At 41.3% G+C, this 144,179-nt stretch overlaps 2 protein-coding genes across 3 annotated transcripts; one reads left to right on the top strand and one right to left on the bottom strand.

The window, feature by feature from the left end:
* Positions 1 to 35,532: 35,532 nt before the first annotated feature.
* Timm21 (translocase of inner mitochondrial membrane 21) lies at positions 35,533 to 43,786 on the bottom strand. Its single transcript, XM_047527011.1, has 6 exons — positions 43,260 to 43,786; positions 38,777 to 38,839; positions 38,577 to 38,674; positions 36,135 to 36,208; positions 35,945 to 36,050; positions 35,533 to 35,845 (listed from the first exon to the last, which is right to left on the bottom strand). The coding sequence occupies exons 1-6, from the start codon at positions 43,546 to 43,548 to the stop codon at positions 35,741 to 35,743; spliced, it is 735 nt and encodes a 244-aa protein (XP_047382967.1). The 5' UTR covers positions 43,549 to 43,786; the 3' UTR covers positions 35,533 to 35,740.
* Positions 43,787 to 44,178: 392 nt separating this feature from the next.
* Positions 44,179 to 104,560, top strand: Fbxo15 (F-box protein 15). 2 transcript variants are annotated; one of them, XM_047525937.1, is made up of 10 exons: positions 44,179 to 44,551; positions 53,456 to 53,563; positions 58,175 to 58,279; positions 62,040 to 62,282; positions 62,831 to 63,040; positions 66,363 to 66,489; positions 68,147 to 68,229; positions 69,150 to 69,292; positions 76,574 to 76,735; positions 99,588 to 99,705. In XM_047525937.1, the coding sequence occupies exons 1-9, from the start codon at positions 44,415 to 44,417 to the stop codon at positions 76,702 to 76,704; spliced, it is 1,287 nt and encodes a 428-aa protein (XP_047381893.1). In that variant the 5' UTR covers positions 44,179 to 44,414; the 3' UTR covers positions 76,705 to 76,735; positions 99,588 to 99,705. The 2 variants fall into 2 exon arrangements, with proteins under 2 accessions (XP_047381893.1, XP_047381892.1); XM_047525936.1 differs by lacking the exon at positions 76,574 to 76,735 and adding an exon at positions 104,195 to 104,560 and having other exon boundaries at positions 44,202 to 44,551; positions 99,588 to 99,712.
* Positions 104,561 to 144,179: the final 39,619 nt, after the last annotated feature.

The following is a 144,179-nucleotide window of genomic DNA, read 5'->3' as shown; positions in this document are numbered from 1 at the left end:
ATGCATACTTCTTTGGTATTAACAAAATTGTAATAAAATATATAAAAGTCCTTGGTGTAAGCTGTCCACGGGGAATGGTGTCCCCGGTGTGGTGCCCGTGGTGCACACAGTGGGAGCCACCACGCCCTACAGTCCTGCTGCAACTGCACTGGGCTGCTCGCCCCAAGCTCCGTCCACCCAGACCTTTGCACAGTTGTGACTTCCACCTAAAATGACCTCTCGCTATGCACCCACGTTGCCTCCACCTGTTCTTTCACCTGCTCCTTATATCAGCATTGCCGGCATCGGGGCTGCCCTCGATAGAGAAGGTGTCATACCAGGGTCATGGCCTTCCACCCAGATGCCTTCTCCACAGAACGTGCAGTTTCCTCCAGGACAGAGACAGATTCTTCTCATCCGTCTGTTCCCTGGCTGAGCCCAAACCTGGTGTACGGTAAGGACTCAAAGCTAGTGGAATGAATGAATTGAAGGAGCTTTTAGACTGTAACTTCACTCAGAGTGCTTCACTTCCTTCTTGACAGATGACCTTTATTGTTATTTTCATCATTATTGTGGATATTGGTATCTAACTTCTTAGTTGGCTCTGATTCTGGGGTGTGTTCCATGGTTTTGGTGGTTGAAAAGAAACTATAGTTTTATAAAAAGTCACTTAAGGAAGATAAATCACACGATAGTTTTTGAATGGTTTATAATTTACTCTTTGTGGTAGTGCATATTTCTTTGTTTTAGATATTAAAGAGGTGTGCGTGTGTGTGTATGTGCGTGTGTGTGTATGTGTGTGTGTGTGTGCGTGCACGTGTGGGCATATGTGTCTGTGACACAGAGAAAGAGACGGAATTTTTGCAGGTGTGCGTGCTGAACTTGTTGCTGAAACGATTGGAAGAGTCCTCGGAGGAGGGAGGCTCTTGTGAAGCACAGATTTGAAAGTTGGATTGAGTTTTATTTTAGATGCAATGAGGGTGATCAGCCTGGCTGAAGGTATGCTTTCCAGGTGAGGAAGAAGACAGTATTATTCCAAAGAGTGGGAGAAGGTGCAGGGATGTAAGGCTTGAGCGTAGTCGATTCTGAGATAAGGTATTGTGGAAAGCAGACAGTTATCTAGAATAAAAGGAGCTTGAGATTCGTAGAACTATGGGATAAAGTGTTAATTTCTGACTTTGAGAGGTAATTTAGAACCAAGGCATATTTCTGAGTGGGGTAATGACATACTCAGAAGGGAAAATAAGTAAGTTGTTTATATTTGGGGAACCTGTGGCTTAAAAATTTTATAGTTAATTCCAGCCTTATCAAGACCGTCCAGTTCCTCAGGATCCATGAATAATGGCTGTGAATTTGAGAGTACCCTTGAAGATAAACCTCTTTTTTTGGGAAAGACTTCAGATACAGATGCTGTGTTAGTCAGCCTTTGCTGCCATGTGATGAAAACCAGAAGAGAAGAACTTAGGGGAGAAAAAGTTTATTTTGGCTTATGGTGCCTGAGGTCTTGGTCCATGGTTGGCTGGCGCCATTGCTGTGGCCCTGGAGTGAGGCAGGACATGGTGGTGGGAGGGCGTGTTGGAGAAAAGCTGCTGGGCTCAGGGCAGCCTGGAAGTGAGGGGAGAGCGAGTCAGGGACAAGATAATTATATCTAAGGGCACGCCCCCAGCGACCACGTCTCCAGCTGCTCCCCACCAGAGCTACTCTACCACCCTGTGAGCTGCTTCAATTCATTAGAAAGATGAACCCCTTGTTGAGGCGCCAGCCCCTGTGATCTGATGCATCAGCCGCCTCTGGACTCGCTGCCCCGAGGACCGTGCTTTCACCACAGTGCTTTTGGGGGGACGTTCCAGATCCAAACCACCACAGACACGGACACAGAGCAGCCCTAGCAGCGCAGAGTAGCACGCTGCAGAGAGTGAGGAGGGAGGTGCTTGGCCCGCTGGAGGCTGCGCCTGCTGAGTCAGGGTTGTGCCAACTTGAGCTCTACCTCCTAAAAGCCAATTAGGGGCTCCTCGCGGGGGCTGGGACGCCTACTGCACTTTGGCAAAGCGAACTCTTGGACGGGTGTCTGTACAGGTGGTGAGGACACTGGAGCAGTTACTCTGAGTTGTTATTCAGAGAATTCTGCCCAAGAATTTTAATCTTCCCCAGGAGGGCTCTGATGCTGTTAGTTGCTTCTGACTTTCTTCGTGATTTTAAGTGCAGAGCAATCTTTTGATTCACACAATTTTCCCTTTGGATGCTGTATGGAACATTGCTGAAGTGAACCAAACAACTCCCATTTTGCTTTCTGACCCCATTTTGTGAAACTTATAAAAAACATGTTGTTTGCTGTGATAGATCAAAACAAAATGTGTGTGTAGCGTTAAGATAAGTAAAGTCACGAGCAGTGACGCACACAGTGACTATGCAGTCACTGAGAAAAACATTTGGCAGTTTGTTTACACCAAATTTACATTAGTTTTAATGGTAAAACTGGTAAAAATATTTACTAGATGAATTTGCAGAATTCAGGACTTGAAAAACAAATGAGGTAATGTGTGAACTTGTTTTGATGTGACTATATAAACTGCAGACTGATCAGGAGCGAGCGGGCACTACTCCACCGACAGAGTCTGTCACTATGTCCCGCTGACAAGTGACAAGATAGTGCTCCCCAGCTCGAGGCCCCTGGTCGCTGCATGCTGTTACTCCGATGACTGATTGCCGTTTGCTGTGAACCAAGCATCAATAAAACCTCATCTGAGGACCAACGACCGGCTACGTGAGTGTTATCTTATTCCTACCCGGTTCCCGATCCAGTACAGGCCGCAAGTGACGTGCTCGTGACAGATGCTGTGTGGAAACAGAGGAGAGAAGACAGGGGTGGGGGCTAGCAGGGCAGGTAAAGGGCAGTGGCGGCTTGACCAGAGAGGTCACAGTGGAGACCCAGAGAGGGAAGGCACATGGAAGGCACAGCTGGTAAAACCTGTTGAACAGTTAGGTCCAAGATGCCACTCACCCAGGAAAGGAAGGCACGAGGAGGGGATTTTTTGAGTTAAAATCAAAGATGCCCCTTAGATAGCCAAGTGGAGATGTCATAGAATCTGTGGTTAAAGACGATCTCAGCACTGAAGGTAAACAAGAGTCAGATCAGGCCCAAAAGAGCATCCGAGGAGCAAGTGAAGGCAGGAGAGAGAAGGCCAAGGCCTGGGCACAGGGGGCCCAACAGGTGAGGTCAGAGGGAAGAGAAGGACCCAGCAGAGGCGATGGCAAATGACAGCGGAGAGGATTCGGGAGCCTGTGAAAATAGCGTCGTGGGGGATGAGAGAAGACGGGTGGGTCTCCACACCCTGCCACGGCCCTCATGGCTGCTGGTGGGTTCAGTGAGCTACGGGCAGGCTGGGCGACTGGAGCTGGCACTCTGCGGTTCTGGGAGAGCCGAGGAGAGAAAAAGTGAATGATGCAGATTTAGAAAAGAAGAGATTCAGGCCAGATTAGGGGCACATGCAAGTTTTCTTTTTATTATTATAGCTATTTTTTGAATGCCTGAAGAATCTCATAATGAAATAGTTTGAAGATAAAAAAAAAAAAAACGCATTGCTTACTTAAATTTTTTGTTTTGTTTTGTGAAATTCTAAGGCTGGAGAACAAGCTGTTGTGGAGGACGTCCAGGCTACAGCGCCATGGTGAGCCTCCTAAGGCCCTGGCTGTGACCTGAGCACTGTCCGTGACCTTCCCGGTACCCCCTCACTCTGCACCCTGAGTTCCTCCTTCATAAAGTTAGGCTAATAATGCCACCGACACAGCCTATTTTTAAAGATACACTGTCTGAGACAATGAGCAAAACTCAAGTTACATATTAAATATTCAACATATGCCCTTTATTGTAGAATGAAGCAGAAACCATTCGGCTACCTGGTGGGATCTTATCTTAGGGGATTTAAAAAGTTATCTAATCAAAACCTGATACGGATCTGCCACGGGGACGCAGACCTGCCCAGGCTCGTATTTCACAGTGGCTCTGAGCAACGCATCCAAACCGAAAAATTTCCAAATCACAGCGTTCGATATCCCACAGAGGAGGCCCACATTCCCCCCTCAGCTCACTCTGGGTCTCAGGGCCTGATGGGACCCTAGGCTACGACCAGACCCCCTCGAGTTTCCCTACACTCTGTCGTGGGCAGAGGTGAGCCACCTGGTACTCCGGGACCAAGGATGCCGCCAGGTAAGGGAAGAGGATCACCCTGAACTTTCTACTTTTCAGGGCCATCATAGAATTAATGCCACACCTCTGAATGATTATTTATATTACCACAGCATATGAATGATAACTCAATTTAGTGAAGGCCGTTCGTTTCTAAAAGAAACTCAGTTGAAATCTTTGGTGAGGAGAGCAATCCTGAGTTGCAGATATTTTTGGCACATTTGTAGAGAAGAAGCGTAAGTAAGAGGTAAATAAAGTAAAGTAAATTGCCCTTTTCAAGTCGGCCAGCTGTCTACACCCCAGAAGAGGGATTTCTTCTCATCCTTGAGACTCAAGGCTCATTTACTTACAGGTATGTGCTGAAGAGTAATGAGGTAAGCTGGAAGAGATCTTCCCAACACACCTGGAGGAGTATGGCCCTTTGTCATGACTGAGATCCTGTAAAAGTTTAAAGCCATTTCCCTTCATTGAAAACCAGGAGCACTGAAGCCTGCTACATGCTGGGCTTTCCAGACACCAAGGAAAGGACGGGACTGTGCTCGGTTTGCTGTGGCAGAAAGAGCCCTGTGGTGTTCTCACAATGGCAGTGTGATGTGCTGACAGATCTGACTCCATGAGAAAGATATAGGCCAGACTCTAAGGGAAATGACTAAACAGACTCCATTTTGCTCTGAGACTCCATGTTATGTAGGAAATAAGCTTCTCCCATGGGAACACCCCGCCTCTGTACCCATCATCAGTTACTTGGTGTGACATGTTTAATAATATACAATAGCAACTCCTATGTAGTGAAAATTGCTCTTTTGCTCTTAATGTATGTACCATGTAAACGGTAATCATGTGGATGTTAGTAACCATTCTTTAGTTTGTACCTAGGTAAGGGTCATTTTGACCCACTTCCCCCTCTGTTGATGACCTGATGATGTTAATGTGTAATTTCGAATCATAGCAACAGACACTTATGATTGATGTGATTTTTGGTATAAGAACCCCTACAACCCTGTGGTCAGGACTGTTCTCCCAATAGCCATTTTTTGGGGCATTGTGTGAGACAGTCAGCCGGCCGGCTTAATAAAGACTCTCAAATCTGGACGTCTCAGTGGTGATCGGTCTATTTTTAAGTTGCCTCCATAACAGGCAGTGCTGGGGATCTGGAGCCTTCTCTGGTGTGAGGGAGGTGGTAGGGAGGGCAGGGCTGAGGTCCACACAGAGCCACTTGGAGAACTGGGGGTCCTGGTCCCCAAACCTCCCCTCCCACAGGCTGATGCCTCGCGTACCACTTCCTGAGCTTCAGTTCTTTGGTTTGGGATTTTAATTCCCCCAACACAAACACAAGGGGCTTCTTAAAGGGAATGTCAATAAGCTGATCACAGAATGGTGGTTGATAAGTAGGGTGGAACTTATTGAAATAGCAGAAGGCATAATCATAGTTTTGAATATAACTTTAAAAATGACAACAGATAGGTTTTACAGGAAATATAATAGAAATTTTGAAATTTAAAAACATTTTAAAAGTCATTTAAACTAATTTAATCTGAATTGTTTTAATTCCAAAATTGTTTCATTCAATTTTATTTCAATTATACTTTGATTAATTTAATTTAACTTTAAGACCTCATAAAGAAATATTTTCTCCAGTTTCATCAGGAAAAGTGGCTCACGAAGGGCAGCAGAGGGTACAGGCTGCTGGGGAGAGTCAGGGGACACCCAGCCCCTGCCCTGGGAGGAGAATGCCTGGCACGTCCTGCAGCATCCTCCAGAGGATGCTCAGTGGCCTCTGTCTTTTCTGTCTCGCTTCCCTGCCCTGCTGTGTCCCCTGGGCCACCTGCCAGATAAACTAAGAGTCTGCTCTTAGAGAAAGTCCTGATGATGTGCAAGGAATATGACTAACACGTGCCTTGTCCAACAGTGGACTTGGGCTGGGAAGCACCCCGGCCTTCCTGCCTGCCTCACTCCGTGAGGAGAAGAATCTGTGAGGTCTCAAAGGGAGCTCATTGTATGACAGTGGGTCTCCTGAGGGCAAATGCCAACTAAGATGGCAGCATCAGATCAGGTCCCACGGAACTGAAGAGTGGAGGGAGGAGAGGGTCTTAGGGTTGGGCTGCAGCAATTCCTAGAACAGTGTGTGGGGCAGGCCGTGGCGTGGGGATGGGCTGTTCCTGGTAGGAGAACCAAGTATGGCCTCTCCATTAAACCAGGCTTCCTGCAGCAGGGAGGGGATTAGTAAAGTCACAACGAAGTGACATTCCTGTTCAGTGGCCCTGCAGGCAGACAATGTGCAGTGAAGCATCTTCCTTGGGTAATGGATAATGGGTGGGGACAGGGAGGAGGTGTATATGAAATCAGGAGGCGCCATGGATAAAACCTGATGGACTAAAGCCGAGTCCAGATTCCCTGAAGAACGCGCAGGCGCTTGCTGCCGGCCGGGCGACTGCTCTCCGCTGGGCGTCCTGCTCCAATGCCTGCCTTCTGAGTTTTCGGTCTTTTTATTGCTCCTCACCATCTGTTTCAAGACCAAATCACACACGTGTGCAGACGAGGATGTTCCTCAAGTGAGGCGGAACAGACAGCAGGCTGTAAATATTTTATACTTCCCAGGATCATTTTATTCAGAATATTAAGAATTCACATGCCAACATTTGACAATAGATACACTAAAGAATGCTTTACTGAGAGAAACACTCACCTTAGAGAGAGAGGATGAGCTGAGATGTCAAAGAGCTGCCGTGTGGTTTAACTGAGCCTGGTTGACTCACCTATCCAGCCATGGAAATCGTAAATGCCCTTCACTGATTGTTTTTCTTTAATATATATTAAATCTTCTTACAGGAAAAGTTGCAAATGTGCTACAAGAACCCTCTGGGAGTGAGCTTCTGAGAGGATGCGCAATACTGCCACATCTTTAGTGCACATTCCCTGTGGACCAGGATATTTTCTTGCTATTTTATTGTGCAGTACTAGGGCTCAAGCATGCTAGGCAAGAACTCCACCCCCCAGCCCCCAGCCCTGCCTTTTTTTTTACATTTCAAGGTAGAATCTCACTCAGTTGCCTAGGCTGGTCTCAAACTTGTGGTCCTCCTGCCTCAGCCTTCCTAGTTGCCAAAATGATAGTCACGGACACCACGCCCGCTGGTTCTCCTGCTTGTATGAGCTGAATTATGGTGACCTTACCAAGTCCATATGTTGACGTTCCAACCTCCACTACCTTAAAATGTGACTGTACTTAGACATTATTCCATAAAAGGTAATTAAGGTAAAATTAGGGTGGACACCACTCCTATGTGATTTATAGTCTTATAAGAAGAGGACATTTGTACACGCACACACACGCACACGCACGTATACATCCCATTCCTCCTTGGACTTTCCACCTTCTCATTCACCATTTTCATCAGTGTGGACTCAGGGCTTCTGTACTCTGCTGCTATTCCTGTTGCCCTTGATGTGCCAGTTGTACCAGGTGTGGCCAGGGGAAGTTTCTTCCTGGGCTCTCTATGTTCCTCAGACATGTCCTCATCATTCTTGAAGAACTTTCTTGAGTTTCGACATAACATGTTCTCAACTCATCTTAAACTTTACTGCAGGCCTGGAATCATCCATTGCTCCAGAGAACCTGGTATATATACACGTACATATTTATGTCTCTCTCTCTAGATTTATCCATATGAATTAACAGCCAAGAGTTCTCATTGGTCTTTTCAATTCTAATCCAATTGTACAGGGTTCTTTCTTGTTTTTGCCCTTTTCATATTTACAACCCTCTTCTCCAGTATGAGAAGAGTAGCTTCTCCCGTCTTTTATAGATTCTATTATTCCATCACCATCTTCTTATGTGGTCAGTGGCAGGCCGCAGCCCTGCCGTCAGGCCTCTCCTCACCCACCTAAGCTTTAGCACATCTCCCTCCTCGCTTGTCCAGGCTCAGTGCTCATACTTAGTGGCCCCTTCCCCGCGATTAGAGCTTCCATCCCATGTACCCTGCCCCCCAATCTAGGGATGCTCTTCCCATTCTGCTTGGGTTCTCGTCCCTGCAAAGGCCACATTCCTACTTCTGAACAACCTATTCATTGTCACCCTGCTCTGGTCCACCCTAGTTCTCATCCCCCACCCAACTTATGGGGATGTCTACCCTTTTTGGTCATAATTAATGGCTTCCTCCCCACCCTCACTGATTTGATTCTTCATTAATGGAGCTAAACATCTTTGAATAAGAATTATGTGTTAGCTCCTGGAATTTCACCTTGTCACATCCCATTCAAGATCAGGTCATAGGGCTGGGGGTGTAGCCTAACATGCAAGGTCCTGGGTTTGATCCCCAGAACCTCAAACAAACAAACAACAGCAAAAAACAAAACAAGAAACAAGCCAAACGCCTTGGTGCCTAGAATGCTAGGAGACACCAACAGAACATGCTGGACCCGCGCTGTTCCAAGGCTCCTGCTGGTGGTCCCGGGAGGCACCAGCTCCTCCACCTCCCTGGCCCTCCATTAGCTACAATTGAAACAAAGAGCCACGGACACTTCCTGTGCCACCTGGTGTGCACATGAGAGGTCAGCGGCTTGTGCACTGCTCTTCAGAAGTCTGAAATATATCCACCCATTTGGGGGGCTGAATTCTTGGCTTCATGGAATACAGAATCTGTACTACAATGGAAAAGTGTAAATTGGTCTTTGCTTGTTCATCAAGCGATGTCACCACCTTTTCTGTGACTCACAAATCTAGAGCCTTCAGACGTGACCCTGTCTACCTTAAAATCCCTTTCTCAACCCTCCCGGCCACTTGTCCACTGCAGCACCTCTCTGTGTCGCCTAACTGGCCAGGGATGTTCTGCTGCACCCTTGTTCTGCAACACCATTTACCCACCGTCCCTCACGGCCCCTCCTCTGTCCCCTTGAAGGTCTTCTATGTCCCTCTCAGTCTTCTCTTCTTGATCCCTTTGAAACAGACTCAGCTTCCCATTTTCTTCCTGATGTCACCCTGTGTTGGTTTCTGTGTTCATTTACTGGGGTTGCCATTAGAAAGACCACAAACTGGGTGGTTTAAAAAAATAGAAATGTATCCTCTCAGAGTTCTAGAGTCCAGAAGTCAAGAATTATGGCTTTTGTAGGCTACACTCCCTGTGCAGGCTCCAGGGAAGAGTCCTTTCTTGGCTTCTTTCCAGCACTCCTTGGTGTGCCTTGGCTTGTGGCTGCCTCACGTCATTCTCTGCCTCCATCTTCGTGTGGCCTTCTTTTACCTGGTTGTAATTTTCTATTTCTTATTAGGATGTCTAGTTGGACACAGGGCCACCCTGATTCAGTATGCTTCCATCTTCAGCTTTACCATCTGCAAAGACCCAGTTTCCAGTTAAGGTCATGTTCCACAGCTCCAGGAGCATGTTGGGGTTGCTATTAAACTGAGCCCAGATCTAAGTTGAGGCTTGCCTCTGATTCCTGACGTCACTGTCAGCTCTTGATAGGGAGTCTGCCAGACTGTTGTGCTCCATGTACCGTTACTGCTGCAGCAGCATGACTTTGAGGGTTGGGTACTTGGAGCATGGGTGTGAATGACAGATTCTAGGTCACCAACAGCCCAGGAGAGTCACAGCTGGTGCCCTCCGTGCTGGCCTGCTTGATGTTGTAGTCCAGCATGCCTAGCACAAGCACATCATCCCTCTGTCCCTCTGTCCACTGCCAGCCAGTCCATTTCCAGTTCCTCCCTGGGTCAGTCACTGTGAACTATAATTGTTTAGGTTAAAGTTCTTAGTGTCATCTCTGAGGTAGCAGTTTGAGAATTATAACAATGAAAGAGAAGCGGCATGCCTTATAATGGGCCAATTGAAAAAGGAAATTGTGGGGAGCATTTTCTTATAAGATGTATTCCCTTTGGGTAAATTACAAAGTTAGCTCAGAATTACTAAATAGAGTAAGATCACGAATTATTGTATTTTCACAGCTTTGAGTTTAAATAATTTTAAGTTTTGCAAGTCTTCAAGTATTTAAAAACCTGAAGAGGTTAGCTATCACTAACTTGTAGGAAGACCAATTTTAGAGGGTAAATAGTAAGAAAACAAGGTAGTTTTTAGAAAATGGTGTTTAATGAAATAAACTGGCAATGAAAGGATCACTTTTTCTTTAGAGTTAAATACTAATTTGTTGTTGAGATTTCCCCCCAATTTCTCAATTTGTATTATTCTTTTGCATTTTGAGACTACATGGGTTATATGTGTTAGGCTGTCCCTGGAAAATAATATTGAATACCTGTGGACACATTTCTGCTGTGTAGAAAAATGTGGCCTTTAACTGCACAACTTCTTGTCTTAGTGAATGTGTTTGGTTAGTTTATCACTCGTAGAGTGATCTGGCATTGCTCGATGATGGGAACGTGTTCTAAGAAATGCATCCATAGGTGACGTCTTATTTATTTATTTATTTATTTATTTATTTTTGCAGTACTGGGATTTGAACCCAGAACCTCACTCATGCTAGGTGAGCCTCTACCCCAGAGCTATATCCCCAACCTTAGGTGATGTCATTTTTATGCAAATGTCACACAGTGCACTTAAGCATGCTAGATGGTATAGCCCACTGCACACCTAGGCTCTATAGTACAGCCTACTTTTTGTTGTTAAACTTTTTTTGTTAAGAGACTAAGGCATAAATGGCTACATTAGCCGAGCCTACACAGGGTCAGGATCGTCAGTATCACTGTCTTCCACCTCCATGTCTTGTCCTACTGAAAGTTCTAAGGGACAGTAACAGGCAGGGATGCGTCATCTCCTGTGGGGTCTTCTGGAACACCTCCAGAGGGACTGGCTTTTTTTTTTTAATAAGTAGAACACACTGAAACAACTCTAGAAGTATATGTATTAACCACATGAGCCAGGAATGGTCATTGGTCATCATGGTCAGTATGGTGTGCTATTCATACTTGACTTGCCATGCATTTATTTATATGATGGGCAGTGCAGTATTGCCACTGGGTTTGCAGCAGCATCGCCGGGAACAGGTGAGTAATGTGCTGCAGTGTGATAGCAGCTGAGATGTCACTGGGTCACAGGACATTTTCAGTTCCTCTACAACCTTCTGAGACCATCTTCTCATGTGCAGCCGGTCCCTGATGGAAACGTTGAATGTGGTGTGTGACTAATTGTAGCTGCTGTTCACGGAGCTTCGCACGTGGCTGTCCTCCTGCTCAGCTGGCTATATATTTTTAACCTCTGACCCACACTGTCAGAGTGACAGCCCTCTGGATCTCCTTGTCATCTGGAGGTACACTGAGACTCAGAGGGGTTGAGCGAAATTGTCCATGTCACTCAGTGGCAGTGGCAAAGCCAGGATTTCATTCCTTGATCGTCTTGCTCTAAGCTTTGTCCCCAACTACTCAACTACAATGACTTTGATAATTTGCAAATCATAGTCTAAGACTCTTGATTTTCATGTACTGTCAATATGTCTTAGAAGATTTCTTTCCCTACAGGAAGGGACTACAGGTTGCCAGCGTAACAGCTGATTTCTACATTGCACAGGAAAGCTGCACAGGTCACCCTGCCAACCACAGGATCATCTCACGTCCAGCACAGGGTGAGGAAGTGGGATCAGAACTCTCTGACCTCCAGCTCCCTTGTGCACCAGATACTGAGGAGCTCATGTGCTCTCAACGGGAAAACAACCTCAGCGCAGGGCAGAACAGGACTCCTGCAAGAATGATCTCAGCAATGAACAAGGTCAGAGGGAGGAGGAAACGCAACGAAAGGGGAAAACATCATATTCAAGGTGCAATGTATGAGAAAAGATTTCAGAGCAAAAAGAAACCATTTCTCCTTCCCAGTGATAAATCCCCAGCTTAACTCTTAAAACACAGTTAAACAGTATGACAAGGTTTTAAAACGTCATTCAGAATAACTTTAGTACCTCTGCAAATAGTTCTGCTCAATATAATTCAAACAAGGTGTTTGAGTGGCATGGTAAAAGTCCTTCAGAGCCAGGGATTTATTTCCTTTTCTCTGTTTTTTGCTCTGTAAACTATTCTGAACAGATGACAGAATCTAATTAAGCTAAACTCTTTAAGCACATTAAACAATTCAGTCTTCCTTCTCATTCTGAAAATATGTTCAAATCTGAAGATGGGTCTCCTGTGAGTTGTAATGAACGGTTGGCTTCTGTGAACACTTCTTCATGATATCATCATTTCCATGAAGAACTGAAGGGCATTTCTAAAGTCCTGCCTGGGATTGCTTTCTGGCACCGTTGCCTCAGAAGTTTATGGCGACAGTGGCAGAGGGCCTGAAGGTGAACAAGGACCTGAGTTCTACTTGGAGTGGGAGATAAGCTGCATTTCAGCCTTAGCAGACGGGTGGCTGGCCCTGTTGCCCCGTGGAGCTCTTTGGGGCTTCTAATCCAGCTCCCGATGTCTGCCCAGCCACATAGAGAGCCCCGAATTGTGGAATTGTGTCATCCAGCCCTGGTTTCGTAGTTTCAGGGGAAAAAAAAATGAAACAGCTCCAGGAGTATCAAGATTTTCTTTTGTTATTCTATATTTTTAAAATTATGCTTTTTTAAATTTGTTTCTTTCATCAAGCTATTTTCGTGTGAGTGTGGCACTGAGTTAGGAAGAGCCTACTCTGTAATTCTCCATCTCGCCCTCAGTGGCTCCCCCTGCAGCCAGGGAGGGCTCGCCCCGCTTCCTGCCCCTCCCCTTCAGGCACACAGGGAGCCGCACAATCTTCAGTCGGGCACCTTGCTTGCTGTCACCAGGAGAGTCAACAGTTCACCTCTGCAGCAGGGTACTTGTCCTCCAGAAACCCAGTTACCTTCTGTGTGCTGATGCTTATTAAATTACCACAGATGCCGTATGAGCAGATGACGCGGGACCCCTGGGCGGCATAGCAGAGGAGCGGCCAGCGTGGTCTGCCTGAGTTCTGTCAGGAGAGCTTCTAGTACAACCCTGCACAGCATCTTACACGTGTGGTATCACATTGCTGCATGTTTATTCAACGCACGGGAAGGCTTTGTTCTCAGTAAAAGGACAGCCTTGTTACAAGGCCAAAATCAACAGCGGCAACAGCCAGGGAAGGAGGAGACTCTCAAGGCACAGAGAGCTGAAGTGGGGGTGTTGTCTCCGCCAGTTGTTTCCAGCCATCCACGTCACTTCAGAATGCCATTAAAAATGATAGACTCCTGGGCCTTGTCTATCATTGCATCACCTTGTAGATGCAATGGTGGCCCACCCTCAATGACAGGGTGTGTTTTAGTACCTAGATCCTGCAAATGGGATCTTATTTGGGAAGAGTCTTCTGTGATATAATTAAGGTTCTTGAGATGGGATCGTCCTGGGTTATATGAATGGTCCCTAAATCCACTGTCAGGTATCATTAGAAGGGAAGAGATGGGGAGATGGAGAGCAGAAGACCATGAGGTGACAGATGTAGAAAATGTGTGAAGCAGTCACAGGGCCAGGAGCCACCAGATGTCGGTGAAAGTTGGAAACATTGATCTCCAGAGCCTTTCGGGAAGTATGGTCTTGCTGATGCTTTGGTGGCAGGCTCCTAGCCTCCAGAACTGTGAGAATAAACCTGTTGCAAGCCAGGTTGTGAACATTTATTTTGGGAGCTGCAGGAGATTAATATGGGCCTGACTCAGGCCTACTGAAATCAAGTTCTTAAAATTTCCAGAGTGATTCTGATAATCAGGTAGGTCAGTGTTTCAACTTTTTCAGGGTCGTGAAAAAGAACACTGAATAAGGGTAACTTAGAGGAGGAAAAGTGTATTTGGGGGCTCTTGGTTTCAGAGCCCCCATACATAGTCTGCAGACAGCGACTTCACTGCTCTGGGCCCAGGGTCAGGCACATCATGGGGGAAGGGCACGGTGGAGGAGAGCAGCTCCTCTCATGGTAGCCAGGGAGCAGAGAGGGAGAGCAAAGGGGAAGGGACGACAGGGCTGCCGGCCCTCCAGGGCAGCCCCCCGACCCACCTCCACCAGGCAAGCCCCACCTGCCTCAGTCACCACCCCATCAGTCCATTCAAACTCGGAAGGGCTGATTAGTTTACAGTTCTCATAACAGGAGATTTTTTGGGACGCCTCATATCCAAGCCATAGCAGGAAGTGCCATCTGAGTCATGGATCCGGTTCTGAGGTTTGTGACACCTGCTGCACACTGAGTAGCCTCAAATGTTAGAAGGAACACTTCCAGTGGTCCTGTTCCGGTGGCTCAGGCAGACGACTCTGATGGGCTGGAGGTTGAGAAGCACCCGAGAGGTGGATCTGCATATCATCCCACGGATTGCTGCTCCCGGTACTGGCTGTCCCCGGGGGCCCTGCAGCTGCCCACGCTGGGCCAGCCCGTCCTTCTTCTCCAGGCTCCGCCCACAGTGCTCACCTCCTTCCTGCGCACCTCTCTCTGCTACCCCTCTCTTTAAACCCAGGCCTCACGTACTTGCAGAGTGCCCAGCATGGGCGACGCCTTCCTGGGTGTTGACAGTTGCCTGTATTGGTGGGACCCCCTCCCCTCCCCCAGGAAGGGTCCTGTGCCGCCCCAGGACCCTCCCGTCCAAGAAGGAACAGTGCTGTGCTTTCCTGTCCTGGACTTCCCAGGCGCGGAGCCTCTTCGCTCGGTTATTCTAGACGTCTTTCTTCGCCTTCGGCTTTGGGCAGTTTGACCCTGACATTCCTAGCTGTGGTGTTCTTTGTTTTCACCCTCCCTAGCTTCCTCTATTTGTGGTTCTTGATTTTCATCAACTTTGGAATTACTTCTGGCAACAGTGTCCTCAGGGTTCCCGTCGCTTCTCAGTCTGTCCTCTTCTTCGGAGTCTCTAAAGCTGTCTTTGGGTGTCAGCTCCACACTGGGGAGCCCTCGTCCGTCTGTGTCTGGGTCTCTGACCTGGGGCAGCTCCACTCTCCAGAGCCCTCGTCCGTCTGTGTCTCCGCCTCTGACCTCAGGGCGGCTCCACACTCGGGAGCCCTCGTCCGTCTGTGTCTGGGTCTCTGACCTGGGGGCAGCTCCACTCTCCAGAGCCCTCGTCCGTCTGTGTCTCCGCCTCTGACCTCAGGGCGGCTCCACACTCGGGAGCCCTCGTCCGTCTGTGTCTGGGTCTCTGACCTGGGGGCAGCTCCACTCTCCAGAGCCCTCGTCCGTCTGTGTCTCCGCCTCTGACCTCAGGGCGGCTCCACACTCGGGAGCCCTCGACCGTCTGTGTCTCCGCCTCTGACCTCAGGGCGGCTCCACACTCGGGAGCCCTCGACCGTCTGTGTCTGGGTCTCTGACCTTGGGGCGGCTCCACTCTCCAGAGCCCTCGTCCGTCGGTGTCTCCGTCTCTGACCTCAGAACAGTTCCACTCTCGGGAGCCCTCGTCCATCTGTGTCTCCGACTCTGACCTCGGGGCAGCTCCACACTCGGGAGCCCTCGTCCTTCTGTGTCTCGGTCTCTGACCTCAGGGCGGCTCCACACTCCGGAGCCCTCGTCCGTCTGTGTCTCCGTCTCTGACCTGGGGCGGCTCCACACTCGGGAGCCCTCGTCCGTCTGTGTCTGGGTCTCTGACCTGGGGGCAGCTCCACTCTCCAGAGCCCTCGTCCGTCTGTGTCTCCGCCTCTGACCTCAGGGCGGCTCCACACTCGGGAGCCCTCGACCGTCTGTGTCTCCGCCTCTGACCTCAGGGCGGCTCCACACTCGGGAGCCCTCGACCGTCTGTGTCTGGGTCTCTGACCTTGGGGCGGCTCCACTCTCCAGAGCCCTCGTCCGTCGGTGTCTCCGTCTCTGACCTCAGAACAGTTCCACTCTCGGGAGCCCTCGTCCATCTGTGTCTCCGACTCTGACCTCGGGGCAGCTCCACACTCGGGAGCCCTCGTCCTTCTGTGTCTCGGTCTCTGACCTCAGGGCGGCTCCACACTCCGGAGCCCTCGTCCGTCTGTGTCTCCGTCTCTGACCTGGGGCGGCTCCGCACTCGGGAGCCCTCGTCCATCTGTGTCTGGGTCTCTGACCTCGGGGCAGCTCCGCACTCGGGAGCCCTCGTCCGTCTGTGTCTGGGTCTCTGACCTGGGGCAGCTCCGCACTCGGGAGCCCTGGTCCTTCTGTGTCTCGGTCTCTGACCTCGGGGCGGCTCCGCACTCGGGAGCCCTCGTCCGTCTGTGTCTCCGTTTCTGACCTCGGGGCGGCTCCACTCTCCGGAGCCCTCGTCCGTCTGTGTCTCCGTCTCTGACCTGGGGCGGCTCCACTCTCCGGAGCCCTCGTCCGTCTGTGTCTCCGTCTCTGACCTCGGGCGGCTCCGCACTCGGGAGCCCTCGTCCGTCTGCGTCTCCGTCTCTGACCTGGGGCGGCTCCGCACTCGGGAGCCCTCGTCCGTCTGTGTCTCCGTCTCTGACCTCAAAGCGGCTCCGCACTCGGGAGCCCTCGTCCTTCTGTGTCTGGGTCTCTGACCTGGGGCGGCTCCACTCTCGGGAGCCCTCGTCCGTCTGTGTCTCCGTCTCTGACCTCTCTTCCGAGTTCTAGATGCCGTAAGTGGCCCTTCAGATTCCAAGAGGAACCCGCGCCCTTCCTGCGCGCCTGCTCCGCGCTGTGGCTGAGCGGCTCTTCTCACGTGAAACTGCGCACATTGAAGAAGCACTTTCCAGACCGTGTTCCTCGTGATCATAAGGGACAAATGCTTATCCCATCCTCCGAGTGTGTCTGTGGGGGAAGTTTTATCGTCAAATAAACCTGAGAACGTCTTCATCCCAACTGTCCCCAATACTGATGGTTGTAAGTTACCAGGTAAATGCACTCAGATTCTACTCTCCACGGCCCTCTGGGGCCCGAGCACGGAATCTCAGTTGTAAAGCTCTCTCTCTCTTTTGTTTTGGTACTGAGTATCGAACTCAAGGGTGCTTAAACACTGAACTACATCCCCAGCCTCTCTTTATTTTTATTTTGAGACAAGGTCTCACTACGTTGCTGAGGCTGGCTTTGAACTTGCAGTCCTCCTGCCTCAGCCTCCTAACTGCTGGGATTAGAGGCATGCACCACACCCAGTGCATTTCTTCCCAAAAGACAGGAAAAGTTGATGGAGTTTCTGGACTTGCTCACTGCAAATAAGATGAAGAAAATACTAGGAAAGTTTTGGGAGAGAGATGGGTCCCCATGCTAACGTTGGAAAGATCAGTGGCATTCTTTGGTGACTAGCTCACTTTTGAAATGGCACATTTCTAATTTTATCCTTCCTCCAACGGGGGAGACACATCCTTTACTGATCCAGGGAGACTGTAGGGAGTCTTGCCTGGCTTTCAGTGGAGAAGAAGACACCAGCTGAGTGCCAGCTGAGCTAGTCTACAGGTGGGCCCCGGCTTTTCTCACGGTCTTAGGAGGGAGAATGGAAAAGGGATGAGGGAGGAAGCAGGATCTCGGGGGCAGGGGGAGGAGGGAGATGGACAGTCAGAGATGGCCAGGGAGGATAAAAGGGACACAGGAGAGGACAACTTGGGAGACTGGGCTTGATGAATTTCAGATGAGAGTTGGTCAGAATGGTACTGGGGAAAACCTCTACCAACCCTTTAGCTTTTCTTACTCTTAATTGACTTTAAAAATCACTAACTTTGGAGGTCCCATGGCAATAGGTTATTAGTCTCCCACTGGCTTTGCTGTAGATAACATTACCTAGGTTACTCTTAGGGACTGAAAGTCCACGCGGATTCATCACCTGGGCCTACAGGTGTGTGATGGGCAACTGGAACAGGGTGAAGAGCTTGGCATCTCTGTCTCCAGATTGTGTGTCACCTTTGCTGCCTTAACCACTGAGTCAGATTGTAGTCAGTTTTGCATACAGATATGCTAATCATTTGAGAATTTTTTCTTGTTCAAAATTATGACGTCAGACTAACTTGACCTAGATTGCTTAACCTCTCTCCTTGTTCTTGGAGGCTAAAGACACTGACCAGCCACCATGGCCAGGATATCAGACCATGAAAGGAGTGAAATGAGGTGGCTTCCAAGTTCCTGGAAGATCTCTGCCCATGCCCAAAAAGACACAAATATTCTTCCCCTTCACTAGTGTTATGACTTGGATGTGAAGTGTCCCCCAAAAGTTCATGTGTGAGACAATGCAAGAAGGCTCAGAGGAGAAATGATTGGGTTGTGAGAGCCTTAACCTAATCAGTGAATTGCTCCCTGATGGGATTAACTGAGTGGTAACTGGAGGCAGGTGGGGTGTGGCTGGAGGGAGTGGGGTTCATTGGGGGCGTGGATATGGGGTAAATATTTTGTATCTGGAGAGTGGAGTCTCTCTCTCTCTCTGCTTTCTGATCATGATGTGAGCTGCTTCCCTCCGCCACACTCTCCTGCCATGATGTTCTGCCTCACCTCAAGCCCCGAGGAATGGAACCGGCCTTCTATGGACTAAGACCTCTGAAACTGTGAGACCTCAATTAAACTTTTCCTCCTCTATAATTGTGCTGATGGGGTCCTGTAGTTGCAGCAGCAAAAAAGCTGACTAAAACAATTAGCCTCTCTTTCTCCCTCATCATTCCTCTCCTATGTCTGTACCCTTGACCTGGACTTAAGAAGCTGATTTTTGAACAAAGATCCCTTTTCTCTATTCTTAGGCCACTGAATAAAACTTTTCTTTCTCCCCAACCTTTGTCTCTTGGACATTGGTTTTTCCATGGGAAGTGCCTCTGAACCTGGGTTTGGTAACAAGAAGTTGCCTCCTGCTGCCTTCTTGGGGCATAAGCTTCAGTGTGAAGTCACCTGGATTCTTAGATTTTGAAGCGTGTGGTTCTGTTTGAGGATTCCAAGCTCCCCACACATGGAAACCCTAATTCTCTAGTCTAGACCTTGCACACTTGCAGGTGCATGTTGCAGAGAAGGGATGCAAGCTGCCTCCTCAAGAAATGTCCTCAGGCTTGCCGCCACAGGGCCGAGCTGAGCACACCTCGAAGCCTGGATCCAATCAAGCCAAGAGGTCCTGTGTTTCCCCACTGCGTGTCCCTCATGTCCTGCCATAAGAAGAGCATGAACGAGCAAAGCCGTCGCTGCCTCGACCTCACACGGAGGTCTTAGCAAGGGCATTGGAATTCCCGACTTAAATAGCTTAATGATGAAATGACTAGAAAATGATAAATGATGTAATCGTATTTGATAAAGATGAAAATGAACATTTTTATAATTGTTCAACATGAAAATTAGTGAGTCTATTAAGATCTATTTGTACCACTTGAAATGACATGGTTATTTTTATGTATTATCCCACTTCATATGTCTACAGGCTAAATACAAATTGACATCAATTACTGTGATATTTAACTTAATTAATGTAGGAGTCTTATTTGAATTATCACTAAATAAAACTGACAGCATTTACTGGCAGCCCATCACACACAGCAGCCAGTGACTTCCAGGAAAAACATCACTGATTTTCATCATCTGTGCCAAAGACGAGGGGTCCTGCCTGGTTTGTGTGGAAATCGATACATACTCTGTGTCTCTTCTGTGGGCAGAAAGCCATGTGTCTCCCTCAGCATTTCTTCATTGATAGCGTTTACTTCTCTCTAAAACAGTGCTGACGATTTTGCTCAAATGAATGAACATTGCCATTTCCAGCTTCTGTACAGTGGGAACAATAGCGAGTTGAGCAGTTCTCATGGATGTGAGCCCCCTTTGGATTGAACTATCACAAGTGGCTGAAGTCACGGTGGTCCTTTTCTTCACTATTATGTTGTCCTCCTGTGAGCTGATGCCACAAGCATCAAATAATGGTTTCCGTGAATAATAAATGCAGCTATGATGCCAAGTACAAGACACGAAGGCAGGATTCTCTCATGAATTTGAACTTTGCAACTAAGCTTATTTTGTTTATTTCCCTTTGATTTAAAAAAAAAATTCCTCAGCTCTCAAAGTAGTACATTGAATCAGTATGTTTCAAACATCTCATGATGCACCTGCATTTTAGTTAACTGTTTTAAACAAAAGTTCATTGAGAATTTCATGAAGAAAGGGACCAGGCAGAAAGGAGAGGAAGAGGCGCTTCCGGGTTCAGGAGTGTGAACCCGGAAGCCAGAGAAGCACTGACTGGCCTTCCTCTAGCTCGGGTGAGAAATCTGGAAACAGGATATTGGTGGAAAAAGGGACAGAGGACCTCAGCACAGGTGCCGGAGGCAGCTAGGGAATGCTCTTCTTAAAGCCACCATAGATAAGGCTGTGGGTAGCACTGTGCACACTCAGTGAAAAGCAAGGCAGGCTCACCGTGGCACTCCACACGGTCGCGGGACAACTGGCAGATGCGTCCGATTAATGTAAATGGCTGCTAAGTTTAAGCTTAGGCTGCAGTTTTTCCAGTTTTTCAACTCAAAGAAATGTTTTATCATAATTTATTTTCTGAGGGTGATCAAAATATTCTTCTAAATCTGAACGAAATCTCTGGGGTTGTCAATCATTGGGAATCAAAGAACTGACGGTGGTCTAATAACTATTTAATCAAATATTATTTTTCTTTGCATTTTGATTTGTCCTATTATGAAGTAAGAGATCTTACGAGGTAGTTACTCCATAAACCATTTTTTTTTTTTTTTTTTTTTTTTTGTACTGGAGACTGAACCCACTGAGCTATATCCTCAGCCCTTTTTGTTTTATTTATTTTTTAAAAATTTGAGACAGTCTCACTAAGTTGCTTAGGGCCTTGCTAAGTTGCTGAGGCTGACCTCAAACTTGCCATCCTTCTGCCTCAGCCTGACCTGATGGGCTGCAACCAGATGGGAACAGTGAAGGACGAACACCAGGATTTGTGCTCAAAATGGACATGAAGATGGAAATATCAAGGCTCACAATCCCGAGTTGTGGCATTGTTTTGATATGGCCCTTAACGTAAGTTTCCAGCTTGGATAATGTTCTTCACTTTGATATATGATAGATAATTTTTGAAATTTTTGTTATGACTTCCTTATATGTATTACTCTCTGATTATTTTTTTAAAAAATAGATTCTATGGAGGGACCAAACAAAATCCCTAAAGGGCTTTCCACCATATGCTTACAATGTTCCTGTGAGAAATTTCCATTAAAAAACAGTGCTTACTTGCTGTTCAAAGTTGCCACTGTAAAATATGCCCATGTCACCATGTATGCCACGTATACCTCAGCTGCAGAATGAAACCAGGAAGCGCTGTCTCTGTTGACCACATTCACTAAGGAAGTGGCGGGTCTCAACAGCTGGACACGGAGGCAGACGCAGGATGCTGCTATGTCCCTCATGCTACCTGCCTCTCAGCGTAGAGGACTCGAGTTCTGCCCAGACATATGAAAGCTAAAGAAATTTCAAAAGCAGCGAGCTGAAACCAGAGCGGTCATATCTGAGTACATAATAATGATAACTTAAATAGAAAATTAAAGGCCATAGAATAATCCTTTGAAGTTCTTATGGCACCTGATATGCTGACCAGCTCTTCCTCCTTATCTCTTTCCTGGGTTTTGGTGTTGCTTTAGTCGGATGGGGCTTCCATAACAAAATATCACAGACTGGGTGGTCTCCACGGGCTGGAGGCCCAAGATAGAGGTGTCAGCAGGTCTGGTTTATGCTGAGGCCTCCCTCCTTGGCCAGGAGATGGCCATAGTCTGCCTGTGTCATTCCATGGTCTTTCCTCTGGGAAAGACATCTGCTGTCTGTAGTTTCAAAATGTCCTCTTCTTATATGATCACAAGTCAAACTGATTAGGGCCCACCCCAGGGGCCTCATTTAAAAATGTAAAAAAATCCAGTGCATTACAGGTATTCATAATAGTGGGGTTTATTTTGCCATCTATAAATGTCTACAACATAGTCTTCATTTCAATACCCAGTGCTGCCTTTCCCCTTCCACATCTCCCCCTGATTCCCTTTCTCTACGTTATTAGATATGGAGATAAATACACACACACACACACACACACACACACACACACAATTTGTTCTTTTTAGATATCTATAACAGTAGAGTGTATTTTGACATATTATACATACAAAGAATATGAATTATTCTAATTAGGATCCCATGTGGTTGTACCTGATGTGGAGTTATACTGGTAGTATATTCATATATATACATAGGTCCAATTCATTCCACTGTCTTTCCTATTCCTATTCCCCTCTCTTCCCTTCAAACCCCTTTGTCTAATCCACAGGACTTCTATTCCACCACCCCTTTGCTGTGTGTTAGTATCTACATATCAGGGAGAACATTCAATGTTTGGTTTTCAGGGATTGGCTTATTTCACTTAGCATCATAGTCTCTGGTTCCATCCATTTAGCAGTGAATGTCATAAAGTCATTCTTCTTTATGACTGAGTAATATTCCATTGTGTACATATACCACATCTTCTTTATCCATTCATCTGTTGAAGGGCAACTAGTTTGGTTCCATAGCTTAGTTATTGTGAGTTGAACTTCTATAAACCTTGATGTGGCTGTGTCACTGTAGTATGCTGATTTTAAGTCTTTTGCGTATATACTGAGGAGTGGGATAACTGGGTCAAATGGTGGTTCCACTTCAAGTTTTCTGAGGAATCTCAATACTGCTTTCCAGAGTGGTTGCACCAATTTGTAGTCCCACCAACAATGTATAAGTGTACCCTTTTCCCCATATCCTAACCAACATTTATTTTTGATAATTGCCATTCTGACTAGGGGTGAAATCTCAGTGTAGTACTAATTGGCATCTCTCTAATTGCTAGAGATGCTGAAGTTCTTTGCACTTTTTTTACTATTCTGTAACATTGGTTTTTATGTCTGTTTTGGTGCCAATACCAAGCTGATTTTGTTACTATAGCTCTGTACTATAAGGTCTAGTATTATTGTGATGCTTCCTGCTTCACTTTTCTCACTAAGGACTGCTTTGGCTATTCTGGGCCTCTTATTTTTCCAAATGAATTTCATGATGGGTTTTCCTATTTCTAGAGGAACATCATTGGAATTTTAATAGAAATTGCATTAAATCTGTACAGCACTTTTGGTAGAATGGCCATTATGATAGGCCATTAATTCTGCCTATCCAAGAACATGAGAGACCTTTCCATTTTCTAAGGTCTTCTTCAATTTCTTTCTTTAGTGTTCTGCAGTATCCATTGTAGAAGTCTTTTACCTCTTTTGTTAGATTGATTCCCCAGTTTTTTTTTTTTTAGATATTTTCAATGGAGTAGTTTTCTTAATTTCTCTTTCAGCTGATTCATCATTGATGTATAGGAATGAAATTGATTTATGGATGTTAATTTTATTTCCTCTACTTTGCTGAATTCATTTATGAGTTCTAGAGTTTTTCTGGTGGAGTTTTTTTGATCTTCTAAATATAGAATCATGTCATTGGCAAATAGGTATGTATTGAGATGTTGTTTTCACATTTGAAGCACTTTAATTTCTTTCTTTTGATTAATAGCTCTGGACAGAATTTCAAGGAATGTTCAATAGAAGTGGTAGAAGAGGGCACCCCTGTCTTGTTCCAGTTTTTAGAGGGAATGCTTTTAATTTTCCTCCATTTAGAATGATGTTGGTCTTGGGTTTAACATATATAGCTTTTACAATGTTAAGGGATGTTCCTACTATCCCTAGTTTTTCTAGTGTTTTGATCATGAAGGGGTGATGTATTTTGTCAAATGCTTTTTCTGCATCTATTAAGATAATCATGTGATTCCTGTCTTTAAATCTATTGATGTGAATTATGTTTATTGATTTCCGTATGTTGAATCAAACTTACATCCCTGGGATGAAAGCCACTTGATCATGGTGAGCACTATCTTTTAAATATGTTTTTGTATGCAATTTGATAGTATTTTATTAAGAATTTTTTTCATCTATGTTCATTAGGGAAATTGGTCTTAAGTTTTCTTTCCTTGATGTGTCTTTTTCTGGTCTTGGTATCAGGGTGATACTAGCTTCATAGAATGAGTTTGGAAAGGTTTCCTCCTTTTCTACTTCCTGGAATACTTTGAGAAGTATTGGAATGAGTTCTTCTTCGAAGGTCTTGTAGAACTTGGCTGAGAATCTGTCTGGTCCTGGGCTTTTCTTGGATGGTAGATTTTTAATGGCTTCTTCTATTTCATTGCTTGATATTGATCTGTTTAAATTGGGTATGTCCTCCTGGTTCAGTTTGGGAGGAGCATATGTCTCTAGAAATTTGTCAATGTCTTCAGTAGTTTCTATTTTGTTGGAATACAGATTTTCAAAGTAGCTTCTCATTATGTTCTGTATCTCGGTGGTGTCTGTCATGATATTTCCTTTTGCATCATGTATTTTAGTAATTTGAGTCTTCTCTCTTCTTCTCTTTGTTAGTGTGGCTAAGGGTTTGTCTATTTTGTTTACTTTCTCAAAGAACCAACTTTTTGTTTTGGCAGTTTTTTGAATAGTTTCTTTTGTTTCAATTTCATTGATTTCAGCTCTGATTTTAATGATTTTCTGTCTTCTACTACTTTTGCTGTTATTCTGTTCTTCTGTTTCTAGGGCTTTGAGCTGTAATATTAGGTCATTTAATTGTTGACTTTTCATTCTTTTCTGGAATGTGCTCCATGCAATGAATTTTCCTCTTAGTACCGCTTTCATAGTGTCCCAGAGATTTTGATATGTTGTATCGTCATTCTCATTGACCTCTAAGAATTTTTTAATCTCCTCCCTGATGTATTTTGTTATCCATGTTTCATTCAATAGCATATTATTTAGTCTCCTGGTGTTGGAGTAATTTCTCTTTTTTATTTTGTCATTGATTTCTACTCTCAGTCCATTAAGATCTGATAGAACACAAGGCAGTATCTCTATTTTTTTGCATTTCCTAAGGGCTGCTTTGTGGCATAACATATGGTCTATTTTCGAGAAGGTTCCATGTGCTGCTGAGAAGAAAGTGAATCCGCTCGATGATGGATGGAATATTCTATATATGTCTATTAAGTCTAGGTTATTGATTGTGTTATTGAGTTCTATGGTTTCTTTGGTTGGATTTTGTTTGGAAGATCTATCTAGTGGTGACAGTGGTGCATTAAAGTCACCCAGAATTATTGTGTTGTGGTCTATGTGATTCCTGAAATTGAGAAGGATTTGTTTGATGTACAGGGATGCACCATTGTTTGGGGCATAAATATTTACTATCGTTATGTCTTCCTAATTTATGTTTCCCTTAAGCAGTATGAAATGTCCTTCTTTATCCCTTCTGACTAACTTTGGCTTGAAGTCCACTTTATCTCATATAAGGATGGAAACCCCCGCTTTTTTACTGAGTCCATGTGCGTGGTAGGTTTTTTCCCATTCTTTCACCTTTAGTCTGTGGATGTCTTTTTCTATGAGATGAGTCTCTTGCAGGCAGCATATTGTTGGGTCTTTCTTTTTAATCCATTCTGCCAGTCTATGTCTTTTGATTGATGAGTTTAGGCCATTAACATTCAGGGTTATTATTGAGATATGATTTGTATTCCAGGTCATTTGGCTTATTTTTGGTTTTTAAGGTGGCTTGGTTTCTCCTTTGAGTGGTTTTTCTCTAAGGTAGTTCCTCCCTTTGCTGACCTACATTGTTATTTTTCTTTTCCTCCTCATGGAATATTTTGTTGAGAACATTCTGTAGTGCAGGCTTTCTATTTGTAAATTCTTTTAACTTTTGTTTATCATGGAAGGATTTTATTTCATCTTCAAATCTGAAGGTTAGTTTTGCTGGGTATAGGATTCTTGGTTGGCAACCATGTTCTTTCAAAGCTTGAAATATGTTGGTCCAGGCCCTTCTAGCTTTTAGAGTCTGGGTTGAGAAGTTGGCTGCTATCTGTATTTGTCTGCCCCTATATGTAATGTTTTCTCTCACAGCCTTCAAAATCCTATCTTTATTTTGAATGTTAGGCATTTTCATTATAATGTGCCTTGGTGTGGATCTGTTGTGATTCTGTGCATTTGGTGTTCTGTAAGCCTCTTGTATTTGATTTTCCATTTCATTCTTCAGGTTTGGGAAATTTTCTGATATTATCTCATTGAATAAGTTGTTCATTCCTTTGGTTTGTATCTCTGTGCCTTCCTCAATCCCAATAATTCTTAAATTTGGTCTTTTCATGATGTCCCATAGTCCTTGAAGATTCTATTCATGATTTCTTACCATCTTCTCTGTTTGGGCAACTTTATTTTCAAGATTAAATATTTTGTCTTCATTGTCTGAGGTTCTGTCTTCCAAGTGGTCTAGTCTTTTGGTGATGCTTTCCATTGAGTTTTTAATTTGGTTTATTGTCTCCTTCATTTCAAGGATTTCCGTTTGGTTTTTTTTTTTTTTTTTTTTTTTTGAGAATATCTCTTTGTTGAAATGATCTTTTGCTTCTTGCAGGTGCTCTTTCAGCTTATTGGTATTATCATTCATTGCCTGCATTTGATCTCTTATCTCATCCTTTGCTTCACGAATCATCTTAATCATGCATATTCTGAAGTCCTTTTCTGACATTTCTTCTAACATGCTGTCATTGGATTCTATTAATATAGAATCTAGATTTGTTTGGATCATTTTCTTCCCTTGTTTTTTCATGTTGTTCATGTATCTTCCCCTCTAGTAGTGCAGATCTTGGGTATTGCAGATTTCCCCTTATAGGTTTATAGTGGCCCTATAGACTTCCAAAACCCTTTCTTTAAGGGGAGATCAATATTAGCAGTGCCCAAACCAGACAGTATGCAATCCTAGACCAAATAGCCCCTATGGGGACAATAACAAAATTGTCATAGTAAACAAAATGAGTTCAAATATTATCTTCGGTAAAACAAACCGGTCTGCAGTTTCTAATGGAGGACAAAGAGGATGCAGAGGGATGTAGAATGTGGCTGTTAATGGGATAAGAAAAGAATATACAGAAGTTCTAGAAAATAGAAAGGGTGAGAGTGTAATCAAAAGAAATCAGATGTTAGCATGCAAAAAAGGGAGAAAGAGACTCTGAGGGAACAGGTAAACAAAAGGAAAAGAGAGCAAGAAAAGTAAAGAAATAAAAACTTAAACTTTTTAAAAAGGAGAAAAAAGAAAATCTACTGTATAACAGTCATATACTTATGAAACCTTCCAGTGTTCAGTAGCCTGATGCATGAGAGGTACCTGACAATGAGCTTCAAGCTTCCAGCAGGCTTCTCAGGATGGGATTTGCCCCACCCAAAGATCGGAGCTGCGGCTTCCAGGATTATCCAAGATGGCCGCTCTGGCTTAGAAATGTGTTGGCAAATGGGGAGCTGCAGTTCAGGGGTGGACGTGGTCAGCTGGAGGTCCTGGAGATGGGATGCGGTTGGTCAGCCAGGGGTCCTGGAGGTCCGGTGTGTTTGGTGTGGTTGTGGGATCCTGGAGGCCAGGTGCGATCAATCGGTCTGGGGTCCCGGTGATAGGGCGCAGTCAGTTGGTCTGGGGGTCCTGGTGGCAGGGAGCAGTCAGTTGATGTGAAGGCCCCAGAGGCAGGGAGTGATCGGTTGGGCTGAGGTATCCTGGAGACGGGGCTCAGTCAGTCCGGTCAGGGGTCCTACGGGGCCTGGCTGTTGTCTCAAAATGGCGACAGCCACGTGTACTCAAACCTGCAGGTACTGTAAGAGTGAGCTTCCAGGCAACAGCAGGCAGCTGGTGCTCCACTGGTGGTCGGTGATCAGTTTGCTGACTGTTGTCGGACGATCGGGAGGTGAACCTTGTGCATTGGGTGATGGATAGGTGTAAGGCAGGTGATGGACAGGCGAGAGGCAGGCAAATGGTGGATGATAGATGCCTGACAGTGAGCAATCTGCACTCAAAAAAGGTGTCAATATGCTGGCAGACTGCAGGTCACCACAGCAGACAAATGGGGTAAACACCAGGGGATCGATAAGCACCAAAAACTGCCTCACCAAGAAACAGATATCCTCTGCTTGAAACTGGAATTATGGAGCGACAAGCCCCTGATCATTTTAATTATGCACATTCTGAACTCCCTTTCTGACGTTTCTTCTGCCATGCTGTCATTGGATTTTATTGATGTAGCATCTAGGTTTGTTTGGGACATTTTCTTCCCTTATTTTCTCATATTGCTCAGGTATCTACCCCTCTAATAGTGAAACTCTGAGATATTGCAGATTTCCTTTATTGACTTACAGTGTCCCTGTAGATTTCTAATAACTCACCTCCTAGCCTTCAGTAACCTGAAGTCTTGGAGGAGCTTGATAATGCAGTGATCCACAAGGAAGTTGCCCCTCTAGGGGTGATGGGTGGTGGCCTTCAGGTGGGGTATATTCCCTGCTAGTGGGTAGAGGTGCCTCCACTTGTTGACTGATGATCAGCCAAAGGGGGACTAGACTGTGGTCTGGGGCATGGCTGGACTGAGCCTGGGTCTCTGGTTCTACTGCCCTGGTGGGAAAGCCTCACCCAGCTGGGAAGATTCACCCAGTGGGGAAGTTTTGCTGGGCAGCTCTCCTCTGAGAAGTTCCTTTCAGTCCAGAACTACTGGCTGTGGTGGGCAGCCCTCCTCTGCAACATTCCCTGGGGTCCGGACCTATTGCCTGGGCCAGGGAGGCTCACCCTGTGAGTGCGTCTCTCACTGGGCGGCTCTCTTCCGAGAAGCTGCCTGTGATCTGGTCTTGCCGCCCAGGCCTGGGAGCCTCGCTGGGCAACTCTACCCCACAAAGTTCCCTGCATTCTGGGACCACTTCCTTGGCCGGGGAGACTCACCCAGTGGGAGAGACCCACCCAGTAACCCTGAGTTGGTCCTGAATCTCTCACAACCTCATCTTCTTGAATCTGAGTCCTGGAGCAACATGAAATGCAGTCACCCTCCAGTCTGCCATCTTGAAACTCCTCCTGATTCAATTTTGATAGGTCATATTGTCTCTAGAAATTTGACAATATCATTAAGATTTTCTATTTTATTCAAATATAAAATTTCAAAAGTTTTTGATTATTGTCTGTATTTCAGTAGTATCCATGGTGATATTTCCTTTTCATCACAAATTTTAGTAATTTGAGTTTTTCTCCTCTTTCTCTTGGTTGGCTTACCTAAAGATTTATCAGTTTTATTTATTTTTTCAGAGTCTACTGTTTGTTTCATTGATTTCAGTTTCATTGATTTCAGCTTATTTTAATTATTCTCTTTCACTACTATTGGTATTGATTTGTTATTCTTTTTTTTAGGACCCTGAAATATATTACTAGGTTATTTATTTGGTGACTTTCCATTCTTTTAATGAATGAACTCAATGCAATGACCTTTCCTCTTAGAACTGCCTTTATAGTATTCCAGAAATTTTGATACATCGTGTTGCTATTTTATTTCAGTTCTGATTTCTTATGCTATTCATTCAATAGTGTTTTATTTAGTCTCCAGGTGGCAACTTCTTTTTTAGTTTCATCATTGATTTCTAATTTCATTGCATTATGACCTGATAGAATGCAAGGTATTATCTGTATTTATTTTTTTGTATTTTCCAAGAGTTGCTTTGTGACCTTAAATATGTTCTATTTTAGGGAAAGATTCATATGCTGCTTAGAAAAAAGTCTATCCAGTCACTGATAGATGAAATATTATATATATGCCTCAAGTCTAAATTATTAATTGCATTTTTTGGTTCTATAGCTTCTTTATTTAGTTTTTGTTTGGAAATCTATCCAGTGGTGAAAGAGGTATGTTAAAGTTGCCTAGTATTATTGTGCTGTGGTCTATTTAATCCCTAAAATTGAGATGGGTTCATTTGATGTATATAGATGCTCCATTAATAAATATTTATGATTGTTATGTCTTGTTGATATATAGTTCTGTTAAGCAGTATGAAATGTCCTTTTTTGTCCCTTTGGATTTGAAGTCCACTCTATCTGATATGATGAAAACCCCTGCTTGTTTATAAGATACCTGTGAGTGATACTTTTCCCCATTCTTTTACTTTCAGTCCATGGATGTCTTTACTTATGAGGTGAATCTTTTGGAGATGGCATATTATTGGGTCTTTTTAAAAATCCTATCTGCCAGTCTGTGTCTTCTGGTTAATGAGTTTAGGTCCTTTACATTCAATGTTATTATTCAGAAATGATTTTTATTACTTATTATTTTATTTCTTGCTCTTAATTTGAATTACTTTCTCCTTTGATTGACTTTTTCTGGTGTAGTTCCTCCCTTTAATGATTTTCAATTTTATTTTTCATTTCTTCATAAAATATTCTGAGTATGTTTTGTAGTGCAAACTTTCTAGGTGTGAATTCTTTTATTTATTATGGAAAGTTTTTATTTCATTGTCAATTCTGAAGTTTAATTTCATTGTTTATAGTATTCTTGGTAGGCATCCATTTTCACAGTTTGGTATGTAAAATTCCAAGACCTTTGAGGATCTGGTGTGAGAAATCAGCTGAGATCTGGATTGGTTTCCCTCTAAATGTGACCTCTCATGTTTTTTCTAGCAACCTTTAAAATTCTATCTGTATGTTAGGCATTTTCTTAATATACCTTAGTGTGGGTCTGTTGTAATTTCGTATATTTGGAGTCCTGTAATCCTCCTGTATTTGACTTTCCATTTCATTCTTTATTCTTATGAAATATTCTGATGTTATTTCATTGAAAAGACTGTGCATTCCTTTGGTTTGTATCTTTGAGCCTTTAGCTATCCTGATAAATCTTACATTTGGTCTTTTCATGTTATGCCATATTTCTTGGAAGTTCTGTTCATGGTCTTTTTATATCTTTTCTCTACAGTCAACTTTATTTTCAAGATTATATATTTTGTCTTTGTAGCCTGAAACTCTGTCTTCCAAGTGGTCTAGTCTGTGGTTGATGCTTTCCATTGAATTTTTGTTTTATTGATTCCTTCGTTTTGAGAAATTCTGCTTGATTTCTTTTTCAAAATCTCTATTAATCTTTTATTTCAATTTTCTCTCTGATTTCACTGCTTACAACATCCTTTACCTCACAGATCAGTTTATGAACTTCCTAAACTCCTTCTGACATTTCTTTCACTGTGGTGGTGTTAATAGATTCTTTTACTGAAGTGTTTTTGTTCATTTGGGGTGCTTTGTTCCCTTACTTTTTCATATTATTTGTTATATCTCCATCTAACAGTATAGATCTTAGGCAGTAGAGTTTCTATCTTGTGTACTTACAGTGTCCCTGAAGGTTTCCAGTACCTCACAGTTTAGGGGGAGACAATAACAAAAACTAATGCAAATAGTACACAGTATTAAACCAAACAGTTTTCTGCTATGACATCTACATGTTAATTGTCGCAATAAACAAAAGATGTGATCAGGTATTGCCCACAGTAAAAACAGAAAGTTTGCAAAAGGGTTTATAAGTTCAAATGGTGAACAGGAAAAGAACAGGAGATGTAGAATGTGTGATGATTATGAGAAGAGGAGAGAAAACAGAAGTAAAAAATTTAAGGAAGAATGAAAGAGAAACAATGGAGTCTTGCCCATTATTTTTTTTTTATGTCAAGTAATACTGTGCTTTATTTTTCTTATTATTTTTTTTAATTGTATACAAATGGGATACATGTTGTTTCTCTATTTGTACATAGAGTCAAGGCATACCATTTGTGTAATCATACGTTTACATAGGGCAATGATGTTTATTTTTTTCCCTTCCCCCCCACCCCTCCCACCCCTCTTTTCCCTCTATACAGTCCTTCTTTCCTTCATTCTTACCGCTCTCCTTATCCCTAACCCTAAACCTAGGTTTAGGGTTAGGTTTAGAGTCTTGCCCATTAGAAGAGAGAAAGAGAACCAAGGGAAACAGATGTGAGAGAAAAAAATGTAAAATAAAAATTAAAAAAAAAAAAAAAAACAAAAAACAAAATCAAGATATGCTTATCAAACATTCTAGCCTTCAAAAGACTGAGTCATGAAAAGTAACTGACTTCAAAAAATGCTAGAAATGATAAAAAAGAGACAAATATGTGTAAGTGTCCATGAACCATTCAGCTCACAATTAAACAGAGCAAAGAAAAAAGTAAAAGAAAAAGTTATTGATGAAAAGTTAAAGAACTGTTTCCACTGGAGTTCAAAAATTCTGGGCTTCCCTTTTCAGTTGTTAGGCAGGGTGACTGGACTGTAGTGACTTCTCCACCCTCAGCGTGGGGCTGCTGCAGTGAGAGGAGATCCTGTAGGTGGAGCTCCTGGAGGCAGGTTTAGGCTTAGGTATGTTCCAGTTTCCTTGTTGAAGCGATTGGTCTGAAGATCTTCGATCAGCCCACTCCAGGGCCCAGCAGTTTCCGGTCCCTGCTGGGGGACTGCTCCTGAAGAATCTCTCCACGCAGTGCAGGAGCCAATCCTTTGTCCCCTCCATTACCCATGGACCCCACATTTCCTGGTTTCTTGGGTTCCATCTCCAAACTATCACTCCCAACACTGCCCATTCAATTCCCAGCTGATGGAGTCCCTCCCGGATGATCCCGCAAGCTGCTGGACTCAATGGGGAGGGATGGAGCCATGTGGGTTTCCACAGCCCGTATTCCCCCCATGTAAACCCTCTCTACATCTGATTTTATCTTGGCCAATTAGGAACTATGCTGTGTGGTGTGGGTTTCCCAGGCCTGTACTTTGGGCCCAGCTCAGGTTTGCTAGGAATTGGTTCCCACAGCTGCTGGCCCCCGTATGGGTGGCTACAAAATGTCTCCTTCCTCTTTTCTCTGTGGGCGGCCAGGAGAGATGTGGCTTCTTTCCGGCACAAGCATACTGGGTAGCACTTCTTTCAGGTTAGTCTGGCAGTCTTTGATCTCTTATCTCTCAGAACCCAGACATGCCACAGGCCTTAAAAATGTGAGTTCTTTTAATTCCTTATCCCTCTGCTTCACTCCTGGGGAAAGGGGCGCGGAGGGGGATGGCTCCAGCAGCAGCACTGAGAATTTCTTCCTTATTTTGTTATATCCAACTTCTTGAGTCCCTGACCTGCTTTGAATGTCCAATATTAATTCCTGGTAAAGTTCCCCCTTCCCTCCCCAGCTTTTTTGAGTTAGTTCTCAAACCAGAAGACCACCAACCACAAGTGGCAAGAAGTGCTGAGGAGCCTGGGTCACAGCAGTCACAGCAGCTCACACAGCTCACAGGGTAACCACTTGACTGTTCTGTGATTGGTTCTTACACAGTAATGTTCTTTTTAGGGCACATAGAGTTGTCAAGCTGATTTATCTACAGTTGACTTAATTTCACTGAATCACGCTGACTAGGAATAAAGTTTATGTCTTGTGTTTCATTGATGGTAAGAGCTAGCAGTGAAATCAGGGAAACCAGGATGACTTAGATTTGGCTATGTGGCTATGGTGGATGGCCGTGGGGCACATCTAAACTGTGTTCACCTGGTATCTGGGTCCTCTGTTGCATTCTACACTCTAATGATCACATCTCTAATGGTTCCTTGTCCCTGAAGTCCCCGACAGTCCATGCCCTATGCTATCACTGTGTCAGAACTCTACTACAGTATTTTATCTATTTCATGTTCCTCAAGGACAAGGGTCATTACTTTTCCTCTTATGGATCTCTGCATCCAATGTAGGGTCTGACATATAGCATGTGCTCAACACACACTTCTTGAATGAATGAGTGAAGTCTAACTAACATGGTATACATGTGTGGTGCTACAGGATTACTGCATAGTAGGATATAAAACAAGGATATCCCTAAGTGGAAATTCATTAATTAGAAGTTGGCAAAGTATATTTGGATAAGAGTAAAAGAAACAGTATTAGTTTACTAAATGGAAAGAAATGAATAAAGCATTTCTAGCACAGTTGTGAAGGGGCCTGCAAGACAGTTAGGCTGGAATCTCATTCTTTTGCAAGCAGAACCTCAGGAAACGAATGCCTTGAAACTGTCTCTTCCCTTAGGAGGTAAAGAAAACCACGAGAGGAAATGCTGCCTGACTCTTAATTCTCATAAGATTTCACTGACTGGGTATGACATGACAGAGGTCTGGGAAGAAAATGAACAAATCATTTGCAAATGCATAGAAATGATAGGAAGTCAGATACGTCCTGTCTTTGAACTGAATTCAGAGAAGATGGGAGAAGCCTATGGACAGAGATGCCACAAAAGCAGATTAAAGATGCTCTTTAAAAAAGAAAAATTAACATTTAGCATCAAGTTTTGGAACGAAAAAAGTAATGAAAAATGACACACTATGTTTTTATGTGTTATATAAGAAAAATCTCATGGGGCCAGAGATTTTTCCTTTTGAAAAATTAGGTTTCTTAAACATACATGAAAGTAACTTGGTAAGTTTAGAACTTAAGGGACATGGGCATATAATAAATGGGAAGGAAGTAAAGATGAACACAAAGAAAGCAAACGTCTTAAACCAAACAAAGGGTCAGAGAGGGTGGCTAAATCCCCACCTGAGCACAGATGCCAGGGCTCTTTGTCCAGGTGCAGTTTGACAGCTGCCGTGAGGTCTGAAACCAGGTCTAATTTTTTGAATTTGAGAGGCAAGAACTACTTCTCAGCCTGTTACGTGTTGTCACCTCAGAGAAGGAGCATTCTACTGGGAAGGACAGGAAAAACTGAATAGGAGACAGGAGCAAGTTAAGAACCTGATCTGCCACCTCAAGTGTGTTACCGCAGGGAGACAAGCACATTGCTCAGATTCTTTCCACACTTTCTACATATCTGAGATTTTTAGAATTAAAATTAAACATTTAAAACAAGTACTTAAATAATAGTTATAAGGAGGGAGATAAACTAAGCAGGTGAGACAGCCTGGGAGTCCTTCTATCCCAAATGTCCTACAACCTCAAGAAAACATTGTAAATCCCTCCACTGACAGTTCTGCAGAAGGAGAAAAACCTGACTAGGCAAACCCACTCAGAAGCCACCATGGAGAGATGCGTCTGAACTACCCAGTACACACAGCACTTAGTGTCACATGACCAGGACTCATAAGAGGAGGTCACTTTTTAACAAATCCCTAGCAAAGACATCAAATTAAATAGGGTGTTCATATTTAAAAAAAAAAAAAAAAATTTAAAAGACCTCATATACACGTTTCAATGACCTCCACTGCTTTTTGGGTTTTTCTTAGTAAAGTATCAGCCTAAGTTCTGAGTGGGCTGGAAACCCTCGGGGTGCCTCTGGTTCAGGCACTTGCACCCATCTTCTCAGTCAGTCACCCCAACCAGCCACAGAACGTGAGGGCCAACGACGGTAACTAGGAGAGGTGGGGAGGGCCAGTGCACTCAAGGGAAGAGGGAGTGAAGAGGGAGTGTTAGATAGGCTGCTAAAAATCAGTGTGAACAACCCTGTGTAATGTACGTATCATCTGGTTCACTACAGCTCTCAAATACTTTCACGTTTATCTCATGTCAGATTCGAAAGTATAAGAATGGAAGATGCTTTTTACATCTTTCTGTTAGTTTTAATTTTATTCTGTAGGCTTTACCAACTATACAATATAAAAAAGCATAAAATACTGAAATCTCTTCTTTATTTACATGGTGTAAAATTTTCAGTAACAAAAAATTCTCATCATGAAAGATGCAAAAATGCTATCAAGATTGACAATTTAATGAAGCAACATAAAACAGGCTCTATTTCATGATTTTTCACAAGAAAATCTCTAATTTGGTTTGTCTAAGTGTGTCAAACATCCTGTTACATTCACTTTTATAATAACGCCCTCTTCCTGGGCAGATTCGGGGGAGCCGTGATGGCCCCAGTGTGTCCACCACACCACGCCAGCATGTCTGTTTGACTCTCAATTATCTTGGACTCGATTATCTTCAATCACAATAGTTCTTCTAGGATAGGATTCTACTTCCACAAATATATACTGAAATTCATATTTGCCACCCTCTGGATTCTGAAAAAAATGTATTTCCAGGTGTTATTTACCTTTCAGAGCTTGGGCAACAATAAGCCCAGAACTGTGGACCCCAGGGACCCCAGCTCATTCTCATACCTCTTTCACTTCCGCATACACCGTTCCTTGCTTCCCTGGCTCGGAGCCTTCAATGTAGAACTTCACTCGCAAATGTTTCAGCCCATCTCTTACATATTCAATAAAACTGTGGAGAAAACGGAATGGCCTAAGGCTAATAGGTCCCTGTCATTTAAAAGTTGCCCCATCTTTCCAACCTGCACCGTGGTACCTGACGTGCTGTCTCCGCCCGCGACGTGTCATCTCCCCATAGCCTCTAACAGGCTCACCAAAGACACTGACCACCTGCAGAAAAAAGACCATGCCTGCTTAGTGTTCCTTCTTTATGATTCCTAGGGAAATGTTTTCTACAAACCAAGTGATTTTAGAAAAATAATCAGTAAGGCCTGATCGCTTCAAAAAATGATGACTTCACTGATGAGAAAGCTAGGAAAAAAGGTTAAATAGCAAAAAAATTCATCCCCTAAATAATTTAAACAAATATTTCATGCACAGAAATGGAAATAAGAACTTTATGGCATCACTTGTAGGTTCAGAACAATGTAGGCTAAAGGAAACTGTTTCCACTTCATTTACAAAAAGCAAACACAGTGTCCAAATATTTTGGTAATACTTCATGGTTTGAAGATTAAAATGTATGGTCACTTTAAATGACATTTAATATGTGGGGTCTAATGCTAAAAGTTATGATGTTGAAAAGAGTTAAGTCACTCAAACAGCGAGGAAAAACACCAAGAAATAATGACATATTTAAAATCAGGTGTGAATCTATTATTCTTAATGGTAAATTTATGTGAAGTAGAAATGTAGTTTTTATTAAACTTAAAAAGCAAATACTAGCTGGGCATGGTGGCACATGCCTCGTGAGGCTGAGACAGGAGGATCATGAGTTCAAAGTCAGTCACAGCAAAGGCAAGCTAAACAACTCAGTAAGACCCATCTCTAAATAAAATACAAAATACGGCTGGGAATGTGGCTCAGTGGTCAAGTGCCCCTGAGTTCAATTCCTGGTACCAAAAAAAAAAAAAAAAAAAAAAAAAAGGACAAATTTGATGTCAAACTAAAAAAAAAAAAACAAAAAACTGGCCTTCAATTTTGTAAAATTGTCTCTGTCTCTTTGCTGAGCAACTTTACTATCACAATTTCCAGACACAAAAGAAAAGGATACTATATATATACTGTGGGGCTGAAACAAATGGAACAACTGTCCAAATAATTTACTTTAACAGATTAAACACATCAGTATCAGAACACTAGGAGTATCTATTTTTTAATAAGGCATGGTGCCCAAGAAGCCGTGGGCCCTTAAAAACTACTGATAAAACCAAATTGTTAAAACTTAATTATTTTTCACAGTTCCTCTTGGCAGCAAATTAAGTTATTGACCTCAGTAATATCTTACACTCTGTGTTTATTCTGTGGATTTTGTTTTGTTCAAAACGCTGTAAAATCTGAGATGCTGAGATGGTGAATAACACTAAAACTCCTCACCTCTTCTCAGAGATGCATCCTAATATTTAATTAGGTTTCCACCCATATTTATTTTTGTAGCCTGTAAAAACAGATAATTTAGATATAATACAATCTAGATATAATTTGATTCCCAAAAACTACAGTGGGAATCTTTCTTAGTCCCTGCCCGCTTTCCACTCTCAGGGACAGCTTTCATTTCCTGCTTCCCTCTCCATGGTTCCCACAGATAACCAGAGTCCAGTTAAGAGAAACCAAAAGACTGAAAAGAAAGACGCCAGAGCCCTCTGGCTGCTGAGGTGCCCGCCCTGACACGATCAGAGACTGATGTGGCACTCAGGGCCCTGCCCCAGGAACCCAGCACAGCACACCACGCTGGGAGAACCTGTGGCCTTGCATCTTGCCCCTGGCCAAGGACTGGGCTTTTCTGAACTCACTGCTTGAGCCCTCATATTTATGATGCCTTCTGCGGTCACCTTTCACGGTGTTGCTGTTTTTCAATGCTGAAGCTTCCCCCAGGGGGTAAGGAATCTGTCACACACAGCCAGGTTGTCTTGCTATCTGTGACTAGAGAGCCATGACATAAGGTTTTTCTTTTGGCAGGTTTCTTCACAAACCAGTGTGGCTGCATGTTGATTCTTCCCAGGGAAAGGCTGAGGAAGGCTGTACCCAACATGGTAAGATGTGGAATCAGACCAGCCTGGATTTGGGTGCTGGCTCTCACACTAGTTCAGTGACTGAGGCTGAGTTAGTTGCAAACTGGAGATGACAGTAATACCTAATGCAAAGGGCCCCTGGGAGATTTAACGAGACCATGCATTGAGTCACTAAGCACAACGCCTGGCACATAACATACTTTTGGTAATGTTAATGATAACTATCATAAGACTATGAAACAGGTATTTTGAAAAGAGGAGAAACATATCACTTGAGTTTGACACTTTGGTGTATCCTCAGTATTAAATATCTATGAGCAACTAGTAAAAAAAACTCACTTGTACAATTAGGATGAAAATACCCACACACTGATCCCAGAGTTTTAAGTACAGAACAAAGACTTAACATAAGTACAACCCAACCACTGTGTGCTCTCACATGAATTCCCCCGGGGTGCAGGACTGGTACTTGAGTTGGGCCCATTTCTGCCTCCCCCACATGTTCTCCCTCTCATCAGAGAACTAACCTCGGGATGTGATCTGCATTTTTCTAAGGCTTTCCCATATACCTTACTAGGACTGGATGAAGAAAAAAGTTCTTTGAAAATCGCGTAGAACAAGCCACCTGAAAATTACAGGAAAAGATGATGAAGCAAACCAAGAGTGAGAGATGAAGCTATTTGTTAAAAAAATGTTCAGGGACATTGTACTTGCTGTTTTTGACAACCTGTTATGCTGATTCCAACCACCACGATGACTAAGTAGGTGAAATCTCTTCCAGCTTCTTTCACTGTGAAGAGAAAATGCCAATGAATCACAAGTGTGTCCCCAGTGAGCAGGCCCACTTAAAGCTCTTTGGCTTTGTAGCAGGGGACATGTGAAGTCAGGGTCAAAGCAAGTGGAGCTGGTGCTGTCTCAGCAGCAGCTCTCCAATCCCCACGTGCTTCAGAGCTTCAGCAGGATTTTGGAGCAGTGAGTCTCTATTTTTTATTTCATTTAATGTTATAATCCTTTTTGTGTGTGTGTGTGTGGGGGGGTACTAGGGATTAAACGCAAGAGGCACTCAATCACTGAGCCACATCCCCAGTCCTATTTTGTAATGTTATAATCTTAATACTATTTTACCTTCTAGGAGGAAGACTCCTCATGCAGTCTCTCAGAATAAGAACAACTGCCACAGATCAGGCAGCTCTGGACACAGGTCTGCTGTGCACAGATTAAGTTAAGTGTTGACTTTGTCAACCAAAGGGATCAAAATAGTCATCAACACTTAACAGTCAGTGACCTTCCCAAATGCCATCCTTCTATGTCCCCACTGACGGTGCATAAAATACAGAGAATTGAATTCAGAACAGGAATTTGTCTTGCCAGATTTATGAATCAAACAACTTAAAAAATGCAGAGACTATACTGCAGTTATTTTTTTCCCACATTGATAAAAGGAGTCCAGATGGATTAAAGAGAAGCTATGGGAGCTAAAGAAATTCAGCTGGGACACTGTAATGGGACAGAATATATATGTATGCATGTTACACAGATATCTTCATGTGTATGCAAAAAACTGCAATTGCAACTCTTTTATTGATGCTGAAAAAGTACATTACTTTCTTGGTGTTATATTTATATATTTGATTTATTCACCATTTTAGGAAGACTTTTCGTCTTCTTTTTGAAACCAGAGATGTGCTACCACTGAGCTACAATCCTAATTTAAAAGATATGATTAAAACATAAAAATAGTGCATTGGTCAAATCTGTGCAATTCATAGGACTGATCCAAACAATAACTTTGTCACCACAAATTCAATCTCCTTACCTAGGTTTAGGTATGGAAAAGCCTATGGTGACACCAGCTCTTTCCATCTCATCACTATCCTAACACTTTGAAAGCCAGTAGTATGCTGACAGCCACATTTGAGCCTACTATCTGAATAAGGTCAGAGGCCCCAATACCCTGGATTTCTGATTGTCTCTCTCAACACACTCATTCCTGACAGGCTGTCTTCTCTATTTATTCAATCACAGATACATCTACTACATATAAAGTAGTAGATGGACAATATATACATCTACTACATATAAAGACTGTGCTGAATATTATCCACATTTTATACATTAAAACAATTTCTATTGCTAACAAATAGGCATTGTCAATGGAAGTTGTTCATTGCTTACCTTAGTCTTCTTGACCTCTCAGTCCTAATAGCTTCGTACCAAAAAACCTCAGTACTATTTGTCTCTGCAGTTCTCCATCCCTCCTGCAGTGGGTGCTCTGGTGCAGTGTGGGTACGCCAGGCCTGCCTGGCCGCAGGGAGGAGGGGTAGCTAACAGATCTCAGTTCCTCTGTGAGCATTCTTTCAACAGAAAGGAGCTTCCTCAACTAGGTCATCGCCTGCCTACTTTCAGAGTTCACTGATGACTGGATGACCCCTCTTGCAGGTGCGCTTGAGCTCCTCCCTCTGCCCACTCCTGCTTTCCTTGCCCCTCAACATGTACTATCTGAGCATTCCTCAATAAACCTCCTATGCAAATCTGCGTCTCTTCCCTGGGATGACCTACAACAGGTGCTACCACGAGTGGTTCAAGGAAGCAATTCCAAATTGGAACCTTGGAACTAAATTACCAGTCACTCAATGGCAATGAGGACTGTGTGTGCCTGGTGGTAGATGGAGCACTGATAGGCGTCAGCATGAGGTGCCCAGCCTAGAGTTTAGGGCAATTGTCACAGCTTTTGCCCTCAATGGTGAGCTGGAATGGAATACTGGTAAGAGAGAATGCACTTGTTGGTGTTATTTTGATAATCTGGGAGGACTAAGTAATTCAGGAATTGGGTTGGATGGCTGTGGGGGACAGGGATGTATTGGGGAAGAGGTGAGAGTATGGCAATAAGGCTTTCCAGGGAAGGTGAAGTGGGAAAGGCAAGAGAGATTTGGGTCAAAGGAGATTCATGCTGCTCCCAGAAGACAGGTAAAGTTGAGGGTCAGGCTCAAGGCAGTGGAGTAGCAGAGGTCAGCATGGCAACCACATCAGTTCTGCCAAGTCAGGGCAGGGCCTGATTTGGGAGGAACAGGAACTTGAAGCTTGGTACAGGAATATTGAGGTCAATGCTCTAAAAACTTCTGGAATCTTCAGATTCTCCTGAAGAAGTGGCTCATTCCTCCCCATTAAAATCTTGAATGTCCTACTTCTTGTACACTAGGTGAGGTTTTTGCCTAGCAAGACACACACTTTCCTCAGGAAGTCTCTACAGCTTCCCTTCCTGGTCAAGGTGCAACATAACTGGGTGTGAGAAAGGAGAAAAATGGACAATACTGTGACTATTACTTGGAAAACATACATATGACCATTTCTTAAAGGGTGTGTGTCAAGGGCACAAAATACAAACCCGGCTGAGTGAGAATTGATTTACATGAGGTACCCTCCTGTGATCAAGAACCTAACAATCAGATAAGCACCCCAGGAACTGAAGTGCAGTCATGTCTACTCTTGGAAACTTAGAAACAGTGATGGTCTCCATGAAGTGATGTGAAAACGAGACAACAGTAGTGGCAAACAATGGAGCAAAGGCTCATCAGGCTGTGAGTGGGCAGCTAGAGTGGACACTGGAGAGAGCTCCAAACCCAACAGCTGGCCGCATTTCATGAGAAGGTTTGGAGGACACTTCCCCAAGTTATGAGGAAGCCATAGTTACACCCTTACAGAGTAGACTCCTGTAGCAGGGTGGTGGTCTCCATTATACTCCCCTCAACCTTCACCTTCAAAAACCAGACAGATGCTAGAGAATGATAGTGGTCCCAACATAGATGTAATAATGCCAGATGTGGGAACTTCACGGGAGCACATTAACACAGTCTCATGGCACTGGCCACTGATCTGAAGAATGCCTTTTTTTCTACCTCTATTGAGCAGCCCATTTATCATACTGGACAACACAGATATAAAACATTTCCATTACTGCACAAAGTTTTATTTGGACAATGCTGTTTTAAACACTGAGCAAAATAACATGTCTGTCTGTTATGTCAACACCATTCTGTTAGAGCCAATAAGTAGTAAGATGTGTGCTTCATGAGTGAGAGATGGGCCTGAGGAAGATTCCAAGGCTTACTAACCATATCAATGAGGCCTGTAAGAGGTCCTATCTCAGACATGCCATGCCATCCCTTCCCAAGGAAAAGGCAAATTCTTGAGTTCTACACTGCTACTGCAAAACACGACAGGTCTTTTGCATTCTGGAGCAGATATCCCACCACACTGGAAATACTGCTCCCATTCATTCCCTGAGTAACAAGAAAAGCTGTCACCTTAGTCTGGGATCCACATCAAGAAAGGACGCTATGGCAGGCCCAGTCTGTAGTGCAACACTGCTGATTGTACCAGACAGATAATGATACATATGCGTTTAACACACCTACATCTTTCACTGCTGCGTACGGGCTGTTTTTTTGGGCTGAACTGCTTGCTACCGTGAACAAAAAATCATATTTTTAGCATGCTCAGCAGATTACAAAACAATTGGTATTCTACCAACTGTTTGTTAAAAATTAAGAATATGAGCTGAAATAACACAAACTGTCATTGAAATAATAGTTATATTTGTGTTGTATAATTATGGGTGCCTGAATTGCTTTCTTTGCCTTTCATTTTTTTCTACAAAGTCCTTGTGAAATGAAGAAATTAACAAAAATAAGAAGAAATTAAACTTAAAATACCTGTCAAAACAACTCTGACTTTTCCGATCAAATTACATTTCCTCTTCCGTTCTGTGTGTTCTATTACTGCACCTAATGTGTGACAGCAAGTGATGTTCTGGATGTCTTTAACTTTATAGTCTATATAGTCTAGCTCAGTATCTGGGAACAGCAACAGTTATTCAACGGAAGTGATTACTGAGAATTCCCTACTAATGATCACTCAATGATAACTCTCTTTTCAATTTATCCTATCCAATTTCTCCTTCTCACAGGCACTGGAACACAGGTTGAGAAAAATTTCCTAGACAGCATGCAACAAAATGATCAAATTCAAGATCAAATTTCATACATCTAAGTTCAAATTTATGAATCTGTAGGCGTATATTCTCTGGTTCTAAATATTTAACGGCTCTTTTAATTTGTGTGAACTGTTTTCCCCTCGTGGGCTGTAAACTTGGTAGAAAGGGCACTGGCAGCTGGTGTCAGGTCGACTGGAAGACAAGTTCTGCTCTTTACCTTTCTGAGAGGTTGAGACTGCGGTTTCCGCGCTCTGACCTCTGTGCACTGACACCTGCTTGCTGCTGTCCTCCTGTGCTCTGCAGGGGCCCGGTCCCTGTGTCCAGATCGTTTTCTGGGCGAGTCCAAGGACGGGTCTAGGTCGCACCGTTTTCTTCTGCTCTCGCAGCTCCCACCTCAAACTGGGCTGAGTCTTCACAGCAGCTCTATGAAGCCCGAGGTGTGGCAACAGCAGCTGCCTCCCCGAGGACCTGTGCAGCTGCAGAGCTCGTAGGAGCGCACGAATCATGCTCGCAGGAAGCTGTCCCTCTGAGCGTCAACGCAACTACGATCCGCAAAGCTTCGCGACCCACCGCACGGTCCGCCAGCCACGCACAAAACCCGCACCTTCACATTTCACCGCCACCACCGCCTTCCTATCCTACCGCTCCCATGAGAGCGCCCTGACCCTTCCGCGCTGACTTTCACACCCTCCTGCTCCGCAGAGCAGCCTGGGAAACTCCGGGCGTCTGGGAACGGCAGTTCCGGGACCTCGCTCCCCACTGCGGCGCCGCGCCAGGGACCCGGAAGGCACTGCATCTCCCACAATGCAAGGCGGCCAAGCCGCTAGGCCCTCTCCGCGCCTCCCAGAGGCCTCTGCGCGTATGGTCACGCATGCGCCGCGCATGCGCGCGGCGGCGGGGGGGAGGGGCCGCACTGGCAGAAGAACTCGGTTGTGTCTGGTAAATCAAGTAGAGCTTGCAAGAATCAAATAAGCAAATAAGGGTCTTCTCCTGACCCTTCTGAAGAATGTCAATTGGAGGACCCTCTGCCTTATTGTGGCTTATTTGTACTTATAGGCAAATGATTTAATTTCTGCTTTTGTCTCAAGAAAAGCCAGTCAACAGCCAGGTGAAAAGGAACGGGGATGCCAAAAAGCAGGCGAGGGTGTCGTAAAGTCCCAGCGACGGACGCATGACGTCCTCAACATCAGAACGACGCGGCGAGGGAAAGAGGCCGCCCCCAGAAGTGTCTAGAACGCCGTCTGGTAGCTAGGCGACGGCGGCCGCAGGGCAGCCCACGCATGCGCGACGGCTGGCCACTTTTGTGCGCACGCTCAGGACTCAGGCACTTGCTGAGCCCTCGCGGCCGCTGGGCGGTCCCCACCAGGTCTCCATGGCGACTGGACGCGGGCGGATCCTGAGGCAGCACTGGCTTGGCCTCCAGGCGCAGCGCGGGCCGCTCCAGGGTGGCGGCGCGCCGCGGGGCAGCGCGGGGTCGGCCACGTGGCGCGCGGGGGCCTCCGGGTTCAGGTGACGGTGGGACCCGCGGGTGGGTCTGCCCGACGGGGGAACCCTGGCGTCTCGCCCCACCGTTCTGGAGTCAGTGTTTTTATTGGTCGCTCGCCGCCACGTGACTGGCGGCTCTTTTTAACGCGGGAAAGGGTGAAGGACGGCAGAAAAGTCCTCTCAGGCTGGAAAGTGGGTTCCCAAGTCCGGTACCAGAGCAGTGACCCCCGGGAAGCATGCGGCGCCGCCCCCGGCGGGCCCTGCGAGGCCGCACGGTGGGCGGCGCCTGGTGTCTGCAGGGGTCTGGGCCGCGTGGGGCACCCAGCCCGGACCTCCCGGGGCCTCCTGCTGGCGGCGGGGACACCGTGGCTGCCCGGCAAGGCCCTCCAGTGGAAGCCGGTCGGGGAGGCGCTGCGCCGCCAGCCGGCCCAGGCCGCAGGTCTCCTACGGGACCCGGCCCTGCCTCCGCCTTTCCCCGGGCGTCGGACCGAGGGCGGCCCCTGCGGTGCTAGGCGTGGGAGAGCCTGGCGGGAAGCAGAAGCCGCCCTGCAGCAGCTCCCGGTCACCCCAGGGAGGGAGGAGGTCGTCCTGGGCGCCCCACGTGCTCGCGGGCTGCGGTTCTCGCGCTTTCCCTTCTCTCCTCCTGCAGCTCCCCTCCTCTACTCCACCCTCCTGCTTTCTGTGTTCATGAGGTCCCTCCTTTTGAATTCCTTATTTCTCTCTGCTTTTTGCATATGAGAAAAAACACTCGACCTTTATTTTCCGAGTCTTACTTCACTTAGCTTTATGCTTTTACAGTTCACCCGGTTTACCAGCAAATGGCATGATTTCATTCTTTTTATGGCTGAGTAGAACTACATTGTGGACATATACCCCAGTTTCTTTATCCATTCTTCTGTTGACGGGCACCTAGGTTGGTTCCGTAACTTCTCTATTGTAAATTGTGCTGCTGTAAATATTGGTATGTGTGTATCACTATAGTGTGTTGATTTCACTTCTTTCCGATAAATAACAGGGAGTCTGTGTCAAGAAAGTATTATTTTATATGTCTTATATTGTGGAAAATTGATGTTAATAAGGAATCAATGGTTTTTTAACACAGTGTATGTATAAATATCACCCTGTGAGAAATATAGCAGCACATGTATCAACTCAGCTCAATTTTTATCTATTTTATTAATTTGATTTGCTAGATACTAAAAAGGCACAGAAATTAGATTTTTAAAATATTGAACTTATTCAAAGTTATTAGGCAAAAATTTGACACTTGAAAAAACTTTTAAACTCTCCTTTTACTAAGTATATCAGACATAGATCTGCGTGAGAACATGTGTATAACTTGAATGATTTGCTAATCGTGTGGCTCTTAACAATGTATGGTTGGTTTTAAGAAGAATGGAAATGTGCTTCCAACAGTGCAAAAATTTAAAATCTTGTCTAACAGATGGAAAAAGAGCTCTGAAGAGTAGCTTAGCAGGCTAGGGTCTTGGGGCCTTCCCACTCCTACTTGGGATTTTCAACCAATTGCCTAATTAGTGCTTTAGTCTCCTGGGAAATGATGGACTCCATGAGAACTATTTTAATTGTGAGTAAAACAAAATAGCAAAAAACAAAAAAACAAAGACTTTAACATTTTTTAGGTGTTAAAACATGTTTGTGGAAAAAAAGTCATTATTTTCCAATTAAGTGAAGGAGGATAAAATAAGTTTTAAAGCATGTAGTACATTACTTTGTGCAGTGTATCCAATTAAGAAGTACTGGTAGAATTGTACTGACTAAATGAACCTGGTTAAATGTTTAGTTAAGGATAGAGGCATATCCATTTGCTACTGGTTTAGGGATTCAGACTAGGGAAAAGACTGGTACTTTTTTTGTGGTTGTTTTTTAAACAACTAGTACCAAGAAGGATTTACCTGTAATCACTATTTAAAACTATCTTTAGGAAAATTATGGCTTGAGTTTGAGGAACCCACTAAGATTATTTTATTTATCTATGTAAGTTATATAAATATTAATTTACATAACAGTTCTTGAAAATTTCTGCAGCAGGCTTTCATAAGTTCTGGACACATGAGTTAATCTCAGGAAGAACTCACTGGATAGAGCTGGTATGTGTTCTTTGAAACAGCTGAGCCCCATCTCTGTGCTTCTCAAATGAATAGGTGCTGCTGGGTATGGGACACGTAGTGCCTCTTTCTGATGTGTAAAATTAACACAGATTTTGGAAAAATTATCACACAATTTAAGTGGTAATTTTTATAAGACAAAGGTAGAAAAATTGTCCAGTAACATGCAATATCTACATTAATTGTTAAATGAGAGACTTCGAAATAGAAGCTTTGAGTTTTCTTGCTGCAGGCCTCTTGTTTTGAGGGACCTGGTTTCAATTTCTTTGGGGGCACTTGCCAGGAATGCCTTAGAGAACCACTGTTCATTCTGGATTTTGCTGCCAAACTGACTACTAGCAGCTGTGGGCACGCGATTTCAGTTTTGAAATTAAAGCCACAACTACTACTAAAATTTATTACATACTCAGTATATTGAGAAAAATGAGAAAAATACATGGAGTTTTACACCTAAGTCCTCCAGTCCCCATTTGAAAACCACTACCACTATTAAGCCTTATAATATTGTGGTTACATATGTATGTGTGTATATATGTATACATATATATTTATGTGTATATATATATATATGTGTGTGTGTGTTAATACCTTGTTTCTCTATTCAGATCTTTCCTTTTTATGCATGTTTGCTCGTTCTCTTAAGAGAAATAGGAAAATTAGTTTATATAGTGTATTCTGATATGACTGACTTTTCAGTTAATACATCATGAATTTAGCAGATATATTTTGAGTATCATTTGCATTCTAGATGTGTTGTGGGTGCTGAAGAATCAGCACTAAACAAAGCTCATACAATGTTCTTGCCCACATGGAACTTACATTCTAATAATAATAAACAAGACAGATGACTAAAATGCATTGTGTTGGATGGTGGTATGTGCTATGGAAAAAAATTAGTAGGGAAGGAGCATAAAGGCTTATGTGTTTAGGATCTGGATGCAGTTTCAGGAGGCATGGCTGAAGAAGGTTGTGGTGAAATAGTAACATTTGTAAGCACCAGAAGGAGGTGAGGGAGCAAGTGCAGCCGGCACCTGAAAGACATCGTGGATCTATTTCTACTTCAAGCACTGCTTGAAGACTTGCTGAGACTGCATCTTCTTCATTGACTGCACAACGTAAACTGTATGGCAACCATACAACCTAACCAATCCTATGCTGTTTCCATCTTTTTCTCCAGTGAAGACAGTTTTGAGGTGGACAATCTCTTGTGAAATATCTGGGCACATTTTCTTGACTTACAGTATATTCCTAGAAGTAGAGTTCCTGGCTTAAAATAAATGTATGTACCTTTTAAGGATCTTGGTTCGCATTACCAGATTTGGCTTTTTATGAAGTTTGAACCTTTTTTTTTTTTTTTTTAAACTCTACCAGAGTGAAAGAAAATGCTGGTTTCTCTGTAACCCAGTTAACATGAGGCCTTGTCAGTTTTTTGTCTTTGCCAATTTGCTGGATTAAAAGTGATACCTCATATTAATTATTTTATTCTCTTGGATAGGCCTAGGGTAATAGTTTTTAAATACTTTTCTAGGATCTTTTGATTGAGAAAATAATGAAAAAAAGCCATTGCCAATTTTGTAATGGTTTTAAAGTAAATTCATATTTGACTAACCACAATATTATTCATCTACATTAAGACAAAAGTATATACTAGTGAAAGACATTACTTGATCTTCATACAGTGCTTGGTGTATGTGTAAATTCACAGAATTTTTGGAATAACCCTTCTCATGAGTCTGAGGGTCATAGGTTGGTATCCCCTGGTAGAAATTATTATGTGATGGAGGAGTAATAAAAATTTCTTTTACTTAAAGCTTGAATGTTAGAAACTTTTATCATTTGAATATTTTCTTGGAATATGTAATACAGGTCAATATAGACTTTTCAAGAAAAATCATCTACAAATAATGCTAATAATTTTTTCATTTATTATTGTAATATATTAATAATTTGTTTACTGTATTGACTAGTGTCCACCCACACTCCAAATTCATACCCACCCAGCACTTTAAGGTATGACTTTATTTGGACATAGAGTCTTGTGTTTGTGATTAGTTTTACTTGGACATAAAGTCTTGTGTTTGTGATTAGTTAAGATGGGGTCATACTGGTTTAGGGTGAGTCCAAATCCAATATGAATTATATTCTTAATAAGAAGAGACACAAACACAGCCCGGAGAGAAGATGCCAGGTGAAGGTAGAGGTGGAGGTTGAAGTTAGGGTACCAAAAGCTAAGGCCCACCAAGGATTGCTGGCCCCCAGGACAGGAACATTCTACTCTGGAGTCCTGAGAGGGAGTTTGACCTTGCCCACCCCTTGTGTTTGGACTACTGGCTTCTACAACATTTTTGTTCTGAGCCACCCAGTTTACAGTTCTCTGTTACTGTGGGCCTAAAAAACGAATGGAATTAAACATATTTTCTGATTACTGTGTGAGTGCCAGGTCAGTGGCGCTGAAACTTATCTGCCATGGAAATCTTTGTTTAGACAGCAGTACAACAATATTAAACAATTCTCTGGTTAAAGGGGATGGGTGTTAGCACAAAAAGATCAGGTAGTACGGAAACCTCATGAGTCATCTCGGCTATTTTTAGATGTCTCTAGCAAACAGTCATGATTAATTCCATATGTGAAATCCAGCTTGCTTATTTTTTCTATAAAAACCAAGATACCAGATAAGTATATTGAACAGTATTTGCCATCTCTTCCTTGAAGAAAAGTCCGAGAAACAATGGATATTATACGTTTCATAGATATCAACATTTTATTAGTTTGACCACCTAGAGAGACTTAAGTAATTTTAAAGACATTTTACTTTTATTTGTTTATACAATTTAAATTGAATCTTTTAAATCATGTGAATTAAAGGTATTTGGATCCATATTTTTGAATTTTAATTCACAAGCACTTGTCAATTTTGATATGTACATGATATGTGGATACACACATATATAGACTGACAATACTATATACACATAATACAAAAGCAAAGGCCTTGTAGCTTTTTGTAGGTGAATCTCCATTGCAATGTTATAGATGTTTAAAAACTCCATAGCTGAATAAATAGAACTGATCAGAAAAACATTAACCTGGGTATTTGGGATCAAGACTGCCACCAGGGCTGTTGACTTCCAAATTTGTGTGTTTAGTGACTGCCTCAATAAGTTGGGCCAGCTTACTGAGATTTTCTTCAGGTCCCTGGGTGATTTTCTTTAGCTTTTCCCAGTTTACTTGGGGGTGGGAATTTTTTGACGTTCCCTCAAGGAGGCAAGTGACCATATGTTATAACCTGATAGTCCTGGGGTCTTGAGGTTGGTATCTCCAATTAGGTTCAGTGGAGGGCACATCAATGTCTGCTGTCTGGTAGATTTGGAGGTTTTGGCCCTGTAAAAACTCTGGCATGATCCTGCCAGATATGGGCATCATTGGTCAGGGTGGAATTTAGTATATAATATCTGTTTGCCCAAGTGAGGTGGTATACCTGAGTAAGACAGGTGAATTCCTTCCTGTATTTGGCAGGGTTTTCAGAAAAGGAGCCTAATTTGTCCCCTATTTGGGACATATCTGTGCTGGAGAAGGGGATATGAACTTGGATGGTCCTTTCGGTCCCTGCCACTTGCCGGAGAGGAGAGGGAACATTGCTGGGAGTCTTTTGACCATGTCCGGGGAGGAGATGGCAAAGGGAAGGGAGAGTGTGGAGTTAGCGAAGGAGGGTCTGATGTGGCAACCACAGGGCTCTGGGGAGGAGGACCTGATGGGGGAGCTAGGGGCCTTTTGGGGAGGGAGCCCGAAAGGGAGGGAGAGGTCTCAGGGACTGTGGGGACCCTGGACCTGTAAGGAGGGGGTTTATCAGCTATCTCCAGGGCGGTGAATGAGGAAGGGGATTATAAATTTGTTGCTAGTAACTGCAATGTAGTACAAGGCTGACAGGCAGGGGTTTGAATGGAGGAGGGTAAAGGTCTGGAGGTACGGGAGTTCCAAGTACTTGCCATTTCGGGTTAAATATTTTTCTAAATCTTATAGAACCTCTTTATCTAGAGTTCCATATTTGGGCCACTTATGCTGGCTCTCCAGATTGTACCATGGCCAGATTTGAGTACTGAGCTTAAAGAGGCATTTCATTTGGATTTCAGTATGGGAATAGAGGGCTTTAAAATTGGTGGAGAGACAACCCAAGGGGGTGTCTCTGGGAATTGATTGGGTAGTTCCCATCTTTGGAGAGGCCCAACAGAAGTGACAAGGGAGAGAAAAGCATCCCCTGCACTCTTTATGCCACATGGTGTGCCAGTCCTGGACCGGGCTTCCCCACGAGGGATGGGAAAACTTGTTTAAGCCCAGTGGTAAGGGACGGGGTCCCTAGATGCCTAATGGTGGAGTCTCTGTCCAGCAGAAAAGAAATGAATGAGAGCCAGGGTTCCTGGTTAATAAATGGGGTCTTACCTCTCTGAAGGAATGAGAAGGCTGGCAGTGGATGTAGAAGTGAAGTGGCAAGTAGGTAGTGCCCTGACCGAGGTTTCCTGGGTGTGCAGGGGTAGGGAAGATTGGGGAGGGAGTGGAAGAAGGCCTCCTTTAATGCCAACAAAGGGTGTGATATAAGTCCCTTTACCGTTCATGTGACAGAAAGCCCCAAAAGTTCAGTAGGTGGTCGATGTCTGGTACCCCTGAGGGCTGTTGGAGTCAGGTCTCAGACTCAAAGCCTTCATGCAACACTAGGGAGTCGCCCTAGTCAGAGGCCTTCTGCTGAGTTTGAGCCTTCCTCCTGTCCCATGCACCAAGCTTCTCCCACAGAGCAGTTGACATCTGGTACCCTGAGGGCTGTCAGAGTTAGGTTTCAGACCCAAAACCTTCACACAGCACCATAGAGCTGCCTTGGCCGACTGAACTCGGTTGTCTTGGGCCCTCTGTCTACTTCTTGCACCGAATGTCGCCTGCATTAAGTGGACAGCAAAGGGCACAAGAGGCCTACGTCCAGCAGGATAGGGAAACCCAGTCAGTTTGGAGATATAGCCGTAGCCCCTGTGAGTGGTTCTGCCACCTTTCAGAGAGCCTTGGAGGTGCTTGCAGATCACGGTCAGTCTCCAGACCTCATCAGCTGTGTAACTGATTGAGGGGAAGGGAAGGGGTTGCAGGGAAGTAGGGAATGTTGCCTTGCTCTCACTTCCAGGTTAGGGAACCAAATTGTTAATACAAAGACTGGGCAGGACGAAAACCTCATGTGTCAAGTCCGCCGTTTATTCAGGGAGTTGAAATGGTGCCTGTGGACCCAATTTCCTGGTGGAAAATGAGCCGCTGAACAAAGAAAGGGACTGGGTTTATATAGGTCACTTTCAGGGGTGGTCTAGTGAACATATCAGTTTCCTTAGGCACTCGGAAATTTGAGCATTTTTGGTCAAGGTCTGTGGGCAGTGTCTGGAGAGGAATTTCTTCGGAGGAGATGAACACCTCCTAGAGAGTGTCTCTTAAAGATGATGGAACACCTCCTCTGCCTGCAGCCGGTGTCTGGGAGACGTTTGTCTTTGGAGAGGAAGCTGTCAGTGCATGGTCTTTATTTTTACTCCCTTTTTCTCAGGCCTCATTTTCTTGGGGATTTCTCATTCTCCGTGTCTATTAGGAGGCATTCCAAAACCTTCTAGTTTGCATTTCTTCCTGCTTTACAGAGCACATGAAGGCTCAGTAGTCTGGCCTAACTCGAAGACATTAGCTAGAAAGTCAGATGAGACAAAACACAGAGAACCTTCTGTGGAATTCAGAATGGAGAGGTATCTGCAGCCGGAATTTTTCACCATGGCACAATTTTTACCCTGCAGTATCTGGGAGAACTTCCCTTATTCCATCTCTCCCATGTTGAAAGATGCCAAAGTGTGAATGATAGCTAATATTTATGGGGGGCTTCCTAGGTGCCAGACATGCTGGGTGGGAGATGGGTCAGTAACTGATGTGCGTGTGTGTTGTACTTTGCTTTAAGAAGCAGATTCCAAACCTTGACAAGGGAATTAGTGTGTCTTAGGGATCCTGCCTAGAAATTTGGACTGTATAACTCTTCCTGGGTGTTTTAGATCCCTTGTAAACTGCTATCAGTTGTCACTGGCTTTGAGGCTTGATGGTGGAAAGGACTAATTGTATAAAGTATATCTTATTTCACAAATGTAAAGACCATAAATTTTAAGATACTCTATTACTTTAACACTAAAATAAAAAAGAGGCCAACTGAAGTACATTTCATTGAATATGAGATGTTAAGTGTGAAAATACTGTGGATGAATATTTGGTATTTCTGTGACCAAGACTGCCACAGCTACAGTTGGAAATGGTCCTAATCCCCTCAAAGAAAAGCAAAGTTGTAGCTTGTTTTGACAGTCTAGTTTACAAATCTAAAGTTCTTAAAAACCTCAAGCTCGTGATGCTATCTTTATTATGTTTCTTTTGTGTAATCAAAACTGGCCACTCAGTACATTTTGTTCTTTTCCATCTTTTTTCCATTGAATACGTGTAGCACCTCTTTGACAAGCTGACAGCTTGTAATGAGAGCTGGTATTAAACCTTTGATTGAAAACACATCAGTTAAGTCCAGGCTTCAGGTCTACTTATCAGGACACATGCCACAGGCTTTTCTTCTTTGCCCTCCCTCTTTTTCTTTCTCTCCTCTGCCCCTCCCTCTTACCCTCCCTTGCTTTCTTTGTAGAGGTGAAGTTTTCACAGTGAAAAATCTTTGGAGTTTATGAATTCTTTAGAATTTTGTAGAGGGGAATAGATAACTCACCTCATTTGGCAGTCATATAATTTAAATCCTCACTTTTCCTTTCAGAAAGGGGCCTGGTGTCAAACTTGCCGCAGGCCGTACTGCTATGAAGCAGTGTGCCAGGCGTGCCCAGCACTGTGAGAAGTCCTCTAGCTGTTCTGTGTCCCTGGATAGGTAAGTAGCAGGAGTAACTGACCACTGTTTTGGGGACTCTAGACGGGGATTTTAGAGAAAGTTATAGTGCTGTAGATACCCAGTTGCTATTTTGAGCTCTCTAAGAATAGGGTTGTGTAGGAGAATGTTCAACACAGAGAGTTTGATGTGAGTCATGAGCCTGTCACCATTATTCTTATTAGACTCATTTTATGAAACTAAGCTTCTAAAAGTGACACAAATTGAATTTTCCTTTTATTAAAATGTTCTCTAAAATTATTCACTTTTCAAGTGATAAAGACATTTGAAAGAGGAGAAAAGAGATTAAATGCATTCACCTAAAATCTTAGAAGCTCTCTCAATTTCTTAGCTACCAGCATTTTGGGACTCCATTTTCTGACAAGATTCCATACTGTGACCCTCAGCATAAAGATCCATAGAATTAAAAAAAAAAAAAAGGTTATTTGTAATTGATGGTAAGATGTCTATAGATTTGTACTGTAGTAACATTTATGGAACATCATCTGTATGCTAAACATTGTGTGGAGCTCTGAAAACTTGGTGTTATTGTAGAGAGACATTTTACACTGGAGGAAGTAAGGCCCACATAGTCATGTGTTGCAAAACTGTGATTCAAACATAAGTTTCCTGCTTTCAAATTCTGGGTATTTAATAATACTTCTTGACTAGCTCAGCTAACAGTGTCCATATTTGTATATACATATTTTAATGTAGATGTTTTAGTATGATTTTACAAAGAAAAGCCAAAAAAGATAATTAAGGACGCCAATTTAAGTTTAAAATCCCTTATTCTGGGAATAGAATGTGTCCTACAATAATCTGAGATAACAGTAGAGCAAATATTTGTTAGTTTGGTTAATCTGTGTTTAGGTATTTGAGGACCTGCTTTGTCTGGGGTACTATGCTCAGTTCTGGAGACAGTTAGCCATGCACATTCCCTTGAAGCTGATGGTCTGTGTGGGGGAGACAGATTTTTAAAAAGTAAATTATTATAAATTGGGATACATGCTATCCAAAAAACAAATAGATGCCATAGTGCAGAACAGAGGGGTAGAATGGTAATGAAAGATGTCCTTGAGGGGGTGGCATAGAAAGTAAGAACTGACAGCAGGCTCAGGAGCTTGGAGGAGAGTGCGGTGGAGTGAGAACCCATGGGGACAGAGGTGGGCGCTGCTCCAGGTGCTGCTGAACAGTGGCAGCCGCGAGTGAAGCCAGGCTTCCAGTACAGTGCGGTGTGATGTCATTGGGTTTCTTAGGTTATCCCGTTTACTTGTTTACCTCTCTTCTTTTGAAGGAGGGGATGTGGAGAGACTTGCAGATTTGTGATATATTTTAGGTGGAACTGATACCACTCATTTTTGAGTGATAAGTCAGTGAAAACTGACATTGGATAGGAGCCTGAACCTTGAGCAGATGTATAAGTGGAGGTGCTGCTGACTGATAGGGGCAGGAGTTGGGGTGGGGGCAGAATAGGGTCAGTGATGACAAAAGAGGATGCCAGTGACGGGCCATGCGTCTACTTTAGGGTGAGGTCAGCAGGCCTTTGTTCTCCTGGAGACCATGGGTCTCTTGGGGAGAGAGTGAAGAAAGAGAAGCAAATGTGACACAGATGAGCTTGGGAGACTGAGGCACTGAGAAGCACCCGGGACCTGGGGAAGACCTGCGAGGGGTGCTTAGTGAACCAGGAGAGGAGACTACTGCAAAACCAGGAGTATCCTGTATCTGCTGGGAGGGAGGGAGAGTGGGTGGAGCTGTGGCAACCTTAGCCATTTCAGGTCGGCAGAAGGAAATGGGCGAGACTCTCATTTTTAAAAATGTGTTTTTGCATGTTATATGTCACACTGAAATGTGCAAAAAGAATGTAGGAGGCATGAAGTGGGGGCAGCAGTTGCGACAAGCTGTTTTCTTCTCTTCTTTCCCAGAAGCTTGGCTGTGGGGGGCGGTCTTAGAGATTGTTGTAACTGGAAGGAGAGCTGAGGGAAGAGGATAATGTTATGGTGAGATATTTTGGGCAGTGTTTTCAGAGAAAAGCAGGGCAGGAATGGAAGACTGAGGTCCTTGAGGATGAGTAGGGACCCAGAGCACAGGTGTTTGATGGGAGGAAGTGAGTATTCTCATAGGGGTGGAGAGTTGTGGAAATAATAGATGCAGAAGTATTGGAGTGGATCACAGTATGAAATGGGGACAAAGATTCGTTCAAGTTTGAATTCCTTTCATTCTGAAAATGAACACCCGCAAATGAACTCAAAGTTTCTTAGGGAAGCCTGTCGACCTAAAGCACTTTCCTTGCTTTAAACTTCTTTGTCCTACCTCTCGCCTTCCTCTGTCCTTTTTCTTCCCCACAGTCCCCTCTCTTCTTATCCTCTCCCAATAACTATGTGAAAACTGCAGGTGTGAAATAACTAAAATCCAAAAGAAAATAACATAGTATGGGTGTAAACATTGGTAGTTTCATCTTGGAGGAAACCCTAGGAACAATAATTTAGAATACTTTAATTTTTGCCATTTTACCTATAAAGCAAGTTTTCCTCCTTCTGCCAGAATTGCAAAGAAAGGACCCCTTTTTAGAATGTTAGTTTGGTGGTAGGAAGGTAAAATCCTGTCTGATGGTTTAACTTGAATGGAATTTCATTCCAGTTAAATGATTCTTACTGTGTGTTTTTCTGAAATATCTTTAAGCCCAACTTTAACTTTTGTTTAAGTATCCTGATTTAAAAAAGTAGGTATGAATTTTTATGAAATAGTTAAAATATAAAAACTATATATATATATAGATATTACCTGAATGGTCACAGAAACGTATTTTCTTGTAACTTTGCTGTCTGTAGTATTAGAGACCCTTTCTTATTGAAAGTATTCAATTTAATGGCTCAAAACATCAGGGATTTAATTTGAGGGGAGGCATTTAACTAATACCTAAGCAAGGCTATTGTTTAGACTCTCAGAAAGTCTGTTAAGTATCTCTGAAGTTTTAAGCAGTTAGTAGCACTTGCACATTGACATGCATCAAATATATGTGACATTAATCATCTTTTCTCTGAGCATCTACTTTGTTCTTTCTCAGTGTTACCAGAATTTTAGGACTGTGACACATATGATCACCTGATTTCCATCATAAATAACAATTGTTTTTTTCCGGGGGCACTTAACCACTGAGCCACATCCCCAACCCTTTTTTGTATTTTTATTTTAAGAAAAGGTCTCATTGAGTTTCTTAATTCCTTGCTAAGTTGCTAAGGCTGTCTTGGAACTCACAATCCTCCTGCCTCAGTCTCCAGAGCCATTGGGATTACAGGCATCAAATTTTTTGATAATTTAAATCATAAGTAGAGTATGAAAGTAGAGTATGGGAAAGCCATTTTAAATTGATTAAAGGTTTTTGTCTCCCAGTCTATCCTTAGACCACATCCCAGTCATTAATATAATCTCCTATATCTCCATTTTCATTTTCCTTTTTACTGAATGTTCATAAAGTGCGTAAACACTCATTCTTTCCTCATTAACACTAGTGATGCTTCTAGGCACTTTCAGAGTCTTGTACTCTTTGTAGAATTTTGTGGTTGATGGAATATTGAGAGTACATCCAACATGATTTACTTAGGTATAAAAATGAAAAAGTCACTTCAAAATATTGCAGGACTTGGTGTCTCTTTGAAACCTTAGAGGAAGCCATAAGAGCGTGGAGACATTTAGCAAGAGGATGCACCAGAGGGCACAGGTTAGGAAGGAAATGGGCTGATAGTTCCCATTCCACTTAATTCCACTTACCATTTTTTTTTGAAGGGGAGGAGGGATTCTGTGTTTCTTTTACTAATAGCTAAGAATATGCCATCTCTCCTTTATTTCCTCTTTTTTCCCTCCCCATAGTGAAGAGATTGGACCCAGGGATGCTGTACCACTAAACTATATCCCCAGCCCTTTTTATTGGAGACAGAGCCTCACTAAATTGCCCAGGCTGTTTTCTACCTTGGAATTCTTCTTCAGGCTCCTGAATAACTGGGATTACAGGCATTCTCCTCCCAGCCCGGCTTATCTATTATTTTAATTTTATTTTGATTTCACCAAAGAATAATACATACTTTCATAGAGAGGCAGTGAAGTCATGCCTGTTGATTCTGTTTATGAACATGATTAAAATGCTGAGGAAGTTTGCTCTTTTAACCTAGGATTTCTTTATTGGTTTATGTAATTAAAATTGTCTCTTTTTTGGTACCGGGGATTGAACTCAGGGACACTCAACCACTGAGCCACATCTCTAACCCCTTTTTGTATTTTATTTAGAGACAGGGTCTCTCTGAGTTACTTAAGGCCTCCTTAAACTGCAGAGGCTAACTTTCAAATCCTGATCCCCCTGCTTCAGCGTCCCGAGCACCTGGTATTATAGGTGTGTGCCACCACACCCTATCACTAGAATTCTAATGAAAGTTTCAATCAAAAAAATAATTGAAGATTATTTGTAATTCTGGCATAAGGAGAAAATCTTGTGGATGCATTTACTTCTTTTATAGGAAGAATCTGTTTATGGTCTTCTATTTAGAGATGAATAGCCATTGTTTTCTGGGTGGCTTTTTAGATTAAGCACTGGTGCACTTCTGATTTTTCCCCTCTTAGAATGCCCTCTGAGATCTTGCTGAAGATATTTTCCTACTTGGATGCTGTGAGCCTGCTGTGTGCTGGATGTGTGAGCAGACGCTTCTATCATTTGGCTAATGACAAGTAAGGAGAAAACCAAGTCTGTTATGTTTTAATAAAAATTTGGTAGAAGTCATGAAAACTATTAAGACCTTTTGAAATATTTTTAAAAATTTGAGATAATTAATTTCAATGGTATTTTTAGATAGAAATAATGTTTAATGGTTTATGTGGTTATTAATTTCCAGCTCTTTGAATTTATGTGCTTAAAGAAAAAAATATTCTTTGCGTGTACTGAATAAGATTAGGCTCATTATTGCTGTAGTTGCTGGAGGGTGCAGCCTTGTCCCTTGGAGTTCTTAACTGTGCTCACCTGAGCACTAGACAGACACATACCCGTTCTCAAGTAGCACCGCAGGGACTTATTTCCCCATTTTCCCTGGCCATGATGGCATGCTCTCTTCTGACAGGCAGGCAGGAGAGCCTAGAGGAAGAAGCACAAGGGACCAAGTTAGATAGATTTATCTTCTCCCCTCAAACTTGCCAATGAAGTAATTTCACTCTGTAGGGAGAGTGAAGGAGGGGAGGAGAGGCGTAGAACATCCTTTGGAGCTGTTGCCTTTGGAAGCAGGGAGTCACTCTTGCTTGGGCTAATGACAAGTAAGGGGAAAACCAAGTCTGTTATGTTTTAATGACAGTTTGATAAAGGTGTCCATGAATAAAGAGAAATCCCACCATTGTTTCAACACTCAGCTTTACCCATGCCACAGAATTTACCTTGTGTTGAGAGATTATGGGACCTCCTGATATCCAGAGAGTACCTTGTGCCTACGACTGAGTATCTTGGCCTTTTATGCCCTTCTTTCATTCATATCAAAAGATCATACAGATATTGATTCTATGTAGAATCCATAGATCATGAGGGAAAACAACAAGGGAATACAGGTTTTATTTATTTTTTGATTTTTTTTCTCTTTCCATTTATTGGTGCATTATAGTTATATATGATGGGATTTATTGTTTTAAATACTACATGCCTATAATATAATTTGTCCAATATCACTTCCCAGCAAATGCAGGTTTTAATGGTGGTTTTGTTTAATAGAGGAAGAAATGGAGAATGACAGAAGAAGGGGTATAATATAATTTAATCTTGGAGCATGACAGGCAAGAAATGTTATATGTTATGTTGGTTCTCAAATGCTAGTCCATAGAAGACTGCAGCAGAACCAACTGGAAAAGCTTTTAAAAAAAAACTTGGATTCCTACTCTTCGTTTCTGATGATTGTAATTCAGTGCTCAGGAATCTGTGTTTTAACATTTCTTCAGGTCATACCACTGAATAGTCAGATTCTGAGACTTGTTATATGTTTGACACTTAAGAAACTCACAGTAAGCCCTCAGACTCCATTAAGGCTACCCTCAACTTTCTCATACTCAGAAGGGCATGATACCATTCTCTGGTTGGGAAGCATTGATTTTACTAATCTTTCAATTTTAAAAGATGTATCCTATATGGGAGAACTATTTCTGTCTGTCTGCTTATCTCTGTCAACATGCACACATCAATGAGTGCTATGAATCATGTTCTTGATAATAGTTGTAGACTGAATAGAGAGCAATTTTTTTTTCCTTAATGACCCAAAAAGAGATGATAGCATTTACTAAAGCAGAATGCAGTGAGGCATTTTTCAAGGAAACAGCAATTTAGTGTGCAAAACTGTAGTGTGCTAGAGAGTTCTCACTTTATTTAAGGATAGTGATAAAAGGGCCTTAACCTTAACATTTTTATTAAATAATCAAGAACAGTCTCATTTAATATTCTGATTCCATAATATAAAACGTTTTTATGTAGGCATTACTTGTGGTAAACTAAATGTGCTGGTGCGGGGGGTGCAGCTCTGCACACCCACCGTGGGTGTAGTCACTGTGGTGGAGGGTGTGGGACTGCCGCCCTGACCCCTCTCCACAGCAGTGCTTGCTCTTGAGGTTGGTGAGGACTAGGCCACGTACCGTAGCCTTGGCAGTGGTTTGGTAGTGCTGATGGGAGAAGTTCCATAAAGGTCTTGCTAAAACAAAGGAACACTTATGTAGAATGAGATTATGAGTAAATTTGAAGAAAACAAAAGGAAGCTTTTATGCATAGGGAGTTTTAAAAAGTGTGTGTTCAAGAGATTTTGGTAAAATAGTTTCCATTTACCTAGATATATTTAATTAATCATTACTTTGCATCTGTTGGCTCACATATGAAAGTTCAGAAATTTCTGAACTGAAAACATAAATGCTTTTGTGCCACAACTTTGCACGAAATTATTTTGTAGGGCAAGAAATGATTTTACCAGAAAGGGACGTCACTAGATTTGTGATTGTGTGTGAGTTTGTGTTTTTTGGGAAGTCCATGCAAACATCTGAGTCTGGAGATGTGCCCTGAAGTCCCGTGTGTGAAAAGTGATCTGTTCCTGTTGTAGTGAAGGAGGTAGCTGTTGTTCTCCAGGGTGCCTGTGGTGTCTCCAGGGTACCTCCTGCAGCTCAGCAGCCTCCGCTTCTGTGCGACAGTCACTTTTTCCCAGTGGCTTCTTGGCCATTGAGCATTTTATACCATACTTCTCTAAATAGAAATGTGGGAATGTACATTAGCAAATAATTAAATTTTATTTATGGAAAGCTCATCTTTCATATTAGAAAACTGATTTTATCCCCTGCCTTAGTTTCCCTAGTTGTTAATTCTAGGTTGGAGAGTGTTAGCTGAGAGATAGGAGATCTGTTGTCCAGCCTTAAGCCCACTGCTGACTAACTACCACTGCATGTGGGGTTTCTCACTGGCCTCTTAGTAACAGTGAGTGGAAGGAACACAGACTTTGTATCTGAAGAGAATTTTATTCCAACAGTGTGGATTATTGGCTTTTTGAATTTAGCTTATTTGGTTACTTTGACCCCATTTCTGTTACTGGAAAGGCAGTGAAGCATATTGGATATGAGTAAGAGCTCCAGTCCAGCCTGCATGGGTTCAAATCCCAGTTCCATCACGTTCTGGAGTGCAGCAGCCTGAGCCAGGGCACTTTGTGTCAGGGCCTCAGCTATACTGTCTGTATAGTGGGGAACTGCCTCATGGGTTTGTTGTGAGGACTGATTGAGTTCATGTGTGTAAAAGTGGTTAGGGAATGCTTGACACAGATATGTGCTCCAGAAACTTAATGCTCTTAATAACCTTCACATTTTTTTTCAAATACATATATTTTTAGTTGTAGGTTAACACAACACCTTTATTTTATTTTTATGTGGTGCTGAGAATTGAACCCAGTGCCTCACATGTGCTAGGCAAGTGCTCTACCACTGAGCCACAAGCCCATTCCAACCTTCACATTTTTATCTTTGGGAAACAGTGCATATTACTGTTGAAAAACTAAAAAATAGGAAGCAAAAGAAATGCATAATTCAGTTCTTCCCTGTTGATATTTCTTTGTGTGTGTGTGTATCCTTTTTGATCTTTTTACCATGCACACATAAAAAAAATAAGACTCATATAATAAAGCCTTCTTATTTTTCTAGAATGGACCTCTTATTCAATCAGCAAGTCAGTGGTTTGGATCATTCTAAATAACAAGAGATTGCTTGCTTTATACTTTATCCTCAGAAACAGACTTTTCTGTCTTTTATATGTTTTGAGGGTTAGCAAATCTAAGGTACTGCATTTCGAACTGTAGTTCACTTTAATATGTGAACACTGTAAATAAATGTTCAGCTTGACTTATTCATGGAATTGAACTATTAAGCATCTCTAATATGTTACTATTATAGGTACATGGCAGTGTCTCTTAGTTAATATATTCTCTTTTTCCCCCAGTTTTATTTGGATCAGAATCTACTCAACTGTGTTTTCACCTAAAAAATCCAATTGGAAAGTTAACTCAGTGGAAGAGACAGCTGTGTCTGTGAGTGTACTGTCAGTTGAGGATAAAGAAGCTGGCTATTGGAAGAAAGAATATATTGCAAAACAGATCACATCTGTGAAGGCAGCACTGGCCCAGGTTCTCCAGCCTGTCAGCCCCTACACAGGCCTTCCTGTGAAAACCAAAGAGGCCCTTAGGTATGCAATGTGCTCTTGAGCAAGGACCTCTGTGGTCCCTGGACAGGAGGACTGTGACAACTTTCAGTTTATAACCAGAGAAAAATGATGACCACAGTTCAGCGTGTCCTGTGCATAGGGAAGATGTGCAATTTAGATTGTCGAAAACTGTCTCTGATAATTTTTTGTTTTTGTTCATCTATATAATATGTGATATATTCCTATTCCATATGTATGACCTAAAGTTTTTTGGTTTTTATGAAAAGCAGAATTAATCTAATGATCCACTTTAGTAAAGCAAAGGTGTTCAAGGTGTCCTTCCTTCTGGGCAGAATCTTTGTCATACTTATGTCTCTCTTGTCATTTGCTGGAGGATCATAGATGTTCAGTCAGTGTTAAGAGAGGAAAAGTCTAAAGAAGGAACCGCTGGTGAAATGAAAATTACGTTGCGCAAATGTCGACTTTTGCGTTTAAGGAAATACGTGCTTCCAAGCCAATGTATGAAATTGCTTTTAGCATTTATTTTCTATAATGAGGTAAACGTTTTTAGCTTTCTTTTCTTTCTGCAGGATATCAGGCTTAGGTTGGGCAATTGTATTGAAAGAAAAAAGTGGAAAAGAATATATCATGCAGCATGTTGATCTTTCCTTAAATGATACATCAGTTACTGTTGTGTGGTATGGCAAAAACTGGCCATGTTTAGCAACATTATCAACCTTGGATTTGTGTGGTGTGACACCAGTTTTTATGGACCGGCATAAACCCCCTCCCAAAAATGGGTAAGTATTAATTTAACAGAACTTTCAGGTGACAGCATCTTGTACATTAATATTAGTTGACATTACTTTGGTGATTCAAAAATATTGCCAATGTATTTTAATTTTATTGCACCCTAGACTTTTCTGCCATTTTCTATCACCGTGGAATAGGAAAAAAATGTGTTTGTCATACTTAAAGTTAGGTCTGGATTTAAGTTCCTCATGTCTTGGTTATCTGTAACAATGTGAAATGATGTTCTAGTTTGCAAAGTTTCCTAGATAATTGATGGCTAACCCTTTGAAGTTTTTAATAGAAAGATAAATAAAACTATTATATTTTTCTTCTTTAATAAATGTTTACACCAATCATAGCTGAAGTATGAAGTCATGCATCTAATTCTTTGTTATTTTGTGTGTTTCTTTTGAACTTACTAGCTATGTGGCTTTGTGTGCATGACTTTTTGCATGCCTCCACTGTCACATCTGTCAATGGGATAGTGCCCACCTAGTATCTAGTGTGGTGGAATCCTGTGAAGATCAGACTCCGTTGTTCTAAAATGTAAGATCAAAGGTGTGTGCATCCCAGTGCTAGGGCTTACTGAACGCTCACTATTCTCCTGTCATTAGGTGGCTTTACACTGAGTCCATACTCATTAGAAGGCTTATATTTACTTTTCCCAGGAAATCTCTCATGTCACTTTTCTCATTATCAGTTATTTTCTCCTGAAAGTTGGACAGTGGCATGCGTAGCATCCCCATTTCCTGAGCAAGCTAACGCAGTCTATACAAAGTCTATCACAAATGCAAAGGTCATATATTATACCTTGTGCAGAATTGGTGTCCTGCTCTTCCTCCTTCCTCTTTCACTGTTAAAATGTCCTTGGATTTTTCAGCAACACTTCCTGAATCTCTTTTCTTGCCATCCTTGTGTGCTGCAGTTTCACGCATAGGTCTCTCTTGTCTGTCCTTGCTATGAAAGGTGTTGAGATGCCTGACCTTGGGCTGATGGTCCCCAGGGGGAACAGTGCTCTTTCATGGTTTTCCTGGAGGTGGGCCTTGTGTCTGGCTTCTCTGTGTCCTGTTATGTTCACTTAGCTCTGCCGTGCTGTGACTGTGAGGACGTTCAGATATCTCACTGCTGTAAGTCCAGGTCTTGTAGTTTGAAAATATCTTTAATGTCACGATGAAAAGCATATGAATTATTTTTTCTTATTGTATTACTGAAAACATTTTGGAAACACAGTTCCCTTTTAAATAGTTCTTTGATTTGAATGACTGTGAAATTATATGGTACCATGACGGGTACCAGATTATTCTAATATAATATTTAGGTTGTATGCAATATGAAATAGTGTCTGGAGACTGAGCCACAGATTCTGTACTTATTTGATTGAACAACATGCTACTTAGCATATCATGAAATGCTGTTTACAAGTATTAGGACAAAACTGTTAACATTAATTAAAATGATCACAAAAGACTGGGTCAGGTGAAATTGTAACACTCACTTGTTCCTAAAACTTGCTTCAAGGTCAGAAATACTTATGCTACACAGTGACCAATGCTGGAATTCATTGAGGAAATACATTTAATGTAACTCATTTCCATTAACACTTGGTGGACTTTAGCCAGCCTCTGAACAACGGTGGCATTGGTTTTTGATTGATTTGTCATTGTAAGTTTGTGAGCCATTGCTGTCATCATGCAGGAGTGCAGATCCTTGTCTCCATCTGTGTGACAGCCAAGAAGATACTTTAGGAATTTTATTCATTTTTGTTTTTTGTTTCCTCAGTGAGAATTTTTTCAGGAACAGTAAAAGCACTATTGATGTAATTTGCGAATTGGATTTCTCTCTAACTTATCCTTTCTAGTTGAATTAGTTGAATCTTGGTTTCCTTCTTTGTCAGTGTATGTCAGTGGCTTGTAAAGCCGAGGCAAATGAGGACTCATTACATCATAGAATCTGGTGTTTTTTTTTTCCCCCCTTGGGGCCCATTGGAGAGGGAGAGAAGGGGCATTTTCACACCCCACCTGGCCTCCTCTTCATCTTAATAATGACAGTGGCAGTAATGGCCATTTATTAAGTACCTGTCATGTGCGCTATGCTCTCATGGTATTTTCTCCTTTCATTTTTCAACCTCCCCTCTGAGGAGGCTAGTGATCTCACACACAAGAAATGGCCTGCTGTGGTTGAGGGAAGAGTCACTGTCAGTAGGAGCTAAGGGTTCATTCACCAGGTTTCCCTGAACCCGTAATTAAATCACTGGCCTTGTGTTCATCCTCCTTCGGGAACATTCTGCATGCACTGAGCGTATTTTTAGTTGTGAAGTACATGCATGCGCACCGATCACCTCTCCTTTTCCAGTGGTTCTCAGCAAAAAAAATTCTCTTGATGGGCTCAGTTCCTTGGTGTGGGAGCTGTGGGTTTGCTCTAATGCTTTACAGTGCTTCCTCTGCTGTGAAACAGTGCCTTAGCTGATCCCCTTTTACATTTTTTTACCTTATGATCATTTGCATACTTATTGACTTCTGTATGCTAGTTGCTGGGGGCAGACTCTGGAATGCCCTGGGGCCCTAACTCCTTGGGGACTTTGGTCTAAAACTGAGCCTTGTTAATTGACCAATGAGATCTCATCTTTCTTATAATTCCCCGAATTACTTCTAGGTTCTTGAAAATGATAGACATTCTTGTCTGTCATTTACAGTGCTTTTAGAACTTTTTACTCGATTACTTTTAAGTCTTATGATGTGTCTTTCCTTACACATCTGAGACAGTGAGTTCTCAGTGTGTCTCCTTTATGAAAACATTCTTTATTTCAGTTTAAATTTGTTTTCTAATCTTTCAGTTTTCACATTCTCTGAGTTTCCCTGAAGATAAATTTGAAAGACACATCTGTGTTCAGATAGCCTACTGAGACTACCTGCTTTTGTGTCACTTTGCTTATGCATTATTTCACTCACTGGATTAGACTTATGTATTGAGATTTGACTTTTGATTGTAATGTCTTGCTGGGTTTCGTGGGGGTGGGGGGAGAATAGAAGAGGGTTCTGCCACTGCATCACCATCCTGATTCCTCAGTGTCCCTCTGGCTGGCCGTACAGTTGACAGAGCAAGAGAGGGGGAAAAACATAGTATGGTGAAAAGCTCAAATGTGTCCATTTTGCCTTTTATTTATGCAAGGTTTTTGTGTCCTGACCCCATGCTTGATGGTGCCACTTAGTTTGAGTAAATTAGTATATATAAATTGCTCTTCAAAAGCATTTTTAGATACACTGAGTAGTAACAGTGATACAGATAGGAAGACTCATGTCTCTCTCTTTTCTTTGGCATGGATTTTCAAAGACCTCGGTGGCATTCTTTAATTGCAAAATATGATCTGAGTCACTTAACTGAGTCTACCATGATTGGCTGCGACAGACTTGTTCAGATCTTTTGCCTACAGCCGGGTCTCCTGGTGGGGCTGTGGAAGGTAAGATGTGTTCCATGTGTGTCCTGTGTCCTTTCCCCGTCACAGCCCTGTGTTCACTCACCATTAGGTATGAAGTCGTACATGATCCCTTGACTGTTCAGCACTTGCATCTTACCAGCCTCATTTTCTGGCTAGATGGTCTTCTGTTTTATTGAAGCGGCTCTACTGTTCTGCTGTCACAGTTGACAGTCCACTTCTTCCTCCTTCCATTTCTTGTTAATGTTACTCTTTTAATGTCATGGGGCTTTTCCTTTCCCCCTTCCAATCAATCCATGTTCCTTCCTCTGTACCTTTTATGTTCTTTCTCTGCCAAAGCGTCTCAGGTGTTCACTGTGGTAGTCTTCCAAGCATGCTTCTGATGCTGTGATGTTGTGTGGATATAATCTGCTTTTCATGGTCAAGTGTTTGAGAAATTGTTCTTTCCCTTTACATAGATTTTTTGTTTTGCCAATTCAGGTTGGTTGCTAGCTCCTCTGGGGGTTATTTTCTGGCAGTCACAGAGTGAAAGCATACGTACCTCTGTGTAAAGTAAAAAAAAAAAAAAAAAAAAGTAAAAAGTATATGTACCTCTGTGTATACAAATTTAAGTCTTTGGCTTGTGGATGTTTTAAGAGAATAGTTAACAGACTTGATTTTGAGAATAGCAGTGTGCATCAGTATACAGTGAGACAGAATCAAGGTCTACAGCTTCATAGAGTGTCATCTTGTGGTACCCTTTTTTAATCTACTGTGGCCGTCCATTTTTCTTTTCCTCTGTCCCCTTCTCTCTGAAGGTAACTTGTAGGTGAGGCAAGAGTATGCTTGTTCTACATTTCATGACTTGACCATCGATCTGTGTTGGCCTGCAGAGCTAAGAGGACTGTGTTTGATCTGCTTGTCTTCTGCCTGGTAATTGGAGAATGGCATCTTCAGGTTTACTGTTTGGGAGTGTCTATACCACTCAACATCACCCATGAACCTAAGGAGAAGTGGATGAGTCCCAAACAGTCACAATTTCTGTTCAGCCTAATGGGCATGTGAAAAAGCTGAATCTAATCACTCTCACTGTGTTTGCTAAATAAATACTCTCTCTCGAGAGGAACATTATGCCAGTAATGTTCAGTATTTGTTGAATTAATTGGGTGTTTATGAAAGTCATACCAATATTGTCTTTATATTGGACAAGAGTTTGAAACAACCCTGAATCCCACCCATCCCCACACACACACACATGAATAGTCATATATATATATATATATATATATATAATTATATATATATATATATATAAATAGATAGTCATATATATGGTCAATTCAGGGCTATTTTATTTATATTTATAATCACAAATACATAAATGTATACATATTTATAGTTTGCAGTCATCATATGTAATAGAGTATCTTGATGTTCCCCAAGTTCTAGGATGTTAATTCTTTTGGTACTGCATGCTCTGCATATTTGGATGAATTGTGTTCCTGCTGTTGGAATGACACATAAGTCTTATTAGATAGTAATAATATATTAATAGTAGTAATGTATTAGTACCATGGTGATCTTATAGTTATTAGAAACTGCATCTGTCTGCAAGATGAATGTGCTGTGATCTTCACAACGACCTTGTGAAATATTAAAATATTTCAGTTGAAAAATGTATTCTTTTTAATTAACTTTTCAGAAGGAGGAAGAACTGGCTTTTGTCATGGCAAATCTTCATTTCCATCACCTTGTGGAGAGGAGCACATTAGGCTCAGCCTCTATGTATGTATCTGTGGGTGAATTGAATTTTTATACCATTAGTATAAAGGGTTAGAAGTTGATGCCATCTTAATATTTGAGAATAGCTACAAAGATATTCTTCTAATCAGTAGACACAAGCCAACGGGCATAAGTACTTTAGCTGTTGCTAATATAGTTTGATTATTAATGAGTACATATTTGCTTTATTTATCCCTAGTTAAGGATTTCATACCTAGTATAACATTATTTGAAGAGATAAGAATGCTTCATTACTACAAGATGCTACCCCCTGATCCTTCAGTTTCTTCCACTTACATGAATTTTCATATCTTGCAAGGCAGGGGTTGTTGCATTTCCTTGTACTTAGTTGGGGAACGTTTTTCCATTTCCCTGCAGCTCTCACCCTTCCTCTTTAGACTTAGACACTCCCTTACTCGTTTTTTTTTTTTTTTTTTTTTTTTAATTGTTAATTGTCTGAAAGCTCCTGGGTGCTTTTGAGTGTTACCTTATGGTAAAGTTTTTCTTATGGAGCAAAACCTTGATCATCTTGGCTTAAGTTTTTGCCTGGGCCCCTAATCTGTAGGTCTGTTGTTTGGTGCATCTCCTTGCTGAGTACCCCTGTTTCTGGCTACTGAGAACATTGAAGGCAGAGTGGCCTTTATAAAACTGATATCTGGATCCATCTCAGAAACACATTCACCATGGTGGTCCTATGGGCACCTTTGGCACTGATATCTGTGCTTGTTTTTATAGAAATTGGTGAGAGGAACTTGGAATAGTTTTTTTGGGTTTATGGTATTTAAGATTATGGGGGCCCTTATAGTGTCTCATTGATAAAAGGTACTGCTTTGAATGGATGTTAATTGTTTTATAAATAATTGCAACCTAAATATTTCACCTCTGGTGTTGACAAATTTGTGTGTGCGTGTTTTGCTTTGCAGACCCTATGAACCGCCTCTTCACAGTCCCTTTTTGGATGACAATCCAGAGTACGGATTGCATGGCTACCAACTGCACGTGGACATGCATGGTGGTGGAGTTTTCTACCTGTGTGGTACATTTCGCAATCTCTTCACCAAGAAAGGTGAAGTTAATTTAATTTTTGTTTCATGAACGTAAAAGGTTGTAGAGAAAGTGGAACCAATTTCTATGGCTAAGAGTCATTCTTCTAACTAGTCATGTTGTAATCTGTTGGCACAGTTCCCTGACCCCTTTCTCACTTGAGGACTTGTGAGATTCCTCAGCTATGTGAATCTGTTTTGCGTCTGACTTTGTCTCCTTTATCACCATCACTCTCTACTTTCTGGATGTGGTCTCTACTCATTTTTTCTGCTTATGTTTTTTATCGTTTTATACCCTCCCACCCTCATTTTCCTTCTTTCTCTAAGGATTTGGTCAGTGTGCCAGCAGGGCTAATGTGGTGCCTTTCTAGGAGGAGAACAAGGAGGCTGCCTCTCCCGTGTGTGCTGCATTAGTGTTGTCTCACTTGCCAAAGTTGAGAAGAGGCCAGGTATACCCAGGAATGAGGAGGGAACTTGAACTAAGCAAAAGAAAAGAGAATGCCTGTATTCAGATTTGTCATTCTGTACACATAAAATTTGGTGTAAAGACTTATATAGATTCAAGTTTAACATTTTTGGTAAGGATTTTTATAGGGGAAATTATGTCTCCTTCGTTTTGCATCATATTAAGAGGCATATAATGTCAGTCATCTCACTGTTCATAATGCTGAATTTCTTTTGGTTAAGATGACAACTATAGCTCTTATTATAAACCCATTCTTTTCCAAATGCATTGTTCCTCAAAAGCCTTTTACCTAATGGACTTGACATCCATAAATGATCCTTGCCTAAATTTTTTTTTTAATTTAGAAAATGTTGAATTTCTAATTTTGTAATTTTTCCTACATCTTTTAGTTGATTGTAAGGTACTGTGTTTTATCACTGGAGTGAACTCCTATAAAAGCAGGTAGATGCTTAATTCTTTTCATTTTAACTGCCCACTCTCAGATTAAGAAAATGGTGCATAGTCACTTCCTACAGTGGAAATGTTTTTCACACTTCTGTCTCTTTCCTTCCTTTCTTTTTTCATGTTTAGTGTCTCTTTGGACTCTTGGATAAGTTTTATTTATCCAATAATTTATAAAAAGTTACAGATGTTATTCTTTTCAAAGCTAAAATTGTTGCCAATTTGGTCACTGGGATCTAATCTGTGTTCTTTGGGTACACACACCTCCATTTGTCTGTCAGTCTGTCTATCCTCCTTTTTCCTTTTTCCTTTCCTTTCCTTTATCTAGGGATACTTTACCACTGAGATATATCCTCCATTCTTTTTATTTCTTATTTTGAGACAGGGTCTCACTAAGTTACTGAGGCTGTCCTCTAACTTAGGGTCCTCCTGCCTGAGCATCTTGAGTTCCTGGGATTCGGGTGTGCTCCACTGTGCCTAGCTTCTCCATTAGTCTTCGAGCCCTCCTTGCCTTTGACTCAAGATTTCTATGTTTTCCTTTGCTTTATGTCATTTTATTGTAATTATGTCAAATGTATACATGAACATGAGTGATTTGACATTTTTGTTGTTAAATAGTTCCACCCAAGAATGTGGAATGTCCTTCAATTTTGTTAAAAAACACTTACATGTCTTTTAGGAGTGTTTTGGAATCTTCTTCATGCTAATTTTGCACACTTGTCATTATGATTTTTAATGACTCTTCAGTCTTTGTATCTTTTTCTTCCACTTTGCCTTTCAGTTGTTTTGTACGCTCTGTGTAGGTTTGGTCTCAGGCCACTGCTGATCTTACAGAATGAGTTGGGAAGGATTCCTTCCTCTTGGATTTTTGGAGAATTTTACATAGAAACTTGTAAATCTATCAAGCCTGGAACTTTACTTGTGGGAAGAATTTTAACTACAGTTGTGATTTTTTTCATACATAAGGGATATTTAGGTTATCTATTTCGTCATGTGTGAGCTTTGGTAATTTGTATCTTTCAAGGAACTTGTCCATTTTATCTCATTTATCTGAATTTGTTGGGATAAAGTTTTTCATGGTCCCTTATTTTCTTTTTAATATGTGTAGGATCTGTAGTACTGCCCCCTGATTCCTGATAGCTAGTTTGTGTCTATCTTTTCTTCTGATTAGTATGGCTAGAATACTTGTCAATTTTAATGATCTCTGAGTGCCAGCTTTTGGTTTAATTGTTTTTCCTCTGATGTTCTTTTGTTTTGTGTTTTATTGATTTGTATGCAGGATTTTATTGTTTCTACTTTTTGATGTTTGTAATTTGCTCTTCTTTTTTTAGTTTTTTAAATAGGAAACTGAAGTCATTGCTTTAGGAACTTTGATAATATAGAGACATATAGTTTATTTCACCTGAGTACTGCTTTAGTGGTATCCCATAAACTCTGATTTGTTTTATTTTCATTTTCATCCACATGTTAGGTTCCTATCACTATAACATACACCTGATATAACCAATTTATTAGGAGAAGAGATTTATTTTGGTTTACAGTTTTAGAGGTTCCAGTTAATGGTCAGTTGGCCTTACTGTTCTGGGTCTTTGGTGAAGAGCACATAGTGGCAGGAGCATGCGGTGGAGCAAATCTGCTAACCTCTCGGTTGGGAGTTGAAGGGAGAGGGAAAGGAAGGAACTGGGATCCTCCAGTCTCCTTGGGGGATGCTGGTGCTGAAAGTTTTTGTTATGTATTATAAGTTGAAGACAGTTCTTTCTATTCCTAGGTTAGTTCGATTTTTATTATTTTAAAAACCAGGAGTGATTGTTAAATGGTATTCCATATGTTTGGGCAACTTGATGCTCACATGACTTTTATTCTCCTTTGGACTATTAACATAACATAGCAAATTTCACAAAGAAATTTCTAATATTAAACATTATAGAATCCCTACACTAAGCTCCTCCTGTCATATTTATGTTTACATTTAAGCTACTGGTTTCAGTTACTTGGGTTTCAGTGTTTTTCCATTTTAATTCACAGATACTACAGTGTCTGTAGTTTTCATTTTTTTTCTTCTATTGCTGATTCATTCATATTCAGATTTTCTTCTTTGGAATCAGATTTAGTATTTGTTATGACTTCCTAGAAAGTTATCTGTTTCCTATAGGTGTATTTTGATTTTTTTTTTTTTTTTTTTTTTTTTAGCATTCTGAATTGACTGATCACTTTGCTTCATTTTCAGGTTTTTGTATTTTTCCCCAGTGTTTTTTCTGCTATACCCTGAGCCTTGAGCTCTTTGAGGTAGGAAGGCACTGAAAGGTGCTCTTGATTTGGACCTCTCCTGTACTGGAATGGGCCCTGCAGCCTCTACTTCAGGTTGTGTTTGTAGGAACAGGCAGCCTTTTGATCAGGTGCCCTGCCTGTGAACAGCCCACACATTTTGCAAAGTTGTGGAGTGTCTTTCATTGGTTGCAGTCATTTACTTTCATTCTGTCATTTGGGGCCCTGCAGATAAGATCTCTTCCTTGGAACCCAGGTGTGTACCATTAAGGGTTTTGCTGATATGCCTTACAACAACCCAGGTTCACATGCCTGTGCCTTCGATGCTCGTGTTGGCAGAGAACTTAGTCTGCTCTCTGAGGCCAGTACTTGTGTCCTTAGGTGTCCTTGATTGAGTTTAACTTGGGCAGCACCTGCTAGCCTGTCATAGTTTTACCATGGCAAGAAGATGGCCTTGGTGATGGTGAATGAGACCTAGTGCCCACAGCAGCGGGTGAGATAGTTGGGATGATCTCTGCCACCGCTGCTCCCCAGAACTCTCCTTGCCCTCTGAACTTTGTGATCATTATTATGGTGGCCTCTGGGGCCTCACTCTGCATTCTCTTCCTGACCTCAGTGCTCCCATTGTCCCCCTCTGGCCTTATTGCCTTCCATCTTCTGCTCAGTCTGCTCTAGCCGTTTTGGCTTCCTCCTTGTGCCTTGGCCATGCCAGGCCTGCTGTGGCTGTGGGTACTCATACTGCTTTTCCACCTGCAGTGCTGCTAACCTAGACGTCTGCACAGCCTCACAGGGAGGCTTTCCTGTGAGGTCAGACCAGGACATTCCTGTTCTCCTGCCCTTCTACACCAGTTTTGATGTTTCTTCATAGCACTATCAATTATATTATTCACTTGTATTTAGTTAGTTTATTAGTTTAGAAAACAGCTCCATGAGGTAGTGTGTGTTTGTCTGTTTTGTTCAGGACTGGCTTCCAGCATGACAGAATCAGTACCTGTAGCCTAGTGGCCTCCCTGATTGACCAAAGTGAGGGAGTGGCTAGAGGCTACACCTCTCCACGTAGGAGAATAAAGTCCTGCCTTCATCCCACCTCTCATAGTCCAGGGAGGCTGCCAAACACTGGTGGGCCGGTTCTGAGGTCATCTCTTGGTTCCAGAGTTGCCACTGCAGTTCTGCCTCTTATTACCTCATTTCCTTTTCTCTTGGAACAGAGGAAGAGTCACAGCCCTCCTTCTTGGGGACTTCTATGTGTACATCTCTCTCTTCAGGGAAGAAGTCCCATAAACTCATGTCTTGGAAGACTGCGTTGTGTCTCTGTACTTATAGTAGGGTACTTTGCCCCACAAATAAATTTCTTCAGCATCTGATACAACTACTATGATATAAGTACTATATGTCCTTCTCATACTCTCAGTGTGAGGCAGATATCAGGCACTGTTTCTGATCTGACACGGTTTATAAGGCATGATTGTTTCAAATTACCAACAAGTCTATAAAATTGCTTCTAAGATACTTTTTGTATACTATTGTGTACTTTAAAATTTTTGTATTTTGAAATGTTTACACATTGTACAAATAGCAGAGAATTCCTGTATAGCTTTTTTGCAGAATTCACCAATTTATAACATTTTTGCTATATTTGTGTTATATACATATACCTATATGAATACATGTGGAGTTAACCTGACTACTGCTTTATAGGGATTAGGTCTGTTAGGTGCCAGGTCTGACTTGGGAGCACCCAGGAATATAGGGAACAGGGCTTTGTCTTCCTCCCTCTAAACATAGTATATCGATCAGATTTTATCTTGCATTCCTTGCACCTACGAGAGGCTCTTAATGATGGAGATGAGAGCGATAGGGCACATTTATGAGCCCTCTGCTTAAGTTTCATATCTACAGTAGTTATAGGTGAGTCTTCTTTGAAAGCCTGTGAGATAGGTCCTCTCATCTCTCCTGTCTCATTGACAAAGAGTGCACAGCTGATGGCATACGTCACTTTTCTAATTCCATGAAGCTAGCACAGGTCAAATCCCAGTCCTTGCTCAGGCCCACAGGACTCCAGAGCTGAGAGTCTTAACACCTGGCTCTACAAACTCCTGTGAATTTTTGCACGTGAATGAGATGCTTTCAGAGTGTATCTTCTTGTATGTGTGATTAACTATCCAAGTGCTGGCATGATACTGTGGTCAGGGCTTGGCCCCTCTGTGCTGACCTGCTGCATTTACATTCAGTTCCCCTCTGTGTTAATGCTAGTAACCCCCTTCAGTGATTATGTGATTGTTACAGCTTATAAGAGGGTAAGTTTAATGAATGAGACCAGGACACTGAGATGGGAATAACTCTAGTTTTGTCTGTTTTTTTTTTTCAAAAGAAGACTTTACACAATCATATGACTTCCCTGGGCAGACTCAAATGCATTTCTCTTTCATGTGGTTCTCTGAAGAGTCAGCAGAGGGTGCTGTTGCCATCAGAGTGTCTGTGACATTTTAAAAAGTACAAATAAAATAGAATGTCCTCTACAGTGTTTGAGAAACTCTCTTGGTACCATGTGGTATATTTAGTAAATTCCAACTTTGTCATTGCAGTTGGGGATGACAGCACTTTGCCCCTATTTTTAAAAAAAACACTCTCTCACTAGCAAGGGTAAAGTTTTATCATCATGTCCCCAGAATTTAGGTTGCTCTGAGCTTTGCTCATCTTTGGTGAGACATGAGAAATCTGACTTGACACTAAGGAGGAGTGGTGGAAAGTCAAAGGGTTGAGGCTGATTTATTTGGTTCATTTGTTAACCAACAGTTATGGAATACAGGGGATGTGCCAGGCACAGGTCCCTGCCAGGAGGGTGGCGTTAGGAGTTCCTAGAGGCCTCTAAGGAGAAATACCCAGGAGTTGCTGCCAGTAGGGATAAGGTAACCATCTGTGTTCAGACCAACATGTGTCCAGTTTCCAGGGTCCCCTGGGAGGGAGAACAGTTTAAAAGAAGACACAATTTATAAACAAAGCCTATATTTGGTCATTTTATAAGACCATTTCCAGTACTTCATATTTGAATAAGGATTTTATGGATATACCAATTTCATCCACAAATTCATTGCAATTCTTCTAAAATATCTCAGTGTTAAGTTATGAAACTTGCAAAGTTGAATCTATAATCCATTTGGAAATATACATATGTATGTGTAATGGCTGAGAATTTGTTTTGCAATTTTAATTATGAGTTAGTATACTCTTTTCTATATATGGTATGTGTACGGGCCACAGGAGAACAATAAGATAAAAAACAAAACAAAACAACAGAGAGCCAACACACAGTTGAAGAAACCATCACTTTGAATGGTGAAGTCACTTGTGTGTCCCTTCCTGCTCTCCATCTGTCTCTCCTCCTGCCATAGGGAACTACCGTCCTCTATTACCTTAATAATCCTCGTTTACTCTTTTTTATAATTAAGCTTTTTTTGTATTGTGAAATGACACACAGGGGGATTTGTATAACATATTACTGTAAAGCAGACACCTGTGTGATCACCATCCAGGTCTTGATTAAATTTTGAAAATGAATAATAAGAGGGGCACTGTTTAACAAATGCTGGACACGCCCTGAAACTCCAGTAACCAAGAAAGAATGATATCATTTAAGGATAGAAACTCAGGTGAATGGAGCAAAATAACCTCTACACGTCTTTTGCAGTTCAAGATTATTTTGTCACATTATTTTATCCACATCCTAATAAATATTGGATTACAGAAAAGCAATTAGTACTTAAATTAATTGCATCATGATATGTATATCTGTATATCTGGGCATGTCTTCGTCCTTAAATATGTAGGTATTTCTGTAGATACTTTACAATCCATTCTGTAGAGTAACTTCCCAAAGACTAGCTAATAGGATCTTTAGAGTTGGATATGAAGGGAATATAAATAACATTCAAAGAATATTTAGACAGAATGATCCCAATGGAATATTCAGAGTAAGTTCTAATGTTTTGACGCTGCCTACTTCTTGGTCTCAGTGTTTTCTCTGAATAAAATACACTTTTGTTCTGTTTTCTTAACCCTGTTCCTTGTGCTTTATTACAAGGTTCTTTGAATTTTTTTTTTTTTCCTTGTACGTGCTACTAAATCCAACCAGAAGTCCCTAGGTGGTTGCTGGTGTTTAAGACGAGATTCCTGAGTCACTGTGGAGGATCATTTGGCAGACTGACTCAGCACGAATACTCAGGAATACGTATTGCCTCCTTGGCTGATCAGCAGAGAATCTGAGCTCAGCGGTGCTGTCCTCATCCATTTCAAGGTAGAGCTGATGGTTCTTGGCTTCAAATGCTGACTGTCCAGCAGGCCTGTGTCCAATAATGGACATCAAGTCCTTCTTTGCTTTTCGCCTTTTATAGCCCTTTCTGATCTCTTCTCTTCTGGCATGGTCAGGAGGAACCGAGATTCTTTAATTTCATAATATATCCCTCAAGCTTCTAGGTATTTTTCGCCCTCTGCAAGGAACTGGATAGGTTTTCTACCTCTCAGCTCCATTTGAGAGTGAATAACAAGGATCTGTGTTCTTTCTTCCTCATTGGTTTGACTGCTTCTCCTTGAAACTTTATCATATTCCTCCCCTAAGAAACTGGGAAGCTTTCTTTATATTTTTTTGTGTTCTAACACTTTAACAAGTCATGCCTGTGTTGAGAGTTTTTGAAAAGATACATATTAATCTCTTTTGCAAAAAACATGATTCCTCAATCTGCTTCTTTGTGTGTTACCACTAAAATTAAACTCAAAGGAAGTTTAGATAAGGAAATATTTTGTGATCTGAATTGGATTTTTGAGGGGCTAGAGGCAGGGAGGGATAAACAGTGAAGGAAATACTGAAAGAGTAATTAGTAAATGAAAACTCAAGGTGAGCTTATAAAAGTGCCTGAGTTTTTCTATACAATTTGTATATACAATTTGTTTTCTATTCTTTTGGAAATGTAAATGGACTGTTGACACCAAGTCCCAAAGACAAGCTCTGAGGTCAATAATTCACTAGGAGGACTCCTATGTGTTAGTGGCTAAAAATTGTTACAGTTAAAGGCTATAGAGGCTACTCAGCAAAGAGAAAAGTGCATAGGATGAGGTCCAGAGGAAGCCAGCACACACTTCCAAGAATCCTTTCCCCGTAGAATCATTTAAGATGTGTCTGTCCTCTAGGAATGAGTTGTGACTACGTGTGTAAAGTACTGTCTACCATTAGACGACTCTAATTAGAGCTTATTAGAGACTCCACACCTGGGGTTTTTACTGAGGGCTGGTCCTGTGGGCTCTCACTACATAATACTACCACAACCCAGACTCCCAGAAGAAAAGAGAATGCTCAGTATAAATTACTTTGTACAAGTAGTTTAGGCACAGTGAATCACTGTTATTGGTTAGGGAATGGTGATAGGAAAACTCCTAAACTCTCAAGTCCCCAGACTTTCAAGGGCCAACCTTGCAAGTAGGTCTTTCGAAGAATAGACAGACTCAGGCTTGCTGTATTCTTTTCTGCACAACTATCCATTAACATTTTGGTGAGATTACAGTACTGCCTAGAAAAGAGAAGATAGGAAATAGTCCAGTCATGTCTTTGAAGTGTAAATAGAGCTTGCCAAAGGGCTTGATCAGCATTGCAAAGTATAAAGGAATGTATATTTATTTGATCTTAGTATCAGGCTAATTATTACCAATTTTTAGAAGCTGAAGGAAAAAGGTCTTGTATAGCACAGTATATTGTAGTCTTTTTTATCAGCTCTGAGGGGAAGAGTCATAGTAAAGGAGCAGAAGGAAGTCACTTTAAATAAAAAGTATGCTGCTCCTGTCATTTGACTTTAAAAAAAGAATGCTTTGCTTTTTAGAACCTAAGTTCACAGCAAAATTGGGAGGAAGGTATAGAGATTTCCTGTACTTACACCCGTCACCCCACAAATGCATAGCCTCTACCTTTAACATCCTTATCACAGTAGATCATGTGTTAGCATCAAAGAACATACATCAACATATAATTTTCACCCAAAGACCATAGTTTATGTAGGGTTTACTCTTGGTGTAATACATTGTATAGGTTTGGACCAATTTTAATGGTATGTATTCACTATGATAGTATTACAGAGTAATTTTACAGCCTTAAAAGACAACTTTGCTTCACCTGTCCCTCCATCCCACCCTCCCTTAGTGCTTGGGAACCACTGATCTTTTTACTGTTTGCATAGTTTTTCCTTTCCAAGGATGTCATATAGTTAGAATCACATAGCATGTAGACTTTCAGATTGACTTCTTCTTGTTAGTAATATGCATGTAAGTTTTCTTAATGTCTTTTTATGACTTGATAGCCCATTCCTTTTTATTGCTTAATTATATTTCATTGTTCAGATGTATCACAGTTTATTTTTCTATTCATCTACTGAAGGACATCTTGGTTGCTTCCAAGTTTGGGCAATTATAAATAAGGATACAATGAGCATGCACATGCAAATTTTTGTATAAATGTAAGTTTTCACCTATGAGTAAATACCATGGAATTTTATTGCTGTATCATACAAGAGTATATTAATTTTATAAGAAATTAAACTGTTTTCCAAAGCATCTGCACCATTTTGTATTCCCACAGGCAATAAATGATATCCTAGGGTCTGCATCCTCACCAGCATTTGATATCATCGGTGTTCTGGATTTTTTAAAAGACTCTTTTGGATATTTTACGTGGACAATCATACCATGTGTTATCAAAGACAGTTTTGGTTTTTCTTTCTTGATCAGGATGCCTTTTACTGTAATTTGAATCTGAAATGTCCCCCAAAGGCGTGTGTGTTAAAAAAGCTTGTTCTAGATTGGCACTATTAGGAGATGGTGGAAATGTAAAGAGGTATGGCCTGACAGTTGGAGGTCTGTGGGTCATTGGCAGTGGACCCTCAAGTGGGTGAGTGGGATCCCAGCCTATTCCTCTTTCTGTCCTGACCATGAGGTGGATGGTCATGCTACACTGCATACTCCCACCATGATGTACTGCCTTGCCAGAGGCCCAAAGCAGCAGGGCCAACCAACCATGGACTGAACCATCCAAAACTGTGAACCAAAATAAACCTTTTCTCTTCATAAGTTGATTATCTCAGGAATTCATTTTAGTGACAGCTAACATACCTTTTATTTCCTTTTTTTTTTTTGTATTAGATAAGATTCCCAGCACAGTGTTGCAGAGCAGCAATGAGAAGGAACACCCTAGTCTTATTCCTGATTTCAGTGGGAAAGCTTTGAATTTCTCATTCCTGATTTTAGTGGGAAATTTGTCATCATAAAGTGTAATGTTAATTGTAGATTATTTGTAGATATTCTTTATCAGTTGAATAGATGAAGTTCCCCCTCTATTCCTAGTTTACTGAGAGTTTTTAATCATAAATTGGTATTTGATTTTGTCAGATGCTTTTTTTCACATCTATTGATATAATTATGTGATTTTTCTCTTTTGGCCTGTTGAAGTGATAGGTAATATTAATTAATTTTCAAATGTTGAACCAATCTTGTACAATTGGGATAAATTCTACTTGGTTATAGTGTATAATCCTCTTGTTTTGATTGCTGACTTTTATTTGCTAATACGTTTTGTTGAGGATTTTTCATCTATGTTCATGAGAGATACTGGTCTGTATTTTTCTTTGCATGCACTGTGTTTGTTTTCAAAATTAGGGTAATGCTGACCTTATAGAATGAATGAGAAGTATTCCCTGCTTCTGTCTTTTGAAAGAGATTATAGAGAATTGATGTTTCTTTATTAAATGTTTGGCAGAATTTACCGTGGAACCCATTTGGGCCTAGTGTTTTCTGTTTTGGAAAGTTATTAATTACTGACTTGATTTCTTTAATTGTGACCTGTTCAGATAATCTATTTATGTAAATTTGTTGGATTATGTCTTTTAAGGAATTGGTCCATTTCATGTAAGTTATCAAATTTGTTCATAGTACTCAGTGTTTTAGTCTGCTATTCCACTGCTGTAACTGAAAGATCTGACCAGAATAATTATAGGGGAGGAAAAGTTTATTTGAAGGCTCATGATTTCAAAGATCTCAATTCATAGCCAGCTCTATTCCTCAGAGCTCGGAGTGAGGCTGAACATCATGGATGAACAGTGTGGCAGAGGGAAGCAGTTCACATCATCAGGAAGCAGAGAGAGACTCCATTCACCAGATACAAATATGTATCCAAGGCCACAGCCCCAATCCCACCTCCTCCAGCCACAGCCTACCACTTTAGTTACTGCTCAGTTAATCCCTATCAGGGAATTAAATCACTGATTGGGTTAAGATTCTTACAATCCAATCATTTCTCCTCTGAAACTTCTTGTACTATCTCACACGTGAACTTTTAGGGAACCCCTCATATCCAAACCATAACATTTGCTATCCATTTAATGTCCATGGGGTCTGTACTAATGATCTACTTTTTCATTTCTGATATTAGTATTTTGCATTCTCTCTTTTTTCTTAGTTTGGCTGACTAGATGCTTATTGATTTTATTGAAATTTTCAAAGGACCAACTTTTGGTTTCATTGATTATTCTCTATTGATTTCACTAATTCCTGCACTAATTTTTATTATCTTCTTCTGGCTTAGTTTGAATGTAATTTGCTCTTCCTTTTTCTGTTTTTCCAGAGTGTGGAATCTGAGATTGATTTCAGATCTTTTTTTCTTTTTCTAATATATGCATCCAGTGCTTTATATTTCTATCTAAGCACAACTTTCAAAATGCATCCCACACATTTTGATAAGTTGTATTTTCATTGTCATTTAGTTCATAATGTTTTAAAAATTCTCTTGAGGTTTCATCTTTGACCTATGTATTATTTAGAAGTGCATTGTTTAATCACCAAATATTTTGGAATTTTCCAGCTAACTTTCTGCTATTATTTCTAGTTTAATACCACTGTGGCTTGCTAGCACATACTCTCATTTCCAGTCTTGTAAATTTGTTAAAATGTGTTTTATGGTTTATGACCCATGATGTGGCCTTTCCTGGTGATTGTTCTATGTGAGCTTGAGAAGAATGTGCACTCTGCTGTTGTAGTATGAGGTTGTCTATAGTTGTCCATTATAGCTATTTGATTAATGCTGTTACTAAGTTCAACTTTGTCCTTATTGGCTTTCGACCTGCTGGTTCTGTTTATTTCTGATAGAGGGGTGTTGAAGTCTCCAGCTTTCATAGTGGATTCATTTATTTATCTTTGCAGTTCTATAGCTTTTGCCTCATGTCTTTTGATGCTCTTTTGTAGGCACTTACACATTAAGGCTTGTTATGTTTTCTTTGGGGAATCCATCCTTTTATCATTATCTAGTACTCTTCTTTATACCTGATAATCCCCCTTGCTCTGAAATCTGCTCTGTCTGAAATTAATATAGTTATTTCCATTTTCTTTTGATTGGTATTGGCATGGTGTGTTTTTTCCACCCGTCTGCTTTTAATATATGTAATTTTCTTATAGCCAACATATGGTTGAGTTTTTATTTTTTCCCAATCTGACAACCTCTATCTCTTTATTGGTATATGTAAACTATTGATAGTTAAGGTGATTATTTTATAGTTGACTTAATATCTACTATTTGTTGCCATTTTCTATTTGTTACCCCTGTTCTTTGTTCTTGTTTTTCTGCCTTCTGTAATTTTATTCGAGCATTTCGTATGATTCCATTTTCTCTACTTTCTTAGTATATCAGTTATAGTCCTTTCTTACATTATTTTTAGTTGTTGCCTTGGAATTTGCAATAGATAACTGCAAATAACCTTGCAGTAATAAAATAAATCTAATTTTCTTTCTTGTCTCTTGTATCATTGCTGTCACTCATTTAACATATACATAAGCATATATATATCATACATTTGTGTACATATTTGAATATAGTTTTTTTTAATATTTTGAACAAACAGTTATCTGTTAGATTAGCTTCAAATGAGCAATATAGAAATTTTTATTTTGCCTTCACTTACTTCTCTTTCAGTGTCTTGCCTCCCTTTATGTAGATCTGAGTTTCTGACCCATATCATTTTCCTTCTCTCAAAAAAACTTCTTGGAACATTTCTTGCCAGGCAGATTTGGCAGCACATTCTCTCATTTTTCATTTGACTGAGAATGTCTTTATTTATTCTATTTAACTTTTGAAGGGTAGAGAATTCTAGCTTTTTTTCTTGTAACACTTATTACTGAATATTTCACTCTTACTTTCTTCTTATTTCCATGGTGTCTGAGAAATCATGTGTAATTCTCTCTGTAGGCAAGGTCTTTTTTTAATCAGGCTTCTATCAGGATTGTTTATCTTTGTTTTTTTTTTTTTCTTTTCTATTGCATTTATCCTGCTTTTGTTCTCTAGTCTTCCTGGATCTGTGGTTTGGTATCTGATCTTAATTTGGTGGAAATTCTCAGTCATTATTGTTTCAGATATTTCTTCTGTTACTTTATCTGTTTTTCCTCCTTTTTTGTGTTTCCATTATGTGTACATTACATCTTTTGTAGTCATACCACAGTTCTCACATATTCTGATCTTTTCTTTTCCTAGTCTTCTTTCTCTTCTTTTGCAATTTTGGAAATTTACATTGAAAATATCATTAAATTCAGAGATTCTTTACTGAGGTGTGTCCAGCCTCCTGGACTGATTTTTGCCTCTTAGTATTCCTTGTATTTTTTCCCTGATAGATTGATGAACATGATGTGCTGGGTAAAAGGAATTATAATAAATACCTTTAGAAGTATGGGGTAAGGTTTGTGTATGTGGGTGGGGGCATTCTCTAGTCCTGTGTCTAGGTCCCAGTCTTGGAGTGAGCATGTGCCTCTGTGAACTTAACAGGTGCTTCTCAGTTTTCCTCCACTGCCATGCAGGTGGCGCAAGAGAGCTGAAGGGGGCTGGAATTGGGATTTGTCTTCTTCAAGGTGGATTAGGCGCTGATAAAATTCCTTTGGGTTAGGCTCCATTGGGTCTCTCCTGAGGGTAGCCCTTGTTAAAAACGACAGAATGCTCTGGTATATTTCAAAGTAGCTCCTTTCTCTTCCTCTTTGTGATAGAATGTGGAATTTTTCCTTCATGCCAACTTCAGTACACAAGCTCCTAGATACAACATAAAGGTGGGGTCCTCCTTGAGTTCACTCATAGACATGTCCACTCTGACCTCCAGCAATTTATGTTATTGCTCATGCTTCTATGGAGGTTTTTTTCCTACTAAACTTTGACTTCCCATATTCTCCTGCCTGTCTATCCAGTTTGGGAGTAGTGGTATGTCCTGTGACTTCACTTTTCTTGTGGATCTAACGAGATATCGACTTCTCATTTGTCAGTTTTTTACTTGGTAACATGCAGTGATGACTTGTAGACTTCCTACAGTGCTGAAGAGAAAGCCAGAAGTTCACTTGGACTTTTTGAGTTACTATAAAAATACATTTAAAAACTTAAGTTTTTTTTTTTTTTTTTTTTTTGTTATGTGATGATTCAAAATATAAGAAATTTATGAAAAAACAAATAAAAACTGCCCAAAGACAACTATTGTCCATAATTTGGTCCATTTTCAACTATATAACTTTATATAGGTAGATAATATTAAATGAATTATGCTCTGTTCTTTTTACTTCTAAGGTTATGTCAGGATCATTTTCCAGTGTTTCTAAAAAGCCTTAGAACATTTGATTTTGAAAAGTTCCATGACAGTTTGTTTAGTTTTATCATGATTTCACAACTCATTCCCTAAACATTGGGCATTTAAGTCTCAGTTTTTCATGATTATAATACTGGTCTCATCAGCATTATTTTGAAAAATATCTGATGATTTTGTGAGAAGAAAATGACATTCAGTTGCTTTAATTTTGCATGTCTTTGAATGTTAGGTCTGACTATTTAAAAAATTGACTCTAAAAGAGTTATGACTATTATAGAAACGACATGGAAGGCTGTTTAAGGGATATCTTAGGATCCAACTTTAGTACCACCTCCTAATATTTGTGTGACCTTGTTCAATCACCATAGTGCCCTTGCTTGCAAAATGAGAATAATGTTAGAACCTAGTTGCGAAGATTAAAAGGAGGTAATAATCTGAGTCTCAAATATGCATGGCACTATGTTGCTGTTATCATTGTCTATTTTTGTATTTCGTTTTAAATCAAACATTCATGTATTTGTGTTTGATTGATTAATTGTTTACAATATTTATATCTATCACATTTATTACAACTCTTTGTCTTTTGCCTTTTTATATAATTAAGTTTCAATTTTTAAATTGTGCTGGAGAGCAAGTTCATAACCTTGTGTGTGCTAGGCAAGTGGTCTACCACCAAATCAAATCCCCAGCCTCTTAATTTAATTTTGTATATATTGGTTTGGATTTATCAAAAGCTTTTAATTTTATGTAAATGACTTTTTCAAAGTTGTTTCTCATATATATTCTCTCTCCGTACATGTATGTGGGCAGGGGAGACCCTCACTAAGATCACATAAATACTAACCTATATTTCCTTTAGACTGAGAATTTTTTTTCATTTTTCATCTCTGAATTTTGTTTTGATTAACATAAAAACTACACGGACTACAAGTTCCCATACCCTTTCCTCTTAGAATTGTTTCTGTTGAGAATTAGTGCACCTATCCTTTTTAGGCAAGAAGATAATTCAAGTTTTACTTGTTCATTTTGTTTTGAAAATATACATTCCCTGCCCCAATATAAAATGAACTTAGTAATGAAATTCTGTCAATGATTTCTTGATTATTTTTGTGCATTTATGCATATTCACTTGGCCAGATTATACAATATCTTATTTGGATTTTGATCAAATTCATAGTAAATTTGTACATTAGTTTGGAAGGAATTGGTATATTTTCTTTAGGGTTTTGATCTATCTTTCCATTTATTTACGTTTGTCTTTACTGCCCATAGAAAAGTACCTTTTGCTACTCACTAATACTCCATTTTTGTGTTGCATTTGTGAATAAATTCTTATGGATTATGTCTGCATTTTGTTAGATTTGCTCTATATCATATATAGTTTTTACACTATGCTTTAAATTAAAATACTGACTAAATAATAAATTTAGGCCTTACTCAGTAAGACACCATAGAAAATGTTGAGGGGATAAAAAAGTTACGGGCCTTAAAAACTGCTTTTTTATACCAGGAGTGGGGTCATTCAGCTCTTCAGCAGCTGAACCCGATAAGTCAGAAAATCTTCTATTCAAGTTTTTATTGTTTGCTTCAGATACTTTCTGCTTACATGGTGTTATTTTTGTTGTGATTCTAAAAATAGATGAATTTTTTTTGTTTCTCCTGCTTCTGATATTAATTGCTCTCTATGTTTCTAGGTCAGGTTGTACTCTGTAAGCATTTATCATAACAGGAAAAGCATTAGAAACAGTATTGTCCTTTCTGGGTGGTGATTACCTAGAAAAATTAGAACAGATAACTCATTATAGCTACTTCATTAGTAGTGGTTTGTACATTTTCATGCATCTAGTGACTCATTATGAAAAATAAGCATTACCAATTACTGTTCATACAGTCAGATAACTCAGATCTCCATAATTTCATTCCAAGCTCATCAGGACTAAGCAGTACTTTACCCATGAGTGGGAAAAGTTGCATGATCTCTGGGACTCGGAAAAAGAAAAATGTGGGGATCCATGTTATAAAATAATAGAAATTCAAAATGACAGTGGTAGAGCCTCATACCAAGAGGAGGGCCTTCACAACTGCACAGTCTGCACCCCTAGCATGGCCTGCCCACGACACACTTGTGCTGAGGAGGAGGCTCAAGATTCTGAAGTCCTTTGCAGGAGCCCATATAGCCTTCTCTTACATTCTTGGACTCTGGCTTTTATTTGAGATTTGACCTTAAAATTTGATTTGTTCTTTCTCTCTCCTGATTAGATTTTTTTTAATCATTCAAAAGGAAGGATATATGTTCTTTATTTTTTTATATTTATGTTTTCTAGAATATTGCTTAAATAAGATTGTAGTATTTAGTAAAATATTTAGTAGGGCAGTTGTAGAAATAGAATCTCTTACATAAAATAAGTAGCAAGTGGAAGATAAGTTTAGTAAGAAACATGAGGAATGGATTTTTTAATTTTCCCTTGGTATGAATCTATTTGGTATCAGAATTCTGGATCTCCAGGATTCTGAATTTAAAGCTTTTTCTCAGATCATAAACTTCCCACCATCTATAATGCCAACTTTCTTACTGCCAGTGAATTATTTGGATTTCTTTCTGTCCTGAGTCTTGTTATCCTTCTGGCTTGATTTTTCTGGATCTATAGCCAGGTGACATGTTGGCTGTCTCGTACTCTGTGGCATCACAGAGGTCCTTTCTTTGTCACCCTGTGCCTTCACTCCACTGATCTAAAACTCTCTTCCACCTTCTGTTGCTTTTTGAACTATGAATGCTTATTAGTTTCTTAAGGGGAATCACAAAGGCATGTCCACTGTGGCATATTCATACTTCAACTTATCTTTTCTTCCTACTAAGAAAATTTTAAACCAACTCTTGTTAACTCCCCTTCATATTTTACCTAAAGATTTTAAAATACCATCACAGCATCTTCCTCTTTTGCTCCTTATTCTTGGGCTCACTATTCTAAGGAGAAACTGTCACTCAGTTGTGCTTCCTGATCTTCCTCTGGCATTACATCTTCACTGTTTCACAAGCTTTTTGTATTCTTGTTTTTTTTTTCCCCCCCTCTCTTTCAGAGAAAAAGATGTCCCACTTCTTTCTAAAACGAGCTTTCCAATTTCTGTTCCTAAATATATTTGCTCCTGCCTGCTCTGGGACCTTTATTTAGCCATTTGTGTCTTATCTCTTTCATCATCTCAAATCTATTTTTCTATCAGCTCCTTTTCTACTTAAAAAAAAAAAATATATATATATATATGTGTGTGTGTGTGTGTGTGTGTGTGTATGTGTGTGTGTGCTTTCTGTGTCAAAAATTATTTTAAAATAAAAAATGCTTCTCTTTTTATTAATTGAAAGTTGTAGAAAACTCAATCCAATTCAAAACTTGGCTTAGCAAAAATGGGTCATATTGTTTAAAATTCAGAGGCAGGTCTTTTTTTCAAGTTTAGTTTGATTCAGGGGCTCATCATGCTTGTCTGATGTTTGTCATGGATCTGAATAAAGCTGTCTCTATTTTTTATCTCCCAACCTGATTCTTCTTTGTACACTTTATTCTTAGTTAGCTTTCCTCCTTGCAAGGTAGCTCTAGCTAGCTCTAGATCTCTTGTTTCATGATTGAAGTTCTCCTTTCCAAGATCCCTTTACCTCTTCCCAGGATCTTCATTGCATCTCCTTAGTTCTGGTCAGGCCATGAGCTCATCCTTGAATCAGTCTTATACCCAGGTGAGAAGGATGTTTGATAACCAAACCTAGCTTCTACATTGAAGCATGTGACTTGAGCTGGCTGTGCTGCTCACAGGAATATTAGAATGTACATAACAGGAGAAGCAGAACAGGTGTCAGAAAGCCCATAACAAATATTCATATGCTTTTTTCCCTAAACTTCTGTGAAAGGATTAGTCTAGAAAAAATATACTCAAGTGTAGTAGACTGGACTGGACTGATAAAAAATTTCTCCAAAGATGTGGAAAATAGATCTGAATCTTGCAGAAATACCAATTGAAACCCTTAAAAACAGCAATAGAAAAAACTGCTTTTAGAGTGAATTGAATTAACCAACAGTCAATTTTTAGAGAGTCTAAGTACATACTTTATTCTTTCTAAACTCAAATTACTTAAATGTCACCAGTATCTGGAACAGTACCACCCTATATATATCTGGTTAAGTCCTAGTTAATATGAAAGATGTAGAGACTTCTAGTAGGAATATCTCAATCCTTTTGCCTTTATTTATATGAGTTACCCTTTTATTCCTAAATTGTAGTTCTTTATATATTGTGGATGTCTGTCCTTTGTCAGATATATGTTTAGCAAATATTCATTCTCAGTCTTCTTTTCTTAATGATCTTTCGATGATCACAAGTTTCTCATTTGATGAAATCTAATTAATCAATTTTTTATTTTATGGTTATTGGTTTTTTCCTGTCTTAAAGGCTTTTCCTATCCAGGTTAAAAAATATTCTCTATTAGTTTTCTGGCTTTAGCTTTTACTTTTATGTCTGTGATCAATTCCTAATTAATTTTGTGTAGAAATGAGGTAAGGGTTGCTTTTTTCCTCTCATGTTATTTTGCACCATTTCTGAGAAGACTTTCTTTCCTGATTAAATTATTTTGATGTCTTGGTCAGAATCAAAAAGAAGGAAAGATGACTGAATAGAGGAATGGTACATTTTCCAGTCACTGTGTGGCTTGGGATTCAAGCAGCAGTACAACTTCTTAGTGGGATAGGTAACAGGGTATTCACTGAAATTCAATTGACAGTAAGAGAACCAGAGAGGCAGAAATATGCTTTGAGTATAAGACAGGAAGGAGTACTTTGGAACCAGGCTGGTGGTACCAGCAGTACCAGTTTACCACAGAGGGGAAGAATGACACAAATAGAGAGAAACATAGCAAACAAATTTGGCACAGGAGACTCTGTGGAACAGAGAGCCAGTCTGATCTTAGCTGACCAGAGGCTGTGCAGTGAGCTGGCATTTGAAAAGTACTCTGTATTTCTTGCTTGTAAGTGGAGAGTCATCTTGAAGCAGCCACCTTGTGGTTTCCTACTGCAGGAGTCTAGGAGGTCATAGAAAAAAAGCATTGCCAGACTGTCCCAGGATGTTCTTGCTATGGATCTAGGGTGGGGTGTAACTGAAATAGACATAGAGGATTTTGCCCAGGGGGATTCCAAATGGGGATATGAAGTGAAGTTCGGCTTGCTTGCTTTTCCTTTGGGTCTGGTGGTTCATGGGACCAAGTGGGGAGAGTTCAGAAGCTGATCAGGCAAGCATGATTGCACTTGGGGTCTGATCCAGGGAAGACCACATTTATGGTTAGAGTGTGTGAGACCTGTGGAGAACCAGTTACCTGGCCCTACAAGTGGATTTCTCTGGAGGCCCTAGAGATCCAGATGCCTGCAAAGATTGGAATCTGCCTGGCCCTAGGGTGTGCTGATCTAATCTTTCTACCCCACAAAGTTCTGATCAGAGCTAAACAGCAGCCACCAGCCACCAGAATGTCTCATTTAGAACAGTGCATCAGCCCCATCTTAGGAGTACATTGATCTAGTCTGTCTGGACAAAACTTCAAATGTTAGTACTTCCCAATCCATCCTATCTTATACTGTGCTGATTGGTTCATGGATATCTATCTATCTGTCTGTTTATATATTTAAAAAAATTTTTTTCACACATTTGTTATTTTGCCTTATTTTGTCTTTGAAAGGTTAGGGTTATTTGTTTGGTTTTGCTCTTATTTTTGTTTCTCATTATTCTTCCTCCCCTTTCTCCACCCTCTAATGCCAAATTCTTTTGTACTTTCTTTCTGTCTTTAGTTTCTTTTAGTTATTTTTACTCCTCCTCCTTTATAGCTATCACTTGCTAACTTTCTTCTGCTTTTCCTCTACTTTTTTGAATATTTTAAATTTTCTTTTGCCTTTATGCCCCATGTTCTTTTCTCTTTATGAACTGTAATTTTACTATCTTTTGAAACTGTTGAATTTATATAATTTCTGCCACTACCATTCATGTTGTTGAGGTTATTAGTGAGGTGAATTGAATAATTGATGCTTGCTATTTACTTTAATGGTAGATATATAGTTCAGGACTCTTTATTTGTAATGGGTATCGTTAATTGCTGACTCCACCATTCCTCTTTTTATAGTAATTAGTGTTGTAGATATTATAGTAGACACTGGGCATTTTGCTATATTGTTTGCTGATCTTCTTGCTGTTGTTTCCCATTGTTCTGAGAGGGGCTGGAAAATGACTGGTACGCTGAGTTCACAGGGTAGAGATTCTGCTGCTGAGCTATACCCAAAACTCAACCCAATAACAATTCATCTTGCTCCACACACAAACTAACCCTGTTCAAACATCAAAAACACTTTAATACATAGAAGATGGAGTGCAAAAACCCCAAACCAGTGACTAAGACCCAAGTAGGAAGTGCTGGGGGACAGGTACCTTGGGTGTCCCACTCTTGGACATCTGCTCCTACAACATTAACAGAAATTCCAAGACAGTGGTTCAGAGGAACTTACAGGGTTGCAGCAGTTTTCAAAGAGTGAATTAAATCAGTATTTCTGCAGTGGCTAACTGAGAGTCATTGGTGGTTGAAAATACCACTTAAGTTACATTGAGCATAGGTTTTGAAGCTAAGATATGCCAACAACACTGAACTTATTATAAAAGAGATAACTACACACCAAAGGACACCCTTAGAAAAGAGAAAGAGGAATCCATCTGAATGGGTGTGTAAAACCTAAGACCTCCGAAAGCATGAGGAAACAGGCAAACAAGTCTCCACTCAAAATTTATAATTCCCCAACAATAGACTATAGATATGGAAGGAGATGAAATTCCAGAGAAGTACTGGAAAAAATGAATTATTAAAATAATTAATGAGCCAAAAGAAAATTTAAAGAACAAATTAAGCAAATATAGGAGGTTAAAGACCTTTCATTAGTGGTAGAAACTGAAAACAATCATAACTCCTGGAAATGAAAAGACAAAATAAATTAAAAATTCACTTGAAATTATCACAATCAGGTTAGATTACATAGAAAAAAGAACTTCAGTCCTCAAATACAGGGTATATAAGTCCAAATACTCAGAATTCAATAAGGTTAAAAATAAAAGATCATGATCAGCATAGATAAGGACTCTGGGACAATGAAACCAAACTTAAGAGTCATTGAAATAGAAAAGGGCACGAAGATGCAGGCTAATGGCATTAAGAACCTTTTCCGTGAAATAATAGAAAGATTTCCAAACCTTAGGAATGAGATGGACATCCACATACAGGAAGCATATAGCATTTGAAATAGACAAGATCAAGCAAGAACCTTTCCTAGGATACATCATAATCACAGTGTCTAGCGTAGAGAACAAATTATTAAAATCCACAAGAGAAAAACATCAACATTTAGTGGTGTTTTAGTCAGCTTTTTCACTGCTGTCTTAAAAGACATGACCAGACAACTGTAGAGAAGGAAAAGTTTATTTGAGGGCTCTGAGTTTCAGAGGTCTTAGTCCATAAAGGCCAGGTCCATTCCTCAGGGCTTGAGGAGAGGCAGAACATCATGGCAAAAGAGCGTGGTAGATGGAAGCAGCTCACATGGTGATCAGGAAGCAGAGAAAGAGAGAGAGAGAGAGAGAGACAGACAGACAGACAGACTTCACTCACCAGATATAAAATATATAAACCATAGCCATTGCACCAATGAACCACTTCCTCCAGCCACACCTGACTTGTCTCCAGCTACCACTCAGTTAATCGCATCAAGGATCAGTTCACTGATTAGGTTAATCAAACCTTGCATTGTCTGATGTGAGCTTTTAGGGGATACATCACATTCAAACTATAACAAGTGGTAAATCAGTAAGCCTCACTTCTGATTTCTCAGCACAGATACTAAAATACAGAAGGAGTTGGCATAAGATAATCCAAGCTCTGAAAGAAAGCAATTGCCAAGATTGTTATATCCAGCAAAGCCATCATGTAGAATTGAAGAAAAATTACAAACTTTACAGGATAAAATTTCCAAAAGAATTCTTTCCAAAAGAATTCGTAATCACTAAGCCAGCACTATAGAAAATATTTAAATAAATACTACACACCAGAGGAACTCAAAAACGTACCCCAGAACCTCAAATAGATGAAGCTCACTGCATGAACCATTCAGCCACTGAAAATTAAGACCAAATTAAATATATGGAATGAAAGTAGCAGAAAATAATAAAGATCTCTTCATCATAACTCTGAAAGTACATGTTCACACTTCTCCAATTAAAAAAACATAGACTGGCAGAGTAGATTAAAAAACTCAGCTAAATAAATATGCTGTTTGCAAGAGAGTCATCTCATAGGCAAAGACATTCATGGGCTGAAAATAAAGGGTGGAAAAAATATTTCATGCAAAGGGTGTCTGAAAATCAGCAGGACTAGCTATTCTCATATCATAAAAGCAGATTTCAAGTGAAATTTAATCAAAAGAGACAAGGAAGGTTGCTATATAGTGGTAAAGGGAATAATCCAGCAAGAAGATATTAAATATTTGCGCTCCAAATTTTGGTGTACCTGATTATGTAAAACAGTATGGCATCAGTCCCAGATAGAGCCCAGTAAAATAATACTGGGCAATTTGAACATACCTCTCATTAATAAGTCATCCAGACATAATATAGACACTTCTACCTGAATAATACTATCAGTCAAAAGAACGTAACAGACATTCTTAGAATGTTTAATTAAACAGTAGCTGGATTCACATTCTTCTCAGCAGCTCATGGAACTTTTGCCAAAATAGACCATATCTTAGACCACAAAGTAAGTCTTCCCAAAACAAAACAAAATAACCAAAACACAAAACAAATCAAACCCCAAAACCAATATAATCCCACGTACCTGACCAGAACAACTGTAGAGGAGGAAAAGTTTATCAGATCATAATGGAATAAAATTAGAACTAAACAGCAAGAAAATTATAGAAACCCAAACAAACACATGGAGATTGAACAATAGTCTTTTAAACAAAGAATTGATCATGGAAGAAATGAGAGATTTACTTTAAATATTTCTAGAATCAAATAAGAATAGTGATACAATGTGCCAGAATCTCTGGGACATTATGAAGGTGGTTCTAAGAGAAAATTTTATAGCATTAAGCACCCACATTAACAAAAAAAAAAAAAAAAGAAAGAAAGAAAAAAAAGATTCCAAATAATCTAATGCTATAAATCAAGGCCCTAGAAAAGCCAGAACAAATCAATCTCCCAGCCAGTAGAAGGCAGGAAATAATTAAGGTCAGAGTGGAAAATAATAAAATAGAGAATGAATATAGAGAAAAAAATGTAAAGAATCAGTGCCAGCAAAGATTGGTTCTTTGAAAAGGTAAACTAAATTGATAAATCCTTAGCCAAAATAACCAAATCAACAAACTTAGAGATAAAAAAGGAAATTTCATCACAGACATTTCTGATATACAGAGGATCATTAGGGACTATTTTGAAAACTTGTATTTCAATATATTGGAAAATCTAGGAGATAGTTAAATTTCTAGACCTATATACCCTGCCCAAATTGAACCAAGAGGATATAAAAAACCTAACCAGACCAATAGCGAGCAATGAGATTGATGCAGTAATAAAAAGCCTTCCAAGAATGAAAAGCCTAGACCAGATGGATTCTCAGCTGAGTTCTACCTTTAAAGGACAATGAAAGTTAACTCTCACTAGTTATTCCATGAAATAGAAAGGAACACTCCCAGATTCATTCTGTGAAGCCAGTATCATCCTCATAACAAAACCAGATAAAGACACATCAAGGAAAGAAACCTACAGAACATTACCCCTAATGAACTAAGATACAAAAATCCTCGATAAAATATTAACAATTCATATTCAAAAGTGCTTTAAGAACAGTGTACACCACAATTGAGTTGGATTCATTCCAGGGATACAAGGTTGGTTCAGCACATGAAAATCAATAAATGTATTTCATCACATAAATAGCATCAAGGACAGAAATCACATGTTCATTTCAATAGATGCTGAAAAAGCTTTTGACAAAATCCAGCACCACTAATGTTAGAAACACTGAAGAAAATAGGGATAGAGAGAACTTACCTCAATATTATAAAGGCTATGTATAACAAACCTAATGTCAATGTCATTCTGTACAGAGAAAAATTGAAAGCATTTCCTCTAAAATCAGAAAGAAGATAAGAATGTCTATTCTCACCACTCCTGTTCAATATAGTTATTGAAACTCTAGCCAAGAGAAATCAGAAAAATCAAAGGAAATTAAAGGGATAAAGGAAAAGAAGTCATTGAACTATCTCTGTTTGCTGATGACATGATCCTATACTTAGATGACCCAAAGAAGCTGCACCAGAAGATCTGATAAATTCAGGAAGGTTGCAAGATACAAGATTAACAGAAAATTCAATATGCTCCAATAATGAATTTGATGAGATGAGGAAAACTATTTCTTTTATAATAACCTCAATGAAAAGTAAAATATTGGAAATAAATCAAACTAAGGAGGTGAAAGACCTCTACAAAGAAAATTAAAGAATACTGAAGACACTGAAAAAAGAAATTGAAGAAGACCTTAGAAAATGAAAAGACCCCCCAATATTCATGGATAGGCAGAATTCATATTGTCAAATGGCTATATTTCTAAAAGTGATATACAGATTCAGTCCAATCCCTATCAAAATACCAGTGACCTTGTTCACAGAACTAGAAAAAAACTCTTCCAAAATTCATATGGAAGAATAAGAGGCCCAGGAGAGCCACGGCAATCCTTAGCAGTAAGAGTGATGATGAAGGCATGGCAATACCTAATCAGATTATACCCCAGAGCTGGAGTTCAGAACCAACAAGGGGCTGGCGTGAAAACGATGTGAAAACCAGTGGAATAGAACAGACAACACAAAGAGAAATCCACATAGATTTCTTCATCTGATCCTTGACAGATGGCAAGAACACATGTGGGAGAAAAGAGCCCTTTAAACAAATGGTGCTTGGACAACTGAATATCCTTACATAGAAGAATGAAACTAGACTCTTGTCTCTCACCCTGCACAAAAATAACTCAAAGTGGATGGAAGACCTAGGAATTAGGCCAGAAACACTGCACCTGATAGCTGAAAACATAGGGTCAACAATCCAGTACACAGGAGCTGGCCCTGATCTCCTTAATAAGACTCCTAAATCCCAAGAAAAAAGATCAAGAATCAATAGTGGGATGGCATCAAATTAAAATGCATCTGCACAAGAAGAGAAGTGAGTGTAAAGAGAAAACCTACAGAAGGAGAAAAGTCTTTGACAGCTACCCTTCTGATGGAATTAATATCCAGAATATATACTTAAAAAAAACTTATGACCAGTAAAACTAATAACCCAATTAATAAATGGGCAAAATATGTAAATTGACATTTCTCAAAAGAAGAAATACAAATGGCCAACCAATAAATGAAAAATGGTCAATATTCTTAGCAGTTAGGGAAATGCCAATCAAAACTACATTGAGATTTAATCTCACTCTAGTTGGAATGGCAGTCATCAAGAATACAAACAAAACAATTGTTGGAGAGGATGGGAAAAAGGGTACACTTGTACATTTTTTGGGGAATGCAGATTAGTACAACCTCTTTGCAGAGCTGTATGGAGATTTTTCAAAAGACTAGAAATGGTATTTATCTGAAACATCTAAAGTCAGCATACTGTAGTGACACATGCATACCAATGTTTTAGAAGTGCAATTTACAATAGCCAATTTATGGATCCAGTTTAGTCCATCAGCAGATGGATGGATAAAGAAAATGTGGTATATCTACACAATGGAGTTTTACTCAGAAAGAAAAATTGAAATTGTGTTATATATAGGTAAATGAATGGAATTGGACAACATCATTGGTAAGTGAAATAAGCTAGACTCAAAAAGAATAGGGTCATATGTTTTCTGTCATATGCAGAATCTATGATGGGGGGGGTCTCACAAAAACAGAAGGAAGACCAGTAGAGGAAGGGGACTGAGGGAAGGTCATTGGAAGTAGTAGGGAATGAAATCTACCAAATTATGCTATGTCTGAATCTGGGTACATATATCATATATTGCATTAATTAAAATAATAATAGAAGATCAGTATAGTAGAGCCAGTGGATTGGGGGAGATAATAGAGGATTAAAAGGGAAAGTACTGGGAATGAGATTCATCAAATTATGTGTGAACATAACATAATAGACTTGGCCCTTTAGATAGACTTCTTGTTCTAATAGTGCACATAAGGTACTTCTCATGCCCTCTGGCATATTTAATAAGCTTCCTTGTAATGTTTATATTTTACTAGTTCTGTTACTCCTCACAAAGCCTTCTCAGGTGCTCTCTGTTTGTATCCCTGTGATACGCAGTTTGTAAGTTGACTGTGGTTACAGAGCTAGTGTATAGCCAGGCATTGTTCAGAATGGGGTCTTTATGTACTTAAGATGCATTCTTATATATGCATTGATACTGGAAGCCAAGATGGTGAGCCTTCAGTCGTACTTGGTGCATTTGGGAAATGGTCTTATGTACCAGCAGGTTTAGGTTGGCATCTCCCACAGTAGAATTTATCCTAAGTGAATTAAAGAGCACAGAAATGTAGTGTGTGTGTGGGAACCCAGAGCTTCTCCAGGAGCTCGGGTGGAGCATTTGCACCTAAGGTTCACACTGTGGCTTCTCTCCTGAAAATACCAGGTCTTAGTGCATTTGCTCTAGAGCTCTGCCCCTGCCAGCTCCGAGGAAAAGGGCTTCTCTGCACTGCATCTGCAGAAAATGCTTTTTCCTATCCTCCGCTCACTTCTGACCTCAGGTACACAGGGCCATGTTTTAGTCCGCTTTTTTTGCCACTCTGACCAGAAGACCTGACAAGAACAATTTTAGAAGAGGAAAAATTTATTTGGTGCTCATAGTTTCAGAGGTCTTGGTTCATAGAGACCAGACTCTTTTGCTCTGGGCCCAAGGGAGGGAGAACATCATGGTGGAAGGGTGTGGCAGAAGAGGGCAACTTGGGACAAGACATGCAGGAAGCAGAGACCGTTCTGACTCATCAGAGACAAAATGTATACCTACTTCTTCTAGCCACACCTTACCTGCTTATAGTTACCACCCAGTTAATCTCTATCAGCAATTTAATGCACTGATTATGTTGCGACTCTCATAACCCAATCATTTCACCTCTGATCTTTCTTACATTGTTTCACATATTAGCTTTTAGGGAACATCTAATGTCTAAACCACAACAGGTGTGCTTGTCTTATCAAAGGAACCTGAGTCACTCATGACCTAGCTAAATGGAGGGTTGGGAATGGGAAATGATGAGTGTGGGACTCATAGCCTAAGGAATTGCCAAAAGTTTGGGGGAACCATAAATGATTCCCCAGTGAATCTTGTCTTGATAATTTATAGGTAGGTTTTTCTCTGTTGGCATTAATATGTAAACATCATGAGAATTTGAATTACCCTTATAAATTCTTAGCTAGTTTATAAACCAGTAGGTAAGTATGTTTCTCCCTTTTTGTATGTGCTTTAATCTTTTAGACAATAGAACAATTGTGCTTATGCTGTTTACCAGGGTAGGACCTTTGGCAAATCACTGTTAATCTCTCTGTACATCAGTTATCTCACCTATGATTTCAGAAAACTACAAAACATAACTACTAGCATTAATTTTAAAATAATCTTCTAAAGCATTCTTTTAAGCTACTGTACATAAAATGCTGAATTCAATGGAAGTAACAAGTACTCCAAGTGCCACCTGTGTGTACACACACTTTGACCCACACATTTCCTGTGTGGGCTGTTGACGTGTAGACAGAGCTGAACCTTCTCTGTTGGATAGATTTAAGTGGGTGTGAAGGACTGGCAGAAAAAGCATGGACCTTTGAAGTCACCACAGCTTCAAGATTGTTTTGAAATGGTAGGATATCTGGTAATAACAAAATAACAGCAGGTTTGCCTCCTGCAGGGATTTCATGTGTATTAGCTCAGACAGTTGCCATTTAGATGTTATTGGCTGTTGTATTGGGGGTGCATTTTCTCCAGTGCCCTGAGGATGAGTCATGTGGAAAATGGACTCCAGGTTTTCCATACAGCCTGCTGTTGCTAGCACACAGGCCTGCCCTTGCGGTGCCAGTCGGAGGCCTCTCTTGCTTTTGCACATAGCTGTGTAGTAGTACACAGCAGAACAGAGTCACATCTGGTCCGTTTAGAATGTCATTACTGTGTTTCCAGTGAAGTCTTGCTTTTCACAGACTTTGCCCTGCTTCTGCCCAGCCCTGCGAATGACAGTAGAGCGGCTTGGGAAGGGGCCGTATTGTTTGGCATTCAGTCCTGTACCTAGAGGCAGTGGAGAAAGAAGCTGCAGGGTTTTCATTAATTACTCAGCAACCAGGAGGGAAATGTGGGCTGCCACCATAGTTGGGGCAAATGAGACTCCAGAAGCCAGCAGAGAGGACACCTAGGTGAAGCGTACCCCCCGGTCCCAGGACGGGCAATGCCTGCCTCTGGTGGTGTCTCCACTTTCAGTACATTGTTACAGAGGAGGGCCCTACCAAAGCTTTGGTTTTAACCTTTGGCTCAACTTTAGTTATAAAACACAGTATAGAATGTGTGGAATAGGGCCCTGGGTGCCAAGACAACTTAGCTGAGTTTGTATTTTGTCTTATGTAATAACTGATCCTAGGACTGAAGAACATTTGATCTTCTCTTTTTCGGGTCAGCTTTCCTTAGGAATTGTCCTAAGTCTTGCTACTATGTTACTGTGCTTAATGGTGCTTTTCATGGTCTGTTAAATGGATCTGTGAAGCCCACCAGTTACCTGAGCTGGGCAGTGTGGCCACCTCTCCCCAGTCACAAGAGGCCTTGGAAAGCAGAACATGGCACTGCTTGCTTCAGTGATAAAGTTGCTAGTGTCCAGCTTTGAGCTAGTTAGAAACCAGGCAGGATTTGGCCTTGCACTTTGGTAAGCATGTGCAAGGACTTTCACTCGTTTATGAGCATGTGCGAAGACGTTCATTTTGAATGCCCGTCTCCTTCCCTTCCCTCGTGTTCATCTGTTCTCCATTCTTTCCTTTCTTGGGGCAGTGTTTTCCTTGCTCCCTCTCATTTGATTATCTTTCTTTGCCTCTTCTGCTTTTGCTTCCTTAAACTTTGTATTCTGGTTTCCATCATTATCACATTGCAAGTGAGGAGAGTCTTGGTCAAGACAAAGGTTCTTCTCATGGCCTTTTAATTAGTGACAAAGTATGTGTCTTGACTCACCTTCAAATATCCCTTTCCCCCTTTCCAGGAACACACATTAATTTCCTGTCTGCAGCTCTGGCCTCAGTTTAGGGCCAGGATTTGCTGTTCAGATGGCCTTGGATAAATCTAGAACTTAGGGGATAAGTATCCCATATGGACCTGCCAACCTGAAGACTTGATTTGCTGTCCTGCCTTGGAATATAGTAATTATAACAACCTTAAATTATTTTCAGGATGTATCGAAGATGGATATGTGAAGCTGATTGTGATAAATTTTAATAATAACAGAGAACACCTACCACTTATTGGAAAAGTTGGCCTTGCTTGGAGAACTAATATTTTTGATGGCTTTATAAAGGTAAAAAAGTTTTTTGTTTTTTTTTTTCAAGTATCCTGATTTCTCTATAACAAAACGGTCTGTTGATGTATATCCATGATGCCTCCTTTATTGGACTTGTTATTCTGGTTTCTGTAGATTTGTGGACACTCCCTTAGCCAGTGACAATCACTTGATTCCTCCATCAAGTGCTTACCAAGCACCTTTTGCTGTTTGTGGAGTGTGGTAGACTGTAGCAGAGTTGTGCTATAGCTGTGGTAGGTGGACTATAGACTGAGCTGTGCTGACCGCACCCTTCACTCCCTAAAATCCTGCCTGTCTGTTCTGTGGAGAGAGAGTGGAGCTGAAAGTTGGACCAGGCAAATAGCATTTGCTTAAAATGTCATCATCATTCCTACATGAATTTAAAGTTTACTGCAGTTATAAACTCTTTTTCCAGGATACAGGTGTCTTTTTGATAGTACATCAAAAATTAACCCCATGGATGGGAATCAACTAAGAGTTGGGTGGTGGGGAAGGATGGAAGGACGTAGGAGGAAAGAAGAGAAGGTAGTTGGCACAATGAGATGTTTTACTCATCCTATTTATCTGTAAGCACATGTTTAAAATTTGGTAAACATTATATTTATCACACACAAAAGACTATTGTTTCATGTCTTTAAGAGCATAGACCTGATTTCTTATTTTTCTCTGATGCAGGGGGCCTAAAATAAAAATGTGCACTAAGACAAAATATTAAAATCAAAATTTACCTTGTAGACTAAGAAAGACTGTGGACTAATGTAAAGGACCAGGATAATTTTTAAAAAATTTTGTTATATATTTTCTGGTAGTTTAGAACAAGAGGAAAGCAGTCATTTAGTCTCACTAGGGGACAAAAGGGAAACATAGTAATTGTACCAAGAAGCAAAGCTTTATTCCAGCTTTCTATTGGAACCATATATAAGGCAGACTCAACCCTAAATAGCATTTCGGCAGCAGGTGTACTGGTGTATGTCTTACAGCAGTTCTCACGGAGGCTGCGTGCAGAGCTTCAGAAGCGGAGGCTTCGCTGAGCTCCAGGCAGAGACAGAAGCGCTGCTGAAGCAATGGCTCAGACTCTCAGGCTCCGGGCACAGCAGCGTGGTCTGGAAACAGGATTCTGAGTCCCCAAAGCAGGGAGTGGTTTACCTGGCCCTGGATAGTTCCACTGTGAATTCTTTCCTCAGATGAGCTTTGGGAGAAGGAAGAAGGAACATAGCTCAAGAATGTGCCTTCTTCCAGGCTGGAGGGTGGGCATGGTCAGTCTGCATTTGGCATTTATGTATGTGGTTAGTACTAAGAGACTAAGCTGTCCTTGTTCCCAGAGAAGGAAGTTGGATGAATGACATCATGTACCTTTGTTTGCCATGCAGCTCAGGCATAGCACCACCCTAAGAATAGTGAATTAATAAAATACATGTTGAGAAGTTGCTCTCAAGGAGCTAAAGACTTTATTTTTAAATAAGGGCATAAGATAGAAAACATTTTTAGGTTGTATGTAGCTATTAAAAACAAGTAAAATAAAAACTGCTTCTGAAAATGATAGGCACAGCTCTGGAAAGGAGTCTTCTAATACTTAAAATGCCCACCTGAGCAAATAGTGGTAAGAAAGTATGTCACCCAATCTGATTATGGGCCGGAGACAAAAAAAAAAAAAGGCAGAAATAACATGGATGATAATGATAGAGGATATGGTGCATTGTCACATTGCTTTATTTGAAGTGACATGTCCTGGCAGGGGTATTGATCCTCTGGACTTCACTATTTTCATAAGAAAATTCTTTCCCAGAGCTTGGAATAAGTTCGGGGGTGTGGTGACTTCCAGCACCTGCTTGGCATGGTGGAGGTGCAGTTGAGAAACATCTTGAACTGGGATCAGCTTTCAAAACAGTGTAAGTCAGATTATGATATAAAATACTCCCCGCCACCCCTGGGGACTGAACCCAGGAACACTTAACCACTGAGCCACACCCCCAGTCCTTTTTATTTTCCATTTTGAGACAGGGTCTCACTAAATTGTTTGGTCTTTGCTGTGTTGCAGAGGCTGGCCTTGAACCTGTGATCCTTGTACCTCAGCTTTCTGAGTCACAGGGATTATAGGCCCACACCACCAGCTTAAATGCATTTCGAAGATGCTTACAATGGCTGAATGTCAGTAATCAATCCACATAGAGCAGTTGCTATATGAGCAGTTACCACACTGTTTCACAAAGTCACTTCACATGTCCAAGGTTCCCAAAAAGGCAGCCCTGCTGCAATCATCAGTGTAATTTATGATAGATACAGGACTCCCCTGATCTATTTGCTCTCAGTTCCTATTAGGATTTCTAATGAATTTTATTTTGCTTCTCTTGTATGTCTACCTTTCACTTGTCTTTCATACCTTGGTATTTTTTTATGTTATTTTAATGTTACTTATAAATCTACACAGAGTTTGACATCAGTTTTAATTTACAGTAGGTATTTTAGTATAGATCTGTTGTTCTGCTTTATGCATGAAGAGTTGAGGTTAGTAGAGCCTGATATGGGAAGATCGTGGGTCCTGCATGCTGTGGGTGGTCATGCCCCATGAGAAGGTGCTCTTGCTGCTTTATGGGTTCTGCTACAAACTGTGGATTTTGACCCTGTTTTTGAGAATAGGAGCTAATGTGAGTGCTGCCTTCGGCAACTCTGGAGTCTGCGCTTCCCCGGCCTCGTCATACAGACTGATCCTCGGTATGACCACTGTCTCACATTCTTTCAGCCTTTCTGCATGTGCTCTTCCCTTTTCTTTCTCCTGTTTTGCTGAATGAACTCTTCTCATCCTTTATGACAAGGTTTATTTATCATTCATTTGCTTATTCATCAGCAAATGTTTTTTGGTGACTATGGACTCGATTGAACGAGGTGCTTGGGTAGGTGAGATGAGTTCAAAAAAGAAAAACAAAATGAAACAACAAAAATTCGTCTTCCATTGAGTTTATGGCCTATGGAGACTTCCCAGGGAACCAGTGTCTACACTGAGTTCTCAAGGCTGAGACATACAAAGGGGAGGGGAGAGAGTTTAGACATGGCCCTTTGTGTGTCAGGGAAGGGCGCATGGCATGTTTGATGCTGGGAAATAAGGAAAGTGCCTTTTTATTTCTTCCTGTGGAGAGTACGGTTATCTTCAAAGGCACCTAGCATAGGGCACTGAGGGATGGGGGGTGATGAGTGAACCCCCAGAGAAGCACAGCAGGATCCACATGTCATCCTGAGCATGGGTTTGGAGTGGCTTTGCACTCAGATCCAAAAGAAGAGAAAAATAATGGGGTTTATCCAGGGTTGGGGTTTGGCTAAATGTGGACCTCAGGTTTGAAGAAAGAGAGGCAAAGGAAGTGTGTGCATCATCAAGTTCAGTGAAGGACAGTGACATCTAAATAGGTGAAAGGAGGCCTGAGGAAGGAGGGTTAGAGGGCTGGTAGGTGAGGGTGCGTGCACAGTGATCCCCAAATCATTTTACATTTCCACTGTTACGCACACCTATGAATATACATGGTCATGGGTAGTTAAAACAAAAGTTCATAAAACCGTACTTACGCTTACTATGTGTAATGCTTGTTGGATTTTTTTCTGTTTAATTATATTTTGATTCACAAATAAGTTGTGATTTTTAGTGTGAAAATTCTGGGTGAATCTGAAGTATAGCCATGTTGGGAGTAGTTATGAGTAAGCTGAAAAGCAAAGAGATATAGACAGAAAGCAGTGTTGATTTTGAAGGAGAACACTTATGGAAATGATTTGTTTAAAGGTAAAACCTTGGAAGTGAAGGACTAAGGTAAGAAGAGCAGATCATAGAAGTCATGTCGTGCAGAAATTGAGAGTACAGAGCATGGGGTGATTCCACCAGGGTCTTGGTAGGTATTGGAATCACTCAGGTGATGCTAAGACTTGGGAACAAGTGAGAGGAGAGAGAGAGACAGAGAGCTTGTCTTGAAATGGGAGGGATGAGCATGAAGTTGGTGTCTGACCGAGTCCAGGGTGAAGCAAGGGTGGAAGAGCTGGAAGTTCAGAGCCTCAGAGAAGCAGGGGTTATCACCAGCCTGGAAGGCCATGATCTGTAGGTGGCACTGAGATGCTGGAAGAGTCACTGCTGCTCTCCAGGGCAGTGTGGCCCTTGCTCGTGGAAGCACTGCGCAGCCATCTGAGTCCTGTGTGTAATGTGTATTGCCTCTAGACGATAAGGCTGTGCAGATGGGCGAAGTCTGCTGCATCTCGGATGCTCTGACACTAAGTCTGTACCACATTGGAAGGTCCCCAGGCCTTCGCCTCTGTGTTGGAATGAGTGTATTAAATGATGAGACAGGAAATAATAATTATGTTCTATGCCACAAATGCCAGTGATAATATTCTGGTTTTGATCCCACATGCAGAATTGCCAGTCAGTTTTACATGGAGTCACAATTTCTGTGAACATCGTGTCTACTAGACCATTTTATTTCTGTGACTCTTGTTTGCTTTTAGAGCTGCTCCATCGTGGACATGACTCTGCTGGATGAGCACAGGAAGCCCTTTTGGTGCTTGAGTTCTCCAGTTTGCATGAGGTCTGCTGCCTGCCCCTCGGATGGGCCCAACTTCTTGGGACAGACATACTATGTGGACTACACGGACGCAGAAGGAAGAGTGCATGCGGAGCTGGTATGGATCGAAGAGACTGAAGAGTACTTCATTGTCAACCTGGTCCTTTACCTCAGAGTAGCGAAAATAAACCACTGGTTTGGGACAGAATATTAAGAATGAGCAGTAGGTGACAAGGTATGGTAGGCTATTTATTTTTGACTAACAAATTTGTTCCTGGTGTTGGAAGTTAAAATAAAGCATATTGTAGTAATCTGGTGGTTTCTTACTTTACATTAGAAAGTATGATTCGTGGGTCATTTCAAGTTAATATTTAGAAGATGAAATTAAAAATTAAAAATAAAAACAGCATGTCCCAGTGAAAATTCATATAAAAAGGGAAAAAAAAGATATTTACTTTTCTTATGCTCTTATTTTTTAAAAAATCAAATATGTCTACTGAATCTACATATGTGCTGGGTAGATTAGTCTTTTCTTAATTGGTAAGAAGCCCAAATGAGAAGATTGATTGATTGATTGATTGATTGATTTTTGTTGTTTTTTATTGTTCTATTTAGTTATATATTTAATTATATTTTTTATTGTTCTACTTGGTTATATATGACAGCAGAATGCATTTTGATTCATTGTACACAAATGGAGTATAACTTTTCATTTCTCTGCTTGTACACTGTGGATTCACACAATTAGTGTAATCATACATGTACACAGGGTAATGATGTTTGTCTCATTCCACTATCTTTCCTTCCCCCCTCCCTCACCCCTCATTGCCTTCTACACAATTCAGCATTCCTCCATTCTTCTCTTACCCATGTCCCATTAAGTATCATCATCCACTGATCAGAGAAAACATTCTACCTTTGGTTCTTTGAGATTGCCTTATTTTGCTTAGCATGATTTTCTACAGCTCCATCCATTTACCTGTAAATGCCATAATTTTAATCTTCTTTATGGCTGAATAATATACCATTGTGTATGTATACCACAGTTTCTTTATCCGTTCATCAATTGAAGGGCATCTAGATTGGTTCCAGAATCTAACTATTGTGAATTGAGCTGCTATAAATATTGATGTGGTTGTGTCTCTGTAGTATGCCGATTTTAAGTCCTTTGGGTATAGGCCAAGGAGTGGGATAGCTGGGTCAAATGAAGGTTCCCTTCCAAGTGTTCTGAGGAATCTCCACACTGCTTTCCAGAGTAACTGCACCAACTTGCAACTCCACCAGCAATGTATGAGTGTGCCTTTTTCCCCACATCCTCACTAACATTTATTATTACTTGTATTCTTGATAATCGCCATTCTAATTGGGGTGAGATGAAATCTTAGAGCAGTTTTGACTTGCATTTCTCTACTTACTAGAGATGTTGAACATTTTTTCATATATTCGTTGAATCGATTGTATATCTTCTGTGAAACACTACTCAGGTCCTTAGCCCATTTATTGATTGGGTTATTTGCATTTTTGGTGTTTTTTGGGTTCTTTATAAATTCTGGAGATTAGTGCTCTATCTGAAATGTGAGTGGTAAAGATTTTTCTCCCACTCTGTAGGCTCTCTCTTCACATTGATTATTTCCTTTGCTGAGAAGAAGCTTTTTAGTTTGAATCCATCTCATTTATTGATTCTTGCATTTATTTCTTGCTAAGGAAGTCTGGTCCTAAGCCGACATGATGAAGATTTGAGCCTACTTTTACTTCTATGTGGTGTAGGGTCTCTGGCCTAATTCCTAGGTCCTTGATTCGTTTCAAGTTGAGTTTTGTGCAGGACAAGAGATAGGAGTTTAATTTCATTTTGCTGCATATACATTTCCAGTTTTCCCAGCACCATTTGTTGAAGAGACTGTCTTTTCTCCATATGTTTTTGGCACCTTTGTCTAGTACAAGATAACTTACTTCTGTGGGTTTGTCTCTGTGTCTTCTCTACCATTGGTCTACCTGTCTATTTTGGTGCTAGTACCATACTGTTCTTGTTACTAACACTCTGTAGTATAGTTTAAGGTCTGGTACTGTGATACTTCCTTGCTTCACTCTTCCTGCTCAGGGTTGCTTTGGCTATTCTGGGCCTCTTATTTTTCCAAATTAATTTCATAATCAATTCTGTATTTCTGTGAGGTATGTCATTGGGATTTTAATTGGAATTGCATTGACTCTGTATAGCACTTTTGGTAGTATATCCATTTTGACGATACTAATTTTGCCTATCCAAGAACATGGGAAATCTTGCCATCTTCTAAGATTTTCTTTAATTTCTTTCTTTAGTGTTCTATAGTTTTCAATTGTAGAGATCTTTCACCTCTTTTGTTAGATTGATTCCCAAGTGTTTTTTTTTTTTGAGACTATTGTGAATGGGGTAATTTTCCTAATTTCTCTTTCAGAGGATTCAGCACTTATGAATAGAAATGAATTAGACTTATGAGTGTTGATTTTATATCCTGCTACTTTGCCAAATTCATTTAGTAATTCTAGAAATTTCCTGGTGGAATTTTTTTGGATCCTCTAAATATAGAATCATGTCCTTGGCAAATAGTGATAGTTCAAGTTCTTCTTTTCTGATTCATATGCCTTCAATTTCTTTCATGTCCAATTGCTCTAACTAGGGTTTGAAGGACTATGTTGAATAGAAGGGGTGAAAGAGGGCATCCCTGTCTTGTTCCAGTTTTTAGAGGGAATGCTTTCAATTTTTCTCCATTTAGAATGATGTTGGCTGTGGGCTTAGCATAGATAGCTTTTACAGTGTTGAGGTATGTTCCTACTATCCCTGTTCTTTCTAGTGTTTTGAGCATGAAGGGGTGCTACACTTTATCAAATGCTTTCTCTGCATCTATTGAAATGATCTAATATGATTCTTAACTTTAAGTCTGTTGATGTGGTGAATTACATTTATTGATTTCTGGTTGTTGAACTAACCTTGCATCCCTGGGATGAATCTCACTCAATCATGGTACACTACCTTTTTGATATATTTGTATGCAATTTGCCAGAATTTTGTTAAGAATTTTTGCATCTATGTTCATCAGGGATATTGGTCTGATGTTTTATTTCCTTGATGTGTCTTTGTCTGGTTTTGGTATCAGGGTAATACTAGCTTCATAGAATGCGTTTGGAAGGGTTTCCTTTTTTCTATTTCATGGAATACTTTGAGGAGTATTGGTATTAGTTCTTTGAAAGTCTTGTAGAACTTGGCTGAGAATCCATCTGGTCCCGGGATTTTCTTGGTTGGTAGGCTTTTGATGGCATCTTCTAATTCATTGCTTGAAATTGATCTGTTTAAATTGTTAATTTGATCTGTTTAAATTGTTAAATCCTCCTGATTCAGTTTGGGTGATATGTCTCTAGAAATTTGTTGGTGTATTTGAGAGTTCCTATTTTGTTGGAGTATAGATTTTCAAAATAACTTCTTATTATGTTTTCTTTTCAACAGTGTCTGTTGTGACATTTTCATTTTCATCATGAATTTTAATAATTTGAGTTTTCTTTCTCCTCTTCATTAGTGTGGCTAAGTGTTCATCATTTTTTCAAATAACCAACTTTTTGTTTTGTCAGTTTTTTTAGTTGTTCCTTTTGTTTCAATTTCATTGATTTCAGCTCTGATTTTAATTATTCCCTGTCTTCTACTACTTTTGGTGTTGAACTTTTCTTCTTTTCCTAGGACTTTGAACTGTAAGGTTAGGTCATTTCTTTGTTGACTTTTTATTCTTTTATTGAATGAGCTCAATGCAATGAATTTTCCTCTTAATACTGCTTTCAGAGTGTCCCAGAGATTTTGATATGTTGTGTCATTGTTCTTGTTTACCTCTAAGAATTTTTTTATCCTTCCCTGATGTCTTGTGCTATCCATGCATCATTCAGTAGTGTATTATTTAGTCTCCAGGTGTTGGAGTAATTTCTGTTTCTTATTTTTCATTGATTTCTAATTTCATTCTATTATGACCTGTAGGATGCAAGTTAGTATGTCTATTTTTTTATATTTGCTAAGAGCTGCTTTGTGGCATAATGTATGGTCTGTTTTAGAAAGGATCCATGTGCTGCTGAGAAAAAAAGTGTATTCGCTTGCCTCATTGATGGATGGAATATTCTATATATGTCTGTTAAATCTAAATTATTCATCATGTTATTGAGTTCTGTGGTTTCTTTGTTCAGTTTTTGTTTGGAAGATCTATCAGTGGTGAGAGAGCCATGTTAAATTCACCCAGTATTACTGTGTTGTAATCTATTTGAATCTTGAAATTGAGAGGGGTTTGTTTGACATACATAGATGCTCCATTGTTTGGGCATAAATATTAACAATTGCTATGCCTTGTTGGTTTATGGTTCCCTAAGCAGCATTAAGTGGCCTTCCTTATCCCTCTGACTAACTTTGGCTTAAGTCCACTTTACCTGATACGTGGATGGGAACCCCTTCTTTTTTACTGAGTTTCTGTGCATGATATATTTTTTCCCATCCTTTCACCTTCAGTCTCTGGATATCTTTTCCTATGAGATGAGTCTTTTTTTTTTTTTTAATCCAATCTGCCAATCTGACATTTGATTAGTGAGTTTAGGCCATTAACATTCAGGGTTATTGTTGTGATGTGATTTGTATTCCTGGTCATTTTGGCGTATTTTTGTTTTTTAACTTAACTTGGTTTCTTCTTTGATTGGCTTTTCTTTTAGTGTAGTTCTACCTTTATTGCCTTTCATTATTGTTTTTAATTTCCTCCTCATGGATTATTTTGCTGAGAATGTTCTGTAGTGCAGGTTTTCTATTTGTAAATTCTTTTAACTTTTGTTTATCATGGAAGGTTTTTATTTTGTCATCAAACCTGAAGGTTAATTTTGCTGGATATAAGATTCTTGGTTGGTATCCATTTTCTTTCAGAACTTGGTATGTATTTTTCCAGGCCCTTCTAGCTTTTATGGTCTGGGCTGAGAAATCTGCTAATATCTGTATTGGTTTCCCCCTATATTTTTTTTCTTTTTTTTTTAAATTGTAAACAAATGGGGTCCAACTTGTTTCTCTGGTTGTACATGAAGTAGAGGCGTACCATTTGTGTAATCATACATTTACATAGGGTAATGATGTTTGATTCATTCTGTTATTTTTCCTTCCCCCCACCCCTTTTTCCCCTCTGTAAAGTACCTCCTTATTCTGTTCTTGACCCCTTCCCACCCCCCATTATATATCATCATCCGCTTAATAGTGAGATCATTTGTCCTTTGGTTTTTTGGGATTGGCTTATCTCATTTAGCATGATATTCTCCAACTTCATCCATTTGCCTGCAAATGCCATAATTTTTTTTTATTCCATTGTACATATATACCACAGTTTCTTTATCCATGCATCAATTGAAGGGCATCTAGGTTGGTTCCACAATCTGTCTATTATGAATTGAGCAACTATGAACATTGATGTGGCTGCATCACTGTAGTATGCTGATTTTAAGTCCTTTGGGTATAGGCCAAGGAGTGGGATAGCTGGGTCAAACGGTGGTTCCATTCCAAGTTTTCTAAGGAATCTCCACACTGCTTTCCAGAGTGGCTACACTAATTTGCAACCCCACCAACAATGTATGAGTGTACCTTTTTCCCCACATCCTCGCCAACACCTATCGTTGCTTGTATTCTTGATAATAGCCATTCTAATTGGGGTGAGATGGAATCTTAGGGTAATTTTGATTTGCATTTCTCTTATTACTAGAGATGTTGAACATTTTTTCATATATCTGTTGAATGCTTGTAGATCTTGTTCTGTGAAGTATCTATTTGTTTCCTTAGCCCATTTGTTAATTGGGTTATTTGTATTCTTGGTGAAGAGCTCATTCCAATACTCCTCAAAGTATTTTGTGAAATAGAAGAGGAGGGAACCCTTCCAAACTCATTCTATGAAGCCAATATCACCCTGATACCTAAACCAGACAGAGACACATCGAGGAAAGAAAGTCTCAGACCAAATATCCTTAATGAACATTGATGCAAAAATTCTCAACAAAATTTTAGCGAAACGCATATAAAAATATATTAAAAAGATTTTATCCCAGGGATACAAGGTTGGTTCAACAACCAGAAATCAATAAATGTAATTCACCACATCAACAGACTTAAAGTCAAGAACCACATGATTATTTTGATAGATGCAGAAAAAGCATTTGATAAAATGCAGCACCCCTTCATGCTCAAAACTCTAGAAAAAATAGGGATAGGAGGAACATTCCTTACCATTGTAAAGGCCATCTACGCTATAAGCCCATGGCCAATATCATTCTAAATGGTGAAAAACTGAAAGCATTCCCCCTAAAAACTGGAACAAGGCAAGATGCCCTCTTTCACTACTTCTATTCAACATTGTCCTTGAAACTCTAGCCAGAGTTTCTGTCTAGACCAAAGAAATTAAAGGGATATGAATAGGAAAAGAAGAACTCAAACTATCTCTATTTGCTGATGACATGATTCTGTATTTAGAGGAACTAGCAAATTCCACTAGAAAACTTCTAGAAATCCCCCTATATTTGATTGATACTTTTCTCTCACGGCCTTTAAAATTATCTTTATTTTGTATGTTGGACATTTTCATTGTAATGTGTCTTCGTGTGGATCTGTTGTAATTTTGTACATTTGGTGTCCCGTAAGCCTCTTGAATTTGATTTTTCATTTTGTTCTCCAGTTTGGGAAATTTTCTGATATGATTTCATTGAATGGATTGTTCATTCCTTTGGTTTGTATCTCTGTGCCTTCCTTATTCCCAGTAAGTCTTAAATTTTATATTTTCATGTTATCCCATAATTCTTGGAGGTTCCATTCATGATTTCTTACCATCTTCTCTGTTTGGTCAACTTTATTTTCAAGATTAAATATCTTGTCTTCCTTGTCTGAGGTTCTGTCTTCCAAGTGATCTAGTCTGTTAGTGATGCTTTCTGTTTTTTATTTGGTTTATTGTTTCCTTCATTTCAAGGATTTCTGTTTGGTCTTTTTTCAGAATTTCTATCTCTTTATTGAAATAATCTTTTGCTTCCTGCATTTGCTCTTTTAACTGTTTATTGAAGTGATCTTTTGTTGCCTGCATTTGCTCTTTTATATCATCCTTTACTTTGCAGATCACTTTAATTATGTACATTCTGAATTCCTTTTCTGACATTTCTTCTACCATGTTGTCAATGGATTCTATTAATATAACATATTGATTTGTTTGGAGTGCTTTCTTCACTTGTTTTTTCACTTTGTTTGTGTATCTACCCCTCTAGCAGTGTGACTCTGAGGTATTACAGTTTCTACCCTGTAGATTTCTAGTGTCCCTGCAGGTTTCCAATACTTCGACTTTAAGGGGGAGATCAATATTAACAACACCCAATGGAACAAATGTTAACAGTATTATAATAAAGAGATAAGATGTGTTCAATTATTATCTACAGCATAAACAACAGATTTGCAATAAGATCTACAATTTCTAATGGAGGGCAGAGAGGATGGGGGAGGGGTGTAGGATGTAATGTTAATGAGGTAAGAAGTGAGAATATAGAGATATTAGATCATAGGAAGAGTGAAAGCAGAATCAAAAGAAGTTGGTTGTTAGCAGGAGAAAAGGGAGAGAGACTGAGGAAACAGATAAATAAGAGGAAATTTGTTTTAAAAATAAAATGAAATAAAGTAAAAATGAAAATAAAGAAAATATTTTTAAAATAATATTTAAAAAAAAAGAATCTACAACAAATCTGTAATATACTATTCAAACCTTCCAGTCTTCACTAGCCTGATGCATGAAAGGTACTTGATTTCAGTATCTTCTCTGCCTCCCTTCTCTTCCGATAGTTGAACTTGTCTGGAGTTTGCTGGTAACTCCACTCTCAGGATGGTGACAGTTACTAAAGTGGGAGGATTAGACTTGGAGGTGGGAATCCTGGAGGCAGGGTATATCAATTGCCAGTCCCTCTGGAAGACTGCACCCCAGGACTTTCCTTTGGGGTTCATTCATGTGACATAGGAGCCTGATCTTAGCCTCTTCCCTCACTTGCAGACTCCACGGTTGCTGGTCTATGATTTAGTCTCTAAATTGACCTCTCCTGCCTGCCCTTTCAACTTCCCAACCAGGCTTCTCTCTCCCTGGAGGTCCTGAGGGCTGAGCACCAGGACCTCTGTGCCTATCTCAGGAAGCTGATCTGTATTGGGCAAATCAGGACCAGTGTTGAAAGCTGTGTGCCAGCCACATAGCTGCAGGCGCTGGGCCTATTGGTGGCCAGGGGATGGTTAGAGACTGGGGGTTGAGGAGTTGGAGGGTCCTGTTGGCTGCCAAACCGACAGGAACAGGTGCTCGGTGGAGTCGTGGACCAGACTGATGTCAGGTCCCAACAAGTGCTCCTGAGTTGTCTCTGGGATCCTGGTGGGTACCGGGGCTGTTTGGATGAGCTGGGATCAAGATGCCCTATCTTAGGGCATTTGGTTTCAAATTTGTTGTAGACTGTACTATGCTTTCGCCATATTTTTATTCCCCTCATGAAAGTTAATCTCAGAATTGATTTTTAATAGCACACCATGTTTCTCCTAATCAGGCATGCATGATTAAATCCATCCTCCTCTCTTTTTCCTTATTCTGTTGAACAATGATCATATGTATGTGTGTATCTGTGTGAATACAGAATAAAGGGATTGAAGATAGCAATTAACTAAAGACTTGGAACAGGTATCAGGTTAGTGCTCAAAGAAGTGTGAGAGTAGAAAGGGTTTCTGCTGCTGCCACGGTCCTCCGCCTCTTGTCTTTCCTGGCCTCAGGCTGAAGCCCTAAAGAGGAATTTGAAATTCCTATCAGACATTGAAAGTAAAAGCAGCATCATTTCATGGTATCACCAAAGAGGGGAATAGAGTGCCTGCCCCCTTGAGTGGGAGTTTGTGGTAGAAGAGGCTTTGGCCTTGCAGTGATGAGAGACAAGAGGTGAGAGAGGCAGGTGGCCCCTTGGAGGCAGGAGAGGTGTTATCATGGAGCCAAACGTCATGTCCAGGACTGAATCTGGAAACAACCAGAAGACTGTGAGGAGACTCCATGAATTTGCTGGGTTACCCTGTGCATGGAGTAGATGTCCTGAAAACACCACAAACCAGGTAGAACCAGAGAAAGAACCCATCTCTTCAACCTCCTGTTTAACAACACTTGGCTGGAGTTGTGGGTGTAGGGAGTACAGGACAACTGGAAAGCTTTTAGACCGGGGCTTACTGTTGCAACCCTTGTCAATACTGGACTTCACTAATGCTTAATGTCTGTCTTCAGGGCCAGGTTGCTAGTCCTTGGAGCAGGCACCATGATTCTTGTCCACTGCTCTATCTCTAGCACACAACAGGATGCCAGACCCAAAATGATGCTTAATAATTACTGGTTGAATCAGTGAAAGTTATTTTGAGTAATCTATCAGCAGCCCTTGAAGCTTAAAGGAGGCCTGAGGGAGACTGGAAGCCATTCATATCTCAGGGAACATCTGCATCTCAGGGAAGTTGTTGGGAAGCAAGGGGAAATTACTCAAGGCATGGGAAACAGCATTCAGGAAGCCATGGTGCTCCAAAGTGTGGACACCTGATGTGACTGAGTAGTGCTGCAAGACACTGCTGCTCCCACATGCCCTTTCCTGTACCTGATAAAATATGTAGCTTCTTAAATCTGCTTCTTCTCATATTGACCTCCGTATTTTTAAATATATGTAAACATATCCAATAAGGTATGAATTGTTGTTTCTTTTTTCCTCCCAGAATATTGTATCCCCATGATTCTGCCTCTGTTTGGTTGAAACTGCGTGTTCTCTGGCCTTGCTGGAGGGTTGTCATTTTAGGGTTTCCTGTGGCCATCCCACTTTATGGAATCCCGTCTTCCTCCTTTCTTGTCCTTTTTCAGTGGTAACATATTCTCCCATGACTTTCTAAGAAAGGTTGACGATGTGCAACATACATTTTGAATTCATGAATTTCTGGGGATGGAAAAAATGTCTGGTGGATAGTTTAGCTGGGTACCAAATTGCAACAAGAAAAAATATCTTCCCTGGAAACTTTGAAGACCTGTTTTCCTTTGCATCTAGCTCTGAGATGTCATTTGTCTTTCCGTACCCCACACCCCTGTCGTATGCAGTATTTCTCAGTTCTCTTCGGAAGTGTTTCTAATTTTAATTTCAAGGTGATGTTCTTTGGAAGTCTTTGTATTCATTGTGGGTCATTTTATTTAAGGATTTGTGTATTGCAGTTCTGGATTTCCTAATCTGCCAGTACTTTCTCTGTTGTCTTTTTCTGTAACTTTTATTAATGAACTGTTGTTCTTTCTTGACTGATGGTCTCATGTTGTTTTAACCTTTTATTCTGTTTTCTGAAATATTACCTAAATTTTATCCTTCAACCCTTCTATTGAATTTTCTTTTTTATTTTGATAATCAGGTTTTTATTTTTTGGAACTCTTTTTCTGTTCTTTTTTGTTTGTTTCTCAAAACATCTATACTGGATTCCTTTTTTTTTTTTTTTTTTTTTTTTTTTTTTGCGGTGCTGGGGATCGTACCCAGGGCCTTGCAAGGCAAGCACTCTACCAACTGAGCTATCTCCCCGGCCCTGTACTGGATTCTTAAGTGCAGTTTCACCCTGGGTGCTGGGGATTGAAACCAGGCCTCACACTTGCTAGGCAGGTGCTCTACCACTGAGCTACAGCTCAGCCCATCAGGGAAATATTTTTCCAAAGCAGGGTTTGGAAAAGCTTTTCTGTAAAGGCCAGGCAGTAGTTTAGGCTGCATGGGATATATGGTGTCTGTTGTGGTTCTTCAGCTCTGTCACTGTAGTGTGAAGTCAGCTACAGAGCCATAGATGAGGGGGTGTGCTCATGTTTGCACAAAAACAAGCAGCAGGAAGGAAAGGAGAGGCACTGGAGAAAATTATATTATGACCAAATTATATCATGTGCATGTATGAATATGTAACAATGAATCCCACTATTATGTGGGATATATTATGTATAATTAAATGTATCAATAAAAATTTTAAAACAACAATCATCAAAAATAACAACCACCACAAAAAAACAGGCAGCAGCTGAGCTTGGTTTCCTGCACAGAATTCTCTTCAACTATCCATTTCCTTTAAAAAAAAAAAACATTGTCATCGTGATCGCATGGGTGTTAAGTCTGTGGGTTTAGGTGTGATAGCCAAGGTACTGATGAAGTCTTGAAGTCTTATGCCACAGGTACTCAGTACCATGAAGGAAAGAACAGTAAGCTCACAGCGAGGGAACCTGAGAAGACAGCACCTGTCACCCATGATCAGAGTCAACAGCATCAGGAGCGGGTGAATCATGGCCTCCTGGTATAACAGAGACACATCATCTCTTCTGTGGTGTTTCACCAGATGTTATTCAAGGGGAAACATGAGATTAACACAGGTTCAAGAACATTTTATTCTTGTATTCTACATTCCCCTTCAAAAAATGTGAGGATTGTTAAAGACAAAGGATGTGTTCAAGTTTGGAGGAGGCTAAGACTCCTCCAAAACAGATGAAAGCAAGCAAAACGTCTGACTAGATTTTGGATCCGAAAATGACAGTGACAAAACAATGGGTGAAATTTGAAGAAGGGAGATAGATCACACAATAGCACACACCTCTGGTTTACTGATTTCAGTATCAAATTGTTCACATTCGGAGAATCTGAAGAGCATATAGGAAATCTTTGACACATTTTTGCAACTTTCTATATGAAATAATTCCAAAATGAATAAAAAAAAATAAGACCCCTGTCGTCATCTTGCTCTCTGTCTTGTACAGGCTCCTTTTGTCTGTTTTCCTTGATTGCTGGTTTTCCCATTAGAGTTTGCTCTCTGCTCAGCTTTAAGGTGAAGCCTTTAGAAGCTGACCAGACGTCTGCTGTGGGGACATCAGCTGTAGTCAGCTGACGGGCCAGAGCAGAGCATGGGTGTGTGTGCTGCTGTGGTGTCATGAATACCATGGGACCAAATCAAATCATATGTGTGTACCACATATGCATATATGAGCAATAGGAGGACTTTCCTCTGGGACTTGCATGTCCTCACAGGAAAACTCTCCTGTCCCCGAGAGCCCACTGTTGTGCACATGGCAAGAAGAGGGTGAGAGAGGTTTGCTGTGGTTACCACCTAGGGGAAGATAAACCTAAGCCAGGTCTCACAAGGCTGGGAAGGAACCAGCGTGTTTGGATAGACTAGGACTTTATTTAGATCTAAAGCCTTTAATGTGTTGTTTTCATATATAAAGAAAATAATTTCAAATAATAGGAATACATAAAGCAGAATACAAACAAACAAAAGTCTGTTTAAACTTCCCCAACCCCATTTACCAACCCCATTTAGCCTAAGTAATAGAGCTGTCTGGCTTGTTTGCTCTCTGCTGTGCAGTACCCTCTGCCCTGCTAGGATGTAGCATGCAGCCCTAACCAGATCCTGAGCAGATGCTGTGCCATGTGTTTGGACTTTCCAGCCTGAGGGCCCAAGCTAAATTAACCTCTGTTTTTTTAAATAAATCGCCCAGTCTCAGGCATTTTGTTATACCAACAGAAAACAGACTAAGGCACCATCTTAGTATTATTATGTATTGAAATTAACTTGTCAGACACAGGAAGTAAAAGCATTTATAATCATATTCCTTTGTCAGGAAGAAAACCTTTTGTTGCAAAGCAAGAGGAATGATTATGCAGGGGCATGTTCAATACAAAGAGAATCACAAAGCAGGATTCACTGAGTTGAATCAATTCAAGAAAAGTAACAGGTGCAAACTCTTGATTATGCAGTTGGCAAAGAAAACGGTTTGAGTTACATGCAAAGGCATACCCACCACTAATGTGGAGTAGAGACATACTTTTGTTTCACAAATACTCAAGATGCAAAATCTCTGCTTTAAAAATCAGGTCAAAGATCCGAGCAGCCTTTGCAGAGATGATTTGTATAGGTAACTGGATGGTTGTCTCTTATTTTCATCAACATCTACTTACAGGTAGAATGGTAACTGCTTCGGAAATGCTCACACAGGAAAATCTATGTAAAATGGTTTGCAAACATTTTAATGTGAAAAATGGTGCCTCCAATACACTGAATGTAAAACTGTTGGCTTAAGTCACCTGTGTACATTTGTATGTGGAATAATGTGTCATCCACCTTGAGCCTGGGAGAACCTTGTGGTTTCCTGTGGCTTCAAGAAATAACACTTGGATTTCCTATGAGCTACAGTAAACATGAACCAGATCACTGCTACGCAAGTCCCAGACTGCAGAAGCCACTGGCTGACTCACTGAGCATACTCAGTAGGCTTGGATGTGTCATGCAGTGGACAAAGGTGGCTGTAGGGGACCCGAGGAAACAAGCCCCTGCTGGGGAGAGTGTTGTAGTGCACATTTGGGAGCACCCGAGTGCCAGGCCTCATGAGCCCACCAGCCAAAAGGGCCACCAGGCTGCCATGGAAGAACCAGAAGACAAGGCTGGTCTGGGGGCAAAATGGGCAGAAGGTGCAGCTGGAAATACACAGGCCCTGTTGTCTGCAGGTGGTGAGAGCCAGCGCTGCTCAGCAGGGCCCACAGCTCACACACCTGTTGCCCCCGCTGCACTGAGCGTGGGTGCCAGTCCTGAAAGTGATGTGCAGGAGGAGGTGAGCACACGCTGGGAGAGACTGTCTGCTTGAACGGTGAGCGCTTCCTACTCCTGGCTCAGTCTGGGTATTTGTCCTGTGCTAAACCTCCCTCATTACCTCCCTCAAGGCCTCTTAGTGACTATAAAAGGAACTGGGAATTGCCCCAAGGGTAAATTATGGTCACTGGTTAACTTATGTGCTTGAGTCATAGTGAAATGGGCAGAAAAAATGCATTCATCTGTATGTGTCCAATTCAGAAAAGTGCTTACAGACTCAAGGTGAAACACTGCTGATTACTCATTGACTTCAAGTTGACTGGGGAGAAAGATAAGATTTTATCATGAAATAATAATAGTGGCTTTCATTTTTAATAGTTGACAGCTTTTTTATGCCGGGTACTATACAATAACTTCACGTCTATCTTTTAGAATCCTTATAACCCTATGGGTAGATGATATGATAATGGCATTTTATAATGAGGAGCTGAGCTCCAGTAAGTTAAATAACCAGAGGGGCACATCTGGTAGTAGTCAACGCTAGGACTTGTCTGCTTCTGAAGCCCTGGTGTTGCTCCATACCTCCATGTATACAGCGGTACTGGAGGGCAGGAGATCCATTATAAACACTTAACCACATGAGATACTGTGTGAGTATTCAACAGAACATAAATAAACATATGCAATGAAGCTAATTCTTCCTAGTGGGTGAATTTGTTAAAAGAATTGTGCTTTAAGTCAATGAAGTGCATATCTATGAACACAAAGAACAGAATAACTGGTACTTTGCAGAAGCACAAGATGATGGTGCTTCAGAAGAATTTCTACAGTGCCGTAGATGCAGCCACCAGGTACCCCCAAACCAGAGACCACCATGAGTAAGCTTCTCCAAGCACTCCTGCCATAACTAAGCTTCTCTTGTCAGAAAGATATTTGCAATGAATGTCCACAGGATTTCACAGGATTTCTGCAGAGAGCTCAATGTGGTTTGAAACTTCCTCTTTCTTCTAAATGCTAGGTTTGCAAACAAATGGTGTAACAGACTCCTTGGTGAAAACCTATGAAACCTGTCTAGCCTAAGAATGTGGGACGAAGAGTACCTGCCATGTAATCACTAACTGTTAATAACCTCCCTGCCCCCCACTGGATATAAATTTCAAAGAATTTCTAGACCCAGAGTCCAGAGATTTTTAGGCATTGGCCCCTGTGGACCACTGCAGCTTAAATAAACCTGCTTCCTGAAAACTTCTCGGGTGTCCAGCCTCATCTGTCCTACATCAGTAGGAAATAAGATATTGCCCTTCATTGCAAGAAAAAATCAAATAGACATATTGGAGCAGAATAGAGAGCTCAGAAACAGACAGTTGTTAATGACATGGTAGCATCACAGAGTGGCGGGAGGAGATGGACTTTTCAATAGGTGACATTATGTTAGCTGTATAGCCACGTGGAAGAAAGAAAGGGACACCTTCTTCACTCTATGCCTAGAGACACATTCCACACACATTTTAGATGTAAATGTGAAAAATAAAGCAAGAAAGTTCCTGGAAGACAAATTGGGTTACTTGCAACTCCACAGCAAAAGGATAAATAACTCAGTAAAAGAATGGGCAAAGGACTTAAATAGACATTTCTCCAAAGTAGAGATGCAAGTGGCTAACAGATATGTGCAAACTTGCTGGGTGTCACTAACCAGGAAATGCAAATCAAAACCATAATGAGTAGAAGAATAGCTGCTATCTAAGAACAGTTGATGGTGAGGGCATGGAGAAACTGAACCCATTATCCACTGTTGGTGGGAATGTAACATGGTGCCCACTTTACGGAAGACAGTATGGAGGTTCCTAGGAAAAGTGAAAGTAGAACTAATGTGTTATCAGATCATCCCACTTCTGAGTATGTATAAAGCAATGAAATCAGGATCCTGAAGAGGTATCTGCACTTCATGTTCATTCAGCATATTTCACAGTACTTAAGATACAGAGTTAACCTATATGTCCACTAGTGGCTGAATGAATAAAGAATGTCACACACACAGGAATACAAATGGGCCTCAAAAAAATAAATAAGACAACAACGTGGATGAACCTGGAGCATGTTATGCTAAGTGAAGTAAGCCAGACACACAAAGAAAAATGCTCATTTATATGTGGAATCTAGAATACTCAAACTCATAGAAACAGAGTAGAATAGTGGTTGCCAGGAGCTGGGAAAAATGGAAATGAGAAATTACTGTTCAGTGGCATAAAGTTTTAGTTATGCAATATGAATACCGTCTAGAGATCTGATATCGAACATTGTCTCTATGGTCAGCAGTACTGTGTTGTGCACTTAAATTTTGTGAAAAGGATAGATCTCGTGTTACGTGCTCTTACCATGAACAAGAGAGAAGACCATCTGGGAGCATTTGCATGTGCTGGCATCCTTGACGGACTCAGTTCAGGTGCCAGTCTTCCACTCTTAGGCACAGAACTGTCACTTTCTTAGGAAGCATATCCTCTCTTTTGACGACTCTTGCTGGAATATTCCTCTTCCTGTTGTGCCAACTTAGAGGCAATATTTGCCTCTGAGTAACTGTCAAAAAATATGACTCACTGGTCCTATTTCTGCCCCTGGAGGTAGAATAAGTCCAACCCCTCTTGGGCCCATCTCAAATTTTCAAAGAGGAAGCTGAGGCGGATCTCAGAGCACCAACTGAAGAGGCTGGTTTGTCATGGACTCTGGTCACCTACAATTCTCCCTGTGAGACATAAGAAGAAAAGCCTTTATGTAAAGTGTGTAAAAGTAAAACAGTATTTTGACTCTATCATTTCAGCTACAGGGATGTTTGTCATATGTGTTAGTGAAATTTAGAATTGGTGGAAATAATAAACCCAAAATGAAACTGATAGCAGATAAAACTTCACATTAGGACACTAGACTGGAAAATGATGATTATGTAAGAAAATGCTCAGTGGCAAAATTATTAATTGGCAAAATTGACAGAGACCAAAAAAATCAATGAATCAAATCTGTGTTATGAAATTTACATGGATAAAATTGGTCCCGATGAAGATTTAAAACTGAAAGCTTCAGTTTTTGTTGTCTAGGAAACTTTTCAAAGAATTACGTTGGCTTAATGGGTTTAATGTGGCTATAATTCTGAGGAAATTTTTTATTGATAAATAGAGTCTAAAACCACTCTCAGGGTCAAAATGGTGGGGTTAAAAATTCTACGTACCTAGTATTGGTTTGAAATGTCAAATACCTCTTAACCATAGCGTGCTTTAAGTAAAATTTCTGTTTCTACTTAACTAAAAGGAATAAGGACCAAATAAAAGCACTTTGACTTGTTGAAGTCATGGGATTATGAGTACATTTTATTTGTAATTCTGTTAATATTGCTATAATGTAATAAAATATTTAAAAATCAGAAATTCAGTTCATGATTATATTAACTATACTATTACAGTCTGATGCAACCGGACTATGGAGCCTGCAATGAAAATCGATCTTTTTATTTACATATAACCCAATCTCAGTAGTGCTTTGTTGCCTGGTTCTTGCGCTTTCCTGGTTCATGCTGATCTTTCTGCATTAGGTCAGGAATTGCAACTGTCATGGAGTAAGACACCCAGTGGCATCTGTTTTTGTACCTATTTACGTATCCCACTACCCATTTTTTCAGACAGGACACTTTTTTCTGTGATAAGATTCTGTTGGCCACTGTTCTGCCACTGAATTGCTCATTTGCCCTCTTGCTTGTTCTGTGTAAGTGGGATGAATGGCCATGCAGGAGAGGTTTGCCTGGAAATAGGCTGCACTGACGTTTCTGCTCACCACTGGCTCCATGGTTGTAGGTGTTTGCTCTTCTCTTTCCTGAGGGGCTCATTATGGTGCATCAGCAACTGCTTTAAAGACGTTTTGAAAGTTGTATTGTAGCTGGACAGCAAAACTTTGTCTCATGGAGGAGCATTAGAACTATATGAAAAGCTCTGTTTCAGAGGCAGACAATGAATGCAGTCTTGTGGATTTGGTGACCATTCACATTTATTCCTCAAGGGTATTATTAAATTAAGGAGTACAGCTATGCATTTTAATCACTGTGATTTATGTTAAAACCTAAGCAACAGAGACCAATACTTCTGTGTGCAGAATCTCTCCCACTAATCCCTGTGTATGTGAGGGGGGATTATTCCCTTAATTTTCTGTAAGGGCTTCAGACTGGGTCCTTAACCAGAATTAAATCAGGCTTTGTGGACACAATACTTAGGATTGTGCTGGATTCTTTTAAATACTTTGGGTTGTTCATAAAGACGGTGAGATGGTTGTGCAGCAGATGAAGGTGCACCCTTTGTTTCTGACTCCACACCATCCCTGGGATTTAGACACATGAGTTCTCCTTGAGCTGCTGCTCGTATTTTATGGCAGCCATTCTGGACCACAGGTGGGAAAACCTTTCACCCCTTTACAGCAGCAGTGGCCCCAAGAGTGATATTCAACATGCATTTATTATGCATCTATTCAGTGCAGGTCTAGGGGCGGTGTATTCACAGAGGGAGAGGCCACCTGCATCAAACAGACCTCCAAAGGACATTTCTGGATCCCAGTTGGGGAGGTTTTGTGCCTCAAGGCCAGGCTTCAGGATGAAAGGCTGGCGTCAATGTCTAGTGTCAAGCTGGGCTCTGCACTTCGGTAGCCCTGTGACCTTGAGTGTGTCCCAATTGGCTTGTGCATGATGCGGGGTAACAGAAGTGTGCTCACCTCATGGTTTGTGAGGGGCAACAATAGTGCTTCAGGTGAACCAAGAGCTGACCCTGTGCCCCCCACTGGACCAGCCCACAGCACTTACGAGGGGGCGTGCAGGCCAGTGCTGGGGCAGAATCTCTGCATTGAAATACTGAGAATTACAAGCAACTAGCTGCATATGTTGATATAGTCCTGTCACCCCAGCAACTCAGGAGGCTGAGGCAGGAGGACTGCAAGTTCAATGCCAGCCTCAGCTACTTCGGGAGGCCCTGAACCTTAGTGAGACCTTTCTCAAAATAAAAAATAAAAAGGGTTGGGGATGTGGCTAGTGTTAAGTGCCCCTAGGTTCAATCTCTGATACCAAAATACATACACACATAAATAAAATAAACTACTGTCATTGGTTTCAGAGCACTTAAGCCTTTGATGACATCTGTGAAAGTGACTCTTGGGAGAGTGCATTTGGGGACACAGAGGGGGAGATGGTTGCCTGGGTTCCAGAGCAAGAGCCCTGGCCCAGAGGTGTGTAGATGAAGGCCACCACCCACCCAAAACCAGCACCCCCACCCCAGCTCTGAGTCAGTCTTTACCCTCTGCAGGGCCAGAGGGTCCAGCAGATCACACCTGGCGCACCTGTGGGTGGGCAGTGGCACTTCCAGTCTGTCCCGAGCGGACTCTGTGAAGGGCTCTTGGCTGGTGCAGAATGACCAGTTACGGATCTGTGGTGACGTGTCATTTCCTTCCACCCCCAAGACTAGGAATGGGAAGGGAAATGAGGGGAAAAGGCAAGGGGGGAAACTGAGTGCCTAACAGCCAAGTCAGGAGCAGGCAGGGTGTCTTCAGAACCCGACTCTTCTTCAGACATCCTGGTCCCATCCTGGAGGTAGAGAACACGGGCTCAGGCCACCCATTACAGCTCCTGTGGCCCCTGGCCCATGGGCTACAGGGCAGCCAGCACCCTCTCAGAGGTCAGCATTGTCCCTCCGCCCTGGTGCATGGAGGAGTGGGGGCACCAACTCAGCAGAGGGAGCCCGTCGGGCGAGCAGCAGGTGGCTTAAGGCGGGCGGTCACTGGGACATGGGGCCGCCCACCACCCCCAGTGAGGTCGGGATCCTCCCCAGAGGTGGGGCCAGGGGGGTGAGTGCAGCCCGAGCTGTGCTGCGGTTCCTGCCACTGTCCCCTACTCTGTCCTCCCCAGACAGAACTCTGCTCCTCCGCTCCCCAGACTTAGCCAGAAAGTGCCCTTGAAATCTGTAGCATTCCCCACCAAGAGTTATGGCAAGATGTCCCGATCCAAGGCAGTGATAGGCATTTGGTCAGGGCAGGGAGGCTTCTCCTTCCTGTATCTGCCCTGAACCTTCCTGTGATGTTGGTTCATGCCCAGCGAGAGACTGCAGCGAGCAGAAGGAACCGCTGCCTAGCCGGGCAAGAAGTGCGCATGCTTTCCCTCCCTCGTTCATCCACTCATTCGCGAAGTTCTCACTTCACGGGACACATATTTTATACGTATGGGGATGTCCTGGTCCCTCCAGGCCTTCAGGGACCATCAAAACCCGAGCTGTCTGTGTGGGGAGCATCAGTGTTCTGGATGGGCTGATGAGTCCATGGATCCCTCTGTGGTCAGATGGGGCAGCACTGGCTGCTGGACAGGGACTCTCCTGCCTCCAACTTGGGAACAGGCTGCCCACCTGGGCAGAGGGTCTGCAAGTGAAGTGTCTGGAAGTGAATATCCAGATGTGCAATCTTAGAGCGTGGTCTACGCTCTTCCTGCTGAACAGAGCTCACTGCTCCCTGGAAACGATCGCGCACCTCCTAACGCCACACCTAACCACAATGGCGCTCTGCAGGAAAGGGAGCGAGTGGTGAAAGCAAAGCGTCTCCTGTGGTACAGCACCTCTGCCACAGGACAAAGGCCAGCCCCATGTGGGACTTGCAAGCAGGGGACAGGAGTGTGGCTTTAGTAGCTGTGATGACAAACAGTAGCATCCTCATGGCATGAAGATGTATTGAGCCTGCACAATTCCACTCTCGTCTCCCTGCAGAAACGTTCACAGGGTTAATAATATTCTGGAGAAAAGTCCATTAAAGTTCTGAATCGTAAATCAGGCCACCAGGAATTTGCCCTGCGGTAGATCACTGTTCTCACTGTCTCTGGTGTGGACTGCAGCATGAGAAATCACTCCGTAAAGAGCGAGAAGTCCCTGGTGGAGCTGCCGCATGTCCTCAGGACGTCTGGTGGAGGACAGAGCGCACCAAGAAATGCGGAGGAAGCCGCGTCGGAGGGAGAGGAAACAGCTCCTTTTATTCAGTTCAGTTCAGCAAACATTTACCGAGTACTAGCAGGTATAAATGACAACCTGTCACTTCACGACCTTTACTCCAGCACACCCTACAAGAAATGTGTCTGTGACTCAACACTAAGTTCCCTGTTTTCCACCATCTGTTCATTTAGCTTGAAGATAGGTCTGCATTTCAGAGTCCAGAGTAAAGTTCTTGAGCAATGAATTAAAGATGGGTCATAACTCTGCTCTTCACTGGCTCTGTTGGAATCTTAGAGAGGTTGCTTCACATGAAAGGAAGTTAGTTATGCCCATCCGGCGATCGGAAATCCCATATATATAACAAGCAGCTGCAGATGGCGTTGAAGGCTGCCGTGGAATTCTCCCTCCTCCTCAGCGACTCAGCCAGAGGGCGTCAAAAGGAAGACTGCAGACACACGTGTGCACGGGGAAGACAGGATGCAGCTGAATCGTCCAATTTTAGAACGTCAGGAGCACTGTGGTGCACAGAGGGTACAGAGTTTCCTGTAACAGCTGAGCCTCAGAGAGGGTGCAGGATGTAACGTCCTGGATAACTAGCTTGGTGGCCCACTTCCAGCATGACCTTTAGGTTGTCATTTAGAAAACAATCCTGCTGACCAAGTTGGCATGCTAAAAGCCCACAAAGAGGACATGCTGAATTGATAAAGCTTCATGCTTCATTAAAGTTTGCCAAGGGAGAGAAATTACAGTTATAGGCTGATATCTTCCTTCACATGGTAGTCAACAAATGTGGAATCCAAGTGAGTTTGTTGAAGTGTTTGCAATTACACATCTTTTCCTGACTTGACACAAATAATTAAACTGCTAATAAGCCACTAGAAGAGTGGTGTTTTGTTTATGTGATTAGGCAAGTTATTTTTAGAGGCAAATGAACCCTACAGATTGTGCCCAAGTCTCTGACCACAGAACATTTTGCAGCTGTGTGTGTGTCCGGAGAAGGTGATAACTTTGTTTGGGGGTGTAGTTTTAGTGGAGTTCTTTGCCAGTGTCTGGAAAGTCTCCATAAGGGGGATAAGATTGGAACATTGGGATAAGCCCTCCTCTATCAACATGTAACCTTCTAAATGACAAATGACCACGCCTCTCATTTGCAGAACTACCTTCCAGTCTACTGTCTCTATCAACAATGTGGTGTAGGGAAGAAGACATTATTACTTGGAGAACTTATTTTTCTTGTGAGAAGATAAAAAAAAAAGTTAAATACTGATCCATGACATTTTTCACTTGTGTTTTTCACATAGTTTAAAAATATGAGATAAAGTAGGGCATGGTGAAGTTCAAGGCCAGCAGGCAACTTAGTGAGATTCTGTCTCAAAGTAAAAAGGGCTGGGGCTATAACTCAAGGGTACAGCCTCCCTGTGTTCGATTCCCCATTAATATCCCCACGCACAAAGATTATGTGGAGCCACTAATTAAAACAAAAACTGGGGTGTAGTAGTGGGAAGTGACAAATATAAAGTGAAATATGGTAGATGATTCCGGCTTAGGAAGCAAATCACCTTCCTGATACATGGTATTTCCACATTCTCTCGGAGTATTAGGGTCTGGTGAAAATAGTCTACTCCACTGTTTCCGTGGGAGATGTGATCTTTCTAAATAGGTTTCATTCGATTTCTGAATGATCCTGAGAGCCAGTGGTGAAGGGAACCAGGCAGAAGACCAGGGATTGAGAGCGAATTTGAAATGGACTTGGGGTCCTGCATCCGACAGGCCACAGCCTTGGCTTCTGCAGGCGAGATGCACACACAGGTGAACCCATTTCCTGGCCAAAGCATCCTTCTGAAAGTGCCACTTGAGGTCCACTACCGCATACAGAAGCATATTTTAAGTAAAGCTGATCCACAAAATGTTAGATTGTCAGTTAGGTAACTCAGGATGAGGTTGTCCTGCCTTCCTCAGGTGGTTTTCCACACTATCGAACAGTTCTGAGTACTTATTTATTTCCTCTGAACATTAGATTTTTTAGATTTTTATGAATTATAAAAATGATGTATGTTCCTTGCAAGAAGTGCTAAACAGAGCATAGAAGAAGTTGAAATCACCCTGAGGTGAGTAGATATAACCAATATTAATAATAAAACAATGAGCAAAACACCGATATGGTGAAAACAAAATATGAGAGAATTATAAACAAACTGTTCCCTCTGGAAAACATTAAGAAAACGCATAATTTCTCAGAAAAACTGATTTATTAAGAAATGGAACATATGGATGAATGAGAACCATTGCAGAAATGCAGTCAATAAGCCAAACACATTTAAGTAACTTCTACCAAGTTCAAAGGACTTAAAGCTGATTTTTTACTTTATCTTCAAGGACCAGACAATCCCAATATTTCATAAACTGTTCTAGAGCACATGAAAATAGGGAGCACTCCCAAAATCACTTAAAAATAATTTTTAAAATTCAGAATTGTATGTTATAATGCAAGACGAAGTGTTCACGTTGAGGAGGACCTCAACCCTGGGTGACCTACCCCTGAGTGCCAAAACTCAGCCTCCTCCACCTTTCCCTTCGGCAGATCCTCTTTTCCCTGCGGCTGACCATGCCCCTGACTTTCAGGATACCACGTACTTACTTTTATTCTTACATTCCTAATCTCAGTTTGCTCTGCTTTATGTTTTACTTTTGTCTGTTTTTTAACTTTATAGAAATGTCTTGAATGAGATCTGGGGAAGGGCAATAAGATTGGATAAAAAGCAAAAAATGAGTAAGGGTCAGAAAGAACTAGCTCGACTCTTATCTCCAATTCTTATCAATAGCAAAAACCATGAGCTACTGACACACTTCAAAATAAGAGAGCTCAGCAAGACATCTAGATCAAACATCACATATAAAAATCAATAAAGTTACTTTTGAAAACCAATAATCAGAAAGACTAATTAAATAATATATTCTAGTAGTTACCACAAACCTACCCAAAGCAAAAACAAATGACCTCATGGTGCTCAGGAGCAAGCCCAACAAAGGGTTTGGAAGAACTTTATGGAGAAAATCTACAACTTTCTCAGAAGACATAAGCAAAAACAAATAAGAGAGTTATCATTTTCATAGATGAAAAGGCTTCCTATGACACTGTCAGTTCCCACTAAGCTAATCTACAAATCCAATACCATACAATTCAGGTGCAAAAAGAGCTTTTCCTTTAATTAAATAATTAAAAACCACACAGGAAACGACAAGACTAAGAATGGAGAGGATGATTTTGAAGAAGAAAATGGTGGGATTCACTCTCAAGGTACAGTAATGAAGGGAGGGTAAAATTAGCACAGGAGGAAACACTGATTTATAAACAAATAAAAGTGAGAACCTATAAATGAAGTCATGCAAAATGGAAAAAAATTTATGGCAGAATAGTATTATTCAGATGGGAAATAATTCAATCATTGGTGCTGGGACACCTGGATAGCCACGTACAAAATGTTAGAATTAGACTCCCTACTTCAGACAAAAACCATTCCAGGTAGACTATAGACATAAATAAAATTTCATAGTCAAGCAGAAAATACTGGAAAATGTCAAATCTCAGTTTAGAGAGGAAACACATAAAACACAAGCCATGGAAAATATGTGTATCAAATGGAGCATATGCAGAACAGAAAGTCCCACATATAAACAACGGATGAGACAGGCTACAAACTGAGAGGGAGATTCAGAAAACATGCAACTGATAAATTATTGGATTCAGAATATATTTTTAAAGCATAAAACTCCTTTAAAGTTATATGTTAAAGACTAGCAATTCAGTGGGAAGGTGATGAAGGATATGTAGACAACTTGCAGGGAAGAACCACAGACAGACACCCAACGTGAAGACAATCAACATCACTAAGCCTCAGAGGAGTTCAACCGAAAACCTGGCCACTATCGTTTCACCCTCTTCAGGTGGTAGCAATGTAAAATCCTGAAAATTGCAAGTGTTGGTCAGAATATGGAGCATAGGAATCATCTGCTCCACCAATGGGAGAAGGAACTGGTACAACCCCTCTGTAAAATAACTTCTCATTCTCCCACAAAATTGCAAATATGGAAAATCTACAATTTAGCAATTGCCTTTCTAAGTATATACCAGCAGACATCTTGTGCACATGTGCACAGAAATATAAAATGTTAATAGAAACATTGTATAAATATCAAGAAATTGCAAACAACTTATGTTTTTCAATAGGAAAATGAATAAATATATGTTCATAAAAAGTTAATATTATACAGGAAACATGGATGAACCAGAGCTACATGAATGAATGCAGATAAATCTCAAAAACACATTGTTATGGTACGACTCAATTTATATAAAATTCAAAAGCCATCAAGACCAACTCTCAACACTTTTTATGGAAACATGCATTTATAGTAAGATCTTTAAAATATGCATGGAATGATAAACATTAATTGAAGCAAGTGATTAGGTAGGGAGGGAAAGAAGGAAATGAGATTGAGATTACTTCTAAAAAAGTGATATGAAGCCAAAACGGCAAATAGTGGGGCATAACTAAGAAGATGGTATGCCTGAAATATTTCACATGGAGATTAAAACTGTCATCAGGATGTACATCACATTTCACTATCTACTTTAAATTTAACGTGTAATGTACCGGGTCAAGGATAGTGATGCTGCTACGAATACTTCCATCCCGTTTGGGGTCTGTCTTCTCCATGTACTACATTGCCACCATCAGAGCACACTACAGTCCCCGCATCCTTGACTGTGAGAAAGTCACCCTGCATGGCTCTAGAACTGACGCAAAGTCAGAGGAAGCTAGTGACTCACTGCAGAGTCCACCCTTCCCTGCCTCTGGGCTCTGCTGTCATGTCAGATTTGACTGGGGAGAGAACGCAATCTCACTGTCTTAATATTATTCTTGAACTGTTACAACAAAACACCACAGACTGGGTGGCTTGTGCAACAGAAAATTCTTTCTCACAGTTCTGGAGATTGGAAGTCCAAGGTCAGGGTCCAACTTATATTTGGTTCCTGAGGAGGACTTTCTTCCTGGCCTGTGAATGTGTCCTCATATGGGGAGGAGAGAGGGAGAGTGTTAGGGTCCCTCTTTATAAGGATATCCATCCTACTGCCTACCCTTACGATTCACTTAACTATTTCCTTACTCTAAATATAGTCACAATGGGGATTAAGACTTCAACATAGGAATTTTGGAACACTAGCTAAGGCGGTCATTGCTCTTCAGTTGTTATTACACAACTTGCAGAGTCACTAGGTGAAGGATAAATTGAGGGGCTTGCTCTGAATGCTACCACAGCACTTTCTGCTATGGTCTTAGCAATAAAGATAGTGGGGTGTGTATGCGCATGTACACATTGTGTTAGATACATGCTGTCCCCCAAAAGCTCATGTGGGAGACCGTGCAAGGAGGCTTAAAGGTGAAATGACTGGATTGTGAGGGCTGTGACCTCATCGGTGGGTCGATCACTGATTTGGATTGAGGGGTGGTATCTGTGGGCAGGGAGGGTGTGGCCGGGGCTCTGGGTGTGACTGTGGAGTTTACATTCTGTCCCTGGTGAGCAAGGCTCTCTCTGTTTCCCAGGTGCCAGGTCCTGAGCTGCCTTCTCCTCCACCCCATTCTGCCACCAGGTGCTGCACTTACTCTGGTCCAGGGATACGGAGTCAGCTTACCAGGGACTGGAACTCTGAGACCATGAGCCAAAGTAAACACTTTCTCCTCTACATTGTTTTTGTCAGGTGTTTTGGTCACAATAACAAAAAGTTGACTAAAACAGTGTGTGTGTGTGTGTGTGTGTGTGTATAAGAGAGAGCAAGAAAAAAGTTAATAAAACATGATAAAATTGAAAAGATTGTCTAGTCTCCTCATAAACATTTTTTCCCTAAGTTTTTAGAAAAGTAATAATTATTTTAAACTTAACTTATTATTTTGAGGCTTGATGTTGTGATACAAATAAAAGAGAATGAAGAAAAATTGTGATTGGCTCATTTAAAAGACTGAAAAATGTTCGTCCCTTCTAGGGGAAATACCCATTCGTCTTTCACATTTGGTTTCCATTTGTTCGTAATTGACCTTCAGCGCGGGGCAGGCTGTACAATGGTTGAGATCATTGATTTTGGCATCTGATCGGCTTAGTATCTATCCCGTGCTCTGCCACCCGTTCACTGAGTAGCCTCGTATATGTGATTTAATTCTCTGGTCTCACTCTTTTCATTTGTAAAATGTCACCTGGGTAATGGCAAAGGATTCCACACTAGATTGCTCTGTTAAATAAGACAGGTGGCACCTGGTTTGTCATAAATGTCCACGGCACTTGTCCCTGCTCTGTGTTTATAGTGGGCAGTGCGTTATGACAAATCACGTTTGGATATTGCTATTCAGCAGCATGGAAGCAGGAAGGGTGCAGAGGTCTGGGGTGGACACAGGAGGGGGCTGGACAATTTCCTCCTGCTCCTGTTTCTCTGTGCCTCCCATTGAGTCATACCCTTGGGGAACTGAAGGGTAACCTCACCCTAAAACCTAGAAACTGACACTGCAACAAGCACAGAATATTTTTCTTATACTTTGCATTCCCTCTGATTTAAAGCAAGTTATTAAAGGATTTGTTTGCTTTTGTTTTTCAGTCCATTTATTGGGTCATTTCAATAAATCCTTCCTGAGCACTTACCGGGGACACACCTATGCTGGATACTAGCCAGAGGCCAGGGAAAGAGGGAGCAAAAGATCCATGAGTGAACCAAAGCCCTGGCCCTGAGCTCTCAGACCCATGAGGAATGTGGTCGGCACGTAAAGGCTCTCAGGGTGGCATGAGAATCCAGTGGTGACCACAGAGAAGCGACCACTGCCCCTGTGGGTGGAGGAGGTGTCACAGAGGCTGTGTCCACTGTACAAGAATAATTGCCCTGATGCCTGTGAAAGATGGCAGGGAAGACTTTATCCAAGACTGTTGCACCGCCCAGACAGTGGACTCAACTCCTCTGGAAGCCGAGAGGGGAGGTTCACAAGGCGGGACGCTGGAGGAGGCAGGCTGTCCACGTCGTCAGTGTTGGCCTCTGCCTTCCTCCAGAGCGGGAGATGGGGAGGGTAACTCTCTTTCTTCTTTCCTTCCTTCCTTCCTTTCTCTTTGTGTCTTCCTTGGCTTCCTCCCGTCTTCCCCCCTTCCTCCCTTTCCCTTCCCCTCCCTCTCTTTCCTCCCTTCTTCCACCTCTCTCCCTTCCTTCCTTCCTCCAGTCCTCCATTCTTCCTTCCCTAGACTCACTGACGCGCAGGTGACAAGTACCCACAGCCTGTCCCTGTGGTGCGGGGATCGGTGCTCCAGGTGGCTGGCCCTGGAGAGCGGGAGCCTCGACCCAGGTGCTGCACATTTCACAGCCACGGGGCAGGCCCTTGAGGAAGAGAGGCCTGGACTGTGAAACTGGAAGAGGCTGAAATAAATCTGCACCACAGGGACAGAGAAGGGATTTAGGATGATCTAAGTGTCCTGTGAAGCGGGAGGTCAGTTTGAGAGCCAGCAACGGGCCTGGCTGAAGTGTAGTGTGAAGGCCATGCTGGCCACAGTGAAGGAGGGGGAAGGATCTGTGGAGGGGTCATAGGTGGAGAGACCCAGAGGAGAGGCTGTCATAGACGATAAGGGTACTGACAGGAGCAGGCCAGCTTCAAAATCCTGCTCCACCATTTCTGGTGTGTGACCAGAGCCAGGTACTTGGTCTCGCTAAGCTTCTATCTTTCACACGGACAGTGGGCACAGATTGGGAGGAGTGATGGACAATGTGTATGGATGCTGGGCAGAGTGCCTGGCGTTCACTGAGTGACCAGGCCTGGGCTTTCTTTGACACTGTGGTGAGTGGACCCAAGGTTGATAGCTTGACCTTCCTGAGAGGCAGCAGTTAGAGCTGAGTCTTCCCCCGCCAGCCCACGGAGGGCCATGTGACCTTGAAGGAATTCAACGTCAGCGGACTGCGTGAGAGTCTGGGGCGGGCTATGACACGGCGACATTTTTATAAACAGTCTGGCACCACGAAGAGGGTGCATTACACATACAAAGCAGTAATGTTTCCTGTTATTTTTAGCAGTGAATGAATACACTAAGTATTAAGAAATACATTCATCTCTCACGGCACAGTAACAGTGAAAGGGAAAACACGTGCACATCATTCCCACCCCATGACCACATGATTCACTTCTGAGAAAATATCGGGCACGGTTTTGACCTGCACCAATTGTATATTTACTGGCCTGGGGAGGACTCTTTCTCTCAGTGCTCCTCTGAAAACGGCCCCCAAGTCTAAGTGAGGGTAAGCCTGTGTAAGTCCTCAGGGTTCTCAGGAACCTGTGCCGGGAGTGATGAGACCCTTCTTTGCTCACTGAAGGATGGGGTTTCTCCAGGGAGAGAGGGCAGGTTGGGGAATGTCTCTCCAGGGGAGGCGAGGGGACCCCACTAGCCAGGAGGTGCTCTGGGAGGTGAGGACACATCCAGTGGTGGCCAGGGCAGGGACATTATGGTGGGAGATGAAAGGGAATGCTCCTGGAGTTGTGGGCCCACTGTGTGCACAAGCTGTCCAGGTCCTCACCTCCAGTACCCATGAGCAGAAGATAGGGTTGTTGCTGAGACAAACCAGTAAAGATGCAGTCACTAGGGTGGATCCTCGTCCAACGCTCTTGTGTTCTTATAACCAAGGGGGATTTGGAAAGAGGAAGATGGAGAAGACCTGGCACTTAGAAGCCAAGGAGAGAGGCCTGCAGTACCTTCTCCTGGCAGCCCTCGGCAGGAGCCACCTGCTGGCACCTTGACTTCAGACCTCGACCTCACGGCTTTTGTCATTTTAAGCTCCCCGTGGGTGATATTTGATTGCAGCAGCCACAGGAAACTTAACCTACCTAGTTTCTCACCAAGCTCTTTCTAACATTCTGGATATTATTTTCCTTAAGAAGATGTCTGGGAAATCAACTTAGGCCTTGGTGGTACCCATTACTATTTCCACCAGCTAGCTTCCTGGTGTGATTTCTGCATTCAAAAAAGACCTCAGCTGGGGCCCACCCCTTCTGATTGTTGACCACTAACTCTTCTTTCTCCGTATCAGAGGGTTGGGCTAATGTGAGTCCTGATCAGGACCGCTGAGGCTCCTCGGGCTCAGCAAGACTCCTTTTGTTATACTGTATCCTAGGTTTATAAGATGCTGTGGCGTGCTGCCTTGTGCTGTATTCTTAAATTTTTGAATTTTATTTGTTCTAATTAGTTGTACATGACAGTAGAATGCATTTATACATTTTGATAGATTGCACATAAATAGAGTGCAATCTCATTTTTCTGATTGTACATATTGTGGGATCACATGGGTCATGCAGTCATACATGTACATGAGGTAATAATGTCTGCTTCACTCTACTGTCCTTCCTTCCCCCATGCCCCTTCCCCTCCCTTCACTGCCCCTACCTAATATAAAGTAACTCTGTTCTTCCCTATCCTCCCCCTTATTGTGAATTAGCTTCCACATATCAGAGATAACATTCAGCCTTTGGTTTTTTGGGATTGGCTTATTTCACTTAGCATGATATTCTTTAACTCCATCCATTTACCAGCAAATGTCAAAATATCATTCTTCTTTAAAGCTGAGGAATACTCCATCATATATATATATATATATCTCACATTTTCTTTATCCATTAATCTGTTGAAGGGAATCTAGGTTGGTTCCATAGTTTACCTATTGTGAATTGAGCTGCTATAAACATTAATGTGGCTGCTTCACTGTAGTATGTTGATTTTAAGTCCTTTGGGTATAAACCAAAGAGTGGGGTAACTGGGTCAAATAGTGGTTCCATTCCAAGTTTTCTGAGGAATCTCCACACTGCTTTCCATAGTGGTCGCACCCATTTGGAGTCCCACCAGCAGTGTATGAGTGTGCCTTTTCCCCACATCCTCACCAGCATTTATTGTTGCTTGTATTCTTGATAATAGCCATTCTAATTGGGGCACACTAATTTCTAATTGAAATCTTAGGGCGGTTTTAGCTTGCATTTCTCTAATTACTAGAGATGTTGAACATGTTTTCATGTATTTGTTGATGATCTGTCTCTTCTGTGAAGCGTCTGTTCCTTCCTTAGCCCACTTATTGACTGGGTTTTTGAGTTCTTAACATCTCCCCGAGATGAACGCTCTATCCGAGGTGCTGGTGTTTTGCTGCTCCTCCCCTGCCTGCCTGGACTCCTGTTGCCATTTCCCAAGGTGGTCATCTTGAGGGGATGGACGCTGGCCCTCAAGGTGGACGGGAGCGCTTGCCTAGCTCTCACTGACATCGCACCAGTTCCGGGGCCGCACCATTTCACGCCCCCCGTGGTGCGTGGCCGTGGCTACCTGCCCAGGCTCTCAGTGGCACGTGACGTTATCTTACCGCACTTTTGTCATTCTCTGGTTGTAAAGCGACACGCCGTTCATTTCCTACTTCTGCCCTGCGTCTGCCAGCGTGAGCCGCCGCCCGGTGGTCCGCACGGTCCACGTCGGCGGGCTCCTGCTTCCCGTGCGGGTGCGTGCGCTGCCCAGGCCTGCTGGGCCCATTTCTGCGGCCGACCTGCAGGCCTTCCTAACCGCGCAGGCGCCGGGCTTTGCAGGCCTCACCTGTCAGCTTTGCCTGCCGTCGGTAGTTTGGGGTGGAAGTTTTCCCCCTTCTCATTTGGGCCATAAAGTGACTTTGATCCATTGGCTTCCACTAACCTTTATATGTAGGTCTTTGATTTTTATGTGTTACTATTTTTTCCTTACAGAGCGCAGTCAGGTTATCCTGCCAGCAGTTGCTAAATATAAAATCTGTTCTTTATCAGTTTTCCCTGTAAAGTAGGCAGCTGGGAGGCTCCAGCGTGTCCTGGGACCGCTCCTCTGTTCCTGTGCTGGTCCGGCTTTTGACACATGGTTTTGCAAGGAGAGTTTTCTCTGGTTGCTCTTATTTTTAAAGATCTATTTAGTTAGTATTTTTATTATTTTAATACAAGTTAGGAATCCTTCAAAGATCTTCCTGAATACCATTTGGGATTAAATTAGTGTTTTATTTTGGGGCAAATGAACATTCCACAAGCCCATAATAATAAAAGCCAAGTGGCAATAGCAAGAAAACATAAGAGAAATTGAACCATTAATTAAAATCATTAAATTTCTTGTCCATGTGCCAGTTTTAACCTACCTTCCTTCCTTTCTTTTCTTTTCTTTTCTTTCTTTCTTTCTTTCTTTCTTTCTTTCTTTCTTTCTTTCTTTCTTTCTTTCTTTCTTTATCTTTCTCTCTCTCTCTCTCTCTCTCTCTCTCTCTCTCTCTCTTTCTCCCTTCCTTCCTTCCTTTCCTTTCCTTTCCTTTCTTTCCTCTTTCCTTTCCTTTCCTTCTTTCCTCTTTACGGGGGATTGAACTCAGGGGTACATGACCACTGAGCCACATCACCAGCCCGATTTTGCATTTTATTTAGAGACAGGGTCTCACTGAGTTGCTTAGCATCTCGCCATTGCTGAGGCTGACTTTAAATAGGAGATCCTCTTGCCTCAACCTCCTGAGCCGCTGGGATTACAGGCATGCACCACCGCGCCCAGTTTAACAAACTTTCAAACACATGTTAACCTTGTCTATTTTTTCATGCACAACTTTTGTCATTTTATATTCTTACAATGCCTTCTCCATTTTCTTCTTATTAGATTTATTAGCATAAAATTATTCAGGCCTTGTGATATGTTGTGTATGTAGTGTATCTTCCTGTCCAGCCTGTATTTTATTTATTATTATCTTCTCCCTTTTGGAAAGAAAATCATCTGGCCATAGACTTTTCTCCTGTGTAAGAAAGTAGGTCTTGATTTTGATCATCTTTTCTACTGATTTTTATTCACATCACTGATTCTGCCCTTCCATTTGAAATCCTCCCCTTTCATTTATTTTGGTTGAATGATGGTTTTGAAGCTTTCTTTCCTCTTTTCTTTCTTCTGTTAAACTACATATGCTCACTAGATTACGCTTTTGGCGCCACTGCCAGTTCTCTGCCTAATTCAAGGTCAGAAGACTTCTCTAGAATTTTTGGAGTTTGAGCTCTTATATTTCTGTCTATGGGTCACTTTGAGTTAATTGTTGGGATTGGTGTGTGGTAAGGGTCTAAGTTCTTTTTTTTTTTTTTTTGCATATTTATATCTAATTACCCCAGCAGCAGTTGTTCAAAATATTCTTTTCTCTCCACATTAATTATCTTTGCACCTTTGTCAAAATTGAACTGCCTGTTACATAAGAGTTTATTTCTGGACTCTCAATTCTATTCTGTTGATTTATATGCCCATCCAGTGCCAAGGCCACTGCCTTGATTAATATGGCTTTGCAGTGTGTTGTGAAATCAGAACGAGTAAGCCCTCCTGCATTATTCTGTGTCAGAATCCTTCGTCTCCCTGGTCCTTTAATTCCCTTGTATAGTTTAGGGTTAGTTTGCACATTTCTACAGAAAAGCCTCCTGGGATTTCAACAGGGATTCAGATCAACTTGGGAGCAATTGCCATCTTGACAGCATCAACTCTTTCAGTGTTTGAACTTGGAGTATCTCTGCATTTATTTGGTTCTATTTTAATTTCTTTCAGTAATGTTTTATAGTTTTTGGTATAATATGGCTTATTATTTTGTCAAAGTTATTCCAAGTTCATTTTCTGATGCTTTTTGAATGGACTTTTTTTTTTACTTTCATTTTCAGATCAATTATATTATAATTGGTTTTTATATATTGATACTGGGCTACATGACTTTTGTAAAATTACTTGCTCCTAGTGTATGCACCTGCGTGTGTATGTGTGTGATTTCCTTGTGATTTTGTACATTCAATGTCATAAGATGGTTTCATTTCATTTCCAAACTGGATGATTCTTGTTTGTCTTTCCTTTTCTTTTGTTTTCCCTCATCTTCCTCTCTTTACTCCTTCCACACCCCTCTATTCTCTTTCTCTTCCTTCACTCCTCCTTTTTGTGTTTCTTTTATATTATTTCTTTGGCTAGAATCACTCAGTTCAATGTTGGGTAAATTTCTGATCTTGTTCTCAAACTCAGGAGCCAATGCATCCGGTATTTCACCAGGAAGTATGGTATTAGTTGCTGTTTTATCACAGATGTCCTTTATTGGATTGAGGAAGTTGCCTTCTATTCCTATTTCATTGAGTGTTTTTATCATGAGCAAATTTTGAATATTGTCAAAATACCCTTTCTATATCTATTAAGATGATCATTTTAATTATATTAATATAGCTTATTACAGTAATTGATTTCCATACATTAAACCAACCTTGCATTTTGGGAACATATCACTTGATAAAAATGTATAATTTTTTTCATATGTTGCTGAATTTGGTTATTAATTATTAAAGATTCTTGAGTCTCTGTTCATGAGGCATGTTGACTCTTTTCTTGTCTTAGGATGTTTTTTAATCTAGCTTTGTAATGTAGTAGGCACTAGTACTATATTGGAGAATACTAGTCTCATTGAATGATTTGAGATGTATTCCCTCCTTTATTTTTTGAGATTTTGAAAGACTGGTATTATTTTTTCTTTAAATTTTTAGTGAAATTCCTGATGAAGTCATCTTAGCCTTGACGTTTCTTTGTGGTAAGATTTTTATTTCTTTTCTTGTTACATATCTATTCAAACTTCCTATTTCTTCTTGAGTCAGTTTTGGTAGTTTGTGTTTCCAGAATTTGTTTTGTCCATGATGTCTCTTCTGTTACATATCACAGTTGTAATCCTTTAAATGTTCACTTCCAATGTTCCCTGGAAAATTTGTGTTTTCTCTGTGTTTTCTGTGGTGTAGTAAAGGTTTGTTATTTTTTTTTCGGAGAACACACTTCTGGTTTCATTGATTTTTTTCCCCTTATGATGTTTCTGTTATGTGTTTCCATTTATTTATGTTCTAACTTACTTTCTTCTGCTTACTTTGGGTTTAGTTTGCTCTTCTTGAAGCCAGAACTGGGCACAGGTAGTTAGTGTAGAAATAGGGGATTGGGTCAAATCGAGGAAATGAAGGCCATGAAAGCCATCGGCCTCTGGAAGCTGGAGACTGCCCTGGGAGAATGGAATGTTAAGGATCTCCGGAGCCCATTGATTACCAAATTTACCCACCCTTATCAATATCATTCTTTCCCAAGCCTCTTAAGGTAGAAACTTTGGTACATAATTTGTGACATTTTTCTTTTCTGACTTATGGTTTTAAAACTCTAAATTTCTCTCTAGTTACTTTTTTTTAAATCTCAATCCCAAAATTGATGGTTTGAAAACTTTTCACTCACTCATTTTGAAATGTTTTTTAATTTCCCTTTTGATTTCTTTCTTAACCTACGGATTACTTAGAAGAATATTGTTTAATTTCCAAATGTATGTGAGTTTTCCAGATTATTGCTCTATGGTTGGAGGCTAATTGGTGTCTGGTGTTAACTTCACTGCATTTAATGCTCTTACCTTTATTATAATAGCCCAGGAGTGAGCGCTCTTTCTTGTCTCTGCTGTCATCTCACGGGCCCTTGCCGTCTGACACCTTCTACAATGTTTTAACTCAGGGTATTTTCAAAAACAGTTTCTTCTGATGTTTTCCCTTAGTTAACTTTTCTCTTTCTCTGATGTCCCTGCTACTAGCATGTAGACATTTTCACATTTCACCCCACCGACCATTTATGTGTCCTTTTACATTTGTCCTGGTCACTTTGTTAGTTCCTCCACCAACCTGTGCAGCCTCCCCCATGGTGTTCATTACCTGTACCCATTTTTTTAATGTCAGCTGCTGCCTTTAGCTAATACGCGGTACTTTGCTGCTGTGGCTGTTGTTCATGGCCTGTACTTGGCTTATGCTATTGATCTCTTCTCTTACGTCATCAAGCTGATTTAAAATTTTCCATCTGGCTACATTATCATTTCTGGTTCCCGCAGTGCTGGCCATTTTTTCTGCCTCTGGGAATTGTTTTCCCCTGAAGTATGGTAGCCTGGCATTCAGTGTGAGTAGAGGGAAGGGAGAGGGGAGAGTCGGGGCACGCTTCCCCAGGCGCCTCTCTGCACTTTCCCACAGCGTTCCACACCCGGGCATCTTAGAATAGCAGAATTTTACTCTTACACATCATCAGGACCAGGCCCCCTCTGAAGGTTGGGGCGGATTCTTCCTGCCTCGGTGGCTCCCAGCGGTCCTTGGCGTTCTTGGCTTGTGTCGGCAACACGTCAACCTCTGCCTCTGTTTGCATGTGATGTTTTCCCTGCATGTGTGTGTCCACATTTCCTTCTTAGAAGGATGCCAGTTATTGGATTAGGGCTTGCACGAACAGTTAAGGCTAGGCGCCCTGCTTTGGTTCCTTGGGTGTGGTAACAAATTGCCCCAATGGAAATTTATTCTTTGACATTTACAAAGACCAGAAGTTCAAAATCAGGGAGGACAGGATTGGTTCCTTCTGAAGCTGTGAGGGAGAATTTGCTCCAGGAGAATTGCAACCTCCCTTCCCGGGTTCCCCTGCTGGCTGACAATCTCTGGCACTCCTTGGGGTGCAGATTATCGCTCCGACTTCTATCTTCATCTTCGTTTGACTGTCTCTTTGTGTTTATCTGTGACCACATTTCCCCTTTCTGTAAGGACTCATTTGCATTGGGGTAGGACCCACCCTATTCCAGTGTGTCTTCCCCTTAACTTGATCACCTTATTTCCAAAGCAGATCTCATTCCGAGGTTCTGGAGATGAGGAAGGGAACATATTTTGGTGTGTGTTTAGGGGCACAATTCAGGTAGAAGAGGTGCAATAGTGTGAGCGGGGCCATTCAGCTGTCTGTTCAGGGCAGCGAACAGAACAAAGAGCAGGACAGGACAACTCCAAGCACCTTCCAGCCACCTGTGCCCTGAGCCCCACTTTCTCCTCATACCACACAGGAGTCTAATAAAAATGATTAAAGTAAAATAAAAATGTTAAGGTTTTTTAAAGTAAAAGTCATTTGTTTACTGAAAACTATTTACCATGGAGAGACAACTTGTCCTATCTGGTTTACTCTGAAAGCTCACAAGAATTTATGCTTTCAAATTAAAAAAAGGAAGATACAAAACTGAATAGTGCTGCTGGGGCTGCAGATTTTAGGGGTGACACCCCACGAGAATTACAAAGCTTTACAAAGATTAAAAGTAATGGTGCTGGAGCTTACTCCTGGTGCTTGACTCGGGTGTGCTACCGACGTCTTTGCTGAAGATGACCTTCACAAGGGTGATTTCATAATGCAGAATGGTACTCGCCTTTCTCCAGCGGAAGGGATGGAGGCAGCATTGTCAGCTTCTTATTTAGCTGAGAACTTTTTCATCTACAGTGATAGTTTTCTCAGCCAGAGTCTAGAATTCTGATAGCTAACCCCCTGGGTGGGTTGAGAGGTGGAGGAAATAAAACCTTGCAAAATGGAAGGAAACTAAGCAGACCTGGAATGTGGGGGTGTATGTTTTTTCACCAAAATAATCTCCATTTTTTTTTTTCTCAGGACCTGGGCCTTGCTTCTTACCAATTTGGGCCTTGGCCTCAGGTGGAGGAAGGAACCACCATTCCATGTTGTTTTACCATCTTGTAAGAATGTAAAATCAGCCTTGCAGAATTTTAGACACATTTTCCTCAATGTTTTATCACAAAAACATTCAAATATACAGAATTGTGGAATGAATTTTATACTGAACCCACATCTAGGCAGCACCAAGATTCTTTAATTAAGAACTGGCCAGGTCTCTCTTGATTCTGCTGCAGATGGCTTCGCTTTAAGAGCAGTGTTACCAATACCTGATCTAACAACGTTTTGAGCAATTCATCTTTGATGAGCTTTTCTGAGCTTTCAGATTTGTAGACATAATCACTGTCCTTCTGAACTCATGTCCGTATGACATTCATTTGGGTTAGGAAATGGGAATCCTGTGCCAATGAGCCTGGATCCGGCGACATTCCCATGTTAGAAAGGGGCGAGCCTGACTGGTGTGCTGGAGGGGTTTCTTAGTTGCGGGCACTCCGGATCCTGATCCGAACCTCAGCAGAGGGATAGGAGTGCCAACAATTTGTGGAGTTTATTACCGGAAATTGGTTAAGAGAATTTCCAGCACAACCCCACCGGTGGCTTGTTCAGTTAGATGGTGCTGTGCTAAGTACTAAGGATCTTCAGAGTGGGAGGTATGAGAACCGTTAGGGTTAGGGTTAGGGCTTTCCCGGCAAGGGGTGCTGCTGTGAGCAATTAACCAGGCACACGTGTTTGCATAACCAAGGAACCCCGGGCCGTTGTGGGGAGTCCTGCCTGAGCTGGTGTTCAGGAAGAAACAAAGAGCCAGCAAAATGAACCCCATGGGCCTTTTTGCCAGGCCATGCGTTTCTCTGGGCCTCAGCAGCCTGCTTTGGATGTCCTACCTGTATCTGCCTGACTCTCCCTGGTGACCAAGACGGGCACAAACGCCTGCTGCGTTCCCATGCAGAAGCTGTTCATGAACAGCAAAACCAGAAGCTTTCTAGCTCTGATGTTTTCAGCGGAGTCTGCCTTCAGGAACAGGAAGACGGTCTTCAGGAAGTTCAAAGTGAGCAGAGACGGCCATTATCGTTCAGCCCTCCCTCCAACTTCCAGCTTCTCAGGCTCATCTTCTGTGTGTCACCAGCACTTCTGCAGATGCCACCTGCGAGCCATCCCCCACCAGGCGGCTTCTAGAGGATGCGAGACTGTTGCCAACACGTCCCTCGTGTTCCCAGGGCCTGGAGAGGAGCGCGCCTCCTTCTTAGCCTGGTGCGCCAAGTTTTCAATGATCTCCCTCTCCTGTCCCTGTCCGGCCCAACCCACCTCTCTGGCTGTACAGCCCTGAATGGCTCCCGAGAGTTGGCTCCCTGGCTCCCTTGATTTGCTCATCCTTCAACTTTCTCTCTGCCATCAGCCTCCTGATCATCCGGGTACCACAGGGAATCCACTGTCCACTGGCTGAAGCTGATGCCTCGTTCCTCCCATGCCTCACCTGCCCACCCGCCTGTGTTAATGGCGATGTTTGCGGCTCCTGCTCCAATTCCATGATAGGCTCCCTGTGGGGAGGACCGTTGCTTTCTCTCTGCTTTCTCGGGCGCTTCCCTCCATGCCTGTACGTAGTTGTGTCAGGCATGTTTGTTGTTCTGAACTACATGCCTTTTGTTAAGGAAGTGAGCACAAAGCGACCCTAACTCCTGGGCATCGTATGTCTCTATAGTAGAAGAATTTTCACATTCAGGCTCAGAAACATTTATATTTCTAACATATTTGCTGAAATTCTGCCGATGGGGAATTTTGTTAGCTGGAGTCGTATCCAGTTTCCCTCACTGCAAAGAGAAGCCAAGCCACACAGCAGCCGGTGCCCACAGGGCCATGAGGATGGGTGTCTGTGATCTGTAAATCTACAACGCTGTGTCCAAATGAGGCTGAAGATGAAGGCGGTAGCAAGACTCTGGATACAACTCAGAAGCTCCTGCATTCACATACCAATTGAGACTTTCTGCATTGGACTTTATGTGTAACGTAGCATTGTACCCGTTATGTAATGGAAGATGTCAATAATATAATATGTAATATAAACAAGTCACATTATCATGAACGATGCAAAATGGATGCTTGTGACCTCAGTTCACATCCCTAAGAGAACCAGAAGGGCAGTAGGACTGCTTAAAACACACTTTGCAGAGAGTGGCCGCCAACTCTGATTCTCCTCTGCACCCAGAGTCTTATCCAGGCTCCCTGCCCAGGAGGCGGCAGGACAAACATTCACACCCTCAGCTCCTCAGACCTGGGCTGCTGTTTCTGGGAGGTGTTGTCATGCCTGTTGTGTAGGAGAACCACCAAAATCAAATGTGCAGAAGCTTCTGTAAAGGAGAACTTCAGGGTCACTTACTTTTTTCTGTGAGAAACAGCTCATAATTGTATTCAGCACATAATTTTCTGAATTGTCATCAAAATGATCACTCCTGGTAATAAGAAATTATCCTAACTTTCTAAACTTCTATTGTGACTGTTTATTACCAAACTCCATAAGGAGTGATGAATTGTCTAAGACTTATCATAAACCCGACATTAGCAATGAAGGCAAAAAAACAGGAAAAGGTTGGGGCTGCTTCATTTTTACTTGCTGGGACATTTGTTTTTTCACCAAATTCATCTGTTCAATGATCATTTATTGAACATCTTTCGTATGGGACTGCAGGACAACAGAGTGGAATAAAACAATTTGTCCTCCCAAGGAAATAATAATCCAGATGGAAAGATGTGACGTGTTCCTAAAAACTGTCAATATGAGGCAGAGCCAGCGA

This window comes from Sciurus carolinensis, chromosome 15 (assembly GCF_902686445.1).
Source record: "Sciurus carolinensis chromosome 15, mSciCar1.2, whole genome shotgun sequence".
Taxonomy (NCBI): domain Eukaryota; kingdom Metazoa; phylum Chordata; class Mammalia; order Rodentia; family Sciuridae; genus Sciurus; species Sciurus carolinensis.
This window is presented reverse-complemented; position numbering and strand designations above follow the sequence as displayed.

What these genes read in the sequence shown, in the direction of transcription:
- Fbxo15 (XM_047525936.1), top strand. Translation starts at nt 44,415, where the DNA reads ATGGCGACTGGACGCGGGCGGATCCTGAGGCAGCACTGGCTTGGCCTC. An exon ending in TATCATTTGGCTAATGACAA is followed by an intron (nt 58,280 to 62,039) that starts GTAAGGAGAAAA and finishes TTTTTCCCCCAG; the next exon opens with TTTTATTTGGATCAGAATCT. An exon ending in ACATTAGGCTCAGCCTCTAT is followed by an intron (nt 68,230 to 69,149) that starts GTATGTATCTGT and finishes TTTGCTTTGCAG; the next exon opens with ACCCTATGAACCGCCTCTTC.
- Timm21 (XM_047527011.1), bottom strand. Translation starts at nt 43,548, where the DNA reads ATGATTCGTGCGCTCCTACGAGCTCTGCAGCTGCACAGGTCCTCGGGG. An exon ending in AGTCTCAACCTCTCAGAAAG is followed by an intron (nt 38,840 to 43,259) that starts GTAAAGAGCAGA and finishes TTCTCTTCACAG; the next exon opens with TGAAAGAAGCTGGAAGAGAT. An exon ending in TGTATGCGGAAGTGAAAGAG is followed by an intron (nt 35,846 to 35,944) that starts GTATGAGAATGA and finishes CATTTTTTTCAG; the next exon opens with AATCCAGAGGGTGGCAAATA.